Source organism: Acipenser ruthenus, chromosome 21 (assembly GCF_902713425.1).
Source record: "Acipenser ruthenus chromosome 21, fAciRut3.2 maternal haplotype, whole genome shotgun sequence".
NCBI classification, from domain to species: Eukaryota; Metazoa; Chordata; class Actinopteri; order Acipenseriformes; family Acipenseridae; genus Acipenser; species Acipenser ruthenus.
In genome coordinates, this window is record NC_081209.1 from 23,389,779 (window position 1) to 23,533,957 (window position 144,179).

The window sequence follows — 144,179 nt, forward strand, 5'->3', positions numbered from 1 at the left end:
GGAACAGCAGTAAAATTGAAAGGTTTATTGAACATCCTTAACAAAACACATCTCGCTTGGGTTGAAAGGGGAGTTTCCTGCAACACGATTCTCAAATGAATAATTTTGAAAAATGTGAGTTCATATAAATGGTTCATGAATTGGGCCTTTGAGCCTCAAGAAAAATACATTATGATATTTTATTTATTACAGGATCTAGGTCAAAGGAGAACAGTCTCTGTAGCAATTAGAGTGTTCATTCTTACTTATCTGAAGCAGCAGAGAGGAGCAGCAACTGGCTGTGGTTGAGACGGAAAGATTCTGGCTGGGGACAGGTAAGTAAGCTGGGCTGAGTTGAGTGGGGGACGGAGGGGGGTGATGCTGGGACGCCAGAATCACCGTCGAGCCCTCTTGAGGTGTCGTGGGCTAGTCGACGAAACACTGAGGATGGAAGGTGCCCACTTGAAAACCCCAGAGATGTACCCTACTTAGCTCAATCCAGACGGTTGTCATGCTGATGCGCTGGGGAGGCCGCACTTTGGTTGATCCCCGGAGCCAGCATCGCAGCCGTTGTGTGTGCTGATGCGCCAGGGAGGCAAAATAAGCTGATCCCTGGAGCCAGCATTACACTTCAGCCATTAACACCAGACAGAAGGATATCTACATCATCATATGGAAGGAAACGTAAATGGATGGAGACACACATGGATCACATTAGTTTACTGTAAAGCTACGTCTTAGTTGGTGCTTATCGTGGCGAGAGCCGAGTTCAAATCAGCATGAAGTTTTAACATCTACTCTCGTGTAATGGAAATCTTAATGCCAACAAATATAGCGTAGATCACAAAGCACTTGCTCTGTGCTGTAATATTTAGGGAAATATAGGAGCTGAAGTTCTTTGTCTGCATATGCATGTTAAATCAGGCATGAAGCAAGACACCAGGCTCTGCATTGTCCCAATGTTAAGGATCTATTTACCCTAACAGAAAGAAACAATGGATTAATTGGCACATGGCTCTACAAACCAGTAGTGCAAATTACCTCTACAGGCCAAGGTTACAAATAATGCTCTGGTGCAATTGATTGTTAGAATCTGTGAACAGGGCATTTTTTCCAACAAAAGTTTTGATTAGGCTGTAGGGTCTAACACAGCTGTCTGGGTTGTTTCTTAAGGACACCGTTGAAGTATGAGTTCAGAGAAACCCAGCATTGGTGTCAAGGATAAACCGAGCGTGAAAATCAACAGCTTTATCCAGTGATGGTGACAGGACATTGCTTTGATGCACTATTTCACTGGTACACTTCTTCATTTTCATTGCTATCCTTAAAAACAGGGGTCTGCTTGTGCAGTCTAGGAAGATGACACTACTCAACACAGCAGACCCAACTGTCTTTGGTATGCAGCTAAAATAATTTTACTTATTTAAGGTACTTGGTGCTGAAAGAGGTAATTGTGGCTGAAGGTATTGCATAATGGGCCGGTTCGATTCACTTTTAGGAGAAGGAAAAAACATTTTTGGAATTTTTTTTTTCAGACAATAAAAAGGGTAAAAAGGGTAAATATGGAGGTTTGAATTTGTTTTTATTTAATTAAGGCAGTGGTTCTTCACCTTTGGTTTAAGGATATCTTTTTTTTTTGTTTTGATTTGCCCCTCATTTATTCTATACAATAAAAATTGACTTTAAAAGCTGCTGCCTTGGATGTCTTATTATTTTTATGAAATTGGAAGAAAAATAATACAAAAATAAGCTTAAAAAAAACCACACTCTACAATTACCAATATTTCTTATAAGGGTAGTACGCTGGCATAAACCAAAGTTTAAAAAAAATGTTAAGTTATGAAAATAGCAACTACCCACCCTTCTGGAACTAATATTTGCTCTGTAAAATATCAGTTAGGCCACCATCTGAAATGCTGGTATGAACATGCAGAAGCATTTATTGGCAAACCACTGACAACCTATTGAAGTGTCCTGAAGGTAACTCAATTTATTTTTTAAAACTTGATTTATAGTCTAACAACATGCTCATATTTTCATGCTTTGGGGCAAATTGCAGCTTATAAGGCTCCCAGCATGTGAAAGTAATGACATCTTGTCATGATACTGTACACTGCATGTTGGATAAAAGCTTTTTGCTCCCTGGTCCAATGACCAGATCTTATCAAGATCTGGCTGTGTATTATAGAAGTGCTTTGCAATTTCAGTCCCATAATGACTTTGCCAGATGTTCTATGTTCTGACTACGTGTTACAAACAGCTTTAGGAACTTTACCACATCTGAAGTGTGTGTTGTTTTCCTCTGGATTGCAGTTTTGAAATGATTCTAACGTTCCGAGCTTAATGTACTAAACCGCATGGAGGAAACAGAACTTGGCAACTGAAAAGTAGTAAACATCATATGGTCTATTTTTAATCATCTAAACAGCAAAATATATTCTAACTGCTTGCATTTTCCCCCCGGGGTGATTTTTGATCCGTAATTGGTCTGCAGGTTTAAAAGGACAGGGAGTATTTAAATTCACTGTTTAAAAATAAATAAATGGCAATAACCCCCAATATAATATAGTTCAGCTTTATGCTTTTCTCAACAGAATTGTATAGTTTAAGATGACTGCTGTGCTGGCACTGATGAGGATTCTGTTCTGCTTAAGTGGTTGTAAACAGCCATGTTTATTAGCAGACAAACCAGGAAAAAAATGTTGATGCGAAAAGAAAGCCTTTCTATTATATTACTTTGGTAAATGCAGAACTGTCCTTCAATGCTTATTTTCAAGCTGCTAGTTCATACCCCCTGGGAGCAGTTTTAAGAAGAATATAATTGCACTAGATATCTCCAGGGTGATAATCACTTAATTGGCACACTGTCAACAGTAGATTCTAATCATAGTATCTTAGATGATATGCTTTTGTTCTTGACCCCCAAACTCCCTCCCCCTGCTGCCTTAAAACCTTTCAGCATTATACAGTAGTTTTTAAATATGCATCTATTCAAACAATTAAATGTTATGTTCTGCACTGTAATATTTTATTTTTTACTTTACATGCTGTGTTAAAAAAAAAAAAAAAAAAAGTAATTATTTACACATTCACAGTACAAGTTTACAAGATCTCTACACATGTTAAAGTACTCCACAGGACATATACAAACAACTGAATGTCAGCTCTGAATTTGCGCTGTATTAAAAACAAAAGTTGACAGCTTGGGTTTATTCTTCGCACACAAAGCATCTTAATGAATAGGCTTGAATAGTCAAATTGCAACATAAAGACTGTTTGAATTCACATTGCAATATACAAGGCAGTTCAACATTACAAACCTTTCAACAGAGTACACAAGTACAGTGCAGCTTTCACTTTGTACGTAACTTAGTACTCAAGGAAGTACAGTACTAACAACTGCGACTTGATGAAAGTTTTTTTTTGTTCAATAAATAACAGAAAATGTCTTGTAAACACAGTTGAACTTTGGGCACATACAGGCAAACGTATTTGCAATCTTAGAACCCTTAAGGTTAAATTAGATAATTATTTTTTTTTTTTTTACCACTTGGAAACACTGAATAAGCCCTCCGTGCATGTGCGTCCAATCATATTCTATTTAACTGAATGTTTTCAATGTACTTTTCCAGCCTTGTTAATCCATGTATTAAAACACATGCGTTCTGTAATTGGGTGACCAAGAGGCCCCGTTGACAAAATCTAATTAGATGGTTGTATTTAGTTTTACAGAAACCTATAAAACAAAGAAGGTAACATCTTAGTTTCATGTAGTTTGTCTCCGTCTTAAGCACCCAGTTTAACATACTACTCCCTGTAATTAGTGTTTTACATTCACTGAATTATACTTCCAACTGTGCAAGATAGCATCTTTCAATAACAGCTGAAAGCAAAAAGGTGATCTTTTTTTAAAATTATTATTTTGGAATAACAAGTGTCTTCATTCTGTAAAAAGGAAATGTAATTAATCTTCTGATAGCTACGATAGATTGATCCGTTAACATTGTAAAATGGAATTTTCTATCTAACGTTGCTTTATTTGTGGATATACCTTTTTTGTGTAGTGATTTATTATTATTTTTTTATTAGAAAAATGTATAACTGGCACACAAATATGAATGCTCAAGAACACTTGACGAATGTTCAGCAGTTATGATAGTGATTTTCGAATAAGGCACACAATGCACAGATTCAGGTAAACTCACAAAAATATATTTACAGAACATGGTCATTACCTGCATGACTTTGGGACACCTTGTTGTTCGTTTTTGTGTGTTTTTTTTTTTTGTTTTTTTTTTTAAACGATTGCACTACTCTAATACCTAATGGGTAGCTACTAGACTTGAAATTCACTGATTGTTTTGAGGGCAAAGAAAAGAAGCACTTACATTTTCAACATATATATGATTTTAGTACAAAGGCAGTGGGCTATTTCTTTCTAGCTAGTAAAATGTGAGGGACAATGGCACTAGCTGAAGAGGCTGTCACTTGACAAATGATGTGGTGGTTTTGTAATGTCCATTGAGGCTAACCCAGGCCTCAAATGGTGAAAGGCTTGTGCATTTACACACGGCGCTGCCTTGCCCTCACAAAGGCAGTGCCTAATTCTATACTAAAAGCCCTTGGCCATTAAGACTAGGAACTCTGCTTCACAGTGTCTTCTTGACAGTCTTGGAGTAGTAAAATGTTTGTACAATGGAGAACCACAGCTAGGTACTAAGTGCACACACACATTATATATATATATATATATATATATATATATATATATATATATATAAACAATAGCAGCAAAACAAATGTACTTTAGAAATGTCCAGGGAGATAAAACACAAGTCCTAGTAAGTTCTCCCTGAATGGTAATGAGACATAGATTGGCCCAAGTTGTTATCCATATAAAATGTGGTACTAATGGAGTGATTTAGGATCAGTGTGCACCTTCTGAATATTCTCACTGCACAAATGTTGTAAGTGCATCATATTGCGTACATTTATAAACTGTACACAGGGTTAGCATTAGGTTTGCGACAGACTTTTTGCCACAAATGAAACTTCTTTGCTACAAGTCGTCCATAAATGCATTTCAGTGTCAAAGCACATTTGCTTGTAATTCAAAATATCATGGAAATATTATAGTTTCTGATATTTTGGCCAAGCGGTCTGACAAATGCATACTCCCCCCCCCCCCCCCCCCAAAACAAAGTTCACATTTAAATGGGAAGACAGTAAGACAATGCTCAGTGGCAGTGAATAATGGAACCCATTCAAGTATTCTCGCATGGTAATTTAGAATGCCAAAATTGGCATAAAACGAATAATTAAGTCCCTCCATGCACTTTGTTTTTCCTCGGCTCCAGACTTGCGTGCAACACAAGTCACGACCACCTCTTGTCCTCGTACTGAAACAGAAAACTTGCTGTCCTCCTGGCATAGTTTGCAAAAAAAAAAAAAGAGAGGATGCTGTTGGAAGTAGCTTCTTTGGCCACTTGCTCCATAAAGTCTTACCTTCCTACAACATCAGTAACACCTCTCGGTAGGATGCAACCACACCTGGGTCTTTTGCAATGTGAATAGAAACTTTAGTAGCTGTATTTGTTTACTGGTCTCATTGGAGTAGTCTGAGGAACAAACCCATTGGGTTTTGGAGGAACATCTGGTTTTATGGAGGGTGTCCTCTTGATTCCAGTACGTGGAAGTGAGCCATGCCCTGTGTAGCTGCTCTGTCTGGATAAGGAGGGTTGAGAATGAACACCAATTGGTGTTGCATGCGAGTCCAATCTAGATGGGGGGTTGGGAGTAATATATCCCCCTCTGTTCACACTAGGTTGTCTTGACAATACCACACCGTTTGGCGAGTTAATGTTTTTAGGCAGGCCAGACATTGAGTGCCTTTGTGAAGAATTTCTGTGATAGCCCCTCTGTCTTTCTAATGTGTTCATTGGTATTGTTGGTGTTGTTGGAGTACTGGGCACATCAACCCGTTTAGTCGGGCTGTTCCTTGGAAGAGTGGAAGAGGGAGAATAAAGAGAAGCCTCTCTACTGGGAATTTTAGGTGGCATCTCTGTCATCGGGTCCAGTGGCAGGCTTTGGTGGGGCATGGGGACTTCTCCAAGTATAGCTTTTGGATTGCTGTTTGTTTCATTTAAATGTTTCAGAAGGTCATTCAGGGTATTCCTTGCATCCACAGATCGTCTGTGGTCTTTTTTGCTTGATTTTCCACATGCAGGCTGATCAATATTCTGCATTTTCCTTTCCGATCTGTGGAAATCTGGATTTGAGAAGGAAGCACGGTAGTCATGGGTAGCATTCGGAAGAACAACAGCACTTGGAATATGTCCATGTCCAATAGGGGAGTGAGGCGGAGGACTAGATGGAAAATACTGAGGGCTTTTGAGAGGAGATTCCTTTCTCGAAACCTTTACATTATGAGCTTTCTCCCACTGGTTCTTAATAGGCTGCATGCTTTTCTGCTGAAGAACTGGGGTAGACTCGGGAGTTGGAAGAGCAGCTAGTTCTGGAGGTTGAGTATGGCTGCTCAATATCATCGTCTTTGTGTCTCCATTTGTCGGCATATCTTTCCCATTACTCAATAAGCTTGTGTACAGCTTAGGCGAATCAATATTTTGCTGGTATTCCTTAACTGGGCTATCAAACAATCCATTTAGTTTTGTAAAGCTTCCACTTGAGTCTGTGCAAGACTGAGCTGATTCAGCATCTTTATGAATTTTCCTGGGTTTTCGTAAGAAAGCATCTCTGTAACAGTAAACTGCCACACCAGCTATGAAAGCACCCAGGAGGAAAGCAGCAAAAACACAGGTGATCAGGACATTCATGTGTACCATCTGATTGGAGTCTCCTGACTGAACCTCCCACACACCTGAAACAGATACATCCAATTTAACGTCAAGAACTTAATGTGCAACGATAACTTCCAGATTTTGCTATTCCAGCACTGTTAACTATTGTACAATACAGGGAATCATTTCTGAGCCCCATATGATAATATACCAATATGTCGGGACCCTATTTTTTATCTTGTAGGTTATAATGATATGATTTGAAAGGAGGACACGCCAGAGCTACATAAATCTGATAGCATGTATCACGTCTGCTGTCAAGAATCATTTGAAGAACCAAGGGAAATATGAAAATCACTGGCGAGACATATTTATAGAACCTAAACATTTTAGCCCACAGTTTAATTATAGATTGTTTATCATGCATTTCTTTTTTACTACAAGCAGATGAGAACATAACAAACAATGTCAAACACAAAATATACTCTTAGCATCCAATCTAAACCTTTGTGAAGAGAACAGATCACATTTAATATAAACCCTTGCTGATTAGAACACAGTTTATTAATAGAAAAGGTTGATTAGTCTCACTGTTAGTATGGCAAATGCTTTAGACATGTTTGACACTATTAGGAATATCTAACAGATGTTTATTTTGTTAAAAGCAGTTACTATTTAGAGTATCGGCATAACAGATTTTAAAACCATTTAGAGGAGTTAGAAAACTGTTTAGTGCAAAAGTTGTTTTTAAAAGTATATATTAGTTTCCTACTAATTTGTTAGTAACCACAGACATGTTTTTTTGAAATCACTGCATGCAATTTTGCAGTTGGTCCACATTTTAAAGTAGTAAAGGGATTTAAAATAAGACTTGTGTTAGTGGCAAGGCCTTTTGAACATTTTATTGGTTAAAATGTTCAGGGTTAGAGATTAATGGCAGTGAGAAGAAAAGATTTCAAAGAAAGAAAACAAAAACATTTTGAGAAAGAAACATTTCACTTGAAGTAAAAAAATAAATAAAACAAAAATAAACAATGAAGATTACATAACATGGAAATAAAACATTCAAATTAAATGTAAATCAACTTAAATGAATCACTGCCATGTCAGCTGGTGGAAACCTTTGTATAGTTGCTGCTTTTTAAAAAAAAAAGAGACCAGGTAACTGGACTATTTTACTTAAGGTGTTTCCTCATACAAAAACACACTTTACAGCAAGATTCTAGTAAATGTTGCATAACTGCCATAGTAGTTCATGCTCAGTAGTAATTTGAAGACAGCTTGCTGTCCTCACTGGATTTTGGCTGACCTTCAAAGATCTGCTAATAGCAGCTATTATTCAGGTTTCCATTCAGCAGTAAAGCACTCCCTCTTAAGGCCTTACCCTTTGGGACCCCTGATAATGGATCATAAAAATCAGAAGTGTCAGGATCATCTTGGAGCACAAATTTCCGTGAACCAATCAGTTCAGGTAACAGAGGGCCAATGGCTTTTGGTGAAACTATAGGGCCAGATGCCATTGTGGTGACAGGGGGTGATGACAACGCCATGTCTGTGGTGACAAACAGATTTCATTAGGATTTGGTAAACAGTGTGGATAAAAACTACCACAACAAAAAGGGCCCGGAGACGGGGTTTCGTACGTGTCATTATCAGCGATGTTTTAGCTTAATGTGCTCTGTACTTTGGTAATCAAAGGATATCACAGTACTGGACACACAACATATTAATTGTATGTTATCTACCCAATATTTTGGCAAATGCATTAATTTAAATTAGTAGCCTTTTAAGGAATGTTACACTATCTATGCATAGAGAATTTTACTCTGTTTATAACTTCTGACATTTAAAATGTACTGTTCTTACTTTACACAGAAGCATAATGTGTGCACCAAAAGTGGAAAAATACATTATTTATGGTTAAAGAAAAGTTGAGCATAAAGTAAAAAGACTGAAAAGAAATACACTTCCTGCTGTGTCTCCCAGAGGATACCTGTGTAAATTCCCAAGGTGTGGTAAGGAGAGAGTTAAGCCTGATGGGTACTCATGCAGCTGAGATGTATGTTAATGGAGCCTTAAAGAGCAAATGTGGTCGGTCAGCAATGAGCGGTTAATATGCAATGGCTTGCTGTGCAAAAACAGCCTGTCTATGTCTATTGTTAGAATGGCAAGAAGATGAAGAAAAGGTTGCAAAATGATGGATTGCCAGCTGCAGGAGGAGCAGAGGAGGCTTTAATATGCTGAACTTAAGAGAAAAAAAGAAAAGTAATAATTTAAAGTAAAAAAACTAACCAGATGTTGGATCGCCAAATGTTTTGTAATCTGGCGTAGCTGTAGTAGCCACAAATTCTAAAAGAATTAAAAAGGAACAAGTCATCAATGACCAAAAATAAAACAAACAAAAAAGGACTGTAAATAACTATTAAGATTTATCAAAAATAAAAATCATAAAAATAAATTCAATGGTTGTATTTTACTGCTAAAAACCCCATTACAAACACTGGATGAATGAGATAGATATATATATTTTTTAATTTGGTAACTGATCCTTGCTCTGATCAGACAGCTCAGCTTTGTGAATCTCTTGTGGAAGCACTGCATGGTATGTATGTCTGCCATGAGTGCAATTAGTAGAATGTGACCATAAATATGTGTGTCAGAATTGCACACAAGAATGTAGTGAAAGGTTACTAGTGTGATATTCCAAGGTAGTCGTGTCATTCAACATGACAGGCTGTGAATGTCTCACCGTGACAACTGCCAAGTCGCATGGTGTTGCCATGTTCCACATCTTGTTCATAACCAGAGCTGTAAATATGGAGACACAAGAGGAAGACAGAGATTGTTGAAAAACATTTACACAGAAACTCCATGAAATGAGATCTGCTTTTAAACACAGCTGGCTAAAAATAATGTTTAAAATCCTTCAGTAGCAGGTGAAGCGATAACCCTGAAGTTGGGTTTTTATTGCTGAATGTATCCCTTTCATGCTTTTGAGGCAAACCCCTCACTGTAGACTGCTGAAGGGAAACAAAAACTCCCTTACATCACAAAGGACAGTTTCCTTAGCAAGCATGAAACACCCCATTGAGCCTGTAATGGGTTAAACAGAACATTTAAAAGAAACTACTTAAAAATACTTACATCATACCCGGTTGGACCCTTTCACATGATCCGTCGGCCATCCAGCCACAATATGGATCCCGTGATGCGATACAAGACCTGAATTGGGTAACACGATAAAATGGTAAATACAAAATCCTGAGTATCTGTTTTATAGACTCTGTTGACAGTAGTGTCAGATATTTTCTAGTTCTGTCTTCCTGTTAAATCATAGCATCTAGACTTACTTTTGACAGGAGCCGTGACGTTCACAGCGACTGAGTGGAATCTTGATCACACAGCTTGAAAGGGCCACAAACAAGGCATGATTATCTGTGTCCAACTGAAGTGACATGATCTTTCGGTCTTCCTCGCTGTTGGATAGACACCTAGTGCAAGAAAAAGAGTCAAATCAGTTTAGAATTTAATTGCAGTAAAAATGCAAATCTACTTTTTTTTCTTCCTATGGAGATTATTAAAAACTAAAATAAAAATGTATCATTAATTGTGTGGATGAACATTTTTATAAAAGATCACTACGTACTTTCCATGGTTAAAGACATCAATCTCTTCCAGTAAAACGCTGTTATTCAGAGAAAGGGGAGTCTTCGCCAAGACTTTGAGGACCACGCCTGCTTCGGAGCCAATAAAAAGTATTGTGTAGTTTTGATAAGGACCTGCCGAATTGTCCACTGCAATTGCAGTGAGCCTGTACCTACAACAACAGAAAAGCACATTGTTAAATGTCCCTGTTGATCGAGATGATATTTGTAAGTCTAGAGAGATCCCTTTAATTCTGCAGTAAGCCATACTTGATGCGAGTCTTTGTGAACCAGGGCTCCTCAGTGACGGATGGGACGGCAGAATCCATCAAAGGATGGGATTTGATGAAGGATAGGGTTTCGTCTGGGAAATCAATGGAGGTTTTGTAAGACTCTGCCAGACCATGTCCTGCACAGCAGCCAGGCCTGAAAGGAACACAACAGCATTTTATTACATGAAAGGGTACGCGATCAGAGGACAACAGGTCAGTTACTTATTAAACATGATCATGGAGATAGTAAAAATGTGGCCCAAACTTGTAACAAATACCAGCTTGCATATGGTGCGCATAGTGCATATTAAATATGCAACATGTCCAATTATTGCTAATAAATTATTTAAAACTGCAGCATTGATATTGTGTCACAGCTTAATAATATCTACCTCGGTTTAGGTAATCTATCTTCAGGAAAAGCTGTCCAAACAGAGTCTGGAGTTTTTTGTTCTTTAAATCTGCCACTGAACACGGCTTCAATATCGTCCATGCCGAAAGCACACACAGCAGATCCTGGAATGCTACAAAACACAGATGCGGAAAAAAATAAACGAATTAGGATACAAACTGCATAAAAGTCAATTGAGGAGTAACTGCACTGCTGCAGTCATATTAATCACTCACCTATTAAGCTGTGTGGTAAATACGCCAACAACAGTGGGGATGCCATTGATTTCTATTATGTCTGTGATGGATTGCAGAACATCAAAATAGAAAAATGAATCCCCAGGAACAGAGCAGTTGAGGCGAGCCTTAACAAATGAGGTCCAGTGTTTTTCCAGTACTCTTTGGGAGCCACCTATGTCATTTTTACATATGCGTGCCACTCTGGAATACACAGCCTAGGGGGAAAAAAAAAGTGTCTTATTAAAAAACACTTCCACAGTTTAAATAGTACATCAAAAACCCGGGCCAAGGCATTGTGATGTCGTCTTATCCAAAATCTGCATGCAAGTGCAGCGTATACTGTTGACTTGAAAGGGATGGACGTTTTTAAAGCCAGATTTGAGGAAACACAACACTCCCAACTGGAAAACCCACCTTCTTTTTGGGGGGGGGGGGGGGGGGAAGGTAACAGATTCAAAGACTTTAATTAACCATGAGTAATAGGCTTAATAATTTACAACTGTAAATCTACATCGCAGTACAGGTATCAAGGACTGCATCAGTGTGACTGAAATATTTATTACCTTGCGGCTTTAGGGAGAGTGCTTAAAACCTGTCTGGAAAAACTGGGCTCAGTTTATTGGTAAATCTTAAGAGTTAAAGGAACCAGAGTGCTAAATGAATTCCTTTAGGAAACTATCCATCAACAAAACAGAAGAACTCCTTAAAAGCTTGGAGATGTGTGATCACAAACACTTAGTCTTTCTTTAAAATATTTACTGTTGTACTGCAAAACAAAAACTATTTGTATCTTGAGTATATTTGACTTTTTGAAGGTTCATTTAAATCAAGTAGAATGCAACTTACCTTCCCCAGATTATTGTGTTCCACTGCTATTTCTCTAAAGAAGAAGTACACGTAATTCCCATACTCTAAGGCATGTAGAAAGTGGGGCTCTGTAACAATGGGGACAGAGTAAGTTGGTTATGCAAGTCTTAAACTCTTTGGTCTCCTTCATTACCAACATGAAGGGTGACTTCTATTGGGTCAGTAAGCAGACAGTATAAGTTACATATCAACTAAGGCGATTTTTCAATATCCTGGAGGTTTAAAAAAGTCTAAATGAGAGTGCAGTGAAGCACAAGGCTAATCAAAGACCTTACAGATGGATGATGATCACAGAACAATACAAACAGGTGCTGCCAGCTAGGGTTACTTCTAAAAATGTATTTTATTATTATTATTATTATTATTATTATTATTATTATTATTATTTTACTGCAGTTGAAGTAAATAACATACAATAATAAACTACATTTGACTTTGTTGCAAATAAAAGTACAATTCCATGTTTTTAAATGGTAATTGTCCCTTACCTTTTAACCACTTGGAATCGTATTTTATTGTTCTCAAGGCTGATCCATCTCCCATGCTGCGATATATGACTGCATCACTTGCCAGGAAATCTGCGACCGTTGCAGAGTAGAGTTTGCTGTCTGGATTAACAAACACAGAACAGGTCCTAAATTGTTTTTAGATATTGTGGTATTTACTTCGGACAATTGCCTACGATGCAGGTGCTAACTAGGCAAGATTTAAAAATGCATTCTTTTTTTTTTTTGGCATTCGTGTAGCCCGGTTGCTATGGACACTATTGTGCAGCTTAATTTTAATAATACATTATGATTAATCATATTTCTGATCAGGCTTGGCACTCGCTGAGCATTCATATTTCATTATCAAACCCCGCCAACCTCTGCATGAGCCATTAATCATTTTGACTTATTATTTTAAAGCCTTTTCTTACCAGCAAAGATGGCAACATTGGTCTGTTTGGCATCAAATGGGCATCTTGCCAAACCACTAATTTCTTCACCGTCAAATTCCAGGTTGTCCAACTAAACAAAAAGAAGAAAAAAACATGACTTTAAATAGATATAATTGTTTTAGACTCCTGTCTGGAGTGACAGGTTGAAGATAGTCACCAAAGAATACTATTGACCAATTTACAATATATAGCCTTTACTTACTCTGTAGTATCTGCACATGGGGTTAAAAGCGTTTGTGCCACAGACTAAAACCAGATCATCATTTCTTGGAACGAAAACCTTTATGAAATTATGGCATTCATCCTTTAAAAAAAAAAAAAAAAAGAAGAGAGAGAGAGAACGGTAAGAGATACAAGATTGTGTTGGATGAATTGTAGGAGGCACTTATTTTTTCAACTCAATGAGGAGAACCATGCTTACTCTGTGCTTTCCCTTCATGGCACAGTTTTCCCTGTCTTGTTGCCTGGATCTCCATGTTAATTTCTGTAAACAAAAAAAAAAAGTCAAAGCATTAGTCTTTGTTATACATACTGATTTCACACCCTGGTTTATCATTAATCTTGGACTAGCTAATGTGGAAGTCCACAGTGCTAACCAGGATCAGTGAACCCATCCATGAAAGATATAAACCTGCTCTTATCTACAGGTAAATGGTGTCTTGCTAATTTTTATAACAGCGATACAATTAGAGGCAAACATTGGAATGTTAGGAGAGTGAGCATGATTTAACAATCAATTTATTACCTGAATTTTTCAAATTAAACCCCCCCTCTCAAAAGAAAAAGATTCATTATTATTAAATGGAAGCTTAACTTACCCTGTAAGGGATGATTTCATTCCTGTATGATTCTTTTAGGCTTACAGTGTAGACCTGATCCCTGTTCAATGACAAGAAAACAAGGTTAAAAATGTGCCCTACATGACAACGGATTAGCATACTTAAGGTAACCAGAAAAAAAACAAAACATGACTTTGCAATCTGCTGTATGATTTAAATCTGCATCCAAATCAATACTTGTTTGTATAAATTACTGGACAGTTGTCTTCCAATCCCAATATAATTAGGAGTCTCTTGAAGATTCACCTGCCAGCTATGAAAAGTGTGTCTTGAATTTTCACCATCAGCTGAAAGTCCAGCCTGTGCTGAGACTCGTTTCCTGAAGGACGTCCTCTGAATACAGGATATTGCCTTGAATCTGCAAGCAGAAATGAGTTACAGCCTTATTTAGGATTACGGAGCTCAGGATTCGATACATGATATTGATTAACTGTATATATGCCATGTAGAATGGCTTAAACTAAATCCTTCTGTAATGTAATGAATGTTACACTGGCACATTACCAATGTGTTCATTCAAACTGCATCAGCAGATTTTGTACTTTTTTTCCCTCCCACAGAAACCAACTTGCTAGCTTTTAAGTCCATCTGATTTCCAAAGTGACAAGAGTTGAACAATTTTTTATTCATGCACACGATTCTGCTTAATCCATCAAAAGAAAAAAGAAAAAAAAAAACAGCAATACACAAGCAATAACCCAACTTAAAACACATTGCTGTTGGCTATTGAATTTCACCCCGTGTATCTTGTTGGATGATCATTTCGGGTGACATAACGCTTATAAAAATAGTCCCTCCAGCTACCCATACAAGAATAGAATCCAAGAGGGGTGTTGTTACTGAGTCAGTTAAGGGGGAAAACGCCCAGCTCAGAAAACAGCCAGTTTCCATCCCTACAAATAGATCATACTTACAGTGGTAGTCTACAGTGTCAATGGGTTCATCATCTTCAGGAAAGCTGACTGCCAGTATCTGTGAAGTCGTAAGCATCACCAAACTGAGAAAAAGCTGTATTCCCAGCCCCATGGTTGACACAGAAAGTAAAAGCTTCCTGCTTCAGAAAAGTGTAGACGTTACCTGGAAAACAGAAATATTGGATACGTTGACTTCCACGTCTACGATTTTTCTTTTCTATTTTCATAATATAGACTACACGAAGGTATACATTGTTACTTACACTGTCCTTTTTTTGAACAGTGTAGGGGCTTGCTATTTGACAAGCCTGATCAGCATTTTTGCTGGCTGTGTTGACACATGCTAATTTTTAGCTGAGATTTCAGACATCTGTGTCAGTTATTGGTAACTGTCTATTGCCACATCTATAGCACTGTAAAGGTTAATAAAAATGGGTAGAACAGAATACGCTGCTCAATGAACCAACCAACAAAACAAATGAGGTTCACAAGCTTTCTGCTCTAACAAGCCAAAAGCCCCTGTATCATTTGTTTACACTGGTTTGGAACTACATAAAGTAGCATATTATTTGTCATTCCCATCCATTTTCCAAGGACCAGTGCAGCTGCAAGAATCTTCTAGTCACTATAAATGGAAGCACTTGCACCATAGTTTCATATAACATTCATTATTCTTGTGCATCAGAAGATATGACAAGTACCATTTGTACAGTAGATGGATTTTGCCCCAAAGTAATTGTAAAGCTTGTATAAAAAACTTACTCTTTACAGACATTTGAGCATTTTAGACTGAAAAATGTATGACAAACAAATTACTGATGCCTGAAGTGCCTAAATGGATATAAACAGTTTATTCAGAGACAAAGAACAGCTAACAATTAACAAGCAGTATGCCAAACACCAAAAATAAAGAACAATAATGATCCTTGTGTCATTTATCGATACTGAAACCCTTCCAATTTGTTCCGACTCTGACGTGCTGTAAGCTTTTAAATATCCACTCCCTTCATCGGCTAGAACATGGTCGGTTTAGAAAAGAACAAATAGAATGCAGTTCACCTTTTAAACCCGTCAAGCGGACATTTAAAATTAGCATTAATAGTTCTTGATCAGTGCTGAGGCACCATTTGTTTAATATGAAGCTACTGGAAAAGGCTGTGCTGCATCCAGCTTTGATCTAACGGTCTAGTTTGTATTTTTTTTAACTACATTAGTATTGCCATCAGGTCTGTAATTACAGTGCTCATCTTCACACTGGACATGGTTAATTAAGTCCTTTTGAAAACAAGCTATTGTAAGCTGTGATGAAGCAAACTCAGCAATGGATTGGTATTTCTTCTTCATTCAGTGCAATTTGAAGAAATCCCGGTTTTAGCATTTATAACATGTGGTCTTGGAATGAATGTCAATGGATTAGTTTTAAATTGGCATGCAAAAATCATCATCAGTCTGTTGCACTATTCTGTTTCACAGCTGAATTCATATAAAAGAATGGTATTATGCAACAAAGGTCAAAAGTATAAAATGTCTAGCCAACCTGAAGGAAACTATGTTTTTTTTTATTCTATTACAATCTAAGGTTTCTTGTTATTGCCCACAAGTGTGTAGTTCAGAGTAGGTTTGACTGCCTTAGAGATACAGGCTGTGTTCTAGTCACACAACTGCTTAACCTACAACATTCTTAACAGCCCATCTGTACAGGCTTGAATAGAAATCAACTTTGTTTGCAAGTTGCATCAAACTGCAATTTGAAAAAACATGTCGACTGAAATAATAACGTTTCTTTATTCTAATTCTGTTGAAAATAAATATAAAATTTACTCTTGCCGGAACTTTTACAAACATGAAATGGACAGCCATTTAAAAAAAAAAAAAAAAAAAAAAAAACTCTTCCAATTTGATGACTCTACAACCAATGTAAATTTTATTTAGCACTCTACTAATTTACCAGTACCAATCTTACATTACTGATGCAATACAATTGACTAGGTGGCATTTTGAAAAGAAGGGAAATAATAAAAAAAAAAATGATTAAGAAAAATAAAAGAATAAAGCTGGAATTCATTCTTGGGGTTCTGTGAAGACATTGATAAACTACCTGCGCTTTGCTCTATAGATCATCATGTCACAAGACCCCCTTGTTGGAAATACAGCTGCCTTATGTACATATTACAATATTTGTCACTTTTCATATAGACTTAGGTCTGGATACAGTGTAATAAACTTGGCTAACGAAGTAAAGGGTTCTCGGAAATTAAGTTAATGTTTAATTATACAGCTCCGCCAACGCAGAGTCTACACACGGCTGCCCAGCAGTTGTGATTTCCGGGGTCACTTTTGTTCACATAATGTAGCATGCTGAGCAATAAAAACACAGAACAAAAAATCAGGGAACTGGTCAATTGGGATTCAGACCTTTTGGTTTCTACACTATTGAAGGTCGAATGAGTGTCCTGTTTAAAGCATAAGAAAGGGTCGACAAGCTGCCAAAGAGGATATACACACGATCAATACATCAGGTTTTAAAAAACAACTTTGCCAATGACCCTGTACTTCAAGACTTGTATACTGGCGTCCTACAGTACATCTGGTTATTTGTCTTAGAAGTAAATACCTGCATGCAATTTTTTTTTAGCCTTTTTGACGTAGCAATTTATTAAACTGTTTAGATTGAACGAAACTGTTACTGAAGCTGTGTTTACGTCATCCTTCATGTGAACTATGAAATAGAAGAAAGTCTTACAACCCCTGAAACTCTACTGCAGGTGTGTATGGGATCGGAGGGAGGCGAGGAAAGCCAGACAAAAGAAACCATGTTCTGGATGTTAACTTTAGTTACTACAGCCTGACAATGTCGCCAGTGGTGTGGAAGAAAAACAAATAGCTGTAGCCAGCTGTGCTGTTAACAGTCGGATGATCTGTGCTTCAAATGATTACAGAGCCAGTAGCCTGTTGTGGTCAGACAGGGTGATGGATGGCACTTGCACAGTGTTCAGCCAGTAAGAATAGCAGAAGTTCACTTTGGGGTTGTTAAAATGCTAATCTTGGTTCGTTAACAATAGGTGCAGCAGAGAAAGAGTTGGCGAATAAACACACCTAATATGTTATATATGGGCAGTGCACATTTAATCTCTGGGGTTATTTCAACATTTACTTTGAAAAGCAAGCACTGGGCTCACAATAGCCAAGTTGTCAAATGAATGACACTGAAGCAAATTAACAGAAATAAAACTGCTATTTCAAGTACTGGCCAGTTCAATCTGGAAATAACACAAAATAAAAATCACACAAAGTACACAGATCTTGTAAAATAAAGACATGCTTTGGAAGGTAACAGCATTGGTTCATTTGGCATTTTGTTAGTTTCGGGCTCAATGATTGAGTTGTTTAACAAGTGCAAACACGTGTTTAAAAACTTTCCTAAAGGTTTTGCTACATGTTAACTTTCCTTGGCAGAAATAACTGCAGTCTTTATAAACAGAAGTTTTTAGCACTGAAAAAAAAAAACTTAAATATTTATGTTTATATCTGGATATATGAAACCACCATGGTGCAAACTAGTATATCTGTGTTAATATAACTAATCTCTATTCAAACACCACATTATTTTTGTTTACTAGCTTTGATGCTTTGTTTTTTATACACGACAAAGCATAAGTTTCCAAACTAGAATTGGGTGACATTCAAATTGTGTATTTTGCAGACAGATTTTTTTAAAAACAGATTTCATTTCTTTTTTCTGAAGCCAGAACAAATGTTATTGACTAAAACACAGCACAATATGGCTGTCAGTCAATCAGCAAACCCAATTACACGCCGCTTCATTTTCTGAATTAGACAAATCGCATACAGGAAGTAGCCACTTTCAACACTGAAATACCATACAAGCTTATTAAAATTATAACTGCAACTTGTATTAGAAGGTGATGTTACAGAGGTAGCTAACGGTAACGTGTCAAGGAGTAAAAGATTCAGCATTGAATTGCAGATGGATTTCTTCAGTCTGTTTTGGAAAAGCAAACAAGAACAACGATTTGGGAGCAGCCAAAGTGACAAAAGGTAATGGGCAGCCACCAAATGGATTGATTCTGTTCTTGTTGTATAATGTTGTGGGGATGATCACAGCTTTGAATAAGAGTGAGATTCGCTACATTGGTGTTAGCAGTGGGATGCAGGTACCCCAGCACACACTCATCGGATTGTAGCCTGGTGAGCAAGTCTGGGGCAGACTTGAGGCTGGCAGGGGAGTGTGTAGCGTGCACGGGGGAAGGCAGCAGCAGGGCTGGTAGGTGACGTAATCACACACAGACACAAGCCCGATATACGCTCCTTGCAAGAGAGGTCCCGGGTTCCCGCTCGCCCTCCGCCTGTGTGTGTGGATTGCCTGGCCCTGTGTGATGCGCCTGCCTGCGTTAACCGAGATCGCTACGATATATTTAACACCATATCAGAATTAAACTCCAGCGTTATATGCCATCGTTTTCAGGCATTTCGGATCAATTTTACATTTGGTAAGAGATTATTCCATGCAGTATAAAACTTTCTGGCACAGCACGCAAGGGTCAAAATCAAATTACTGGGTGGATTTGATCCAGGAGAAAACTCCAGAGCCTGCGGATTAGTAATCTTTCAGCACACACGAATATCCTACAGAGCCCTGCATAACCCCACAGGAAATAGTGCCCTTGTGTTGTGAAACAGTAGGTGTGTGCAGTTCTCCGAAGAGATGACAGTATTTGTACAGCACACAGGTGTAGTTGTTAGGATAATTTCGCCCTGGCAAGCACCTTCTTTTTTTCTAGATTTTAATAAGTTAAACTGCTTCATGTGACGCCTTCTGTGAAGAATCAAAATGAAAAACAATCCCAAGCTCTACTGTAAAGCAACTCATTTTTCAGTTGTACCGCACACTGATCAAACTACACAACGTAACCAGTTCACAAGATACAACCCCGGTATTGCAATGTGCTCACAAAAAGGACCAGAGGATTAAGAGATTCAAGCACTGGACTTTACTACAGTATTTAGATATTATTATTTGTTTATTTAGCAGACGCCTTTATCCAAGTCGACTTACAGAGACTAGTAAGTAAATACGGTGCTGCTAAATGGACATGTTTCTAAGTAGTGTTGTGTCGCTGTAGTGTGGAAATATAAATGGCACAGAACAGAACGCACGGTAGAACAGTTTTTTTTTAAATGGAAATACATAAACAATCGTATGCAATTTTATACGTCATTATAAACAATCTACCATTCAACAAAGGCGCACTCTGGTGTAGGCTATTTGTGTGTCTCTCGGCCCCACCCGATAAAAATAAGATTATTTTGGTGAATTTAAAAACAAAACATTAAATGTACACAGAAATAAGGACATGTTGGTCGGTTATCCTTAAAACCTAGTGAATTAAATTGCCACAAAACACAATTTCTTTCATGTTTTAAGGCAAATGATGTGATCGATTTGCTGTAGTCATTAACATGCAATTTCTAAAAGACTTGTTACAAAAAAAGGCATCTTAAACACAGTGGAGTTAAATTCTACTCGTAACAGTGTAACTCGAGTATCCAAGCCCGTCAACACAGAGCTTACCGATGCCCCTGGCATGATACACATAACGCGTATCAGTCCAGTACAGTACTGCATTTTAAAATTCATCACATTTACTAAGATTTAATTTACCATTGAATACATTATCAATCCATTCTCATACAAATTTTGAAAATATTTTGCATAATAATACTAGTAACAAAATTGATTTAACAGATACCCTAATTCCTGTACTCCGCCCCCCCCCCCCCAAAAAGAAAAATAAATAAATAAATTAAATACTATATATGTTAAAAATCCGTAGATTCCCTAAATCCACCTACCTGAACGTTTTGGATAACATTCACAAAAACGATTGTCAAATCCACTTGTCGAATTTGATCCAGAAGTATAAGTCCAGTATAGACTTATTGTATATCCAGTTGAGACACGGGAAAACTTCTGAGACTCGCTGATTACCGGTTAGCATGCATCCTCTGCGATGTCAGTATGTCCGACCAATATTGTGTTTTTATTCAGTTGTACGCGCGCTCCCTACAATTCCCTTTAATTCCGCTGCCAAGAAACAAGCCCTTTTGCCGCTGACTCGCAAACCTCTGTGTTCTCCGTAGGCCCAGCTGTGTAAGCTTTTTGATCTTCAAAGCCCATGGCCGATCAAATGACACCAAGGCAGCCCTCCCCTTTTACCTTACTGACACCCCCCCCAAATTTAACTTTGCAAAACCTCAAAAAAACAATCAAGTTGGTAAAGAGCTCAGTAGCGCAAAGGGTTTGTCATTTTATATGCAAAAAAAGAATAAGAAAACCAAACTTCTGTGCAAGAAAAAGAGCACCTGCATAAACACAGCCCGGGAGTAAAAATAGCACTTCGGGGTACTATTTTTGTACTTCACATACAAGCCAGACTGGGTGGTTGTATTGAAAAGCATTCTACTCTACACTGACGCAGCAACACGGCTCTAATGTGCTCCCCTCGGGTACCGCAGCATTATCAATTAGTTTTCATTGCAAAGTACCGTTCCAAAGACACGACTTACCTCATCTGAATTTTTTCGTTTTCTTTAAAAAAAATTAAAAAAAAATCCGTTTGTTTAGTTCCAAAACGAAACTTCGTTATTCTCAACTTCTTGCAGTGCAACAAGCCAGGAGAAAAACAAACTGATGCACGGCAAATGGTGTAATTCGATCCATTTCGAGTCGATCCATCAAGAGGGCAGCCGGCTGCCTACCAATAAGCCAGGCTTTGCCTCGAGTCCCTCCCCCAATACTTTCTCCTCCTGCTTTCTCCAAGATGTAGATGTTGGCTTCTTTCCCTGCTTGACTGCGAGAGAGAGGCCCCCAGTTCACTGTGACCCAGTGGTGCGCCCCCCCCCCTTCTGTTTCCCATCCCCCAGCTCAAATAAGCATGCTGTAAAATCTTTAACAGATTTGTTTTCAGTGGGGATGATGTGGAGCGGTCACTGAGGAGACACTTTTTTTTTTTTTTTTTTCAATTGTTCAGACTCCAGCTTGCTTTACACATTCAGCTCCTGCCAAAGAATATAAATCCTGTGCGATCTCCTGGCAAGGCTCTTTTTCACTGCTAGATACTGTGCAGCATCAGTGCAAAACACTTTGTGCTCTTCTCTATCTAGTGTCCCTCATACTTTTAAATAAAGTTGCTTTGGGGTAATATTTAAAATGAACACAAAAGGAACGGTTTTTTATGCTGTTCATAAAGCATTAGTGTGTGGCAGTAGTGCGCAGTGGGTGTAAGCATTTTAGCTAGGTCCATTACCTGTTTCCTGTTTTCAAGGTGAGTTTTCTGATTTGCAGAAGACAAGATCCAACATGATTTTCTTTGCATAAGGTTATAAGGTTGACGGATTCTTACAGTTCAGTCACACATAAATGCAGTTTTATAAAGAACTCAAATGCTATGTGATTAGAGGTAAAAAAAAACACGTTGGAGGTGAGTGAGAGTGTGCGTGTGAAGAGAATAGGGTGTGTCATAGCAACAGAAAATACATTAATCTAGTGCCAGGAAGGGTTGTTTGCTTATGATTACACATACACATACACAGAACCTGTAATCGCATGTATCCTCCTTGACTAGAAAATACAGACACCACCAGCATACATTATGTTTAAGGAATTTATTACCTTAAAAAAAAATGCAATTTTTAGTGCTGTCTTAACACATAATAAATATGAAGTCTGAAAAAAAAAAATCTTGTAAAATGATTATTTATTTTCTGGCTTTTTGGTTTCCTTTTGGCTGTTTTAAGATAATTTGGAAACAGCATTGGCTGTCATAAGGAGCTCCCAGTTAGGTCTTATTTCCTAGTGTTCTGTTTGCAGTGTGAGTTTCTAGCTGCTGATGGTATTCATATTTTTAGTAACATAGGGTTTAACATATCTCTGTATTCCCTAAATGATACCTTGAATACATGTGAACATTCCCTAAAGGTAATCTAGTTTTTGTTTTGTGTTCATTATTCCTTAGGGCAATACTTTTTGTTTAAAAAATTTTGGTTGCTTTTTTCTCTCCAAAAGCCCCTGACATTACATTGCATAGCATAATAATTTTCAATCAGTATTAGCATGTCAATTTGTTATCCCCAATGTAATGCAGCTGACAGGAGAACGTTAAAGGACTATACTGAGTAGATATTTGTTGCTATACAAAAGTATAATCACAGGTTTTTATATATAATGTGACAGGAAAAAACAATCAGGTTTCTGTGCTACGTTCAGGAATCAGAAACTATGAAATATTAACCCTCATATCTATTGAATTGAAATGGCGACTCTAAAAAACACCCTTTAGTATGTTTTAATGATATATGCATGATTGTCAAGGGATTTGAATAGGATTACATCCTTTTGGGGTTAGAGATAATGGTAGAATGTATTTAAATCCATAGTTATTATCACTGTTTGAACAAGAAGAAGAATACAGTAGAATTTTACTTGGTGTAATGCATTAAATGAAGTGACATGTGCACATGGCTCCACAAGAGACAACCCTATTACAACTCAGTGTTTAGTTCCCTCTAGTTCAGTTTGTTATGCTTACAAGACAGCCCACAGCTTCAGGAGCTTGCTGTCAGCATATTTCTTAGGCTTTCTTGTCAACATCTTCAGTTCATGTAATTGCAGATCAGGGCAATTTTAATGATGTGATATCCTGTTATGTTTTAAATTAACCATCCTGATTTGTATTCGGAAACTTTTACAACAAACACTATGTTGCTAATTTAACTGCAGTACATTAAAGCAAGTTTTGTTTTTTATCTTCGTGAAATGTAAATACTAATTATTTGATGGACTGCTATTACATTTTGTGCTCTAGATTCTGGTAACATATACATACATACAGTATGGATGTGGCTTTGCTTATAAGCCTAATGTACTACTGGACTACACAGAGTGAACATCTGTAGTGCATTATGATAAGCAGAGGTGGTGGCCCTGGATTTTACCTCCCCCGGTAGACCAACGGAAACCCCTGTCCTACAGTTAACTGTGGGAGGGGGTCCAGACTCTGGCCTGATTTATAAGGGTGGAGTGTCCATGCAGATGGCCTGGGCACACTTTAGCACACTCATGTGATGGATGAGCACCATTCACTTAAGTGTTAAAAAAAAAAAAAAAGGTTCTTAATGAATTTGCAGATTGTCAACAGTCATGCCGCAGAGCATATGTAACACAGGAATACAGAGTTCTTTTAAACGTACTGCAATACAACATTATTTGACTCAGTAATCACTAAATGTGAAAAGTAAAAGAAAAACAGTGTCTAAATCATGTAAATGCATGCATACAATGAAATGAGGTTTATAGTGTATTAGAATGGTTAGTGTAGACATAATGCTGTAAGTTTTTATATATATATATATATATATATATATATATATATATATATATATATATATATATCAATTACGAGTACAAAATAAAATTAGAAAAACAGACTTGTTACATTCGTACCATCTCTGGCCCATTTTTTCCATGAAATGCACAGTTTTGGTTTGAAGGTAGTTGTTAATATGCAGTGTGTTCCAGCACTTCCTCTATCTTATTTGGTCTGCTTTTGTTTTGATCTCTTGAAAATAAGGTTTTTGGGAATGAGGGGAGCCCCAGTGACCTATCTTCCATTATGTGTGTACCAAAAAAAGTGCCATTTTCTTTGCTGTTGTCTCTTCTTCCTGTTCGTCTGTCACACTTGGCTTTAATATTCCTGTACAGATTCCTTACTGTCCTGGTCCGTGTGTAACTCACATTACAGTTATATACTGCGTGTTGGAGTGAGCAATGTGCCTGTGAGCAGATCGTTCTGTAGAGTATTTTAATATACAATAATATATTTTTTGGGTCATCTTCACTTAAGGCTCAATTTCTTCCAATCCATAGCCATATGTTTGTTGTCTAGCATTATAACGGCAAGCCAGTTATAATCAATGTAACTGTATGTGTAATGCAAAATATTAGTTAGGCATGCATTAAAGTGCTCTGTGTGTCTGAACCTGTTTCAGTTCATTTTAATGTAATTTAATTCAGTATTGCAAATATAATCCATCCAATCCTATGCACATTCCCCAAAACTGAAGCAAAAACAAGGTACTTCCCAGAGACTAGTACATTGGGTGGCCATCTAGGATTATAACAGTATTACAATAATGCCTAAGTGTAGCAAGAAAACTGAATACTTTTAAGAACAAGATTTTCTCTGTTGTTTATTCTGCATTGTGTATCCCCCCCATATCAGATTAAAGTTCCATTATCGTATTATAAAATCCATACATCAAAGAAATCTGGCTTTCAGGTATTTTCTTGTCTGTTCAAAACAGTTTAATTTCAGAAGATTAATTCTAGTCCATAGAGCTATACAGTATTGCAAACACAAACCAGTAAAATCAGCACTACAGCCAGTTGTTATTGTACTCCTATTGTGCTGTCCTAATAAGAAAAGACTTTTTTGTGGGATACCCTGGAATACTACTCTATACATTTGCTGTTGTTAACATACATTTTACATTCTTTTGTATTGAACTGTTGGTTTCTTTCTAAATTGAAGAGGCGTGTTAAATGTTACTTAACTAGAGAAAGTAAGTGCATAGTGGCCTATGGTTCTTCTGATACAGGTTGAGATATGTTTGGTTTTGAAGAATTATCCCCTATTATACAGTATGCTGTTAGTGGTTTTTAGTATTGGCAGTATAAATCTTATTTTGCATTCAGCTATTATTACTGAGCTTACAAAATAGCAGCGGCATGGATGGGATGTGTACAGTGGATTGGATGTGTGCAGTGGATTGGATGTGTGCAGTGGATTGGATGTGTGCAGTGGATTGGATCTGCATTGCAAATGAGTGTGTATTTATACCTGCACATGAACAGATTATAACCATGTTTTAGTGTTTCATTTCAATTGTTTTGCCACATAAACACAAGTGTTCTCCAAAACAATATTTACAATTTACAGCATGTACCTACTAGAATTGTTTGCTTAAGATTCATGACCTAATTCTAAAACAATGGATTTTATAGTCTAAAGTATGACTTGTAACATTATAACCCATTTTTGATAATAATAAACACAACAGGTTTCATCAGGACATTGTTGTTGGCTTAATCAAGCTACTGTACCTTTCATGTCTGGGGCACAATTAACAAGTAGTGTTAGGAAATGTTTATCCAATATGAATAGGACAACTATCAACTATCCTATTCCAAGTGCTGTACAGATGGGCAGCTGTCCTTTGGTTTTCAAATATCGATTTAAAAAAAAAAAGAAAAGAAAAAAGATCAGCTGGGGACTTGAATCCAGCCTCAACAGGTTATGCTATTAGACAAGCTGGAACCTGTTTTTTATTATCATTATTATGAGTTGTTTAATTAACAAAAGCCAGCGGGGAAATCTAGCAGACTGCAGTTTTTGTTGTCTGTCATACTGCACTTCCTATTTTTAATTTTGTTTTATTTCGTGTATCCAAGTATGATTTTTCCTGATTTTTCTCCCGATTTTTCTCCCAATTTGGAATGCCCAATCGCTTTCCCCCTCACCGCAGCAATTCCCCACATGGCTCAGGAGACCCGAAGGTTCAGCGGGCGTCCTCCGATCCCACGACCAAGCCAGCTTGCTTTTTCACCCAGGAACTCTAGGGCAGATGTCAGCCAACTACCGACCTCTGGAGAACAAAGGCCAGCCCGGTAGGTGTCCGCCTTTTGAGCTCACTGTGCGCCAGGCCACCAGGGTTTGCCGGTTTTGCCTCCCTAACACACGGGAGCTCCAGAGCCAATGCTATGCTGCCTTCAGTGTCCCCAGCAAAGACCAGCCTACTTCGCACAGCCAGGATGCGAACCTGTGCTGTATGACTCATCTTTGCCATTACACGGCTCTGCTTCTACCAGGTGAGTCACTCGGGGACCCCCCCCCCCCCCCCTCCTAGTTTTTTAACCAGTCACAAAATGTTGAAAATATTTTTAAGTAACCAGTGTGCTGTCTGAATATCAGTGAACCAACTGTGTTTGGAGTAAAAAAAGAAAAAATGAATTGCTTGGGGTCAGAATTGATTGACTTTTATCTCACAGGGATAGCATTTCCCTACAATTGATCAAGGGTTTATAGCTAGAGGAAATTTTCACCTTATTGATCAAACTGTTATCAATGTTTAAGACAGGCTTTTCAAGATTTAGCCCAATTCCCTTGACAATTTTATCCCTATATAGAATCTCTACTGCATCAATTAGTCCCAGGTGGTTTTTCATCTTCGCTAGAAAAAAAAAAGACAAAACAAGTAATAAATAAATAAATAATTTTTTAAAAAAAGTACATTGCTGTCTTAGTAGTAAAGATAATGAACCTGTTGAAAAATCCAAACAAATTCTGGGCTGAAGAAAAGTTTAGCTACAAAAAAAAAATAAACATAACATTGACTGCTTGCAGTGCCCACTTCCCCCAGCCTTCTTGGATCATTTCACTAACTTATCTATGGGATAAACGCCAGGGAGAGTGTTCCATGAATAAAGAAAATGTATAAATAGGTTGTACTGGCCAAGAGAAAACTGTGATAAATTCCCCCTTTGGCCTGACACCTTTCTGTGCATGAAAACAAATCAATTTATCACAGTTTATCAAGACGGCTACAAGAGGCAACTGTCTGTGTTTTTTTTTCCACCAAGTACCTCGTTTCTCCATAATATGTGCATGCTGCAGAAATAAGTTGTACATCTGCACAATATTACATTGATTGAAAGTGAACTGTTGTAGCAGCAGGATGTTCTTCTATGGAGGAATATGTTTCACAAAACTATTAATGATGTACATAGATGTAATTGGCCTTGTAGTGTTCACTGTTTATTACATTCACACATGAAGGCAGGCCTACTGACAGGAGTGGGTAGGAATAGGAAGCAGCATACGGTTGGATAATTAACCTGGGGGTTGCCTGCGTGAAGGTATGCTAAATCCCATTAAAACTGGAGTCGTTAATTCTAATTGAATATGCGATTTTATTTTGCTTGGCTCTTGTACTGCATTGACTAGCAATTAGGGAAACTGAAATTAATTACCGTAGTTATTAGAAAAAGTAATTTTATTGATGAGTAGATACAATATAAAAGTGTATTCTTTGACAAAATGTAATATGGAAAAGTACAAAGAAACCCCCCTTATGTTATTATTTATTACATTAATATAAAGTACCTTCATCAAATGCCCTACCACCACTAGGAGAATCATTGACTGGAAGTTCTGCCCTACCTCATTACTGTTCAATTTCAGTTTTGTGTTTTTTTAACGATAGTAAATAAAATCCATTTCTGTCACAGATTTAAAAATCTGCGCCTGCAACTCCAAGAAATGGCCCTGAAAAAAATTGTGCAATGTGAATACCACTTCAAATGAAAGTGTTTTTAATGAGGGGAAACCAGCTAACGTGAGTCAAGGTTTTTATGTTATACCAAAAACAATAGAGACTGACCCCTGCTATTATTTGTGTAGTTCTCAAAATAACTGCAGATGTGGTATAAATTAGAGGGTCTCATAGTTTTGCCCAATTGATATGCTAAGTAGTACCATATTGCATTGATAAACGGGTAACAAGTATAATGTGCAATCTCTCAACCTGTTTCCCTTCCCTCCCTTCCTTGTTTGTTTTCAACCATAAGTAGGCAATAGCTTTTGAAATGCAGGTAAGAATAGTAAGACTTTAGCATGTCTATTTGCAGACGCTTTTTGTCATTGTCTTGCAAATTATACTTTCACAGAAGAAGCGTAAAACTCCACAGGCTACATTCCTGTACTAAATAAATGTGTTACTTTTATCAACCTATTAATGGCAAGCTAATGACTGTATATTTCAGTTTGGGGTTGGTAAGATCACCAAGACATTGGATCAAATTAATTAAAATCCATTATAGTTAATATAAACAGCAGATTTAGAGTTTAATTTCTAAGATAGGCTGCTGAAGTCATTAACTGCCCTAGTTTATGTCTTAGCTTGGGGCATGAGGAAGCTACATCTTGAATTCTAACTAATTCTTTGTGCTTTGATATTTTGTTCTTTATTTGTCTTAGATAATTTATACTACATATAACTCATGCATTGTATTGACAAATGTTATATTCTGTTTTGGTGTTTTGTTTTAACGCTATAGGCATTGTAAAATGGAGCTGCTTGTCTATATCAAGGATTAGGGTTTGGACTTCAGCTCCCAATATTCCTCATGTGTCTCCACCCAGATTTAAAGGAGTTATTTACTACAGGTTGCAACAGGATTAAGGTCTTATCATATGTGTTGCTATGATAATAAACCAACAGGTATTTAAACATGTAGTAATCTTAATCTTAGTTTGACCTTTGAATGCAATAGTGTTTTATTGATTATCAAATTAAAGGTTAAGGTTAACATATTTTTAGATGCAGATTGTATTTTCCTGCTGTAACATCATTTTTTATTTAACCACCAAAATTGTATTTATAACAAACATAATTCCACTTTATATCATTTAATATTATATATAATGGTTACAAATGCTTAGCAAAATCACTGCTACTTACTAGTTTCACTTGCTACAGGACCCAATAGTTTTTTCTTCTGTATATGCAACCATTGTCCTATTTTATTTATTTATTTATTTTAAATGGGCTCTGAACTTATTGGAGCTTTCTTGACAGATTAGTCGACACAGCCTTCTGACCACTCAAATCTGTCTTAAACTTAATCCATTATTTGTCCTGTAGAATTCTGGTTTAGTTCCTGTCTGTATACAGACTTGTTCCTTTTATAAAGGAACAAAGGGTATTTCATGTCTCTTTGCCTTTTTGGGTTAAGAAATACAGGATATATATATATATATATGTATATATATATATATATTTTTTTTTTTTTTTTTTTACAGGAGTAAATTAGGTTTTAGTATTTGATGCATATATTGTAGTTCAAGTTACATTTTTTGACATGTTGAGCCATGTTTAGCAGTAATTTATTCCATGTTGTGTGTGTGTTTTTTTTTTAAGCAAACTCATTTTATTCTTAACACCCTTCCCAGCCGTTTCCATTATTTAAGCCTGAATAAAGTGTCTGAAAACATTTTGTTTTTCTCTTGCTAACCTTTGAAACCCAGTTGTCCTGCTTACAAGCCTCCACCTCCGCCCTTTTCAATGTGCCATTATCATGGCATTTATATAATGTGCTTGGATTGCGTGCACTGCGTTTTGTGACAAATCACAATGCAGGCCGCCCAAAGTATGGCTTTTTATATACACAATGTTTTTTTGTGTTTTTGTGAAGCTTAATTTAGAAACCAATTCAGAACAGTGTTTGTTTTGGAGGAACAATGAAGCTGTCTCTCAGAGTTGATGGAAACATTTTCACATACGTTACTTAATCAAAATAATTATTTATGCTGTTGAGAGCACAGTTATTATTGATCCTGAAACATTTAAATGCATTCATATCTCATGCTGACAGTTTGTTTTTTATGCTTTGGTTCTGCAGGGAAACATTTATATAAAAAGGGTGAGTGCTCCTTCTTTTACTTCATGGCAACACTTTATTCCTAGGTAAAATTGTTTTAACATGGTGTAATTTTAAGGATTGGTTTCGTGACATTTACGGAAACTGTTTTGGAAAACGGAGCCTGGGGGAAAAAAAAGTTTGCTTGCAAATTCATAGACTATATGTTGTACTTATTTATCTGAAAGCATGCAATGACACATACATAACCACTGCCAGACTATAAAGGATACTCCTGATGTAGACTGAGCTTAGTAATGAGTGCTTGAGACTCAACCTAGACATCTATGTGCTTGTGGCTGTATCTGGAGGAGTGGCTCAACGAACTAGCAGCCTTTGAGTCAGGGAGGAATTTGACGTGGTATCCAGTTACCATCCAATTAAGGAGTGTTCAGCCTGATTGTTTGCGACTGCAGCTGCAAGATCTTGATGAGGGCTTCATTAAAACAAAAAAGCTCTTTTTAAGTTACTTTAAATGCCTGATCATAAAGGGGGAGTTGGGTTAGCGTTCAGACACTGCCTGCAGTGATTCGTAAGAGAGACGTGTGTGTGTGTGTGTGTGTGTGTGTGTGTGTGTGTGTCACTTATGACCTGGAGCAAACGGTATGGATCCGAATGCTACACTCCTATCAGCTCACGTCTGACTTGGGCTGTAATAAAACAAAAACAATTACTATTAATTATGTATTACAGTTAATTATGTGTTTGGTACATGCATAGGATATGATGCCCTTTTAAATGGGTACTGAAATTGTTTAAAAAAAACAAAAACATATCATATCATGTATGCATATTTTATCTCTTGTGTTTTGTGAGATCAGACTAAAGGAAATATTAGACCTATGTGGCATGAAAACTGCCCCCATTTCATGCATGTTAGAGAGAATCGAAGGATACTTCGTAGATGGCTGGATGCTATTTACTTTCTGATTCTTTTAAACGTGACATGTTATTATGGAATGTCTAGCTAATTTACTCAGAACTAGTGTACAGTATGATTGCGTATGTCTTTGATTGCTGCCTCTAGGTCACTTGAAAAATATATATTATTTTTCTGAAGGGTCTACCCTGGTGAGTAGAGTTTATAAACGGGAGGCAGATTTTCAGCTTCTTAACCGCAAACTTGATTTGTGAATAAATTGCAAAAAAATATATATATATATATATATATATATAATATTGTAATGGTTTGTTCCATATAAGCCATTGTAAAGTGCACAGTTCCCACAGGAAGATGGGTTTGGTAAGTGTAGACTCTGGTCCTGATGGCTTGCGCTGCTCTAGTAACAGCGTTTCCTCATTTAATATGAGCCAACATGCTGACATTCTCTAGTGAGCTCTTGTTTTGGGGCTAGTTGTATTCACAGAATGGTATTATTGTGTACTTTAGCAGCTTTCAGATGGTCAGTGCAAGCCTCCCCTCCTGAGAGTTTGTAAAACGCCAACAAAATGACTTTCATTTATATGTAAAAAAAGAGCGTCCGCCTTGTTTTATGTGCTATCTTGTATAGAGGCCACCCCCAGATGCTCTGGAATATACGCTACAGATGGTGTGTTAACTGTGCATGGGAATCTACCCTTCACTGCAAACAGCACAATTTGTTTGGTACACCGCAAATTATATATTTTAAGGAAGGGGCGGGGTCATTTTAAAAATGTCCTTTCTAAATGGTCAAGCAGAAATACAAAGAGACTTGCGCTGGCGATGCCATCTGGTTGCTAACCATGCGTTGTGCAGAGGCAAGTTCAGAACTGTGGTTTTGTGCCCCTGTAATGACTCGGCGTAATTGGGCTTCAGATTTAAACGCATATGTAGGAAGGAGTCGTGGAAAATGAATCCTTCTCATGCAAACAAGTTTCTTTGCAGCTGTGAACTTTAAGTGCCCTGATGTGATTTTACAGCACTCGCACGAAATATCATTAATAGTCAGAGTGTTGCATATAAGGGCTCTCAAGGGGAGGGAGCATGTGAAAAAATGGTCAGTCCTAGTTGATATGCAGAACTTGCTAAGCCACATGGGATCAATCATTCACCACCCAAACTGTGCCAGAAGATATTCTCATTTCATTCACAGCATGCTCATGTTTATCAATATCTTTAAAACAGCCAGTAAAACTGTGGTCAGTTTGGGAGTTGGCAAATGGAACAAAATAAGAATTTTGTGCTATAAATGGCTTGTTCAGCACAAGAAAATCTAAACTATTTAAACTTATGTGAACAGGAAGTTTTATATAATGAAGCATTTTACAATTTCCCAAATTTTAGTCTAGGTCAAAAAAAAACCACGGTCCACTGCTTTCAAATTGGGGTTTTTTGAAAATGATTAGTATTTTTCTTAAGAACAAGTTCTCTTTAGAAATGTACTATTTAACCTTAATCAGAATTTAGCTTCTCACGCTAATGAAGGCATCACAACAATTTGTATATGCTTTCGCTGTTTCTGTGCTGTATGACCTACCACTAATGTAAACTGCCTTTTGATATTTCCTTTCCCCAGGTACAATAAATTACACTTTGTAAGGTTTAAAAAACAGATGTTGCTCTACAAGAAACCCAGAAAAGGGAAGAATAACCTATTGAAATACAAGCCTTTTCCACCTTCCTAAAAAGATTGATCTTGGCACTTAATTCTAGTAGTACAGTATGCGATTACTACTAACTGGAAAAGGCTGACATCAGTGTGGGTGTCAGACTTTAACCCTGCCCTTGCATACAAAAAGCAATATTAATGACCTGCTTTCACTCGCAATCAGTCATCAGAGACATGGGGGTGTAGGGCAGGCCTAAACCTGCATTCATAACATATCTTGGGAGCTTTTAGAATGGTCAACAACAGATCAAGCTTCCAAACAGACTGCCCCACCTATGAGCCTCTGCTTTGACCCACAGAGGCCTGTGTAGATCTGTTCATTCTCTGCACCAACAGAGAACCCCTTTAACACCAGCCCCCAGAAGCCATCACCAGATCAGAATCTCTTTCACTTTCTACTGACCTTAGCTGGACTGGATATGGTGACCCAAATGTGAAAGAGTATATCTACTGTACCACTTACAATTCACTGTGCCACCCAGCCCCCTTTTAAACTGTTCTATTGTATTTACCTACTTACTGGTTTCACAGCTGGCACGCATCTAGATGACTGCTTGTAAAAGGTCTTATTCCAGAACTGGTATGCTGCCACACCATCTGTGGGCATCTGAGTCCATTACATGTACCATATATGTACCAAACAGTGGGTGACTTTAGTTTTGTTATTATTATCTATTGAAGATATAATAAAATGTCTTCTGGTTTTATATTTTTTAATTTCAGTTCAGTATAGAAATAATCTTTCTTTTTTAATATTTCTCTGTCTCACAATTGTATTGTTTTTTTAATGCAGATTTCTGCATCGTTTACATCTAGGGCTAGACATCACACCCTAAACGCAGTGTTCATTATAGAGTTCAGATTTATTTATATGTTTTAAACCATTTTTGGTCCGTATTCTACACATTGTTGGAGTTTAATAGTTCCAGTCTACCTTCCCCGTTTTTACTACTATTGACAGAAAGTGGTTAAGATTATTTGTAGATTTGTTGTATGTCTTCATGAAGTAGTATAGTAAATAAAATAGATTTTGCATTTGAGTTGGCAACCATAATAGCTGCCATGTCTGTTATAAGTTCAATATGTATTGTATATGTCATGATAATTAAGACGGCTCATCTGAATAATTTTCAACATGCAGTAAATATTTAATAAATAATGTATATATTTGGGAAAATGAAGGGCACTTTAGACTGAAGTACCCTAATACCCTAAAAAAAAAAAAAAAAAAAAATATATATATATATATATATATATATATATATATATATATATATATATTCTTTTAAAAATATTTACTACATGTTAAATTATTCAGCTGGCACAAACCTTTTGTCATTAGCTTGATGTAATTAATTATGTTATGCAGTCTTTATACAACCTGTAAGTGTAATCATTTTATCTTGTTGTGTGTGGATTTATCTTTGTCTTTCTCTGTCCTTACTGATCTACAGACATGTAAACCACAGGCATTTCACCTAGTCGAACCCCTGAGCTATTTATATACATCCATTCACTCAAAAAGAAACAGAATGTTGAATTTTTGCTCAATTGGAAGAAAAGCTCTGATACAAAGACTCTGATACAAAGACCATGCCATGCCACTCAAATATAGTGGAAAACAATGTGCTTTAGAAAGAATCAGGCCAGCACGTTACCATTATATCCAGGGTATGTTACAAAAAAAAAAAAAAATTTTAATGAATCTCTATATCTGAAGTTTCTTAAGTAATTTAAGACAGGTGTGTAGTTTGAAAAATAAGTTCACAACAAAATAAATAGCAATACATATTTATAAGTTACTGCTCAGCAATTTGATTATATCAACTATATATAATTGCAAATTGAGCTGAACTTATCGTCATCTTCTATACAAACATACAGAATAGCTAAATAAAACTTAAATAAAACGTTGACTTCCCTGGTTTTTATCTTTATTTGAAATCCCCAGATTCCACTGCAAAGTGATCCTTTGTTTATGTTCTATTTCCTGATCTTCTACTTTTAGATTAATAATTGTACTAAACACATGCATCTTACATTTCTTTGTCTGCAGTGGGAAGTAAACAGCAATAAGAAGAGCTAATGCAAACTGAGAACGACAGCCTGGATTAAGCATGGATAGTCAGCCTTGTCTTGGTGCAGTTAGTTATACAGGCTAATGGGATCGATGGTGACAACTGTAATTACCAGAGATGAGGTCGCCTGTACTGTAATTACCGTGCAATCGTCAAAGCAATCCAGGCTGTAAAATACGCACCGTAGATCCTTCCGATATTGAAAATGATACAAGAAGCTCGCTATTTCAACACTAATAATGTGTATTATTTATCACAACACAAAGGTTCAGTAGATGTGAAGAGTATTCAGGTTGAAAGCATCTTTGCTTATTCAACACAATTGACCCTGTTAAGATGATTTTGCTACATGGCTTACAATGCTTACAGGTGTTTCAGTGTTAACGACATAATACTTGCAACACTGGTTCACCTTAAGTACCACTGTGCCCTTGAACTGGTAACGTTGTACATACTTTGCAACAACCTGGTTTTGTTTGCTGTCCTTCATGTTACTATCTGATTCAGTCAGCTAGTGCAGTACATTACTGAATATAAGGGCAAGACTTCAAAGTACCCTCATGTAGCAACTGCAGATATTGAAATTGAACAAAACTCTATTTGGATCTTTGCACATGTCTTAGTAATTAAGAATTACTGTGTGCTGTTGTAGTACTTAACCCTCCTTTTATGTTTCAGGTCTGTTTGACTCAACAGAGGTTCCACTGTAAATACTGAAACAAAATGTTATTGGTTCAAAATAATGGATGCATACACATTCTTAACACAATAGGGTTGGTTAAATTGCTAACTGTACACTGCACGCCTTACTGGATAAACTTTCTCAAACGCCATACAGAGCTGCCACATTTTTAAAGGTGTGAGAAGGAGTGTCCTTATTGGGCAGGGGCAGTCCTGGGAACATTTTGACGTTAGACCACATATTATGAAATATTGTGTATTTTTAAGTTCAATTAAAAGCATGTTCCATTTAATAACATTACATTTATATTGAATCTACATGTCGAAAAATGTGGATAATTTGAATGCATCTGTAATCATGTATTTGTTCTAAAGTAAATAATTGTTAGTAAAAATGTTATTTAAAAAAAAAAAAGTGTGTCTGTCAGATTCATATTCAACAATAACTTTAAGAACACAAAATAAAATAAAAAGGTAAAGCTAGTCAAGTAGAAAAACACACAGTTTCTTATAAGATTTATCATGGAACGAAAGAAAGCTTAATTAGTTACAGGGAGTGCTTTTAGAAGTGCACCAAAAAACAGTCAATTTGCAACACTAAAATAATTTCTAAAGTATTTATTTTTTATTTTAGATTTTTTTTAAACTACATTTCAAATGCTAAAATGTTGTTACCTCGGTATTAAATGTAATTTGAGTTTATGCAGTATGGAAGGTGTAAAGCTGATCTGTGAGGGGGGGCACAAAGGAAAAGGGTCATGTGATCCTCCTTCACAGGCAAAAGGCTTTCAGTGTAATAAAGGGATATAATCCCACTTTAAAACCAAAGACAAAAACACGGATTTCTGCTGCTAAAGATCTGAGTAGCAAACTAGTTTGGAAGGTCTGAATGAAAAGTTCTTGGCTTACAAAACAGGGGGGGGGATAAAAAGTGCTTGTTGTGTGGTCTGCGATCAATTGCACGAAAGCAATTACATTCAGCTACAAATGTTTGCAAAAGAACCAAAATCAACCAAGTTTAGCTAATCATAATATTACACATTAGAGAAAAGAAAGGTCTCACCTCTTCTGGAAAAGGAGCACGCAAAGGACCTGCAATAAAACAATAAGCACAATCAGTTACACAGCATCGGCTGGATTTGTAGATTTAGTTGCGCTGCACTAAACAGTGCCATTGCTACTGCAGCTCCAACTGAATATGCAGTGTTAAGCATGCTTATTGTCCGGTGTTTTATTGTCTGTTCCAAGCACACACAGACACAACAGTAGCCTGTTACCTGTAACCAGCTTAGCTTGCTGAGCGCATTCTGTTTTCATCTCGATAAGCAAGCCGACCGTGCAGCTTGTAGATGGACGTGCTATTTTAAGCAATCGATTGCTTTCATGCTCTCCTTTATTACAGTTTTCAGCTCGCCATATGAACAGTTTGTTTTAACCAACATGATGTGACCATGACTACTTATTCATTGATTTTTTTTTCCCCAAAAATATTTGTCTGTTCCAAATGTTGCTGCCTTTTTCATTATGAAGACCCTAACCTGAGCAATCTTTTTTATAAGGAAATTGCTTGGTGTTATCATATCTTCTAACAGTTTGAAATAAGCACTAGGTGTTCATTATTTTCACTGGGTAACAGATATAAATGCATGCGAAGGAACCAAAGCCAGCAAGCATAGGTGGGCCGAACGGCCTTGTTCTTGAAATTCTTATGTATAGAAAATCTAGTAATAGTAATCTTCATTTTATTATTATTATTATTTTATTATTATTATTATTATTATTATTATTATTATTATTATTTATTTCTTAGCAGACGCCCTTATCCAGGGCGACTTACAGTCGTAAACAAAAATGCATTAAAAAAATCGCAGTAGATATGTGATTTGTCTTTAAATCACATAATTTGAAATAGTACAGACATAAACAAACATTTGTTGTAAAGCAATATGATTCAAAAAAGATATAAGGTTTGTATTATGAACCGTATGAAATCAAGATTTGCATGCGTAAAGGCCTCTATACACCAGACGCGATGCGACAAACGAATGTGTCTTACGACACACCGCACCATGACATTATAACATTTATTTTTGATACAAGCCCCTCACACTGCCTGCAATGAGACGGGCGACACTGAAACGATCCTGAAGTAGGATTGGTGTCTATTTTTTCGATTTTGTTGCATGACAGCTAGGGAACTGACCAATGCGGAGCAACTTCCATTCCGTGCCTTCAGTAAACAATGGAGGAAAAAATCATTCTTGCAGTATCAAAATACCCAGAGCTGTACAATAAAGGACACAAAATTATAAAGACAAGGCAATGAAGGAAAACTTCTGGCAGTCTCCAGGGAACTGGATGTAACTGGTGTGTATGATTTGTTTACCTTTTCTAAAATAAGTGTTCTGAAAAGCTATTATGTATTCTACATTTTTATTAGCTGTATAACAGGACTATCATACATGTGATTTTTTTTTTTTTCCAGCTGATGATACAATCGGAGGGGAGTCGCCTTTAACATCGTGTGCCTAAGGTAGCACCGCAGGTAAGTCTGAAGTGCTTTTTTATGTTCAGTGACAGTTCAGATTTCCCCCTCCCCCCCCTATTTTTAAATGATAATTTACCAATAAAGTACAAGTCTGACACCTTACATGATACTCTGAATAAATTTCTGTGCACACAGCATACTTGACATTTCTTAACACTGAAAAATATACCTTTCATCTTTCTTTCTGGGCTCCCTGTACTAAACACAGAAATCTGAGCTGATGAGGCCCCTCATGTAATTGTATTCTGTGAGTTTTTGAAAGGTACTGCAGGACAATAAAAAAAATCATAGCTCCGTTCTGGTGGCATTCGCCTTGACGTGAGGCTTCCCATGTGAACTCTTTCACTGGAACTATTGAGGTAGAGCCCCCCCCCCCACCCCCAATGCACAAATGGAGAGATGGATTAATTCTACATTCAGTTTCTGTTGTTAAGGTGTTTTTCTAGTTAAAGCAAACTGCTTGGGGAGAGGTAAACTAGACATCTCAGTTGGCTGCTGCCTGCTCATAGCAGAGGTTTACCATGGCTCCAGATCTATAAATTCTCTCCCTGGTGCTTGGCCTCCTGCCTGTGGCTCTAAGAACAGTGTATCTTGCTTGTCGCTGCATAAAAAACAATTTGGCAGAATGCCTTAAATATCCATTGTTGGAAGCTCTACATGATCTCATCTTATATACAAGGAAGTATATCAAGGAAGCTATGCAAGCATTTTGGATTATAAAATACTTCTGGCAGAGCTCAGTGTTTTGTATTGGAAACACATTCTCTTTCTAACCTATTCCAAAATATGAAACATAGATTTTACAGCTCCTTTTTTTAATTTGTTTTTGTTTTGCTATCTTAATACATCTTTACCTTTTTGAGATACAGATGCTATTGTAATGTTAATGTATGGGGATTTACACACGAACTCCTTGAATCAGAATTACTGTGTGCCAGTACCTCATATTTTTAAAAATGGCAAAGTTACCGGCTGAAGTGTTTTAATTTGTGAGGCATATCCTTCAAGAATGTTTTTTATCATGTTCCAATCTGCCCTGGGTGACAAGCCCTAACTCATTTAAGGCACATAATTCTGTTCTTTATTCTTCCATTTGAATAAAGGAGAGATTGCCTGCATAATGTGACTGATGTCCTTTGAGCATGGTCTGCTTAAAGAACAAGGGCATGTACTCGGTTACAAACCTCAAAACGTTTGCAGGTAATCGAAAGGACGCATCAACCTTTGTGTGGTCTGCAAGGTGCTGAATTCTTCCTTTTAATTATTCATTACACAGACCTGTCCAGAGTGGATACTAACATAACAAGCTCTGGTCACGTAGTTGTCTAGACACAATGTATTATAATAGCAACGCTTTATCAGGAAATACAGAGTGACATGGCATCTGCTTGCAGTCAAAGTTTAATGCCGCCAAACCTTGATCAGATTATGTCTGTTTTAATAACATATGAAAGAATAATATTCATAATATGGCAGTAGAATGCTTAAGTACCATTACTGACCTTACTAGGACAATTTCCACGTTCATCATTGGCTGAGATTACACAGTGATCAGCATTCTATTTCGTTTTTAGGTCTCAACAGCATGCTCTTATCAGGGTCTGATTGTTCTGTTACTCAGTTCATCTTTGAAACAGGTCTAGTAGGAACTATCTGTTCCATGTGGAGTTTTCTTCTCTTTTGCATTGATTTATTTGACAGCATTCTCAACAGAGCCTATTCAGTTTCTTTAATAATGGACAGTAAGACGACACAAAGTCAACTGTCTGTTTCAAAACAATTACCAATTACCATCTGAGAACGGTAGTCAGTATGTCTTTTTTTTTTTTTTTTAATCAAATTTTGTGAACCAGTTGTAATCACATTACAAAACAATTCATCTGTTCACAGATGCTTATTGTCTGAGAATATACATGGAAAATAAATACATAAAGAAAACCCTTTTTTTTACATAACAAATTTGTCTTTGTAACTGATCTCGGAGTATTTATTAGAGTGCTTAGTTTAGGCTTTATCAGCGTTATTGAGTGTGTTTCTAATATTGTATACTTGTTTTGGCTGTGTAAATGAATTATGCAAGGTCACTTTCTTTATCTTGGAAGAGGTTAGGATATAAAGTATTATTTTTGTGTCTCCAACAGCATTAGGTTCAGACACAGAAAACTGTTTGAAAAACTGCCTTGTGTTCTCTAAGCTTTATGGGGAAAAAAATCATAGTCCTTGTTCCAATTTGTCTTCTCAGTAAAACCAAAAAGAATAAGGGGCATCTCCTGAAATCTGTGGCTGCAAGTAAGGTTTTTGTTTCCTTCTGTTTTCTAGTTGAATTTTTGCCTGGCTGTAAGCCACGCTGTAATCACTGTGTTCCTTTTGACGAGCATGTGATTTAAATCTCCCCAGGTCATGATATTAATTCATTTACCTGTATGCTGGATCCTATTCTGTTCTGCTGTTATTATTAGGGCAGCAGTGTGGAGTAGTGGTTAGGGCTCTGGACTCTTGACCGGAGGGTTGTGGGTTCAATCCCCAGTGGGGGACACTGCTGTTGTACCCTTGAGCAAGGTACTTTACCTAGATTGCTCCTGTAAAAACCCAACTGTATAAATGGGTAATTGTATGTAAAAATAATGTGATATCTGTATAATGTGAAATAATGTATAATGTGATATGTTGTAACAATTGTAAGTCGCCCTGGATAAGGGCGTCTGTTAAGAAATAAATAATAATAATAATAATAATATTATTTTGTCCTGATGTGCTGAGTGACAGCTGCTTTTTGTTCTTTGTAATATTTTACCCGAATATTATACCAGTTTTCTGAAAGATAAAAGATTGATAAAGTGGAAGTCTTTTGGCTTAGGTTATTACTTTTTTTTGTGATTGGGTTTCAGTTTCTTAGGTGCATGCCATCTTTTGGCGAACGATTGCAGTTTTAAGCAGTTTTAGTATTGTTATGTTCTGTATGTGCGTGCTTGTTTTCTGCTGTCTGCATCTGTTTGTCTTGCCTGAGATCCCCCTTATGAGTCCCTGGTCTCAATGGATACTCCCCTGTTCTACTACAAAAATATATCTTAAACTGATTCTGTCCCATACAGCAAGCTGTATATCCCCTGATGATAAGAATATATGTAATCCATTATCACACATACTACCGAACCTGACTGATTTGGATATTTAACATTCTCAAAACTGATGGTTCATACTTTTGATTTAGGATTTTACTACATGCAGAATCTTAACTCAGACTAGCTGATAACCTCATGTGGGTATGCAAACAGACATTATTTTGTTATTCGACTGTCAATAACACCATTAATCCGTCACCATTTAGATTAAACAAACTAGTAGAAAACAGCATCCTGTTTTCAAGTAAATAAACAAAGACAAGAATGTATCAGTTTGATGCCTTTGTGACAGCTGTGTGAAGAAGTAGTGTCATTTGAACTCGGTGTTTTTATAGGGTGGCTGATAAGGTAAACTCTATTGTTTACAAAGCATGAGTTAGGATTACCATGACGATATACACAAGCTTTGTGACGTAATTAAGACAGTTCCTTGCTGATCAAGCTAGAACAACACAAAACTGTTTGTGTTATCATACTAAAGTCAGCAATTCTGGGGTTAAAAAAATGAAGTGTCTTCTGTCTGATATGTATTCCAGCACCACAAGTTGATATGGTTTGTTTTGTATTATTATTATTATTGATTGCTGAGTGACTGGGCTGGACAGCAATGACACATTGAATCACAGACCGCTCCTGTCCATGAGAAATCTTGCGTGTCTGACCTCATCCACAACACGCACATATCCATGAAACAGAAGTAACGAAAGGGACACAAAGGGACATATTTATAAAGCATTTCCTCCTTTAACTCCACATCAATGTTACCAAATGGAAAACAAACAATCTGAGCGTGCTTACCCTTGAATTAGATTACTTAGTAGTTTGGTTCAAGTATAGTCTCTTATTTTTTTCCCTGCCACAAAATAGGAGCTAATTGAAGACTAGAGTTTCCGCTTCAAAAAGCTGTCCCAATGTTATTCTTTTCAATCACTGAAAAGGTTTAAACAATCACACTTTTGAAATTATAGACTGTAATAGTCAGCAATGTAGAGATATCTTAATCAAGGTCTGCAGATTTCTCTTCGAAGGGCATTTTCATTGAGTTGGTTCATGTCAATTTAAATGGCAAGACAACTACAGATTAGAGATTAATACAGACGTGCTCAAATTTGTTGGTACCCCTCCACAAAAAACGAAGAATGCACAATTTTCTCTGAAATAACTTGAAACTGACAAAAGTAATTGGCATCCGCCATTGTTTATTCCATATTTAATAGAAATCAGACTTTGCTTTTGATTTTTTATTCAACATAATATTGTAAATAAGAAAACAAATGAAAATGGCATGGACAAAAATGATGGGACCGCTAACCTAATATTTTGTTGCACAACCTTTGGAGGCAATCACTGCAATCAAACGTTTTCTGTAGCTCTCAATGAGACTTCTGCACCTGTTAACAGGTAGTTTGGCTCACTCTTCCTGAGCAAACTGCTCCAGCTGTCTCAGGTTTGATGGGTGCCTTCTCCAGACTGCAAGTTTCAGCTCTTTCCATAGATGTTCGATAGGATTCAGATCAGGACTCATAGAAGGCCACTTCAGAATAGTCCAATGTTTTGTTCTTATCCATTCTTGGGTGCTTTTAGCTGTGTGTTTTGGGTCATTATCCTGTTGGAGGACCCATGACCTGCGACTGAGAAAGAGCTTTCTGACACTGGGCCGTACGTTTCGCTCCAGAATGCCTTGATAGTCTTGAGATTTCATTGTGCCCTGCACAGATTCAAGGCACCCTGTGCCAGGCGCAGCAAAGCAGCCCCAAAACATAACCGAGCCTCCTCCATGTTTCACTGTAGGTATGGTGTTTTTTTTTCTTTGAAAGCTTCATTTTTTCGTCCGTGAACATAGAGCTGATGTGACTTGCCAAAAAGCTCCAGTTTTGACTCATCTGTCCAAAGGACATTCTCCCAGAAGGATTGTGGCTTGTCAATATGCATTGTAGCAAATTCCAGTCTGGCTTTTTTATGTTTTTCTTTCAAAAGTGGAGTCCTCCTGGGTCTTCTTCCATGGAGCCCACTTTCGCTCAAAAAGCGACGGATGGTGCGATCAGAAACTGACGTACCTTCACCTTGGAGTTCAGCTTGTATCTCTTTGGCAGTTATCCTTGGTTCTTTTTCTACCATTCGCACTATCCTTCTGTTCACTCTGGGGTCGATTTTCCTCTTGCGGCCGCGCCCAGGGAGGTTGGCTACAGTTCCATGGACCTTAAACTTCTTAATAATATTTGCAATTGTTGTCACAGGAACATCAAGCTGCTTGGAGATTTACCTTTACCATGCTCGTCTATTATTTTCTTTCTGATCTCCTCAGACAACTCTCTCCTTTGCTTTCTCTGGTCCATGTTCAGTGTGGTGCACACAATGGTACCAAACAGCACAGTGACTACTTTTCTCCATTTAAATAGGCTGAATGACTGATTACAAGATTGGAGACATGTGTGATACCAATTAAAGAAACTAATTAGTTTGAAATATCTCTAGAATCCAATTATTTATTATCTTTTCTAAGGGGTACCAACAAATGTGTCCAGGCCATTTTAGAATGTCTTTGTAGAATAAGCAATAATTCATCTCTTTTCACAGCTTCTTTGCTTTATTCTATGACATACCAAAGGCATGCAAGTATACATGATAAAATAGCTTTTAATTTATCACTTTTCAGGAGGAATGAAGCATTATTTCAATGAGCTGTAAGGGTACCAACAAATTTGAGCACGTCTGTACATAAATATAGACGCACAGGAATTATCTTTTGACAATGTTGTATTTGGTGAGAGTTGAATGGCTTATGATTTTCTGAGTCATTGTGTAATTAGTGTGACTGAGCTGTTTAAGGAATCTCAGCTTTGACATTTCTCTGCTATCTCACTTGGGCTCCAGTGTTCTATAAAGTGTTACACACTGCCATATCTATCTAATGCCAAATGACAGCAGAGAAAGAAGAAAGTAAAACAGGGATATAAATATAAACCCAGTGGCACAGACTATTTGAACTTGTTCCCAGCAAAAATTGAATAGACTTGTGCTGATTTATTTATTTATTTATTTATTTATTTATTTATTTATTTTTACGACCTCCTTGTTTAAATTCGTTTCCTCACAGAGTCTAGAAATTTCCAGAAAGGCATGAGTGGTATAAAGTAATAGAAATATCTTTAGCATGGAAGTAAAAAAAAAAGCCCATTATGGTAAGCAATAATATTATTTTCTTGTAGATATCATTTCTCTAAGAGCTACAGCCAGGAGTTAATTTTATGAGGTATGCAGTCACTATGCTCTAATGATAATATCAGCATTACTTGATGAGGGCAGCGTCGAGTCACTAGTTCATCTATTGTATAAATTGGAATCCAGTCTGATTTACCCACGGTTGGCACAGTGCTTTGCATTAGTACGCTGTGGCTCCACTGTACTTAATGAAAGCTGTACACGTGCCTTGGTTTTTAAGCAAGGTCTTATTCATATGTGTGCATTTGATCCATGAGTTATGTGACCGTCCTAAATCCTTGTCCTCTGTTTTTCTTTGTGATTGTGAAAATATATTACTGCAGTTTCCAACTTGCAGGAAGGTATTTGATGCCTGGTGCACTTAGCTTTGTAGTTAGAATCTTGGAATGAGAAGTTAGTACCAGTAGGTAAATTGAGAAATATTATCTGGACACAGCAGATGCTATGTTTCAACAAGTCAATGTTGTAACGACTTGCCACTCTTCCAACAGTTTTTGTTTGAAAGTAATTAGTTACAGCATGTATTTGTTATTCCAGATGTAATTGTTCTGCTTTTAGTATACGGTAGCTCTACTGCAGGGGTGTGCAGCATACGGAAATGGACAGCAAAACTTATATAAAAATGTGTTTAGACCAATGGCAGATGTTTTTACACAACTTCATAGATTTGTCCCTGCTCATTTCCAAATCCCAAATCCTGCACACCGCCAATGTACTACAGTACGGACAATATGAATTGGTGTTTATAATGTAATAATTGCACATTTTAGTTATGTATTCTAGGACTTCATCCAAGTTGAATCCCAGTGGAACGGGATTCAGTGTGATGACACTTTCAGCTGCAGGCGATGAAGCATGGAGACGTTTAGTTTGGGCACAGCTGTGGGAGTCTAATGCAGGGGTGAATATTATAACACGTGTGACAAGTTGATTTTGCATGTGGGTCTACCCAATTAGTTACAATTGGGTTCCTGACATTAATGTAAATATGCACTAAATACTGTACAATAGTGCCCACTCTAATTACTCGTATGCACATTTCCTCTGTTGAAACAGCTGGGTGTAAAGGCCATCTGTATATTAACCACATTAAAACTGTGCTTGAAGGGGCTGTCGTAGGTTTGACTGTAAAGCTGTGCTGCAAACTCCAATCTAAATATCACTGTTTTACAGCATCATCTGGTGATAGAACTCTTGTGCTGGTACCCTTGCATTAAAAAAATACCCTCTAGTTTATAATGTATACTAATTAGCATGCAAAGTTTGTTAATTAAAGGTAGACATTCCAGAGGGGTAAGCTGGTTTGTGGGTTGGGGAAAGGAGGGATTTCTTATCATTTAAATAAAGCTTTGTCTGAAATTTCTTTCCCATCCCTCATTAGTAGAGAAACATCTTCTGGTGTCTGGTTATGAAATACACCCCAGTCGCATCCCTGGTGTGAATGGTTTTCTGCAACAGAGTGTTACAAAAGCACATTTACATAACGCCAGTCTAATATAGGTATGCGCTCTTCAGAAACTTCTGCCACTGTAAATGCTGCTATTTAGGCTCAAATTAATATTCTAGAAATATTTTAACAATAGCTCAAATAACCACAAGTTAACTGATTTTTTTTTTGGATTTGATTTTGTATTTATTAAATAATTTAAATTTAAATTGAGTAAATAACTAATGATATTTAAACATCAAAATAATTAATAGAATTGCACATGTTTACTACTATCATATTTTCTAACACTTTTCCTAAATAATTAAGACTTAAAGGTCAGACAGAAAAAATCCTTTGGGCATGAATGCTTATATCGGTTATTCCCAAAAACCTTTAGTATATTCCCTATATTACAAATCAGTTTTCGTCATTTACCTGTTGATTTTAACGTGATAACCTGATGAATGAGAACAATGACCTGTTACATTAAATATTATATTATACTATACATCTATTCTCCCTAATTCTCTATTTCTGGTCAATTAAATCCATGAAGATCAACCATCGCCATCAACTTGGTTTCCAGTTATAACATATAATAATTTCATGTTTGCAGTGGTAATACTAATTTTAACAGCAATTTAATCTCAACTCCCCCAGAATATACTTGCTTCCAATCCTGATTAACATTTTTACAGCTCCTTTGAGTGCTACACCTCTTCTCTTTGGCAAAGAAATAGATACAATATTCAGAAATAAAATTACATTTTAAGGGGGTGTTTATTTTATAAGCTTTCAATTTCTAGTCTTCAGGGTCGATTTTAATGATCTAAACAGTGGCACATCTAAATAGAGCTGCTCTTTATCTCTTTATTAACCCAGCAAGATTTTTTCCCCCCACAGGGGTGACTAATAGACCTTATTAAAATTACTACATGGGGGGGGGGGTTAAAAAGGTTAAAAAGAATTTAAGTTAATAAAAGAACCACAACTTTTTAGATCATAAAACCCTTTTGTGTGTTTTTTTTTTAAATATATATTTCTTTCATGTAATTGCAAACATATTCTCTAAATGTATGTGCCTTTTATTGCACCTGAAGTTTCATCTATTTCAAATTAGCTGTGAAACCCAAAGAGCTGCCGACCTTCACCTTCCTGCAGGCCCATGCAAATGGATAGCTATACTTTTGGTGGCAGCACAATATATAGTGGGATTAGGATTTTGACAGCTGGTATTCCTCTACCACTGGAAATAAGTTTTATTCACAGTAATTCAGCTTTGGTGTACCAGGTTTGAGTTTGTGTTATCTTGTTATCATATATCATATCTCTGAATCAGTCATCTGTGTCACTTCTCAGCTTTCAACTACCTTATTATCTTTAGTTTAAATACAGTTCTCCCTCATTATAATGCAACCCTTTACAGAACCCATTATAAGAAGTCATGGCAGTGTCTCCAATTCACCCTATTATGGAATTTAACTGGCACATGCATTTGCATTTGACAGAACACATTGTGCAGGCTTCCGGCCGGACTACATAATGTGGTGTAGTTACAATGCAGTGTGAAAAAAACAAAAAAGTTTTAGAAATGACCATTTGGTTACTTGATCCTAAAAGGTTTTCTGATTCAAAACGTACATTTTATAAATGTAATATCAGACCAGTGGCTTTGTACTGCAATCCCACATGCTTTTCATTGACCACCCTCTTCTGTTGTGAGTTTTGGTGGTCTTGTTTTATGTAGCATTGGACTGTGGGTATTATTACTGATCAGCTGCTGTGTAAGGTCTAGTTTTCCTTGTTGTTGGATTTTTTTTTTTTCACGTTTACAAACTGTGGTCCAAAGACACCTGGACATAGCTGTGCTTGTTTTGCCTCCTATATTGGTGTAGCCAGCTATCCAAAATGGCTTAACTGACTAAAATCCTTTAATTCTGATTATAGCAGTCTGCTATTAGCTTTAGAGGCTAATACTGAACTGATTTCTGGCTGACGTCCGTTTTACCATCTGTCTGAGCCCTTCCATTAGGATAATTGTTTGGATGAAAGTAACACCTTCCTTGTACTTTATTTAAATGTGAGACACATGATGCTAAATAAGAGCTGTAATGTTCCACGGACATTATAACCTTGTTAATTAAACCTTACCTACTAACTTACTTCAATAAAGCCATCTGTGCATTTCTGGGCCTGTGTGGTTTTCTATGGGAAATCATGTGCTGTATCTAAAATCTCCAAAGTGACCCCTAGCAGAAGAGGTCAAGCTGGTTTCCTTGGGTTTCCCTTTATAACTGCCTACTATGGATCAACAGTGTCTCACGTAATTTAGTAGATGAGACTAGGGATCTTTTACAATAAGGACGAGGATGTGTACCCTTTTAAATGTGTAATAAAGCAAGTTAGTTTGGCTAGGGCCATGTGTTTGTGGTCCACGTTTATAGTAGGATAAAATGGTAGGGCAGTAGGTTTATGTGATCAGTATTAGATGTGACCAGGTTAGCTTTCCTCCAGTTTGTACCAGGTACCTCTTGGTCATCCGAGGGCTGGTTCTTCACTAGGCTTAGTTCATATCTCAGAACGATAGTCAAAGCATTTATTTGAAAACTGGGCTGATTCAAAGGTTAAGCCCACTAAGAACACAGCTATTGCAATATACTACACTGACACTGCTTCCCCTTGGTTATAATGCAGGCTTCATATCAGGTATCTAAAGAAAGATAAAAAATAAGCAGAAGTTTATTTGGTTGGCTCCTTTCATTTTTTTTTTTTTCAAGGCCATGATTCTTTTCTGCATAATAAGAAGACTTTTCTTATTTTCATGCAACAAGATTAATTAGAAAATCAGCAAAGAAAAGATTAGGGTGACACTGTATAGAACTGGATGGTATCACACCGGCATAGACATTGCAAATGAACTGATAAATACAGTGGTGTGAGCTAATGGAAAGTGACTCCCAGGCAATGTCCTGGGCTTATCCTCTGCTCAGGGTTTCATTCTCTCCTGCGAGTAACAATAACCGCATTTAAAGAGAAGTCACTAAACCAAAAAAACAACACAAATAAAATAAAAGAAATAGATTGAGTAGTATTGGCAGGTGGTAACAATTCCCCATTGCCCTTACTGAAATGATACGGTTCAACTATAGAAACGCTGGACTCCTATAGTAACCCCCCCCAACAAAGTCACAGCACAATGTGCATTTTGACAGATCCATTGTTTATAGTGGGCATTCAGTCCACCAGGGTCACAAGGCCAGTGTATTACCCAGCTTGCCTCAAACAAGGTCCCCAGTGTTCTGACCAGCAGAATGAGCAACATCAGTCAGTCTCCTTAATAACCACTGGTCTGTCATATGATATCATAAACGGATTAAAAGACCTGGATATTTTAAACCAGGCACTGAAATACAATATAAAGAACATTTAAAAGTAATTTCAAATAAAAAATAATAATAGAAAAAAGCTGAGAGAGGGCCTTTTTCTGGTTATTTCATTTATTTATTCTTGTTTTTTTCTTTTTTTTCCCATTTTATAAAATGCTGCAGTGCATTCATCATTATCAAACATGCTTCTATCCCATTATAATACACATTTTATGTTCAAGTATATGATTCATAATGTACCAGATTTCCGAGACACATGCTTTTATTCTAATGCTGCTTGTAAATCACCTTTCTTAGTTACTGTTTTCTTTTATATAAAAATAATGGTTGTCTTTGCTCCTTACGCTCTGAAGAATCCAGTTTGCTTAGTTCACCTGCAAACTTGTCACTTCTGAAATCAGAAGTAAGACCGGAAGACAAAAAAAAAAAAAAAGTTTTGAAATTCAATTTATTTCTGCTAATGACTGGAACACATTTCTGCTGACAAATACAAAAAAAAAAAGAAAAAAGTTTTAATGCTTGGAATATTATATTTGATGCCAGAGTCTTTGCACTTTGTTTTGAGTAGTGCAAGCCTTCTGATAATAGTGTTTCTGGGCTAGTTATGGCATGCTATTGCTTTTAGTCATCCTTGGCAAATACATCAAGTAAAAGAACGTTTGAGAGTGATAGTTTTTAAAATTTAGCTTCTATTTCAAATAAAACACACATTAGCTTTCCAAAATATAAATTAGCTTTCCAAAAACAGTGAGTGATTATGTGTTCAAAGGCCATTGCTTGGTACTTTGTAGGTGCACAATGCTTTTTGTGATGACAGGTAATTATCAAAAAGATAAATAATACATATATTAATGTATCATATCAAATGCAACTGATACAAGAATACAAAATAATTGTAGTTTTTGAAAAGTGTTTTCCAAAGGCAGAACAGCACAATGAAGCATATAGAAGTTGTGTGTAATTATTTTCTTAGTTCTGGTCATAAATACAAATACAAATACACCTCTCACCATTTTCTTTCTTCACAGTACAATTTGTAGGCAGAAAGCTGGCACTGAACTGACTTTCCCTGGCAGATTAAAAGCCGATTAGAAACTTCCAGCCAGCCCTGCTGGTTCTTGTAAATTGTGTTAACTGATTGCATACACCTGAGTACACAATGTTAAGCCTGCCCCTGCCACCCTAATACAAGTCTATACAAACCACTTTCAAAAGGTTGGTGTGGGCCTTTTAAGTGAACTTCTCTTTTAAATCGTGTACAAAAAGAAAATATGCTAACCATATTTTCTTAGTGCTTTCAAAAAGACCTTTGAAGCCCACTTGTGTACAGTTGTTCAAGAAATAAACCCAAATGTTTTACCAAGGGCTGTGAATCATAAAACCATTTACTTCTAGGGAGCGGTATGAAGCAATGAATAGATATTAGTCGTGAGGCAGATTAATTGTAGTTTTTTTGTTTGTTTACTATGTTTACACACAGAACCCCAATTTTATTTTATCTTAATGCTTTTAATGAGTTTTTAATCTATTACAGGTCTCTGAGTAGGTACCAGTATGGTGTTTGGTGCAAACAAAGCTGTGGCTCATTAAAATGTGATTGGCCGGCTGCCGGAAATCTATTTTACATCAAGAACAGATTAGTGTTTACGTGCGCAAGTATGCATTTTATCTGGCAAATTATATCCGCTTAGTTGTTGGGTTTAAATCAAATTTTAATCCTATAGACCTGTATTTTAACACTGGATTACAAAGTTCTGCTAAATTCAGTTTATCGTTAATGATAACAGTCCAATTTAAATATTTTGTTTATTCTTTACTGCAACTGATTTATAGCCTAATAAAGAACCTGGATTTCAAGTCCTGAAGCTTTAAGCTTCCTAAACCCTTGCTTTCTAATATACGTATACCTAGTAAACCTAATGCTCATTATTTGCCCAAGTTTAGTCAATGATAAGAAAGTAACTTTTTCCGAGAGGTAGTGATTTTCCAACGATTTCTATACCATTACCTATAACCAAGCAGTTCAGGTCTATCCAATATCTCCTTCAAATGACATCTACAATTGCTTAATGTGAAATTGACCAATATATGAATATGGCAAACCTCTAAAGCTTGCTTGATATAAAAAAAAAAAATGATGATGATGATAAATTGTGTATAGCTACAGTATAATGCTCCAAATCTCAATAAAGTCTGGTTCTGAAGTTGGATTTTCGCACAGAAAGAATGTGTTCATTCTATTAGAAGTAACAAGTATGAAGAATGCCTGTTATTTGTTGTGGTCTGTTTGTTCCTAAACTTAATTGCTTTATTCTTCTTGTCTCCTTTTAGTAACAAGGATGCAATTCAAGCTTATTTCTGCAAGACACCTTTCTGAGGCTCTGCAGGTACTAGTTGTCTCTGTTTCATTTAAGGTAACCGAAATGACAACTGCAGCTTATACTTTTAATAGTGCTATTCGTGCAAAAGAATACCAGGGCACGGTACTTAACAATTACAAATGATCTCATGGCTAGATAAAAACATGTTTATAGTGGTAATACTTGAAGTTTTTTTACCCCAGGGTTTATGCTGGTTTGTGTAATACTACATGCATCATCATAAAAGGCCAAGCCTTTCACAAACTAAGTTAAGGTATAGTATATCTTTCCATCAGACAGTAGAACTTTAATTGACTGTAAATTGTTATTGTCTTATCATGTTTTTAGTCAAGCAGTAAGATGAAACACAGATGGAATAATTTGGGAATAAGGACCAGTTTGGTAAGGAACAGACCTGCCCTTAATCACTAGTACTGTCTGAGGAAGAGAGTATTATATGCCAATGAAAACATGTTTTTTTTATTGAGACAATGATATTTCATAATCACATTTTATAATCTTTAAGATATAAAACACTTGCTGAGGCACCCCTGAGCACTTTGCAAAATGATCAGATATCTACCTACCACAGTGGATTGTTTACAAAGACGTCCTTACAAGTGACATATTAAATAGTTATTCTGTTCACTACAAAATATAGATTGGGATGCTAACCTGTGACATATTTGCTGCAATAAATTTGAGTGATTATGAATATTTCTGCAAAAAGGATTGATTGCTGCAAAAAGGATGAATGCATTCCATATGGGTTGATATTTATTCCTGCACAACATCTTTTGCTTCTTGTGACCTCAAAGGCTAGTGTGATAGTGGTGTGAAGGTGCTGTTGTATTGCTAAGAATGGTAGTTTGTACAGATCTCTTTTGATTATTTATTTTTTAGGCTTAATAATGTAGTCAGATTTTAAATAATAACAAGGCCTCACTATCATTCCCCCCCCAAATCTCTTGAATTTAATAGAATAACTGTATCATTGAAGCTGTGTTTTGCTGTCATATTTGATGCCTTTCTGTGCTTAAAGACCTCAATGGTTAATTTTATTGTTCAGTAATGAGAACCAGAGGATTCGTTAAGGCTGTTCCCAGATGAGATACCTGATATGTTTTGACTAAGGGAAGCCAGTAATAAAAGCCTGAATGACTGTATAGTGCCAGGCAACCCTGGTGATAAATGAAATAATTATTTTCCCCAACGTGCAATCAATAAGAAAAAGGGTTAACCTGTTAGGAAAAATTCAAATGCAGTCTTATGGGGCAACTTGGTATAGGTATACAATATCAAAGTCATTTGTTCTATGTGGTATCTTACACTTAGAGCAAATGTAGTGCTGTATGTGTTACATCCACTAGGGGCAGAGCAAAACATACATTTTTTAAAACGAAATCTCAGAAACTATAATAACAATTTCTGAGGTCTTCACAGCTTTTCACACTGAAACAGTGTTCTTATACTTTTGATGATCATTCTCAAAAGACAGCACAGAGTTGGCACAATAGAGTTTTGTTACTTTTAAAGGTGCCCTTACTGTATCAGTTTTTAAAGCTTACTAATATTACACATACAGTTGGACAGATATGATTTCCTTATGTTGTGATAGGTCTATTATATTTTGTCAGGGTATGCATTCCTTGAACAACTATGGCGTGCTATATAGCACAGTATTACTAGAGCAGAAAGGGTTCTGTATCATGCTTTTGTCACAGTGCCAGCTGTTATCTTCCTTGCAGGGTGGTTGACAAATCATCTTTTCAGCACCAAATGTTTAAAATGATTTATAGATAATAAAATACAATATAATATTATGAAATAGAAGCGAGAGTGACTTCTGGAAGTAGCTAGATAAAAATAATCCACATTCAGTGCATTGTTTATCATAACTGTTTGGTCTGAAGAACTGTCTCTTGCCTCCCGTTTTCTCTCTCGTTACCTAGTCACAGTTGTATAGGTGTGTACATTCCTCTCTGCCCACTTCCCATTTAAAATGTAAGTGAAAAAATACCAAGCCCTGAATTATTATTCATATTACGTGCATATAGTTGTTTTTGATTTTTTATTGTCTCAATGTGTGTGTGTGTGTGTATGTATATATGTATATATGTATATATGTATATATGTATATATGTATATATATATCCCTCTAATCGAGAACCATTTTATTGCCATTGTAGGTTCATGGACCACCTGACTAGCAGGTGATATGGTCTGACGAATCCAGTGTCCTCATTTCCCATCACATTATTACCAATGTGTTTGTCGCTGATAAAGCTCCAGTACGGTTTATTAGATTAAGTGAGTGATGTCAAATGTTCAGGCAACCAATGGCTCGGTAATGGTTTTGAAGCATTCACAGATTTAACTGTACTGCTGCACGTTATCTGGAGATTGCTGTTGTTCTCCTTATGTTGATGCAGTTTATCCTCAAGATGACCATGTCTTTCAAGGTGATCATACTGTTATACAGAGGGTTAAACGTGTTCTACCATCAAGACAGCTAGCCTAGTCTCCTGACCTGAGCATCATTGAGGCTGTATGTGACCATATACAGGAAGAGCTTCACTGTTTTGCATTTTGTTCAAGCACTGTCAATGTAAGAATGCAAGAATCACATGATCCTAAGGTTTGACCCTTTCCTGTTTTACCATGCTGTTTAAAAAGGAAAAAGACTATCCGCTTTGTGGCATACTGTACCATGTTGTCTTTTAAAATTATTATCCTTACTTCAGGATTCTCTCTTACTCGAATAATTTATCAAAAGAAGCATTTTGCAGGGCTTTATAATGGTTATGAAGTAGAACCGTGTTTTGTCTTTTTATAGTGAGAGTGCAGTGTTCTAAATCCATTGATACAAACTGTATCACAATCCTGGTCATCATGCTAATGCATGCTTAGATGTTAATATTCATAAGCAATGTTGAAGGCATTAAATGTAATAAAAAAATATATATTTGATATCTCTTCCTTTGTAAATAAAATTAGAGAGCGGAACAAATATTATATTACAAGTGTTTCTCTAAATGCAAGCTGTAGCATAAAATAAGTTTAAATGCAATAGTGAATTGAACTGAAATTCCTGTGACAATAACACTCAAGCAGCCTCTTCATGGTCAAACCTTTGTTGTATTCTACTGCCGAATGATTTTTACATTAAGTCGCTTCTAACTGTGTTTTCTGATATGCCCCCTGATCCAGTAACCTTACCTTAATGTAAGGCCATTACAGGGCTTAATGATGCTATCATTGCACAGATTCTGGTAGAATCTGAAATTTGAGGAAGTGATCTGCGTAAACAGATTGGGGGGAAAAAACACTCGGATATTGCAACACTGGATATTGAAAGTACCAGAAATTGGATTTGACAACTAGAAAAGTGAGTTAAGATACATTGATTCCTGGAACTCGGTTTGACAGTCCAGTAAAATACGTGTTTTGGGAAACACTCCATCAATAGTTTTAGGAGATTAATAAGCACAGATCACATTCACATGATTGTAGTGCTGGGTATAAAAGAGCTGAGACTGGTTTACAGTCAAATGACAAATCAGTACAAAAATTATACACCCAAATTAAATGATTCAATATTGACATTTCAAATGTGATTGATCCAATGTGGCATGTTATTTTAGTACCTGCCTCAGCTTGACACTTCTCAGTAAAGCAAGCCAGTCTGATTTTATTATACCTCGCAATAGAAAGGTTTTGCAGGACCTTATTAGATGTGCATGTTAATGTACACATTATGATTGGACCCGACATCTACACTATAAGGTTATTCTAGCGTATTGAGAATAAGACAAAAATAGAAATTACATTTGACATGCTACAAACGTTCCTTGAGTTTATTCAAAAAAAGCATTTTACAATATATACCAGCTGGTTGTTATGTCAGCTCAAATTTGGCAATATCCAATTTCTAAAATTGACTACAAATTTAAAACTGACCCAACACAATTTGAATGCTTTTGAAACCTGAAAGTTATCTGTCTGAATTGTTCTATTAATAGCATGAGTTCCATTAATCTCCCTTTTTTTTAATCCACAATATTGCCTTACTAACTCAGACATCTAGTGCAGGATCAGCAAATATATATTTTATTATAATGACTAAAACTTAAACCAGCATTATTTGTTAGCCTACTCATAAAGTTATTTGACACACACTGCTGGTCATCCAAGAAGGTTTTAGACAAAAGCAGAGAAAAAAACTAGTGAAAGCCTTTTAAGAATCATAAATCTTTTATGAGTGCCTTTATTTGAGAACAGTGAGAGAAAATGTGCACCTACCATCTGGAGGGTGATGGTTTATCGAAGCAAAATTGCGAAATTAAATTTAGATGAACGTTATTAGGAAATCAAGATCTAATTTATGTGGCCATTCATCAAGTTTTTATTCATGGCTACACTGGCCTCGAGAAAGCTTAATACGCTGTGAATGCATTGTCTCTTCCATTTTAATAGAACAGGACTACTTCATTATTGTTGGTCAGGCTACATTGAAGGAACTGGTGTGACAAAATTATATTTTAAGATGCACCAAAAGTTTATTATCGCAGATTACTAAAAGTGATCACTTTAGGACATATACTGTAAACATGGTTTCTTAACCTCAGACCTGGTTTTTAAATGTGATTTAATGTATACTGGTTAATTATTTTGGATATTTGTGTGGCAAATGTGTGATCAAGAAATATGCAAATTTACCAGTATTGGTTGCAACAACAGATACAATTAATGAAATTGCTATAAAGTTAAAATCTCTGGAGTAAAGCAGACCCCTTCAGTCCTGTGTAACAGATGGAGATGGAGGGCCAAAACCAGTGACCACACTGTCCCCATGTTTGCATGGTCAGTTATAGGATTTTAACCTTCAGCTTTAAACTGTTTGAATCAAATGATGGCACTCGCACAACACTGCCTGTCACACATGGCTGTCCTGTTTGTGCATTTTTACACAAATAATATATAAGAATTAAAAAAAGAAAAAAACATTATTCTGAGTGTTTTGGAATGTATTAACATCCATTACTGCTTGGCTGCTGTTTAGTAAGAACTTGTAAGCAGTTAGGAACCCTCACTGGCATTAGAAGCTTCCATTTAAATTGTCTTCATTGATTTGGTTGAGTGCGTCACGATGAGCAAAGATTTTAAGTTCACAGTTTATGCAAATGCACTTTGGATTTTTCTATTTAACCTTGTCTTTTAACTCAATGTAATCATCACACTGCTGATTTGTTCTTTTACTTTTTCACCTTCTGGAATCCACCATATGCCTCAACAGAATAGTTCTTGTCATAGAATATAAAAGCAGTTTTCTGTAAAGGCCAAGCATGACTATAGGCTCGATTCTTAAATGAAAAAAAAAAACATGACTGCACCACTTTATGACCTGTGTTATTTCCCTGTTCTGTTTCCCATTTTCCATAGCCATGGTGTATACAGGGCCACTTTATCATGAGGCATTGGTTTGCCAATAGATGCATTGCAATCGTAAGCTTTAAACAATGCTCCAATGCTTTTTGACCACGGTCCTGGGAGTCATAAATCAGCTCTCAATAACCTTCCTGCAGAGAGCACTATCCTCTGTACAGTAGAATAATACATTACAACTCCATTGTTCTGGTTTAACAGTCCCCTGATTAACCCATATCATAGACTACCTTACTTAAGGTAACATTAGGTAGCCAGGATTAGTTAGTGAAATTGTTCATGTGAGTTAATTGGGATACAAGATGCAATCCTCACTTGAGAGGGAGAATCTGGGAGTGGACTGAGCCAGATACAAGAGAGGAATGTGAGCTGGACAAATTGATCTGCCAACACCTTTTTCACCCGCTCATAATCAAAAGGCATTTTTAAATGTTAATTTTCAAATCTAGTTTTGCTTTCCAAATAAATTGTTTTTGCATTTGCAAAATTCAGTGCCAGGCTACTGAACTGTGATCCCGTGTGCAGCCAAACCAACATATGTTCCTGGTAAATCAGTACTGTCTGGGCTAAATTAGAAATTAGGTCACACTACTGAAAGTCTAATTTTGAATGTATGCCAAAAAAGTTCCTACTTCATATTTTCTGGAATGCTATTTACACTATGGATGACATCCATGTACTATTTACTTAGGTAATATTGTTTCTTACCACTATAAACAATAAACAACTTGCGATAATCTCTGAACGTTGCAGCCGTAAGTGGTTTGTGTGACACCTGTACCAAGAGTCCTACAAAATAAAGAAACATCAGACTATTGTGACCCCCCCCCCCCCCCCCCCCCCAAAAAAAAAATATATATACAGTGTGTATGTATATACAGTGCCTTGCGAAAGTATTCGGCCCCCTTGAACTTTGCGACCTTTTGCCACATTTCAGGCTTCAAACATAAAGATATGAAACTGTAATTTTTTGTGAAGAATCAACAACAAGTGGGACACAATCATGAAGTGGAACGAAATTTATTGGATATTTCAAACTTTTTTAACAAATAAAAAACTGAAAAATTGGGCGTGCAAAATTATTCAGCCCCCTTAAGTTAATACTTTGTAGCGCCACCTTTTGCTGCGATTACAGCTGTAAGTCGCTTGGGGTATGTCTCTATCAGTTTTGCACATCGAGAGACTGAAATTTTTGCCCATTCCTCCTTGCAAAACAGCTCGAGCTCAGTGAGGTTGGATGGAGAGCATTTGTGAGCAGCAGTTTTCAGTTCTTTCCACAGATTCTCGATTGGATTCAGGTCTGGACTTTGACTTGGCCATTCTAACACCTGGTTATGTTTATTTGTGAACCATTCCATTGTAGATTTTGCTTTATGTTTTGGATCATTGTCTTGTTGGAAGAGAAATCTCCGTCCCAGTCTCAGGTCTTTTGCAGACTCCATCAGGTTTTCTTCCAGAATGGTCCTGTATTTGGCTCCATCCATCTTCCCATCAATTTTAACCAACTGCTGAAGAAAAGCAGGCCCAAACCATGATGCTGCCACCACCATGTTTGACAGTGGGGATGGTGTGTTCAGGGTGATGAGCTGTGTTGCTTTTACGCCAAACATAACGTTTTGCATTGTTGCCAAAAAGTTCGATTTTGGTTTCATCTGACCAGAGCACCTTCTTCCACATGTTTGGTGTGTCTCCCAGGTGGCTTGTGGCAAACTGTAAACGACACTTTTTATGGATATCTTTAAGAAATGGCTTTCTTCTTGCCACTCTTCCATAAAGGCCAGATTTGTGCAGTATATGACTGATTGTTGTCCTATGGACAGAGTCTCCCACCTCAGCTGTAGATCTCTGCAGTTCATCCAGAGTGATCATGGGCCTCTTGGCTGCATCTCTGATCAGTCTTCTCCTTGTATGAGCTGAAAGTTTAGAGGGACGGCCAGGTCTTGGTAGATTTGCAGTGGTCTGATACTCCTTCCATTTCAATATTATCGCTTGCACAGTGCTCCTTGGGATGTTTAAAGCTTGGGAAATCTTTTTGTATCCAAATCCGGCTTTAAACTTCTCCACAACAGTATCTCGGACCTGCCTGGTGTGTTCCTTGTTCTTCATGATGCTCTCTGCGCTTTAAACGGACCTCTGAGACTATCACAGTGCAGGTGCATTTATACGGAGACTTGATTACACACAGGTGGATTCTATTTATCATCATTAGTCATTTAGGTCAACATTGGATCATTCAGAGATCCTCACTGAACTTCTGGAGAGAGTTTGCTGCACTGAAAGTAAAGGGGCTGAATAATTTTGCACGCCCAATTTTTCAGTTTTTTATTTGTTAAAGTTTGAAATATCTAATAAATTTCGTTCCACTTCATGATTGTGTCCCACTTGTTGTTGATTCTTCACAAAAAATTACAGTTTCATATCTTTATGTTTGAAGCCTGAAATGTGGCAAAAGGTCGCAAAGTTCAAGGGGGCCGAATACTTTTGCAAGGCACTGTATATATATATATATATATATATATATATATATATATATATATATATATATATATATTTATATATATATATTATGTTAGTACTAGTTGTTATGTTAGTACTTTTTTTTTTTTTTTTTTTTTTTTGCATCTGCCATCTGTGGTGGTAATACTTTTTAAAGACTCCATTTCATACTATTCATATCAGATTATGAATTTAACCCCAAATCTTTAACCACATGCCAATCTAGTTTATAAAATATGTCTCCGCTAAGAAGAACTTAAAACTACTTAAAGAATATTGAACCCAATTTGCAGATAGTGACCTTTTTACTGTCAAACTATAAAGGCTTTTTAAGCCTCTTAATGCATCCATATTTTAATGGTTCATATAGAGCAGTCCTTTTAGATAACCTTATTTGTAATAAAATTGAATGCAAATTGTATTACTTGTATTGTAACAATTGAAATGTATTTGCTTACGATTGTAAGTCGCCCTGGATAAGGGCGTCTGCTAAGAAATAAATAAATAAATAATAATAATAATAATAAAACACGTAAAAGTGACATACATTTCTGATCAAATTCAACTTCAATATTGAACTTTGTTGGCTCTAGACACAAACATGTCTACTCTTGGATTCTGTGGAATAAGATCTTTAATTCATTTACCAAAATGCCTTGACCAAATATACCCAGAACCCATACTAGCGTCTTAGTCTTGCTTGTCACAGATGTCATTGTTTTTCCAAATATCTGTAGATATTGTACCCAGGACAACTTGCATATTTAAAAACAGGATGCTGTGTGTATAGAAAAGATATACCACTTAGGTTACAACATGCTGATTTGTATAGTTTCATGTGCCACATTAATCCCAATAAGATGAATAGGATCTCTTTAAAGGCAAAAATAGAGCAATACAGCACATGCTGTGAGCAGAATAACTAGAAAGTCTAAGGGGTAATTTACGATTCCTACTGATGTTAAGTTGCAGAAAAAAATAAAAAAAATTCTAGCAATATTAGTTGTCATTGGGTTTTGATTATGTAGCCAGAATTACAATGTAAAGTCTCAGTCAAAATTCAGATCTGAATTGAGATCTTTCCAGTAGGCAGTGATCAGAGGGGTACTCCCAAATAACAAGCCACATTAAACGGTGTCTCACTAGAGCTGTTACTGTAGCTGAGGCATGCAGCCTTCCCAAACTGTCACAAACTAGAAAGATAAAGCTTTGCAAGGATAGCAGCCGAATCTCTCTTGGCTGCGTAATCAAGGATAGCTGTGTCCATTACAGTGTCACTTCAGCTGGTTTGCTAATGTGATCTCTTTTCAAACATTGCAGTTGGGCTCTATCGCGGTCTGATTCCAGAGCACAGTATAGGGAAAAGGTGATGGGGAAAAAAAAACACTGCTTTAGGATGGCTTTATGTTGTATTAATGTATGTCTTTTGTTAATAGTTGTGAACATTAAAAGAGTACTGGTAAACCTACGGGGGTTAGGAGTATATCGTCAGTGGGCAGCATGATTGCATTTTGTCTTGTGTTAGAGGAAACTATAGCTAAACTGTTCTTAATAAAAATACACACAAATGCCTGTTTTTTTTTTAACTGTTTTTTATTGAGATACTCATTTAACATGTTGGCTTTTAGCATTTATTCATTTTTTTCTTTGTATAAACCGTGTTTCTTGTAAAAAATTTCTGTGTATCTGAAACACCAGTAATATGAAGGAAAATACAGAAATCCTGCACCCGAATGTCTATCTCAGGATTAAGGTTTGTGTCCATGTTTATTGGAATTGTCAGTTATTTTAAAGGTAAAAATTATGTTTTACTTGCATTTCCTTTCTGCAGTATTTGAATAGTAAATGGTTAAAATATGTTTTCATACATAACATCACATTAGATTAAACTCAAACGCATATTTATAGTTACTTCAAAGGGTAACAAAAATAAAGAGCGCTCGAAAGCCTGTGTTTTAGTGTATTATATTCTTACTACAATGTATTCTGTCTGCTTTGTGTAATGTTAATGAATCTTGTTGCCTTGCTGTTGTTGGGATGCATCATGTGGTTAGCAATGTGAAATTTTAACTGAGTGCCCTGTTTGCACAAATCCCTTTGAGAATTACATCATCTAAATCAGCCTTAGCTACAAACAGCTTTTCAATGGAACAGGCTCAATTAAAAAGGTGACCCACATCTGACCCCTTGAGCATAAGTTAGTGCTGGAATCACTGCAGTGCAGATGCTACCTGTTTTTTGTAATGTTATTATATTCATATTTTAACAGTAGTTCCTATTTTTAAAACAAGGTTTGTTTGTTGTAGCAGTGGTAAATAAAACAAATATTATAATATTGCACCAATAATTGCATAACATTACATTTAAGGGATTTGTTGGACCCTACTGTAAATTTGATCTTAAGTATTATATATTGGTGCAAAATAAGAGAGTCGAATGTGGATGTGGAACTGTGGGACCAAAGTCCACCCAAAAGATTTATAAAAAGTGTATTGCAGTATCCCAAGGTATAAGCATGACAAGTAGAGTGACCAGATTCCAAAGCTCAGAGCCTGAACACATAGTTTAAAAATTATATAATGTTTTAATTATTATTATAGAATGCTTCTTATTTGAACATAGTGTTTTTTTCACTTTTACTAAATTTAACATTAAACTAAACAACAACCTCTGACTGCTGCACAGCCACTGCACCTTCCCTTTCCAATTCGTGGCCTCGTTTAACTACGTTTTGACCGTAGGTATTGCTATTTTTACCTTTCATTTCTGTCATTTTGCATACTTTTAATTTAGTATCGTTACCTATATTATATTTATTGAAAATAGCTCACTATAGTACTGTTGATGTGAGGAACGGGTATTTTACCTTTAACTCCTTGTAGTTATTCCAATAACTAAGGCTTAATTAGAGACTTGAAAATGACTTTTGATCAAGCCTGTATTGTATATATTTGGTTTGACTGGTTAAAGTCTATTTGTCTCTGGCACATAATATTGAACAATAGCTATAATCAAATCAAAATGAATAGGGTCACATTTTAAAAAGAAAGCGTTGGTTTACAAGAGTAGTTATTTGTAGGAGTCATCAGCTTTTGGCTGGGACACAACTTTTAAGCAATAAAAGTTCACTCACAGCAATCAGTGGGTGAACACCAAGCCAGAGCCAGCTTTGTGTTCAGTTTGCTGACTTAAGCATATTATCAGTTATGTTGCTGTAATAGCTGTTATGCAGAGAATTCTAAAACCATCTTGAATGCTTTTTAAAATTATTGTGTCAGTTATTGAATCTAGTGTGCTATCAGTAAAATGTAAAAATATGTATCTATTTCTCTTGATTTCACAACTACCACCCCATAATGACTGTTGAAAATCTTAATGTACAGTTTCTGACTCGCAAAGATGTCTTATAGTAGTGCACTCTTGTCTTTTTTAAATCAAGGACATTTTTGAACAGTCAGTATGTTAATGGCTGTTTTAAATGGGATCCTTTCTGTACATATTACAAAACAATACTACTCGACCAGATAACGACAAAGCGAAACATTCTACTTTATTAAAGAGTAAGTAGTGGGGTTCTGAACAATATAGTGTCATAGGTCCCCACATGTTGCTACAACTGTTTAAATAATGCACCAGTAATTTTTTATATTTTCATTATTAACACCCTAACAATGTTTTACACTTATAACTTTAAACTCTGTTTCAAAGCACTTTTCAAAATGGAAACTCTACTGCACTGTGACTGCGGTGCGAGATCTGTCCTCTAAGTCAATGTGGGAAGATTGATTTGAAAAAAAAATTTAAATGTAACAAGTGCTCTGGCTTTTCTGTTCTATACCACATCATGGATCGTTATTGCTGATGTTATCTGTTTGACAATGACTATCACCAGTAGACTACAGCGGCCATTTTGAAAAGAGCTTTGAATTATAAGAGTAAAAAGTGGTCAGGGTGTTAACAATGAAAAGAGAAATTACAGGTATGTTATTGTTAACGATTGTAGCCACACGAGGGGATGTATAATGCTATATTTTGCAGAACACTGCTTACTTACTCTTTAAGTCTATTCAGATACTATGTTAGTATTGCACTTGCATACAGTAAAACTCTTTCACAACCATACCTATGTTGAAAGGCTATTGCACCTTGGCTCTCAACTGCAGTATGTTCTGTTGCAATAACCTTCAATATTCTTTATTATTTCAGCAAAAGGGTTGGCTGCCCAGTAACATGTTGCAATGAAATAGGAGCGACTTCCAGGTCATCAGACAACTGTCATATGATCAGTATCAATGTAAATACGATTTAAAAAGAATCTAATAAACCTGTATAAATATGCAATATTAAATTACTGAATATTACATAGTGGAAACTGATTCATAGGGTCCATAGGATTTATGGCCATGTCAAGGCAGTTTTAGCTCACTGCCATGTTGCATTTTTCAGTATAAAGAAATTTGGACTAACATACTGAAGTTAAATAAACAAACATTTTAACCAAACTATATATATAGACCTTCCATAGGTATTAAAGAAATATTAAACTATGCCAATTTACAGATAGTAGGTGTTTTTTTTTTTTTTTTAAAAGCTTTGTTTATTTTAATTTGCAATAGAAATCTTTGCAGCACTACCTTTTGTTTTGAGTTTTCGAAACACACATTATCTCGCCACCCTTCTGTTATCAACTGTTACATTTCATTGACAATTTCACAGCTCCCTTTTCAGCGGCTATTGAAAAGAAGCAGATTCCTTCCTGGTTACTACACACACAGAAGGCGGACTATCATGGGAAAATCCAAACATTTGGCACCTTTTAATTAGATATTCAAACTGTACCTCTCTACACCAAGTTTAAGATCTTTGCAAATACAGGCTTAAGTAATTTGTGTGAAATCTGCTGATGAAGTTTGTGGATCATCTTGGACAGAAAAAAAAGAGTCCTTATTCATTCCTATTGAGGAAGACTGGCACATACCATTTTAAATGTTTGCTTACTCCATATAATGTATACGTGCATTGTTCTCCTTGTGCACGCTGACCTTGCCAGATGCAATGTGTACAAAACCCCCTTTTCCTTAATCACAAAAGTGTCTTCATAAGCCAGCATGGCAACCAGCCATCTCTGGCCAACCAATGCTACAAGGCAGAGTCAAGCCAAGATACCAACTCACTGTGCCAAACAAAGTAACGCCAATAATTACTAACAAAATGCAAAACGCAAAAAAAAACTTTACAAAAAAGACAATGCAAGCATTCTTTTTGTATTTTTTTTTAATACTCCTGAATGATTTATTATGCTGATTTGGCCCACGTGATCCGCGCACTGGTATCAGTGTCCTTATAAAGTTTAGTCCAGATGTTAAATGGTTAAATGGAGACATTAGGCTGACACATCTACATTGAAAGCTGAGATATATCAAGTTTTCTGAAAAAGGGATTCTTTGTATTATGCTTAAGCATTACTGCTGTTTGTAAAATAGGGTATTTCATTTATTGAAAATAATAAATAGTTAAATTAAAAAGTACACCCATTTAACAAAAGACTGTTCTGTGACAGGCAAATTGTTGGTTATAATAACTACCTTGTGTTGTGAATACTGTCAAAGTTTATTATTATTTCCATAGAGCCAAACACATCAAATTCTTTTTTGTTCTGACACTTATGACTTCACTGCATATATAAATCAGCGGTGCAGTTTGATGTCTTTGTTTCCTCAATTAGTCTTCTGCAATTATTGAATGCATTGATTGTGTTTCATTTTCTTTAAAAGGATTTTTTAAAATTATTTTTTGAGATCGCGTGACTCTTTTTATGTAACTCTGAATAAAAGATTCTGGCACAATACAGCATTTCTTTGTAGATTTTTCTTCATCTTCCTGAAAAGCTACCCTACTATTACATCAAAAAGTAAAAAAAAACAGCTGGGCTGGTGGGGGAGTGTTTGGAACAGAAACGATTGGCCTTTGTGTTTCATTGCATTTTGGCTTTGCTTCACCTCTGGTATCTGTTTTGAATCCAGTTTGGATTTGAGTCACCAGGCTATTTCTAACTCCAAAGTGATTAGAGTCCAGTTTCAACAGCCCTGGTGGTCTCAGCATACAGTAGTTGTTAGTGGAAGAGTCATTTTTGCCAAACAACCCACCCAGTGGGAACTAATTGGTATCTAATTTGGCATCTAGTGCAGTTCTGGGGGACTAACTAGGTGAAAATGTGAAAAAGCTGAAGAGGCAGAGTCCTTTGGCCTGCGTGTACTTGTAATAAATCTGATTGGGAGAGAAGGCTGTTCTTGTCTTGATCATGCAGATCTGTACTGTATTCAGACAACAGTGTCGGATTTACTTAGCTTTTTCTGCATGGAAAAGTTTGTACCATCTTAAAGGTACAAACTTTAAATAAAATAAAAAGGAAAATAAAAAATGCTAATGATACAAACCCAATTAGGAACTACTTTCTATATTGGTTGTTTGTTGGTTTCAAGAAACAGTGACAGTGTATATTTACCTTTGAACATGGCTCAAACTATTTATTAGCTAGTTAGAAACAGTGAAAGTGAAATTGTTTTAATATTTGGTTCAACAATGTATCACCATCTCAGTACGTCACAGAATCACACCAGTTACATATTTGCTTGCTCTGTTGGTACAAGGTCAGGTTTTTTTTAGTTGGGGACGATCTGTTAATCTGTGCTGGTATTTTTATGACAGGTTGATTTGCATTCCTACCAGCTTGTCAATGTAGATCAGAGGTGCTCCTGCCAAGGCAACAGCAGAGATTGGGCAGACAGATTACTTGTGTCTCCATGTTTCAAGGGATCTGATTTTTAACAGTCTTCAACCTGTCATTATGCTGAGTAACGACTGTCTTACTAACCCTAATCTACCTGGGCTGATTGGGACTCTATTGCACTATATAAAAGATGCATTTATAGACCTACCATGAAGGCGAAATGGGGTGCAAAACAGCCAGAAATGTCTTCCATTATTTTTTTAAAAATGTAACCATTTAAACACATGCAACATGACCCCAGCATGGGTAGAAACACACACTAGTCCATCAACCAGTTCTGGATTTCAGAACTACCCTCAATTAAGTATATTATTTAAAGGATCCACTTCTAGGCGTCTGAGCAATCAGCCCCTTAGTAAATTAATTGTTCCTTCCTTGTATCTGCATGTAGTAATAGTAAACCTACGGACTTGTGAGGTGAGATTTATTCATGCTGTTATGACTTTGATCAGTTCAGAACAAATTTAGCTGTGCATGACTGCTAAATGTCCTGTCTGATCTCAAGTAATATACTGTACCTAAACCAGGGAAGTTTTAAAACCCAGGATTGGATGCAGGACGAGTGTTTATAAGCCTTCCCCTAGCAGATATTTTAATGGGGTCTTGCCACCCTTCCTGCTAACAAAGGGTAATCGCTGTCTATTTCCATTATCAGTAGTTACACTTGGTGTACAAGAAAATATAATAAAAGCCTGACAAATCTTGGAGAACACGGGTACACTAATCATCTCCCAGAGAAAAACATCCTGATTTAAACCCTTAAATATTGTATTTGGCAAAAACAAGCAATTGAATCGCAGCTCACACCCCCACATACACGTCTGCCTTTTTTGAGATTGCTGCAAATTATCTTCCTGAGAATGGCTTTAAGTTGTTCAATCTAAGTAGGCTAATTGCTGATTTATAAGTACCAGAAAGTCATGCTCCGTACTTGCCCATTAGCTGAATCAGTGCTCATATTATGCTAATCATTTACTGTACATGTCATTGCCCATTAGAGTGGAGAGATCAACTAACATTTACAATTGGAAGCAATTTGTTAAATAAGAAGCCATTGAAAAATGTGACCAAGGGCCTTAAGTACTGCCCTATATTTTTCAGAAATTGAATAGCTGGTGTGCTTTAAAATGCATGGCTAATGGACTGGGTAAGTAGTAAACTGTAACAGGCAAATCCTTTAAATATGTTGTAACTACAGGATTTGTAGTTTTAAAGCACTGGGATGTTTGAATACGCATGTGGAGTGTATGGCATACAAAAACTAAAATCAACTCTTGTAGTTCCTCATTGATTCTCATGTTTCTTTATAGGTGTCCATTTGTACTTTGGAACTAGTAATAACCACTCACTCAATCCTGGCACGGCTTTTAAGAGTAATTCAGCCATTGGATTGGATTGTGCTGGAAGCTTTGGGAGCAATAACAGCTCAATGTTTTTAAATGTCATTCAGTAACTAGAAACTCAGCAGAAACCAGTCGTAATTTAAGAAACTTTGTACCCGAACCATAATGCCATAGCTGTTTTTAAATATCATTATATTGCTAGGTTGACTTTTTTTTGTCTTAAGACCTTATGAATAAATGACACTAGTAGATGTTGCAACAATTTCCATGAAATACATTTAACCAAAAACTGTCTCTGAAAGCTGTGGCATGTGAGAAGCTTCAGAAGTTTATCTGTCAAACATCCAGCGCTATATAAATAATGAACAGCATCAGCCTTCGTTAAATTCAATTTCTTCAATTTTTGAGTTTGTGGGAAAGTGAAATGTACAGCCTTTTGCTTTCACAGATTTCACAATACATATTGTTCCAGTTGTAGTTAAACTGCTTACTTTTCAAATTAGTATCTTTAACACCCGCAGACAGCAAACAGACTGTATGCTGAACTGAAATGAATGCAACTATTTTTTGTCTTTAAACATTTCAGTCTCAATTGTACGGCCTTGATAAACAACATGTGCCAAAGAGGCTTATTCCAGAGGACATTGATGGAGACTTCATGTTGAAACTTTTGTAATTTGTAATTGTTTCATTCTAAATGCTCCTGATTATCCTGTTTTCAGAAGGTTATACATTACTTATTAAAGCTCAGTTTTAAGTTTAGGAAGAAAAACTGAAATGAAAATTGTACAGTATTTCTGAACAGCTGATGTCTTCAACATGGCAACTACTCCTAGATTGACTATGAATACAAATATATATGTTTCAAAACATCCCTTTACATGCTTTGTTATTCATTTATTGATCAAGCTGAATGGTTCAGTTTTCAGATAAGCTGGACTGCTGTCACACATACCACACCTGACTGCATGGTTTCTTGTTACAAAACAATACAATTGGGCGTGGTACTGTTTACATTATTACATCACAGTGCTTGTAAATGATTTTTCATAGGCAGACAAATGGACTTTAGAATTCTTTTTTTCTGTTATTGGAGTTGATGTTTGTATAAATCTATAAGCCAGACTGCTCTTTTAATAACAAAAACACATTTTCAATACACTTTAATAAGATGCATGGTACGTCACGTACTGTAACCATACTGCTGTTTATGAGGCTAACAGCCTGAAACCATTTACACTGCTGCATTCAAAGCAAGCAGCGCAACAGCGATGGCTACAACAGCAACTAAAACGGTTCCCCAAACAGGAGAGACTGAGACTGAGCTACGCCCTAGCTTTTGAATAAAAGCTAGTGGTTTCAAGTCTACTGTAGCTTCTCGGTCTGTGCCCTCATAATAGTTATATGATGCTGTGGGTTTGCACAATGCTCAGTCTTTCATTCTCTTAACTTTGATAAGCTGTATAGCCAGCAGCTTGAAAACAAGTCCTAGACAATATGGTTTTCTGTGTCTACCCCATGTCCTTGCCAGATTAAGCTTAATAAGTCTTTGTTTTACTAAAACATTAAAAGACTGACTAACAGCATTGTTTGAAGACCAGCTCAGTAAGAGTTTGTCGTCTCTTCAATTCTGGGTTATATGTTTTAAGCCCTAGCTAAACTTTTAGATTGAAGAAAAGTTTTAACAATAACAAGTTGAAATTAATGTCTGAAGAGTGGACTGAAGAATGCATTTTCTGGGGGTATTACAGATGTTGGAGTGTTAAACAATCCTCTAACCCTCTTGCCAGCACTTCTCCTTTCTGATATGCAGACACAGTTGCAACATGCTTGTCCTCACTGTTTGTAATGGCAGCTGCTTGCATTAAGGCATCCTACAGTTTGTACCCGTATTACCAAATTGTGTGATTGTTTTTTTTTTTTCTTCAAGACCCAAACCCAATGGGCCCAATTTACTAATATTTTGCTGAGAGAAAACTCAGTTGCACGAAGGGCCCTTATGTTAACATTCTCAGATGGGCCCAATTTACTAATATTTTGCTGAGAGAAAACTCAGTTGCACGAAGGGCCCTTATGTTAACATTCTCAGATGTGTGTGTATTTTTCTTCTTTCTGCTATATACAGATTTTTTTTTTACACTTTTCAGAAAGGAAGTAATGCCAGCTTTGTCCTGAAGCAACTGCTTTATAAACCAGACCCAACATGTTTTGTTTTTTTTTATAAGCAAGTCACTGTTTTGTTAACAAGGCACAGATTTAATGTGTTACCTAGTGACGACTTTAAGTACTTTTAAACAGTCTGAAGCATTAAAGTAGCTTATCGACTAAGCAGAAAGAAAGAAGATGTAATCCATTAGTTCATTCCATACTGTGTTGTATGAATCACCCATCCTGTCAGACGTGGACCCATTTCTCTTCAGTGGAGAAAGAGAATGATTCTCGGTACTCCAGTGCTGGATAGCACAATCCACCCAAACACATTTCACTTCTGGTTCAGTTCCTCATAAGGAGTACATTGTGAAACCAAAATGTGATTCACTGGAGCCATTTAAACTTGGATTCAAAGAACAAGTGTTCACCTGGCATTCATCCTTTGTGCCAAGTGCTTGTCCTTCATCCCCCCCCCCCCCCCCCCTCATAGCCAGCCATTAGAGAAGAGAAGGTCTCAAACATAGTGCTGTGGGTGCAGGGCATTAAGATCAAATTGAGGGACTGCTTTCCAGAAGCACAGACTGCCTTGTGAATTCCATTAAAAGTTAATGAAACTGTTTGCAAGGCTCAGCAGCATTTAATCTTCAGCTCCTCCTTTGCAGCTGATTTATTCCTGTACTATTTAGCTGTTTATAAAGAGCAATTACAGGCTGTTTTTCTAAATGCAAAATGTGATTTACTGTCGAGGCAGGGAAATGAGATGAACAGAGAAAAAAAAAAAAAAAAAAAAAATTGTAATAATTTCTCAAAGTTGAAGGCAGCCAAGAGGATAGCCGTAGATTAAATTCTGATACTGCAAGGAAATTAAACAAAAAACAAACAAACAAAAAAACACTTTATCATACGTGTAATTCAAATATAGTTTGTTTTTTTTTCTTTCACTGTGCTGGAATGCTTTTGGGCAATCCAAACAGAAAGATTTTACCCTGGTAGCAAAAGGGTGTTAATTATTTACAGATATATTAACCTCAATATTTCCTCGAAGGAACTGTTTGGAGTAAAAATGGATATAGCAACCAGTCTCTAGAATGAAAAATAGTGTTTATCATTTATTTACTACACACTGCCATAGCCTCAGGAAGTGAAGTTTAAGAGCTATGTCAACAGACAAAGGATCATACTCTCAGCCATCTGCCTAGCCTTGTGTTTCTCCCCAAGGCAGTGGACCACCTGAATTAATTCAGTGCCAGTATATATTTTAGAAAAGCCAAGAATGAAAACAATAAGATCCAGGGAGGAAAATACCCTTCTCACCAGCACTTTAAAGATGACCTCGTCTTACTTATTTCATTCCACAACCCGTTTCCTTTCAGCCTGAGATGAGCAGTGCCTTTGTTGAAATGCAGTCAGTACTTCACACGACTACAGCAGAAGTAATACTTTTGAGAATACTTTATTTGTTTAATAAAAAAGAATATATATATTCATGCTTTTTAACATTCTTGCAATCATTCTCAGTAGTTTGTATTGCAAATGCAATTACTACGGGCAGCAGTGTGGAGTAGTGGTTAGGGCTCTGGACTCTTGACCGGAGGGTTGTGGGTTCAATCCCCAGTGGGGGACACTGCTGTTGTACCCTTGAGCAAGGTACTTTACCTAGATTGCTCCAGTAAAAACCCAACTGTATAAATGGGTAATTGTATGTAAAATAATGTGATATCTGTATAATGTGAAATAATGTGATATCTTGTAACAATTGTAAGTCGCCCTGGATAAGGGCGTCTGCTAAGAAATAAATAATAATAATAATAATAATACAGTATTTGTATTTAACGTGGAGTAGTTGTTAGGGCTCTGGACTTTTAGCCGAGGGTCCTGGGATCAATACCAGGACACTGCTGCTGTACAATCCAACTGTATAAATGGGTAACAGAATTTGTATATACAGTGCCTTGCGAAAGTATTCGGCCCCCTTGAACTTTGCGACCTTTTGCCACATTTCAGGCTTCAAACATAAAGATATGAAACTGTAATTTTTTGTGAAGAATCAACAACAAGTGGGACACAATCATGAAGTGGAACGAAATTTATTGGATATTTCAAACTTTTTTAACAAATAAAAAACTGAAAAATTGGGCGTGCAAAATTATTCAGCCCCTTTACTTTCAGTGCAGCAAACTCTCTCCAGAAGTTCAGTGAGGATCTCTGAATGATCCAATGTTGACCTAAATGACTAATGATGATAAATAGAATCCACCTGTGTGTAATCAAGTCTCTGTATAAATGCACCTGCACTGTGATAGTCTCAGAGGTCCGTTTAAAGCGCAGAGAGCATCATGAAGAACAAGGAACACACCAGGCAGGTCCGAGATACTGTTGTGGAGAAGTTTAAAGCTGGATTTGGATACAAAAAGATTTCCCAAGCTTTAAACATCCCAAGGAGCACTGTGCAAGCGATAATATTGAAATGGAAGGAGTATCAGACCACTGCAAATCTACCAAGACCTGGCCGTCCCTCTAAACTTTCAGCTCATACAAGGAGAAGACTGATCAGAGATGCAGCCAAGAGGCCCATGATCACTCTGGATGAACTGCAGAGACCTACAGCTGAGGTGGGAGACTCTGTCCATAGGACAACAATCAGTCGTATACTGCACAAATCTGGCCTTTATGGAAGAGTGGCAAGAAGAAAGCCATTTCTTAAAGATATCCATAAAAAGTGTCATTTACAGTTTGCCACAAGCCACCTGGGAGACACACCAAACATGTGGAAGAAGGTGCTCTGGTCAGATGAAACCAAAATCGAACTTTTTGGCAACAATGCAAAACGTTATGTTTGGCGTAAAAGCAACACAGCTCATCACCCTGAACACACCATCCCCACTGTCAAACATGGTGGTGGCAGCATCATGGTTTGGGCCTGCTTTTCTTCAGCAGGGACAGGGAAGATGGTTAAAATTGATGGGAAGATGGATGGAGCCAAATACAGGACCATTCTGGAAGAAAACCTGATGGAGTCTGCAAAAGACCTGAGACTGGGACGGAGATTTGTCTTCCAACAAGACAATGATCCAAAACATAAAGCAAAATCTACAATGGAATGGTTCACAAATAAACATATCCAGGTGTTAGAATGGCCAAGTCAAAGTCCAGACCTGAATCCAATCGAGAATCTGTGGAAAGAACTGAAAACTGCTGTTCACAAATGCTCTCCATCCAACCTCACTGAGCTCGAGCTGTTTTGCAAGGAGGAATGGGCAAAAATTTCAGTCTCTCAATGTGCAAAACTGATAGAGACATACCCCAAGCGACTTACAGCTGTAATCGCAGCAAAAGGTGGCGCTACAAAGTATTAACTTAAGGGGGCTGAATAATTTTGCATGCCCAATTTTTCAGTTTTTTATTTGTTAAAAAAGTTTGAAATATCCAATAAATTTCGTTCCACTTCATGATTGTGTCCCACTTGTTGTTGATTCTTCACAAAAAATTACAGTTTCATATCTTTATGTTTGAAGCCTGAAATGTGGCAAAAGGTCGCAAAGTTCAAGGGGGCCGAATACTTTCGCAAGGCACTGTAAATAAATTAATGTGGACTAACTAACTTGCTTTGGGGAAAAAAGCGTCAGCCAAATAAATACATATTTTATTTGATTTATCAGAGTGGCATATCGTGAAAAAGTATAATGCGCTTTTTTAACACACTTTATGTAATTGTTTATCTCTATGTTTATAGCTATTGATTGGTCTTTATGCATGCTTTTTTCTTGATCTCATTTAATCGACTCAATTACTACACAGTGACAATTTAATCAATTAGAATGGGAGCCCCTTTCCTTCGAGGGAGTGATGAATGTGTTTACCATTAATGTTCCCATCACTCTCTAGGAGAAGGTAAAATGTCACAGTATCAGATGTCAGAAATGTAATTATTTTTAACGGATCCTTGTTTTAAAGTAACACTGACTACATTGCTTGGTGATTTCTATGTAATATGTATATACTATAGTATGGTTCTCATTACAGATTTATGTCCTCTCCCTTCACTGTGCAGTCATTATATGTAAGGCTTTAAGGTTCTTTTCTGAAGCAATACATTTAGTTGTCCCGAATTCCAGTGATCAGAATGACAACCCCTCCCCCATTTTGTAATATACGTTGACCCCTGGCCTCTTTTCTGAGGGTCTGTGCCTTTGTGTGTCACATTACTGTTCAAATTCAATTGAAGGAATGCAGAGATGATGGACATAAAAACAACAAGGGGGTGTAGGAGGTGACAGGGTGGCATAGTATCACATACAAGCATGTGGTGTTTTTTGTATTGCTGCAAAATTGTTCTCCATTAATTTTTCTTTTCAATTTCATTACATGACAATGTGCACATTGCTGTAGTAATATTTATGCACTGTGCATTTGACATTTCCTAAGAGATGCAAAACTGATTGCAGAGTTACAATATTTGGCCTCCGGCTACAGTATGTGCCACGCCTGGGGTGTGTAGAAGTGACACTCGCCCACAAGATGAGAGATTTTTCATTTTTACCAGAATTTGTAATATTGCCTACCACATGGTACCATACGTCAACACTTTATGATGTTAAATGTGTAATTTTAATTTTTTTAGTTGGACAACCCACTCAGCATTTTTAGTTAATTTGAGGTCTGTGTTATCCTGTTTCGTGAAATCATAGTTTGGCAGATAATTTAAATCCATCAGTTCAATGACAGTAGTGGTTACGGCTTTGGGCTCTTGACTGGAGGGTCGTGGGTTCAATCCCAGGTGGGGGACACTGCTGCTGTACCCTTGAGCAAGGTACTTTACCTAGATTGCTCCAGTAAAAACCCAGCTGTATAAATGGGTAATTGTATGTAAAAAATAATGTGTAAAAAATAATGTAATTGTATGTAAAAATAATGTGATATCTTGTAACAATTGTAAGTCGCCCTGGATAAGGGTGTCTAGTAAGAAATAAATAAATAAATAATAATCTCAAGGCAGACACACACACAAAATACTTAATCTGTTAACGCGACCAGGAAGGCCTAGAAAAAAGAAAGTCCTTTTTCTTAAAACAAATTGCATTAGAAATCACCCTGCTTCACAGAGCACAAAGTCAAGATTAGCAGAGTACATAGGATTGATTGGCAACGATTGTGGCAGTGCATCTTTCTACACAGCGGAATGGGTTATCCTTGTGAGATGGGTTCTGAAAAATTGAATGAAAAAGAAAAAACACGACTGGGATTAAAGTATACAATATACAATGCAAAATAGTGCATTTAAATATACAGGCTCTGTGAGGCTCAATCAGTCCAGTAAGTGGTTTAATTTACTTGGTGAACAAATATTAACTTGGTTACTGTAATTATAACACACTCAGTCAATGTATGTTAAGACATCAATGATGCACGTTTCTCAGCATATTGAGATGGGAACAGTTTTGCAAAGATATTCCATTTGTGGTATTAATAGACTTTCAAGCCAGACACTTTGATCGTGCCTCCTAGACCAGTTATTATTATTATTATTATTATTATTATTATTATTATTATTATTATTATTATTATTATTATTATTATTATTTATTTCTTAGCAGACGCCCTTATCCAGGGCGACTTACAATCGTAAGCAAATACAGTTATCAGTTTATTGTTTCTCAGTCTGAATACTATAAGATTACCTCTGTTAAGACTGTAAATTAGATCAACTTGCAACATTTAGAACCTCCTGTTTAATGGAATGAAATGTAATTATCATGCTAGATAACAGCCTATTGTAAAGGATACATTTTCATCTAATCTGAGATTGTCTGCATGTTAAATGCTTTAAAACTGTACTTAAAGATGCTGGATAGTGCTGTCTAACTGTCTAAATCTGTATATATTTTTCTTTTATCTACCAGTTTTCTGGAGGGAAATGAAACATTCACACCACAATGACCCCTAGTGGAAGTGACAGAGCTGGCAGCAGTTTCACTTGCTGCCAATGCTTACCCCACCAACACATTCTGAGGCCAATTGCATTATTTTCCCTATTGTTCAATAAGCCAGTCTCCAAGGGAGGTAAACCAATTTTGCACAGGGTGGATATGTGGAAACGTCTTATGTGTGTTTAGAGAGAGTTTGGATTCCAGCCTGAAAAACTGAGCTGGCTTTCAAATTCGTGGCCTTCTGATACTGCAAGGGTCTGCATACTAAGTGTGCCAAGCTGTTGGGTCGCAGTCTGAGCAGAACACTGAGGAGCTCCACTGGTGAATACTTACTAATTAAAATCCTAACACACTGCAATTGTACATAGTTAAGGTTAATTGTGTTGGAGATACAGAGCTCCACTGTGTCAGTGGCTTACTGACTATGAGCTGATGCTTGTGAAGGACAGGAATCGGACTGCGTTAGGATGCTGCAATATCTCTTTTGTAATGGAAAGTTAAAGAGCTAGGTATTAGTTTTTTTTTTTTTGTATTTCCCAATTATTTTACCCGTTTTTGTCCCCAATGTGGAATGTCCAATTCTCTTCCTTCACTGCAGCAACCGCCCACAATAGCTCCAGAGAACTGAAGGTCAAATGGACATCCTCCAATGCAATCCCATCACCACACCCCTCAATCCACATATTTAAAGATTAAATATACTAGAATGTATTTTAACATAGAGCAGACTTAGCAAAATAGGTCAACCAGTTTCTTGTAAAAAATGCATGTTATCTGGTTTGGTTGAACTGTTTGCATTTTTAAAATGTCATTTCCAACATCATAGAGCTCTTTTTAAGGAAGCCGAGAGTCGTAAAAAAGCTTTCTACAGCGTGACATCTTGAAAACGACGGGTGCTTTGTTAGATGTGTGCCACTACATTTATTCTGCGGTTTAGAAAAAAAAAAATGTCTCCGTGTTGATGCTCTTAGTGAAATTTCACTCCGTGTAGCTCGATTTCTTGTTTGGGTGAAATAAATAACATTCTGTGAAGACTGTATGGGGTATGAGGATATTTGAAGGCTGGGTTCCACAGTTGTCTGGTGCCTAATTTATTCATTTGTAGAAAGGTTTGAATTCGGCACAGACACAAGTAAAATCAATTTGGTACTATACACTCATCCCCACAGCACTGTGGTCTACATCACAAACCACTGCAAAATCCAGCAGCAAATTATGCACAGTTGGCAGGTTTTGCTCAAAAGAGCCTGGACTGATTGAACATGGTTATTGAAACACTACAGTTGAGGGCGGTTCTTTTAGCTTAGTTTTACATCTAACCAAGCTTGTAACTTGTAAAAAAATAATTGGTTTTTAGACTAGTCTCCAGTGCTGTAAAACAAATACCGCTTCCAAGCAATAAATTCCTGTCCAGAATATATAAATCATATTGTTAGTGATGTATTCCTTTTATAAGACATTTCAATGAAAAGCTTTTTATTTGTATCACGGTTAGATATGTCACAGCGTTACAAAACAAGTTTAATTTTAACTGCAGTTGTTTTTTTTATTTATTTATTTTAATTGTATTGAATTCATTTGTTACAGAATTGCAGTAAGTGATGTTGCTGCTTCACAAGTTTTCATGCTAAAATGTTACATGTGATGTAAGGAAACAAATCAAGGCACCGGCTTGGTAGATCCGACTGAGTGAGATCAAGAAAACTGACAAACAAGCTTTAATGAGATTCAAGGGTAGTTTTAGGGCATCTTAAAATTTGCTTTGGTTAACTCGGTTTACAAACTTTCTACTCTTTTAACCTTACTGTATTACACAAGAGTCTGCCAGTATATAGGAACTTGAAAGGCACTCTGTGTCCTGATTCTTTGATTTTAAAAAAACAAACTTTTCACCCTTTCTTTCCCTCAACAAGAAGTTTCATCATTTTTTTTTTATTTTTTTTTTAGTTTTAGACATACTTGGATGGAAGATTTGAGCACATTTATTCTGAAACTGACACAAACTCTACAGCAGCCTTTCACTTAGATTGCAGCAATCATTTAATATTATTTGGTTGCAAATACTTAAAGAAACATTTTAACCCTTAAAGGGATTGTTGCTAACAAAATTATTTTACAGATCATTAAAACATCACATAATTATTTAGCAAGAGTTTAGTTTTCAAAGCAGGATTTGCAGATTATGTAAATATGTATATAAAGTTCAAATAATCCCAAAAGCCTAATCACCCTGGCTGAATTTCAGGGAATCATTTCTTTCACAGGATTCCCAGTACAGTATATTAGGAGTCTAATGCATTTTTTGGTCCAAACAGGACTGTTGAGACAATAAGCAGCAGCACAGCAGGAAGTATCACAACCAATAAACGAGCGTACCACACTGAAGCTGCTGTGACTAATGCTGAGTCTAGGTTCCAATCTGCTTTGTTTACAGACTCGGATTACATTTTATCAAGACAGCATGGAGAAAATTGCATCCACCCTATCTAAGAACATCAGTATTGACCTTATTGTTTGCTGCAAGAGTGTGTTTCAGAAAGCAAACATCTTTTTCTTCGTTACCATGAAAAGTTATATATTGCCTCCATTAAGTTTAAATTTGGACTAATCTGTGGCGTGGTTTATAATGTTTCCACTAAGCTACATAGTTCATATATGTTGACTTATGAAGGGAGAAACAAATACTTCACGTATGTCTGCAAAGCTAAACACTTTTCAGGGCTTTTTTAAAGAGCTTTGGGAGGCTTCCAGTCAAATTAGTTTAAAAAAATATTTTACAAGACAGCTGGAGACAAATGTGTTGTGATGTTCTCTTACTGCTGCTAATTCAGCAATAAAAATGTGTATGTACAGTTATGAATGCATTGGATTGTGGTTAGTAGCTAATATATACAAAACCCCAAACCAGGCTGCAAACATATGGAGCTTATGAGTAGCAAACGTTCATTTGATTACATTAACTGTGGTATATATAAACAGTTAATGATTTTATGTGTATATATATATAAATCAAATTATTAAAAAAATAAATAAACTTCTCCATTATTTAAATTACAATAGAATGAACAAGATCACTAAACATTTTTTTTTTTCCAGCACTATAACTAGATTTTATGTTCCCTCTACTTCCGAGGGTGATTATTTTTTTTTTTCCTCAGAAATTTAGGTTTTAACCTTGGAGATTAAGAGCAAGGTGCCTTGTCCCTTTTGGATCTTATCATTTAAGAAAATGTGTTGTTTGCCTTAATCGCACATTATCGAAAGATCACACACTGGAGCTTTTTAATTTTTAAAGTCTAACTCCTAATGTGCTAATTACATTTCTGTTTGACATAGCAATATGTCCGCTTAATAAAGGGATGGGAACTTACCAGCAGGAATTATCTACTAGAGATGCAAATCACATAAGCTCTGCACCACAACAGATGGGCAAATGTGGCAAGGGAGTATTTCTCCTAACATGACATGGGTGGTGACCACCTTGCATACAAAGTATTTATCAGCACACGTTTACTCACAAGCTGGACAGACATTCAGATGACATCCGAGGAAAAAAACAACCTAGCAGTTTTAATTCATCACTCCCTGAGCCCCCCCCCCCGAAACACACTGCATGTACCATTCTGCAATTGATTCAATAGGCTTTTTGTGATTTGCTATTGCATTTCAAAACGTTTGTTGTTGGATTCATGGGGAGAAACAAGCATACCAATTGCCCTCTCTACCCCAGGTCTGAACTGACAAATGCTTGAACTCTCTGTTTGGGATTAGTCGGTGGTTGACCTGTTTTATTTGTTTTTTTCAATCCATTATGCTGTTTTTTTTCCCGCATCCAATATGTTCCCCCTAATCGTAAGCTGCTTTCTAACATGCAGAAAGCTCAGCCTAGATTGATGCTAGCCAGTCATGCAGTTCAATATAACCCTGATGATGTGATCACTCTCTAATGAAGCAGCTGGATAGATTGCTTTCTCATAGGGCTTGGCAGGAGGCTCTAAACAGTGCCACTATCAGCTAGCAGCCCGCATAGATATGACATTGGCAAGTATGGCATGTATGCGGATGATAAGGTATTGGTGAAACTCGGTATTTCTGAAAAGAAAACACAAACGTCATATGATCTTCTGTAAACCTTTTAGGCTACAAACTAGGGTGTTTTCAATCTCCAACTTTGAATCCTTGTCAGTTGTGATTTGATGTTAGTTGTACTAAAGCTATAAATGTAATCAGGGACACAATATTATCAGTGTATTGTGTTGTGTAAATGACCAGGCAGGTGTAGAGATGTAATCAAGTAAAAAATCCAAATGTTGTGATATAATCAGAAATACATAGCTTGTGTAGTTGCTGTATGAGTTACTGCAGCAGTTTATGTTCATATATATATATATATATAAATGCAAGATATGTTTTATTTGTGTTAGCGTTTGAAAACCAACAGTGGAGGTATTTCTAGGTTTCCAGTAGCTTGGTAACTATTTTTTTTTTTTTAATTGGAATGCTTGTTTATACCAACATGATCTTCCGATCCTGTTCTATCACATGGCTCCAGGTATGGCTCCCTGAATATGAAAAGAACAGCACTGTTTATGATTAGGTCACCCTGCCACTTGAGCACTCTAACTGAGGATGCACTTTTAAATCAAAACTTAAAAAGGGAGCAGAAGATGGATTTTTCCTATTCTGTGCAACTTTCTCAATAAAATATGACAGTTCCTTGCAAACGTATTTAGTACACATTTTAAGCTTCAACTGCTCGATTTTTGTTACCCTCTCCCTGAACTGTACCACTCAGCAAAAGAAAAAAAAATCACAAACCTAACTTTGCATTTTTTACATTTCCCATGGTGAGCAATACTAAGGCATCTTTGTTCTTTTTCTTTTCTTTTTGATTTCAGCGAGGCAATTATGACATTTTTAACCTCTCTCTAGGTGCAGCTAAGCAATGAGACAAATTCTTCTGACATTGGGCAAACTCATACAGTATATTCACTGCCAGACATAGGCATTTGTTACTAGCAACCTCTTGTGAATAAACATCTTGGGAGTGCATAAAGACATGGGACTAGTGTGACTGAAACCTATAACAAAAGTATTCATTTAACGAGTCACCATTGTAGAGCAAACCTTTTCGTTTTGTATGTTATTAAACAGATATCTATTTCCCAGTGTCCCTCCTTGAAAAGCCAGTAGCTGTGTTTGTAAAAGGTGGCCTTGCCAATACAGACCTTGTATTAAATTCAAGGGCTTATCCCTTTAGAGATGGAATGAGCTGGTTACAGTGATTGTGCTGAACTTGGCCTTAAGGTACTAGGACATGACCTTCCTGTGTTTGCTTCCCCCTCAGTGCCTTAGTCATTTTATTGCCATGAAATTGAATTCCTCACTAAAATGGAACAATCGTTTTAAACTTCCACCGTATTGAAACAACTGTACAGCTACTGCTAAGTAGGTTCAAACACATGTAAAAATTCTTAGGAATAACCACATTTGTGGCTGAATGTTTCCACTACTGTGGTTCAAACCTTTTTTTTTTTTTCTAAATCTGGATTCCCTATTGGTAAAGTACGTTCTATCCAGGATAGCACTCCCTTCACAACGTCTTTTGATTAAAGTGAAACAACCGTAAAGTGGAATGAATCACACTAACAAAAAATGAGGTTAGGACTGTGATTCTGTTTGCTTGTAATCTATTTTAACAAACATAATATTTCATTGATATTTATAGAACGTAAAAACTCACCACTGACCCCAGAGGTTTTGTTCAGCGAGTGAAAAAAAAAAAAAAGACAATGTAAAAATATTTAATTGTCAGAGTAAGGTGTCTGACATTCTAGTTTACTGGTTTTGATAAAAAAGTATCCATATAATGAATAGCGCTAATGATTTGGCTTTTAAAAGATGTTTATAACAGGCCAGTCTATTTGGAGCTTCTTCGCTCCTTTTGTATAGAGATAGACATAAACGGTAAACCACGGACGGACAGCAGACCTTTTGATGAATAATGAGATGCTGCAGTAGGTTGAGAGTGAGGTATAAATGACTGGGACAAGGAACACTGCTAAGCAGTCACAGGGAGTAACAGTTGGGGGAAGACAGACTAATATGCAGTTAGATCATATCTACAGGTAGATCAATGGCTAGCTGTTTTAAGAACAGCCTCGGTAATGTAAGTATTGGAAACTGCCAGCCCAAAGAGAAGAGAGAGAGGAAGAGGTGGATGAATAAGTAGACAGTTCAGAGCAATAAAGATTAGCAGATGGATACTGTTACTTTTAAAACACATGACTCATTCCTACGTAAACAGATCAGTTTGCAAAAGATGTATGCAAATGTGCAACATTTACTTAAAATGTATTTTTTTCCCCAAAGCCCCTACTGTCTTATTTTTTTTTATCCTCAAATATTTAAGTTATTCCTCCTTTTTTCTTACAGAATTTAATTATCTTTCAATTCACTTTTCTGATAATGCTATCAGCTGTATTTGTAACCTCAAAACAAACCACAATCATGGTAAGAGCTTCCCTTTGACACAGAATCCTCCTGTTATCTTGTAATCTCACCATTTTATAATTTTCTTGTGGAGTATATAATTTCAAATGTAATTGAATGTGCTTCCCTTTCAGTGAACTTTCAGAGCTCTGTTACTCAGGATGTGAATTTTTTTTTCTTTTTTTTTTTTTTTTTCTTCTGGTGGTTCAATTGGCTTTGGTTTGCTTGGGCCATCTATCTATACTGCTGGGTCCCAGATAAATCTGTAGCGCCGTGACCTTCAAATCCTCTAATCTCTTTACTATACCATAGAGTAAGTGCATTGCAAAGCTGAAAAGGTCAAACGTCACATGATTTACCTGGATTTAGGAAGTGCATGTTCTTTTCCAAGCAATTTTCAAGTCAGTTTCAGAACGTTATTTATATGTTGATCATTATCTAAATGTTTAATTAACATAACTCAGAAATGCTATGGATGATTAGAAAGGGCGAGCAATCAAGCATTGTAGCCTTTAAAGGGTAGTTTCATGGTAAGCAGAGGATGTGGGCCTTGTTGAGGTTTTGCACTATTAAGAAGAGGTAGTAGTGGCCTTGGGAATTGTTTAATAAATTGAGGACAATGAACCCTGTTTTTGTGTGATAACACAGCTTGTATAAACAGTAAAGCCCATTTGCAATCAGGTAAACCAAGCAGCCATCTTATTAGAGTGTTTTTGTTTCATTCAAACGATGTAAACAGACATATTTGCAATGCGTTTGGGGACCTCTTCATTCATACATATTGTATACAGTATGTATATTCTGTTTATCTGCAAATACTTCATACGGAATTAAAATGTATATTAAAAATAAAGGTATTGGAAGATATTTACAGCTGGGGCTACAGTTCTATAGGGAATTATACATTCCCACAGGCCCTCGGAAACTCAGCAGCGTGAAACTGCTTCTATTTTAAGGAAAGGCTTTCCAAAGCTGGAAAAGTGTGATCCCCAATCATTTCTTTCAAAAAGTGTTAAGTCATCTTGTCAAGGGTGGTCATAACAGGACTGCCCAAAATGATTTCTATGGGCTGGGAAAATGAGCCAAGAATGTTGTCACTAAATGTTGGGTTGGGTATATACAGTAGAATACAATATGCAAAAAACACTCTAACATATATAATTCATTAAACAGATGAGGTGGGTGGGGCTGTCTCCCAGCAGGCTATCAAGAGTCCTTGATTCAACCCAGTTGTGCAAAAGAACAAAGAAAATACAATTATTCTGGTTTGATAGCTGTAAAGATCACAGGTACACAGGTTATAATTGACTTGCCCTCGTATTTCTGGGATCAAAACTGAGTACTATATAATTTAAATAATTAAATAATAATAATAATTGAAAAAAAAAAAGGTAAAATGTCAATGTGTTTAGTATGGGGGTGAAAAAGCAGACACTTGCATACAACTCAATAAGGACATGCTTCCTATATCCAAAGAAGCAACAGAGATTTCATAAAATGGTGTGGAACGGTATTGTTTTGCTGGTAATTTAAGTACCAGTGGTTTGATTGTCAGGATATAAATAAAGTCCTGGTTGCTCGAGAAATATGTGAGTCTTAACTTTAGGAGTGAAATTGTTTGCCAAGATACATCTTTATTATCCAGCTAAACATTGACGTTTTGTCAGACTGCTGTTCCATTCCTCTTGATAAACTACTGAGTGTGCTTTCAGCAGATAGCCATTTTCCAACATACATCAGCTTTAAGGGAACTATAAATTATTCAGGCAGCCTATGGTCATTGTAATTAGACTATTGATAGACTGCCAGCGTTCCTGCCCACAAGTCAATAGGATTGGAAACCAGATACAAATATAGCTACACTGAATCAGAACTTAATAACTTTCTGAACTGTGCAAGCACATATGAACAAAGCCTGGATACTAAAATACCATACAGTGCATGCTTTTAGGGTTTTAATAGAATGCACCTGAGATTTGCAGTACTATGTGAAAGATGATTTCATTTTTGCACATGAATTATTTATTCATTTGAAACCAGATAAAAATCACAACACAAAAGGATTATACATTTTTTTTGGCTGAAGAAATTTGCTGTTAAAACGTGTAAATCTAACTACTATGCACAAGCCTGCTTCCCCTTGATGCTAATTAAAAATGGAAAACAGTGCTCTTAACTGTGAAACACTTCCTTATTACAAAAAAAATAAAAATCAATTAACAGACTGCATCAGTGATACAGTACATATAATACGACACGGATTTCAGCAACTTGCAGGAAAGTAATGTGCTGCAGCAATTCAGAAGTGATTACAGCCAAGCCTGTCGTCTTTCAAACAAATAAGCAGAATATAATAAACTACTTACTTTAAAATGATCATCAGCAGGGAACAGGAGGAATTGGATCTCTGATTCTCTGCTAGTTGGTTGAGCTGTTTAGATCTCAGGCTGTTCAAACACACAATGCAGAAAGCATGATCTGTGCCGGATTTGCTGTAGTTTCCTATGGGCTGTGAGGATTTGTGATAGTATTTTCCAATGGGCTGCTTGTTTGGTGTTTTGGAGGCGCTGCTCAGCAATGAGCACATTGATTCAGACTCTGCCCATTTCCTAAACTCTAGGGAGTTGAATACATTTCCTACCATCGAACAATCTAGATACTAGTTACAAATCTGAAGCCTGATTTACTTAAATGATACAAGAAAAAAAAAAAAAGTGTTTGAAGCTAGCCACTCCTGAGTTGTTTCTGAACAATGAACCATTTCAGCCATATAATGCTGCGCTAGTATGGATCTAGATCAAAGTTTATTCTCTTTTTTACCATAATTGTTTTCTTTATTTTTAAACGATCACATATATAAAAGGCAAATCCAAAAGGTGTATACAGTAGGAGACTAGGAGGCAAAAATAAAATTTTAATTAATAAAAGATGTTCGGCTTGTAACAAGACAGACAGAATGAATGAATGCTTTGCATGGCACCTTACTGGGATCTCCAAATTACAAAACAAACAAGAGGAGTAGTATTACAGGTTCAATCAACCACCTGTTATTAAAAAATAATGCATCCTACTACCTGTGCAGAGGGTTACATTTCAGATAGACCATTTGAGTGAGTTTGAACAAGAGCATGGAAAGTGATTAGAAACCAGGAAACAGCAGCAACAACTTGAATATCTGTATATGTCAAATTACAGTAGAAAAAGGGGATTGCTATTGGGGTTATAACATTAAAAATAATGGTTGAAGGTGTTAAACACTAGATTAATATAGATAGAAACATAAATAAATGTAGATAGACATACAGTTTTTATAATAATAATAATAATAATAATAATAATAATAAATTATTATTATTAGCTTAAGTTATATTTCCTGTTACAGTAAGCTTGTGGATTCTGGTTGAATTAAGGTTTCTATGCAACAGGATTATTATTTGAATTTAAAAGCAGTATTGCTGTTCATTTTAAACATCCGCACAACCAAGTACTCTAGAGATGTATGCTACTAGTCTTGAATGTGATGTACTACTGAACGGCAGTATGCAATGGAAATCTAATTCTATTAAAACACTATGATATTGTCTGAAACAGAAATAAATCAACTTTTTGTTTTTTGTTAACGAATTGAAAAAAAAAATACATGAAAGTCATTGGGTATCCTCGATTAATCTGACCATTACTTCAAGACCATCTTTGTTTGACGTCTTAGTTTAGGAACATTCCTCATCTGAATCATAGCAAATACAAAATAAATAAATAATAAAATCAATGTTTGTCTCAATGCATAGCTGCTCGGTGTGCTCACAGTACTCTGCTGGCAAAATATTAAATTTGACTTAGTTTGTAAAACGTTTTTTAAATGCTGACGTGTGTTACAGAAAGATTGCAGCAGTAAATGATGCCTACACCGATGATGAATAATATATTAATATATAATACTCAAAGTCGGATTCAGGAAAATCTATTTTTATAGTATTTGATTTACTTCTATATTTCTTCTAAATATTAAATCCATTGCGTCACCCAATTGCCTGTGATCCCCATCCCCCAGCAATTAACTGTAACAGAAAAGACCTAAAAGCATTTCCTGGGGTCTGTCCCTTGATGCATCTGTCTGTGTCTAGTGTTACCTCCATTATTATGCATTTGTGTCTGTGTTATAAATGGCACTGCCTGACAGACATTCATTATATCTGATAGTTTTCAAATGATGTGAGTTCTTATAACCTGCTGTTCTTTAATGCAGACAATTTTATGTAAAGCACCTAACTTGACTATAATGGAGCTGGTGGCATTTTCAAGTCTTTCTGAAATTATCAGCTGATGAACCACATTTATTTATTGTCTCATATATACTGAGGAAAATGTGACACTATTATGTTTATGCCCCAGGCACAATGGGAGGTGGCACTAGCATTTCCACAATTCTACAATTCTCTGATGTTGACACCATTTGTAGCTTCTGCTTCCATTTAGCAACTTATCACAAAGGAAAGGAAAGTGAGAACTGTATCAACAATTATGTATATTTTAATTCCAAAGCTAGTGCACAGCAAATCCTGCCGTCCGTATGTCAACAAGCCAAAGGGCACCAGAGAATTGACGGCACAACCTAGAAAGTAGTATTGGTTTGCATGACTTTTATTAACTCACAATTAATTCAAAGCAGAACTGCGTGTTTGAAACATATACAAGAATCGATTTTTGTAGAACTACTATACCAAGCTTCTTTCCCTAGTAATAACTTAGAGTTTTGGTTTAAATGCAAGTGTCCTTTGGTATCGACGTAACTCAAGTAATATGGTACTATAACTGAAACTTAGATGATATTATCCATCCATGTACAGTGCTTGTTGCTAGGCTGGATCTCCGTGGCATAAGATATCGGGGACATAACCCTAGGTATCTTGTAACACTCAATATTCACATGGTGCAATTTACTCTTGAGATGATTTTATGTTCTAGATATCATGTGATGAGTAAAATGAAATCTTATTTTTAAATATAAAAACATAGTTTAGAAGAAGAAGGTAGCCTTTAGAAGAAGGTTTGTCAATATTAAAGCAAACACATGCCTAATGGGATCAGCTAGACTTCAATTTAAAGTGTCACTACTGCTTTAAACTCTTAAACCTTCAGAAGTTAGGAATTTTTGATGCAAGATGCCGTTATTATCACAGATTCATTTAAATGGATGAAACTGTAACTCGGACATAGATGATATGAAGATATATGCAAATGTATTACGTTAGTGTCAGTTTTATGCTGTGTTTTTATAACTGGCCTGCAACGTACTGTATAAGATTTATTGGCAGAACACTTGTTTTAAAAGTATGTGTTGCAGTTCTATGATGCTGGAATCCCAACCTTACCAAACCTGTGGATTTGTGAATTCTGAATGATTTGACCTAATGCAATGTACTGTCACTAATACCACTGAAACAAGGAGCCACAGCTAGTACAATACACAGTAGAGCACAGTGTTAGCACAATACAGACCTAACACTATATGTATACAGTACAACCTTTTATATTTAATTAATATAATGTGTAGTTAACTATACTTTTAATAATGAACACTGTTGTGATCAATGCAATTCCAGTACCAAATATTTTCAAGTTACTCAGCAAAACAGGCTTATTTGTATCAATACTTCTTTCTGCTGTGTTGTTATGCCTATTTTGCCTAGTTATTGGTGAATTCCTGATCAAGTCAAACCCATTTTTGCTCAGTGCCTTTGACGTGATATTGAAAGTGTTTGACTGTATTGCTTTCTTACAGCAAAGTCAAATATGCAAATTCTGCTCTATAAGATTGCTGCTTTGTGGTTCAGGATTCTAAAGCAAATCATGCTATTATGCCTCTGCAGTAAGAATATAAATCCCAGTGATATTTTGTTATGCATATGAAACTGACATTTTGTGAGAACAGAGTGTTCTTAATCTTAATTTCCCTGCAGTAGATTATAGCTGTGGTAGATGCCTCATTATACTAAAGAAATGGTCAATTAGAATTCTGAGCAGCACCCAAGATTTTAAGACATGCAATATCGCTCATTTTTATGATTTCTCTGTCAGTGTGTTCTGCAGTTTAAGTGTGTTTCTGGTACTTAATGGAAAGCTGCACGCATTCCTTATTAGAATGTGTACTTTGTTGCTAAATTAACAAAACCAAATCATATTCACTTTAAATATGAAAGAAGTACGGCAGCACGCTAAAAACATCAAAAACACACAAAAAAATAAGATTTGTTATCTCGTGATCATGAGAATTTAAAAAAGGATCTCGGGAAAACGGGAGTCATTACTTCCATTTTCCTCAGGATTTGGACAGTCTAAGTCGTTTTGTTGAGATCATGAGATACGTGTAATTCTCTCAGGAAAAAGGAAGTAATGAGTTCCATTTTGTTTAGATTCTGGGATAAATTATCTTTTGATCACAAGATATCGGAATGGTAATATCGAGATCCTGAGATATAATTATCTTGTGATCTCGACATAACGAAAGAAAAAAAAAAAGTCCCGATGGCCTCTGCGAGCTGTCGTAAAGTGAAGCAGCTATGGTAGGGCAATTTGTTTTCTCAGATAAAAACAATCTGCAAGATAATGATAGGATTAGCTTTGGAGATCTGTAGGCTTGATGAGTATGAAAGATATATGGAAGCAGGTCTGATTACATTTCAGGGTGTTCTATTACATTACAGGTTAGAGATCATGATGTACTTTTTGAAGATTGATGTTTGCGCTTGTATATTACTATGCATTTGTCTTCAAATGAATACAGCAAGATGATGATGGTAATTGTATAAGGAATAGTGTACACCCAGGCATAATAAGGCTACAATTCTATTGAGAGTTTCTGGTGACATATAAACCACGAGGGCACTAGCTGGAGTTACAGCATTATATGTACAAGTTTGGTGTATATACAATTGAAGAAGTGTTTACAATAACATCATTTAAAAAATTGTAAAACAAGTTCATTTTTAACAATTAATTTTAAATTTCAGTGTTATTTGTATAAAATACGTTTGTACAGGGAGAAACTAAATGTATTATTATTAAGACTTGGAGTAGGAAATTCACTTGGCTTTTTGGAGAGTGGAGCTGCAAGACCTCCTCATCACTCAAGAGCCTTTGCTTTCTGAGGGACATCAATCTAAACTGCCTAACATCTCACGGAGGGCATGTGGCTGAGGTAATTTCTTACTAAATGTGTGTCGCTTATTGCTTTTCTAAGAGTACTTGTGTTATTCTGCTCTTGCACAAATGTCTCTGTGTCTTCTGAGGATAACACTTTAAATCTGCAGGCTGTTGTTGTTTTGTTTTGGTATTGACAATGATTTGTTCTGTGCATATCCTAGTGGTAGAGTGTGTTTTTATAAATCGAAGTTAACATTTTTATCATCAATCTTATTATACAATGCGGGCAATGTTGTTATACATGGGTCTTGTGCCACCACCTAATCTAATTATACATGGGTCTCGTGCCACCACTGTGTATAATAAGTATGTAAAATGCAGTGTATAGGAAAATTATCGTTCACCATGTAATTTAATAAGAATAAGAATATTTACTTGCAGATGAATCTTAATCCCAGAAGTATGCATATTATTCCATGTGCATGTCAAACTTTAGGGTTTGTGTATCCTTTATTGTGATGAAACTTGACTGACTGGCTTATCCAGTTACGATAAAAATAATATTAGAACAAAAGTTATTGTATTTCTTGCTCTTATTGTATTACTTGTATTGTAACACTTGAAATGTATTTGCTTACGATTGTAAGTCGCCCTGGATAAGGGCGTCTGCTAAGAAATAAATAATAATAATAATAATAATAATAATAATAATAATAATAATAATAATAATAATATTACCAGTATTTAGCACAAAATAGTAAGAGTATCAGAAACAAAGTATATGAAGACCTCAGTCAGTCTGTCTGTAGTGAAATGTATTTTTCATGCTACTGATTGTGAATTTAAGGCTGTTCTGGGAGATGAATGTCACTGACATGCTTGTTATCGCACGTTTTTCAGGAACCTAGAACGGATTTATCTAAAAGTTAGAACAATAGTGAAAAAAATAGGTCCTATCAAATGGAAAGGTTGATTCACATCTATGTGACTGATTGTCAAGAATATTGAATTCATAATTATCAAAACGAACTGCTGTTCTCTCATTATTATTTTTTTTTGCCGCGCTCCTAATGGAGTTTTCTGGCAAGACTTTTGAAATAGCCGAGTCCATCCTGTACTGTGATAAAAGCGCAGGTTACAATGAGGGCATCTTTCATTGCTTTCATCACTGTCTCTGACATATACTGTCGGTACTCCTTAAGGCAAGGAAAATTGAACTTATATTGCTTTTTTTTAAGGAAAAGTGCTATACACTTTTCACTTCACACTGTTGCGTAAAGAGTAATGAATATATCTCGCTTCTTGAAAAATAACCACCTTTCAGCCACAAAAAAGAGACAAGGAATGATTTGAAAATCTCTTTGCTTGGTTGCTAGCTGATGGAGTATGTGTGCATGAAAAACATCCGTATTTTTAAGTTTCAGAAAACATGTTAAATACAATATTTTTATAAAAAATTAACAAGGGGTAAAAACACGAGAGATTAAGCTGTTAGAAAAACATCGCAAATCAATAAATCTGCATCACATTCTGTCATCAAATCCATGTTATGTTTGGTCCAAGCAAGAGAGTTTGAAGCAGAAACTGATATCTTTGTGTTGATTTGTGTAATATTAATTTTCTGTTGAAAGATTAACTGTCTACCCATGATTCATAACCAGCATGATTTTCATCAGCAAATGGAGATGAGGACAGTCATCCCTCAATATTTCACAAGCGATTTATTTCCTGCTACATTATTTTTTTTTTTTTGTATACAGTATTTGTTTTAGCAGGGATATAGAGAGGATACTTTTTTGGGGCCTATGCTACATTATAACCCGTTTTGTCATAGTACAATACCTCTATGTAACATGTAAAGATCCTGTAAGGTTGTACTTTGTTTCAGTAAATCCACAAGCTTCCCACACTGCATTTATTCATACCTTTACTGGAACATGTATTAATGGGAAAACATTACTGTTTCCCTCAATGGATTTCTTTTTGTCTGTATCCTTCCATAGTAAGACTCTATGACTTAGCCATTTTTTATGTCAGAAAGAATGCAGTCATTCTTTGCCAGCCGTGCACAATTTAGATGAGAGCAGGATTCCAATCTGGGACCTATGTGCACAATAAATAACCCTTCGGCCTGTACCACTATACTGTTTACATAAAAAAAATTAAAAAACAACCTGCTTTTACATTAGCTATCTGGATATTATGTGTTAGGTTGATTTCTTAAGCTCAGTATGTCAGCTATCTCACCGCCATATCCATTATCCTTGACAAAATACAGGCTGACCAGGGTCACCATCAGGGTCACCTGACCTGTACCCGTATACTCCCTTTTGATAACAATAATAATAAAAACATGTTTATTACATTTAAAAAAAAAATTAAAAAAAAAACATCCTGGAGGATCTAGATAAAAAAAAAAAACACACAGCTCCTTCTTAGATTTTGGCTACTTCTATCTTCAAAATACGTTTTAAACAGTCACAATGATATGCTCAAGGGTAATGTGCAGACTGTGTTAGTGCTATAAGGAATCAGGGCATTGGTATAATGTATAACACTGTTTTAAAGAGAGGTATTGATGTGCATGAATCTCAGGCTGTGCCTGAAAGGTATCCTTTCCTGTCCTCAGTTTTTCAAAATGGTCTCTTGCTGTCTCTCTTGTCTGAGATTCTGATAGTTGTAAAACTAAATGTTTGATAGAATTCTAATAACTAATGGCAAATGAAGGACAAAAACAGGCTATATGGTAATAGTAACTGCTAAAACTACTACTACTACTACTACTACTACTACTACTACTAATAATAATAATAATAATAATAATAATAATACATTCGTAATTAAGAGAGATAATACCTGCCTGCTGACAAACACCGTTTGAGTTGGAATCATTTTCAATTATTTTATATAACCTGTGTCATAAGCAAGTTAATCTTTACATTAACATACAAAACATGGCAGTAAGCAATTATTTAGACTGGGATGGGAGCCATAACCCTCAACGGAATTGCACAGAATCTGTTGAATTAATCTTTCAAGATTCATTTGGTTTTGTAAACAGCTCTGTTGTTTCTGTTTCCCATTGCCAGGGCTGTCTCTTCCTGCTGCTAGTCTTAGTCATTAGCTTTTATAATTCCAGGCAGATTGATCTGGCTATTGGTTGAACTCTTCCTGTTATATTTATGATGTCGTGTTTCTGCCTGACAGTCATCGGAGGTGTGTAAATCTTATGCCCCCCCCCCCCCCCCCCCCCCCCGGTCTGGTCTCAAAAGAGTTGAATTCATGGAAGACACTGTAGAGGCAAGAGTGAAAGGTGAAAGATGTGTCGACCAGATCTCTGCTTCTTCAGTTTATTACGAGCTTGACTGGCATTACTCTGCATTAAAGTTGTTTGGTAAATACAGTACCAGGCAGATGTGAACACAGTTGACTCCTCCAGACGATAACATTACGATGTGAATTTTATTATTGCTACCGTTACATGCAATTTAAATAATTAGCACAAAATTGTATAAATGAGTGTCTGACTAATAAACTATGAGTCAAAAATATATTGCAGTAATCATTCAGTACCATCAGTACCATGCTTTCTTTAATTAAGGGCTTGCCACAGTGTAGCCATCTAACAGTGTTATAATTAGAAAGCAATCAACCACAGTGGTTGCCTAGATGCTGCAGAGGAGGATATTAAGCAGGTCCCTTTCCACAATTTCTAAATTAAATTGTATTCTGCGTTTTTGATGAATAAGTAGCGGGGTTCTGAAAAATATAGTGTTACACGTCCTCATGTGTTGCTATATCTGTTTACATTACATAACATACCTGTCGTTTTTCTTTTCACCTGTTAACATCCTGACAACTTTTTACACTTATAACTTGTTTCAAAGCTCTTGTACTGATAGCGTAAGGATTATTGCCCACATTGTCAAACAGGTTCGGAACAGAAAAGCCAGAGCACTTGTTATGTTTTTTTTTTTTTCTAAAATAGCTCTTCCTGCAGTGATTTAGAGGACAGATCTCAAACCCCAGCGCACAAGAGCGGCCATTTTGAAAAGAGGATTGAAACAGATTTTAAAGTTATAAGTGTAAAAAGTTGTTGGGATGTTAATGAAAAGAAAAATTACAAGATTAAAGCTAATCTTGAATTTATCTGGTGTAGAATAAAATAAAACTGATTGTTTTAAAATAAATCATATTTTGTCAAAATCATGATTTGACAGTACTGGACCTTGATGATTGATCTATATGGTATTAAAATGCTGTATGGTTTGCCCCAAGCACAATCTCTAATTTATAAGTTATAAGGTACTAAAGTATACTACTGTTTAATGGCCTTAATCTTTTGTACCATACTGGATTAATTAAAATGTGGTAAAATTGCAAATATAATTTTCACACAATCTGGAAACATTGCAATATTCCAAGTTGCAATTTGGTGTACCTAAAAGCATAGACAAATTCATGATCTTGGGACAAAAAAGTGAAATCTGTGCGATAAACCCAGAGATGTGAGAGAATAATGGTCATGTTGACAACAGGGGTTGCTATTGTATCAACACAAACTATTATCATCTCTAGAAGATTTTGACAGCTTTAAATTCCCCATACCAAATTCAACGAAACACCAAGGTGAAACTGTTACACAAAGTAGTAATTTGGGGACTGTCTATATGCCTGTGTTATGGAGTGTTAGAGACTGGATGATTGGTCTATTCTTTATCACCGAATCCCATTGCTTTGGTGCCTTCACCTGCTTACATGGCAGGTGATCCTAAACTCATGGAATGTAATTGATCCCTCAGTGTATAGGCCAAAAACTGAACTTCTGCAGTCTTTTTAGAAGGGGTAAGCAGAATGGAAATTGTAATGGGAAAAAGTGGAGTTTCAGGAGGCACAGCCACACAAGGATGCATTGTATTTTTTTGAATTGCTCCAATATCTTGGTCTTATTTGACATTTTTATTACTATTAAATGTTGGTGTTGCAGACGCCCCATTTTGCTTACAGTAGCTCTTAAGCCCAAAGTCAGTATTCATTTAGTTCACAGGGAATAGTTTTGAATTTCTGTAATCCTAACAGTTTATTGATCTGCATTATGGAAACAACTTGTAGATTTCAAGGCTTGCTTAAACAGTGGGTGTACAATATGTCACTGTGTTTTTAACCAAACAGTACTGTATATTACAAAATAATGAAAACTGGATTATAAAGCAGCAAGTGGAAAACCTTTGGGACTTGCATAAAGGGCACAAAGAAATTGAACCACTGCTCTCCAGCAACAAGAGAGCGAATTCAGAACAAACAAGTCTGAAGTTGCACAGAGGCTCATATCTATAAAACATAATGTGTAAATATAACCCACTATTACTAGATAGCAATTGGATGTGCTTGTTCAGGACATTTGCTCTTTTTAGCAAAAAGGACAGCTCTTCGTATAACTAATGTCTTCATAAAACATTAAAACATGCCCCATGAAATTTCTACAACAGAGCGACTATCTGGTAAAGACAGATGCAGCAACTATAGAAATGTCTAAGTTTCTATTTAGCAGTTGGCTTCATATGGTGTTTCATTTAATATTCAGGACATGATTGTATTTAAATGAAGAATTGCCCTTTCGGTTATGAAGTGACGCACACCTGTTTGCAATATTAAAATCCTCAGAATCCTCAGGATATGTATTTAGTCATGGATATATGATTTATGAGTAACCTCTCACTACTGCTAATTTGTATTTAAAGGAAGGATTAGGCAACATTGCTAATGTAATGCATTTAAGTGTAGAAATATATCAGTGAAAGAAGGTACACCAATTCCTTTATATTCCTAATGCAACTTGAAGTTTTTAATAATGATGATTATATTTGCGCAGCAGCAACAGGGATGATCAGTTTCTGTGTCGGTTTGTATTTGCAACAGCAATATCCTGTAGGCCAAAATAGTTTTACAAGAACATGTGTTTCATTTAAGTTTTCTTCCTAGGTTTGGCTTAATCATCACCTTCTTTTTAAAACATACGTGTGTTGTAGTCCCACACTCTTCTTTATTCACACAGTGTAGAGATCCCACCAGTGGTTTATCCTTCACTGGGGATACATATCCCCAGGTATAGAGGCACATGTTCAAGTACTGATCCTCCAGTTCATTCACATTCATTCTTGAAAGTATCAAAAACTATCAGCTATGCTAATGAAGGCTTTACTGTATATTGAGAACTGCCTGAATTTGATCAGACTTAGTGATTGAACATTCTGTCATTTTTATAGTGTGTTATTTATATCTTTCCCCGAGGGGGTATGTATGTTACTTCCATATATTGTTTGGTTTTCTGAAGCTGTCTCAGGAACAAGTAAGGCAGGTGGTTTCCTATTTCAAAGCACAGATTGTCTGGTGTATGAGAATTTGTTTTCATCGAGCTGTATTTGAGTTGTCTTTCGGTATCTTCTGTTTCTGTCCACAGCTGATGAAATGCAGCATGTGATTGGGAGGGGAGGGGAGGGGGGGGGAGTATATTTTTGTCTCCAGAGTCTATAATCCTGTTGTAAAAGTGCTGCTGCCCACACTGTGTGACCGAAGAAGATACACTAACTATTCGTCTTGTGATAAGTAGCTTTAGTTTACTCCACGGAACCCTTACTGACATTCAGAATTGTAATGCTCCTCAGTCCTCTGATTTGATGCCTATCATGTGTGTGTGTATCCACTACAAGGAGCTCCCAAGTGCATATGATGGAAAACAACCATCACGTTTTCCCACCTACAGCCAATCATATTGGTGGTTATTTTGTTATAAACAAAAACAAAGCAACCGTCGAGGCGTAATTTAAGGGGGATAGCAACTCTGATGGAATAGTTTGTAACCATGAAGTAAAACGTATGAAGGGTACATCTCAGATAGTTTAAAAGAGGTGCTGTCGGATTGTTAATAACATATAAGCTCTTCTAGCAGTTTTAAAATTGCCACTAAACTTAGATAAAAAGGCTTTTGCTTCCTAATACACATTGCATGTCATATGTTGTAGTATATGCATATGGATGATCCTAGTCTGAAATCAAATTGATTACTGCCTTGCTCTACAAACTAAACCACTCCAAAATGCTTGCCAGGAGAGTCCTCAACACCCATTGCATAAGTGCAATTCACAGCTGGAAAAAGTAGTGATATTACATTTGAATGTTGAATCACAACTCAATAAAGGTACTTGGCTTTTAGACTGAATTTAAACATATTTTTTAAATGTCTCTCACAGTCACTTCATATACGGTAAACGGGAAGGTTGGGTCTTTAGGGTCTTGATAAATATAGGATACTCAGTGAACATTCAAGGAGCAATGTGGTTAGTCTGCACATTAGGATGGGTGATTAACCAATGGGCCCCTGTAGGGGGTGACTGGGTTGTTTATAACCATCCTCATGACTGAACTAACACATCACTCCAAGTAGTTTCACGTGTTCTGTTTATATAACAAGTACTGTACAAAGAAAGTATTTTGAACCTTAATTAAACTGCTGATTTCTGGGAACTTTTCTTTTATTCAATCTTGTCATCTTAGCAATGCAGTCTAATTTGTAACAGCGTGATTCTCTCAGTCACTTTTTCGTTAGATTTGCATGAATGCAAGATCAATTCCAAAATGAGATCCAGAAAAAAAAAAGTATTCACGCGGTAACGTTGAATACAAATTACTCAACGGTAGATTTCAACTATTGCACTATTTCCTCAAGAGGCAACCCAGTTCAAATGAGTGCCTCTTAGATTCTCATACTACAGACTTGTACAGGACAGATTGCAACTACATCTTACTAAACACATCTGATAACACAGACATGGGGAGATTGTTGTAAACAGACTGTACTGCATAACCAGTGTCTCACAAAAACAAGAACATGATTCTGGAACACTGCAACTTGTTTTTTTTTATGGTAGTTTTTTAATCAAATGAACAGTCATCTACAGGCACACTTTAGACAGGCTCAAACTGAACACAAATTATACCCATTTATGAGACAGAGTACAGAGAGTTTATACCTCAAATGTTGCTGTTTGTCTGAAAAGTCTTTGGTGACATAATGCCTCGTTTTCACTGTGGCACATAGGGATCAGCTGTCAACAGCTAGCCGCTGAAATCAAAAGAGCACTTCAGTGCTTTTTTCTAAACCTGGCCAACTTTGGAAATTCTTGCCTTGCATCAAAGGTTACTGGGGGATTGTGGGATCATATTGTGTTTTGTTTTAAACAAACCGGCAGTAACAAATACATGTAACGACAGGCTCCTTACAAGTAAAAAGGAATCTAGCTAAGAAGGAGAGCACAGCCAAACAAACAGACAAGGTGTTGTTGTGTTTATCGTGAATAAAAAAAGTAACGCAGGATGAACACTGTTCAGGTTAAGAAAGCTCTCTGCTTTTGGTGAATATAATAAAGCTTAAAGAAAAACAGTAAAGAAAATGACATACGCATGCTTTACCTATATGAAAGAAAATCGCTGATAGCGATTTCCCTGTCAGTATCTTCTCTACAAACATCTCCTGACACTGTGATGACGCACTTCCTTTGTAGCCAGTTTGGCTACACTGAGTGTAAGATACAAAGCCTGAGCAGATAGCAGTGCTCAGGCGCTCGGGCGAGCCGTGGAAACACCTTGTTTTGTTGCTGTGGGTAGCTGTAACCAAAAGCGCCTAAAATGTGTAAAAAAAAAAGTTATGTCTGTACAGTAAATGTTACGGTACATTGTTAAGGACCTTGCGACAACTAGCTGAACATACTGGGACTGTTAATCAAAAATCAGAATCCTTAAAATAACATTCTGATTTGCTGGTAGCTAGTCTTGTAACATTTTATCTCCTTTCCCAAAAATGGTACAGATTGCGCTTGTGTGGTGTATAGCTTTGATAAATCAAGCCGATTGTTTCCTACAGTGTTACAACATTTCCATGGTTAGCCTATGCTTCCTAGTATTATAGTCACTCTGAATGCTTGAGGTTTAAGTCTGATTTATGGGTATAACTATAACCACAACGCAGCTTACATGAAGTGTTTTGGATGACTTACTACAGTTTGCAGTACTGTGTACAGCAGCATGCTGCTTCTTTTCACAGTGGCTGACTGCAATCATAAGGTTAATCCCCTATATAATTGCAGGTATTTCTTCCTTCTTTTTTTCCGTCCAGACTTGTTTCCATCTTCTTTTTATCATAATCCCACGCACACACTCTTTGCACGAGAGGTTTAGTTCTTTGAATTGCATCCCGTGCTAAGGCAGTCTCCAGTGATATTGTGTACTTCATTTCTAGTTTACCCCACTTATGATTATCCCTCACCATTTCTTTTGCCAAGAGTTGTTTTGAAAAATAATATATTGTGGCAGAGCAGGGCTCTGCCCTTAGAAATACTGGCAGGGAAGGAGTTAAATTCTCCTCCCTGCCCAGATTGATTGCTTCAGGTGGGAGCAATCAAGTAATTAATTATTCAATTAAGGACTGAGCCACCTGGCATAAAAGGAGGCTTCAGCCTCCCATTAGGAGAGAGAGTTCTGGAAGGAGAAGAAGAGTGTTTTTGTTTGTGCTGTGTTTTATTAGTTATTGAATCCAGTGAAGGCAACGCCCCGTCTGGAAGCCTTAATTTGTAAGTTTTGTTTTGTGTCTATTTTGTGTTTTGAAACCTTTTTGTTTGGCCCTTGTGCCTGTTTATTTTGTATTTTTGTTTATTAAAAAACTTTATTTTTGAACTTTATACTGTCTCTGAGTCTCAACCTCAGTCATTCCTGTCACATTTGGTGCTCAGAAGTGGGATAACGCCACCTGGAGGCTCAGGGCAGTATTTATTTATTTTTTGTGTTTTTTTTAATTTTGAGGAGGTTTTTTTCTGGAAAAAAGAATTGGGAAGAAGAGCAGACAGCGGCAAAGGCAGGAGATGCAACAGCCGAAGAAATGAAAGCTGCTGCAACAATAGCCACCACTGGAGGACCCGGCCAGCCTCTTCCCCTGGTGTTCCTGGTGCGGGAAGGTGGACCACCGCTGGAGGTCCTGCCCAGAAGTGCCACCGGCAGACTGGTGTGGCCGTTGTGAGGAGGACGGCCACAACTGGGCAGGATGCCCCTACAATCAGGCCCAGGAAGAGGTGCAGTTTTCACCCTGGGCATCGGGGGCCACCCCCCTACCTCCAGTGCCACCACCTTCACCACCATCCCAGGAAATATGGGACTGGTTGATGCACCCTGAGTCGGACCTCTTCCATGACCTCCCCATAGTTATCAACACGCTGTGGCGTCGAGATGGGGGGAGGTGGGAAAAGTGGGAGGAACAGCATCACCCGGTGTCCTTCGCAGAGCTTGCCCTCATGGTCGTTAACTACCTGGCGGTAGATATGAGAGAGGCCCCAGTCATTCAAACAAAGAAGGTGGAGCCGCCGTCCCCGAGAGCCAGAAGGGGAGGAGCCGCCGTCCCGAGAGCCAGAAGGGGAGGAGCCGCCGTCCCGAGAGCCAGAGAGGGGGAGCCGCTGCCGTCGCCCCGAGAGGGAGAAGCCCGAACGTCCACAGCCCGAGAGGGAGGAGCCCGAACGTCCACAGCCCCAGAGGGAGGAACCCGAACGTCCACAGCCCGTGGGGGAGGAGCCCGAGCGGGAGGAGTTGGTGCATCCACGGCCCGAGCGGGAGGAGTTGGTGCGTCCACGGCCTGAGAAGGGGAAGCCCACAGGCCCAGGGCTGAAGGGACCCGCAGGGGAAGAATACAGGCTGTAGAGGGGGAACAGCCGGAGCTGTCTCTCCCTCCACAGCCAGCAGAGGGGGAACAGCCGGAGCTGTCTCTCCCTCCATCGCCTGGGGTTGCCTGCCTGCCCGCATCGCCTGGGGTTGCCTGCCTGCCCGCCCACATTGCCTGGGGTTGCCTGCCAGCCGGCATCGCCTGGGGTTGCCTGCCTGCCCGCCCACATTGCCTGGGGTTGCCTGCCCGCCGGCATCGCCTGGGGTTGCCTGCCAGCCCGCCGGCATCGCCTGGGGTTGCCTGCCAGCCCGCCGGCATCGCCTGGGGTTGCCTGCCAGCCCGCCGGCATCGCCTGGGGTTGCCTGCCAGCCCGCCGGCATCGCCTGGGGTTGCCTGCCAGCCCGCCGGCATCGCCTGGGGTTGCCTGCCAGCCCGCCCGCATCGCCTGGGGTTGCCTGCCAGCCCGCCCGCATCGCCTGGGGTTGCCTGCCAGCCCGCCGGCATCGCCTGGGGTTGCCTGCCTGCCAGCCCGCCGGCATCGCCTGGGGTTGCCTGCCTGCCAGCCCGCCGGCATCGCCTGGGGTTGCCTGCCAGCCCGCCGGCATCGCCTGGGGTTGCCTGCCAGCCCGCCGGCATCGCCTGGGGTTGCCTGCCAGCCCGCCGGCATCGCCTGGGGTTGCCTGCCAGCCCGCCGGCATCGCCTGGGGTTGCCTGCCAGCCCGCCGGCATCGCCTGGGGTTGCCTGCCTGCCCGCATCGTCTAGAGAAACTCTGTGTGCTTTCTCCTAGGGATGCGGGTCCACCGTCGCCTGGGGTTGCTGCTGGTCCGCCGTCGCCTGGGGTGGAGCTACCGTCCCGAGCGCCAGAGGGTCCAGCGCCGCCAGGGGGTCCCGCGTCGACAGGGGGTCCAGAGGGTCCAGCGCCGCCGGAAGGACCAGCGTCGCCGTTCCCGCCTCCGCCACTAGAGGTGCCACCAGTGCTGCTCCTGCTGGAGGGTCCAGGCTCCCTGCCAGTGTTCATGGTCTTGGAAGGTCCGGGGCCCCCGCTGTTGAAGAAAGCTTGGGGGAGCCGACATCAACCCCGCCCACCACTGCCCGTTGAAATAGCCCACACAAGGGACATAAGGGGACTCTTGGGGGGAGGACTTGGGTTTAAAGGGGGGGGAGTTTGGCCGATGCGGCCTCCATACTTTGTACGTGTAGAAATACTTTGCAGTGACATTACCTCACATAATGTTTTTAGTCATTTATTTTAAGGTTAGGTGACTATATTTATATCTTACCCAAAGATTTTTGCATGTTTATCCAAACAGAATCATCAATTTCTTTTTACATTTTGTACTCACTTACTGGTACTTTATTTTGTACATTATTCAATTTGACTAAGGTCTTTTTGGTTGGTCATACTAAGGATATACTTTTCAAGCTGTTAGAAGAATACAGCTGACTAAAGTAAGCAATCCTGTGGAGGTTTATGGCTTCTGTGATTGTATATATTATATCCATTGCCCAATGAACAGGCAGTGGGGGGTGTCACTTTTATATTTATAGAATTTGGAATGCTTGACAGTTTGGAACTCGCCATTTCCATTCACCATACTGTATATTTATCTTGTTGCATGATAGACAATACTCTGCCACAAAGCACACCACAAACTACATGCTATAAACATGCGCCTTGAAGCTAAGTAATATTCATATGCTGTTAGAAAAAGTAAAATGAAAAACACATCTCCTCTTTTAGTAACCATTTCAATGATTCTTTTGAGTAGCAGTAAGACACTTCTTTAAATACAATATTTCCTATTTTGTTGCCCACGATTTCCATGTCCTAAATTAAAGCAGCATACACATTAATGTTATTTCGATGATTAACTCACTGCGTGTTTTATTGTCTGCAGTTCTCTGGCAGGAATCAATGTTATTGGCAGATAGCAGGGCTGTTCTCTTGATAAATCAAATTGCTGGCCGAGACATGAAGTTGGTGAGACGTTGTGATTCATGGATAGTATATTGCAGCAGAAAAAGTGGGATTTATACTTCACATCCGCTCTGAATTCCTTGTAGAGATAACTAGATCGTTCTCACCTCTGGAGCGCATACACAGAATCCAGGGACAGATCAATAACAAATACTATACAAGAGCATTTTTTAGATGACCAAAGAACCTTTTACGAAAAGCATTTCTTAAATAAGTCATTTTCCTAGCTTTGAAGAAATTCCCCAAAAGGTTTTTCAGTGGAATGGGCTCATCTCAGAATGTGCCAAAAGTTAAGGCCAGAATATGGCTAGACAGGATTAATTACAGAACATTATAAGAGTCATTTAACTCGTTTCTAGTGCTTTTGGACATTCCCAATAAAATGTCGGCCTAATTCACAAAGCTTTACGTTGTTTTAAAAATGAAATACATGTTGGTGTTAATTGAACTATCCTAGGCTGTTATTAAAGAAGCCAGCTTCAACAAGAGCACACTCTAGTGTAAAATGCATGGATGACAGCATTAACTGCCCTACTTGAAAAAAAAAGCTCATGCAGCCTGCTGCTCTCTTCATCCTTGATTAGTGTCAGATGTGTATGATTTACATTGAAATGAGAGACCAATTAAATACTGAATGCATTTGTGTTAACAGCTCTGAAACTTACTGTTTTAGATGTATTGCGTTCTCAAGAAACAATGTATCATGAACCAGGAGAAATAAGATGATATGCACACATTCAAATCAATGACAGTTGTGATGCAAGGTTTCCATAGATATATCAGCCATAACTGTTAAACACTCAATAGTGCTGAATAAAGAAATACTAAAAGAAACACAAATTCAACGACAAACGTTTCGACTCGAGGGTTTCTCTACACAGAGGCAGTGGTAGCACCAGCCTAATTGCAATTGTATGAGCCTATGTGGAAAGGTACAGTAGTAACATTTTGTTCCATTGTGACATGCTGTATAATGGTATTTATCAAAATACAACATGCTGTTGTTTGAAATACACCACTGTGTTTCCATTGCTGGTAATGCTGTGGTTTGGTTTTCTAATGGTTTTGCTTCAGGTTTGAAACTTTTCTGTAATGGAAGCAGAAGCATATTTTTTTAAATGCGTTTTTAATTTATTGTTGAAGGTATTTTAAATAATATCAAGTAAGCACACAGTCATATTTAATCTTGTGAAACAGGTTTATTTAAAAGGGATTAAGATAATGATAATATTTGTGGCATTTCAATTAGTAAAAAAAACAAAATAGGTTGGAGAATGTGCTAAGGGATTGGTCAATATCAAACTATAATTAGACTTTAGCTGCTGTTGTAAATTACTTTGTGAAATAAGGTTTCTTCAAATTAATTGTTAATAGAGTTCAGGCTTTTAGGTCTACTGTGTAGCAGGTACAATTTTCAGAAAAAAAGGCATATTTGGATTCACAAGCAAAGTCTTATATTATAGCTCGTTCTGTTATTAGTAGTTTTCACGACAGCTAGTCTCTATGGGCCCTTAGAGGCAAAGGCACATAGAAGCAAAGGCACATTTTCAATCAGCAGGAATAACAAAAAAATTATGATGGTAATGTATAATACTTAAAACTCAAACTCTTCCTTCATGCACCTAAGCCGATTCCAAGCATTATTATATAACAACTGCATTCCTCTCCTTTACACTAGCGTCTAGACTCCACTCGTGCTGGATATGATAACCTAGTATTTCCTCAGTCTTTACTATATAGACTTTACTATATTTCAGCTGTTGCAGGGAGGTGCAGACAGGAGTAGGCTGTCCAGGGTCTGCTATTAGCTGCTACTGGTGAAGAGCAACATGATATAATAGCTGATGTGACACGATTGTGCTTCTGGAAAGGGAGGCACCTCCCTGAACAGTGCTGACATCTGGAACACATCCATAGCTGTGGTTTGGATCATAGTCTGATTGGCAATGTGGGGATTGAAATGAATTAACAATGATGTCAAGGGTCAAAACATTAACAAGCAGCCTTTACCATTACAATATTGGTTGTGCTCTATTTATTGTGATGGTTCATTTGAAATTAAAAGCCAACACTTCATTTTAACAGTATTTTGTTTTTTAATCCACACAGCATGTTGCACTAACCTTTTTTTATCCAGCAAATGGTTTTATAATTTATAACAACAAACAACTAACAATCTATTTACAATACAATCTTAATAATAAAAAACCTGTATATGCATGATACAGAATGCAAACAAAGAGACTCAAAGTAAAGCTAAACATAACATACATTAGATTGTGTTACATTCTGTAGGTTTGTCAGAGGAATGCATTGATCTTCGCCATGGTCGATCAAGAATAATCTCTGAAGTAGTGTAATACAGATAAAACCGATGGGGGATCGAGCAAACCTGGGGGACTAAATCGTCTTTTTTTTTGCTTTAGTAATGCCAGCTAGAAGTATTCTCCGAGCAGAGATTAAGAACTATAGCAGTGAGTCATCAACACATAATAGAAAATGGGAGGGAGATGCAGGCACTGCCACCCCAAGCAGAACAGAATTTGCCACTTTCCATTCCCATGTAAATTGTAGCTTTGTTTACCAAGACCAAGCTACAATGAAGGAGATTCACCCAGCTTTTCAATTAAATTACCTGAATTAATTATTTTTAGAATTAATCATTTGGTTGCACTGAATATTCCATACTCTGACAATATGTTATGCTATTTTATGTGAAAAGCAACTTGCTACTTGCAAAATGCTTCCAAATTATTATTTTTTCCCTTAGAAATTAATAGATATTGTAGAGATTCTACAGTAAAAAAATGGGCATGTTAATTTCATTTAATAGTGCAGGTATTGGCGGCCGCCGCTGTACGCACTGTGCGTACCATTGGTTTGCAAAATTTCGGCTTCATAAGTGTGGACTTGCATATCTCCTGCAATCAGTTAAAATGAAACAGACATTTTAAGTTTATAGGATTGTACTGTTTATTTACTGGTAGTAATGAGCAAACGAAAGCAGATAAGTTTTGCTGAAGCCTTGAAAAATAGCAAAAATCTTTCTTCTGATGACCCAGATGTCAGAGGGAAAAAAAAAAAATCAGTAAAAGCATCGAACTGTCTGTTTCTGGAGTTTTTAGCTCCAAGAATAGAGTTTTTAGCTCCGAAAATAGGTTGGCGGCATTGAATGTTAGCACTGCATTATCTAAATTCTGCTGCTCTTCCAGGACTGAGCACAGTAAGTGCACATTTATACAAGAGTCATTTGTATTTGAATTGTATTCTTCTTCTTCTTCTTCTTCTTCTTCTTCTTCTTCTTCTTCTTCTTCTTCTTCTTCTTCTTCTTCTTCTTCTTCTTCTTCTTCTTCTTCTTCTTCTTCTTCTTCTTCTTCTTCTTCTTCTTCTTCTTCTTCTTCTTCTTCTTCTTCTTCTTCTTCTTCTTCTTCTTCTTCTTCTTCTTCTTCTTCTTCTTCTTCTTCTTCTTCTTCTTCTTCTTCTTCTTCTTCTTCTTCTTCTTCTAACTGCCTGTTTTGTCACAACATGTAAGATTAAAATAAAAGTTTGTTTATATGCCATGCTTAGGGGGTGAGTAGTGATTACATTAGTTGTAGTGATTATGAGCGTAACAGATTTGTGAGCTAGTTTTTTCCCTAGTTTAAGTCTGTATTTCAAATAGGTTTATTTGTACCTTTTGTTTTTGTGGACTATTTGGCTGTTTATTCATTTTTTAGAAATGTGACAGTGTAGGTGCTGTGAAACTCAGGAAAGAACAAAAATGAAGGACTCTGATAGTCTGAAACAGCATTTTGATGTAGAGTGTTTATCGGCATGAGATGGGATGTCGGTGTGATTCAGTTTTGCGTACCACGTTTTCTGGGGGCACTCCTGAGTACAGGTATAACGTTAGTTACGAATCCAGCACAATAAACAGACTTTGATCAGTCTCAGCTGCTTGAACAATTTTATAAAGTGCATGGCTTTCACACCAATAGAGGGCACTCTGTTGGGTTACCGTTTGAGGCTCACCTGTCTTGAGAGAAGATGCATGTCATGTTGCACCTGAGATCTCGGCCCTTTTTTAATTGGGCTGTTGTCAACAGACGTGCAACCATTTGTTGTCAATCACAGGTTTATTTGTCATTGCTCATTATTGTTTTTTATTTTTTTTTTGTATTATTTGTTACAGTCCTTTAATAAACTACAAGCAAAGTCAATCTATAGGGCACCTTTAACTACGGGAGATTGTAGTTTTAAGTATTATCCAGATGTTTTATTAGCACAGTGTTTTCAGAACATGCAGGTCGTAATGTCTTCCTCCACATCCCCATACTAAAAAAATATATATTTTAAATATATTTTTGTAACCATATTATTCATATAAAACTCAGTCTTTGAGAATGATAAAATATATGGAAAAATATATGTATTATGTATGTAACGTTATATAAAATATATTTAACATATTACAAAATTGGCCCCGGAAAATATATTTACAATGTATTTGCTTAAACATATTTTAAGTATATTTAAAATATAATTTCAGGTAACAATATATCAATTATATTGTCCATGTATTTTTTAGAAATGTATTATTCAATATATTTACTAAACATGTATTATAGAATGTATTCACAATATATTACAGCAGTGTGGAGTAGTGGTTAGGGCTCTGGACTCTTGACCGGGGGGTCGTGGGTTCAATCCCAGATGGGGGACACTGCTGCTGTACCCTTGAGCAAGGTACTTTACCTAGATTGCTCCAGAAAAAAAAAAACTGTATAAATGGGTAATTGTATGTAAAATTAATGTGTAAAAAATAATGTGATATCTTGTAACAATTGTAAGTCGCCCTGGATAAGGGCGTCTGCTAAGAAATAAATAATAATAATAATAATATTACATAATGTAAAGTTCCTGGACACACACCATATTTTGCATGTGTTCCACCAAACAGATATGAAGCAAATAAATAAGAAAGGAATGGAATTCCGCAATTTCACTTAAAAATAACTACTATCTTTAAACATAACGGAATATCAACATTTTGTAAAAATTCAGTGTATATAAAACACTCAAGTACAAAAATGAAAAGCTTTCAACATATGCTAAAAGGCTGTTTGCATTACAACAGGTGTTTGGGCTGCTTCTCTGTAGACCTGCTAACATTGTTCTTCTGAAACTATGAGACGTTACAAAAAACTGCTGCTTCCAATTAAAAATGCATTAATAGCTATGGAATTGTTGGGACAGGACGTAGAGAGAGGACAGGGCAGCAGGAGTAACAGTGTTATCATGGGACAGCCAGGTTTCAGTGAGAGCAAGGAAATCGAGCGAGAGGTGGGAGGCAAAGGCAGATATGAAATCAGCTTTGTTAGCAGAAGAGTGACAGTTTCAGAGTGCACCAGAGAGTGTGCGGGAGGAGGGGAGAGGCAGAGAAATGAGGTTAGAGGGGTTGGAGGAGCAGCAGCGGAGGGAGGGCAGAGAACGAGGACGGGAGGACAGAACAGGGATGTGAGAGACAGTCATAGCAGGAAAAGCAAGACAAAAGGCACAGTAGGAGCAGTAGGGTGGAGGGTACAGACCTGACTAGTAGATAGCTTCTTCTAGAGCCCCGTTAGGTTTGGATCTAGTCGAACAGCGTCTCAGCGCAGGCCTCCCCTTGCTGGACTCCCACAGCTAGACTCACGGCTGTTTTGTTGAGGCTCTTCGGTTTGCTGGCGCTTCTTGCTGTCTTGCTTCAGACGCTGGTTACCTGTAGACTCCCACAGCTAGACTCCCGGCTCTTTTGTTGAGGCTCTTCGGTTTGCTGGCGCTTCTTGCTGGCGCCGAAATAAGCTGCTTGATTAAATGTTACATCTATCTTGCTACAGACGCTGGTTACCTGTAGACTCCCACAGCTAGACTCCCGGCTCTTTTGTTGAGGCTCTTCGGTTTGCTGGCGCTTCTTGCTGGCGCCGAAATAAGCTGCTTGATTAAATGTTACATCTATCTTGCTACAGACGCTGGTTACCTGTAGACTCCCACAGCTAGACTCCCGGCTCTTTTGTTGAGGCTCTTCGGTTTGCTGGGGCTTCTTGCTGGCGCCGAAATAAGCTGCTTGATTAAATGTTACACCTATCTTGCTTCAGACGCTGGTTACCTGTAGACTCCCACAGCTAGACTCCCGGCTCTTTTGTTGAGGCTCTTCGGTTTGCTGGCGCTTCTTGCTGGCGCCGAAATAAGCTATCTTGCTTCAGACGCTGGTTACCTGTAGACTCCCACAGCTAGACTCCCGGCTCTTTTGTTGAGGCTCTTCGGTTTGCTGGCGCTTCTTGCTGGCACCGAAATAAGCTGCTTGATTAAATGTTACACCTGTAGACTCCCACAGCTAGACTCCCGGCTCTTTTGTTGAGGCTCTTCGGTTTGCTGGCGCTTCTTGCTGGCGCCGAAATAAGCTATCTTGCTTCAGACGCTGGTTACCTGTAGACTCCCACAGCTAGACTCCCGGCTCTTTTGTTGAGGCTCTTCGGTTTGCTGGCGCTTCTTGCTGGCACCGAAATAAGCTGCTTGATTAAATGTTACACCTGTAGACTCCCACAGCTAGACTCCCGGCTCTTTTGTTGAGGCTCTTCGGTTTGCTGGCGCCGAAATAAGCTGCTTGATTAAATGTTACACCTGCTTGGCAAAAGAACCAACTAAACTGTGTGGAAACCAATCAAATAGCAAAATCAACTGCTAATCAATTTAGCCACTCACCTGGTACTACTCACACACTAACTCAGCCAATTCAAACACCACCTTACAATGTCACCAAATGTAGTTAGTTAAAATTACTTGAAGCAGGAACTTATCTATCTGCCTCTGTCCCTGGTTACCTGTAGACTGAGAATATATATTTATTTACAACATATTTTACAATGTATTTTGAATAGAATTTAGAAAAAATGTATAAATGTGAATATGTTGATTTACAAAATACATTTATAGTATATTATAAATATATTTAATCAACATGTCATGTTTAAGAAAATATATTATAAATACATTTCAGGTTTAAAAATATATAATTCCATATATTAAAAATATATTTATTTTCCATATGGGTCTCTAGGCTCTGCACACTTGAGTGGTTTATTGACGTAGTCTGGCTGTGTACCAACCAGTCATGTGGGTTTTGTTTGACTTTAATATTTCATAAAACCATTTAATGTAAGAGGTAACCTCTATTTTGATCAAACATGACAAGATAGGAAATAAACAGCAGGAAGAAGTCATAATCAGACAAACACACTGTATCTGGGGAAATTAACCATTGATGTATCCTCTTGACATTGCTGTCCCTCTGCCAAATCCTTCCTGACAGGTAACATCCTGTATTGCTGCTGTTTTGACCCAGCAGTATATCAAATACAGTACACATGTTAATTTATTTTGCGCATATGTTTTAACTAATTTATTAGCAGTTATATATATTTTTTTATTATTACATTTTAAACTTTTATTTTTTAATGAAATGCCATTAAAAAAGTAAATAACGTTGTAAGGATACACACTGTTTATTCTAAATATAAATCTGTTTGTTCTGTTCCAGATGACCAGACCTTGGGCTCATCACATGACATCAGCTGAGATCAGATCCTTGTTGATCTGTAGAGACCGTCTTATGCTACAGGGACAGAGGAAACCACTGGTAAACAACGCCTTGTTATTGTGTCCCCCTGTTGAGTTTGTAAACACTAACAGAGGATTTATCTGGAGAGAAAGATGGCTTTTTGAACTGCAAGCTAATACAAAAAAAAATACAACAGTGTCTTCAATTTAAGACAGGCATTCCCAATTTGAACTGTAAAATACATTGTTGAGTTTAGAATGATTCATTAGATTTGCATAGTACATAGTAAAACACTGAGCACCTGCACTAAAAAGTGAACACCATTGCAACGTACATTACACCCTCCTTGTTTTATACCAGTATTGTAACTTCAGCATTTAACTTTGTAACAGTAACACCATTTTTGTCAAATGTTTCATCCAAAGCTTAAATTGTTGTGGTAAACCGTGCCATAAATGATATAATGATTACAGACATAAAGAGTCTAAGACATAAAAAAAATGAATTGAAGCTCACATTTATCCTTTTTGCATTTTCAATGTTATATACATGTGTTTTTACATGTGTATATTTTACAGTGCAGCTCCTTAGCATTCCATCACGTCTCTGTCATTATAAATCATATGGTAGTATAATATGGTATAATGCTTTTTGTTTACAGATTTTCAATGATTTAACACTGAATAGTGAAAACTATAATTATCACTTATTTAAGGTTTGACGTTGAGAATATAAAACAACAAAGGGCTGAAAACACCTTAGTTCACTTATGAATAACAATATGCCATTAAGCAAAAACCTCTGTTGATTTGTGAACATATATAGATTACATTTTTTTATGTGAAAACTAACTTCACAGTGTGAGTTGTGGGTTGATCATGTTTGTTTTTTTGAAAGCAGAGTAAATGTAAAAGGACATATTTTAAACATTCTGCTCCAGTCCTCCCTTTACCTTATGTTGCCATTTATTTTAATTGTGGTCATATTTCCAAATATGAAATCCTGCCTGTTTCATGGAAACATTATGATAATTTATTATTAAAATGCAGATTATTCACTTTGAAATATAAATGGCCCGGTATATTCCGCAGAGATTTGACGTATATTGATTGTTCTAATGTTTTCTGAAGACAACGATCAATGTTTGTCTCTGTCACTGGAGGCAAGGGGGCTGCTTTTTAGTCATATATTCTTCAGAAATTTATTAGCTATATTTTGGCAGAGGAATTCAAGGGCAAACATTTTTGTGGACTTTTTAAATCCAGCTGCAAGTATGAACAGAGTTAGCAATGTCCGATACCTTTCATGAACTTAACAATTGGAAGCCAGTATAGCCATTGGTATACTGTACCTGGAGCACATACAAATAGAGCATTCCAGCAGCTCACTGTGCAGGCCTCCCTAATAGTCTTTTGAAGCATCTTTTAAATTTTTGATGAATCTGTAATAGCTTTTCCGGAATATATTGTCAAATCAGTATCTGAAACTGCAGTGGCTACGGTGTTCTCGAGCTCGCATTTTTATTATAACCACCAAGATTAAATTGCTTCTACCGGTGAAAAAGAAAAATGAGGGAATGTTTGGAACATAAATTGAAAAGTTCATCCTGACTAGTGCTTTTTTATTATTTTTTTTGCAACAAAAGAAGCTAATAAAAAAGCACCTGTGGTTTGAGCTGTGAGATCGACCACCTTTTTTCCCTTACCAACTTTACCCCCTGCTGGCTATTTGGAAATAGTAGCCCAGGGCATAATATCTTCAATAGGCAAAGTGGAGAAAGCCTGACATTCCAAACATGCTGAATTTAGAATACATTATTGTGCATTCTGTGTGGGGTCAATAAGGTTTGTTAAACATCATTGTTTATATTAGTTTATCAATTATAGGGGCCCTTATTAAGTAACATTTGAGTGCTATAGGATTTTGGCAGAACCGTGTGTTTTTGTTTTCATATCAGTTGTCATAAACTGGCTATTTTATTCTAGTCAGAAGTCTTGTGTTACAGCCACAAGCCTGAAGGCTATCTGGCAGAGTGTAATATTTCTGCCTTCCACCCCGATAATACTGCATGTCAAATAAAAATAACACACCCTTAAAATAATTTTTGTGTTTTTGCTTCCAAAAGTAATAATAGTGAAGGTTCAAATTTTGCCAAGGAATCCATGCTTTTTTCAATATGGTTGAATATCAAGAAATACATTTAATTAAGTAATGAAGTTTGACAGTTTTATCACAAGATGAATTATGTGTATATTAAGCTAAAATCCCAAGGCTGACTAATGCGTGGTTATTAGTTTTGTCACCCAGTCCTGGGAAGGGAGGAGTCTTAAGCTTTAAATATTCGATCCCTGTTGTAAGGTGAATTACAGTAGCGTCTGAAGTCTTACATGTACTGATTGTGAGAGCTATAATATAAGTGTTATGGTTGAAGGGTGAAAAGAAGTATGTATGGATGTGGGGGGTGGGGGCTGAAACATAACCTATATAGGAAAAAATAATTTAAAAAAAAATGCCAGCAAAATATAATATATCTTTGTTATTAGATCTACCTTATTGAACATTTGTCAGAGATTCAGGACAGCAAATGTTGGAATCTGCTGTCTTTGCTGTGACACCCTATGGTATTTATCCTCATTTCTATATATGTCAGATTCAAGGCAGTCCCCCTGAAACTGTCCATGGAAAGTCCATGATTAATAATTAAGCATCAATATCCACGGGGGACGTATATGAAAACAGAGTGTTCTGTTTGACCACCTGACACCAAGAACCCCCTACCAGTTAGAATCAGTGGGAGTCCAATGCCTTACCCAGTCTGTCCACGACACACATCTGTTGAGTAAAAACCAGGCCCAGCACCTCATAACTGAAATAACCTCTAGCACCTTGGTAGCAGCGCCCCACTCCCCCCTCCCCTCCATTAAACCCACTCTGTCGCTCACTTTCATTCTCTCAAGTAACAAAAATTAATGAGCACATTGTTTTTCTCCCTTTCAAGATCTGCCTCCCATGGCAGCAAATTAATCCCAATTAAGAACAATATTTAGACTCTATAAATGACGCTTTTGATTTACCTTGTTTCCATGGTACAGGCTGCAAATGTTAATGATCGAGTTTGCTGGGAATTTACACTCCTGTCTGTTTTTCATTTGCTGATCGTTGTGGCTCGTCAGGACTTGGCTGCCTCTGCTAATGAACTGGTGGCCTCAGAGGAGTAATGGTGTACTCTATTTTAATGCCCTCTCTAAAAATACTATTTTTCTTGATAGAAATATTCCTGCCAGCCAAGAAAGATAATAATTTCAACTGAAGTTTGTTTAATGACAAATGAAAGCTGGTAAATGAAGCTTTCTATAGAAGGGAAGGCAGGGCTGACAGAATGCTTTGCTTGTCTTTTTTCGCTTGTCAGCATATATTGATGTAAGAATGCTTCATACTTTACAACATATGTGCATTATTAAGTTAAAGATACAAAAAGCAGAACAACACAATTTAATGACTGTGTAGGGAAATAAATGAAAAAAATAGATTTCAGAATAAATGTTAAATTCCTTTAGGTAAGATCAATAGTGAATAATTTAACAGTGATCAGCTACAAGGAAGTAACTTTAAGTAACATTGAAAGCCTTTTGGACTAGATTCTCAAAGCTACTTACTCTAAAACATCATTAGCACATTTATTATTATTATTTGTTTATTTAGCAGACACCTTTATCCAAGGCGACTTACAAAGACTAGGGTGTGTGAACTATGCATCAACTGCAGCATCACTTACAATTACGTCTCACCCGAAAGACGGAGCAGAAGGAGGTTAAGTGACTTGCTCAGGGTCACACAATGAGTCAGTGGCTGAGGTGGGATTTGAACCAGGGACCTCCTAGTTACTTGTTTCTGAATGGGGGAAAAAAAACACCCATTAAACATCTAAAACAGATAAGAAACAACTTAATACTTAATTAGAAGTCTTAATTGTTTATTTCTGGGTTGGTACCATTTATTGTGTGCATTTCTTCTTTCTGAGAAAATGTGCTAATGATGATTTAGCCCTTAATCATTTATTGTTCACAAATGCATAGGAAATGTAACGATTGGTTTTTCTAAGGTTTTTCTTAGATAATAACCAATGGCACTACCCTTGGTATCTCACATAAGATTTCTAGTCTTATTTCAAACAAATTCTTTCTTTACACTTAGAAGGGAGTAAAAAAACAAATAAATAAAGAATAAAAGGGTGCCTTTCTGTCTTTATTGTCAGTTTTCTTTTGATCTCTGAACTCTATTCTATCTGTGTGATACCAATTCAACTATATTGAGGATTTAATGGTGTAGCACTCTTCCAGTATGCATTGGTTACACCACTCCCTTTTCCCAGCGGAGGTACTTCGAATATTGTTGCTCATACATCAGTGCTTCCATCTGCTGGCTCCTGTGAAGTGGCTTTTTGTAATTTAAAAAAAAACCTTTGGCGTTCATTTCTTTCCCCTACTTCATATTTTTAAATTCTTTCTGACCGACATATATAGTTTAAATCAAATAAAACGACATGGTTATGTTAAATAGTGTTCTGTTATTCATATATTTATACTAAAAAATGTTTTGTAAAAGATTTGTAAAACTGCCCCTTTTATATGCGGGACTTTAATGCATGGTTTGTTCGTTCATGTGGAACTACAATTATTGCACTTTATGCACAATCCACAAGATCTCTCAATGTCTTTTAATAATACAAAAGGACATATACAACAGTTATAACATTATATTGAATACTGTTTTAAGGAACCACACTATTCATTTTATATTTATATATTTATTATATTTGAATGTGTTAATATTCCCCAAATAGTGACTGAGCTCAATTTTTATTATCGCTCAAATCACAATTGTACCCCAAGCCTTTAATTGAATCCTAACCTTAAAGTCACTAGCAGATTGTACAAAAGTGAGTTGATTTCAGTATTATTCTTTATGCAAAAATGCTTTTCGAAGTGTAGATGCTCCTTAAGCATTTAGTTCTGGAGAAATTGTGAAAGTGAGTATTTGTGTGGGTTGCAAAGTACCCTCCTGCAGTATTCGGCCATTCTAAATTCACTACTAGTACAGTTTTTCATCATGCTTTTCAGTTTAATGAAATATATATGACTGCCAGCACAGGTCATCCCGTGTCCCCAGTGAAAACAAAGTTCCTGGGTACACTCAGCAATTTCAATAACTAGTCAGTATCATCTAGAGAGTTTACAGAGACCAAGGGTGCAAGGGTCATTGCATGCTTTGGAAACTTTGATTTTCAGAAGCAATTTTCAAGAGAACAACCACATCACTTTTTGAAATGAATTTAAAAAAAGGGTGTCTCGTCAGTCCTTGTTGCTTTTCTGTTATAGTTACATTTTCACCCCAAGTGTTGTGTCAGCAAAGTGTTGCAATTACATCTGTATCTTGACATCTTGCATCTTTTCCTTTTCTATCTGTCAGATTGTCTCAATCAATTCTATTTGCAACTTTCGAAAACAGTGCTGATGCTATTGAATGATAGCCACCTGCACGCTCCTGTTGAGTAAGATGAATCCTGTACATTGTTATGCATTCAGAAGGTGAAAGAAACTTGACAGCCAGTTATTCAGCTTACGATGGAGCTTAATTAGTGCAGATACTGAGCAATCAGCTCCTTTCTTTAAAAGTACAACCGAAAATAAGTGGTTACAGTTCTATATTCTAAGACACATAGTTGTTTATTGCAGTTGTCTACATACAGGACAGGTAAATGTAACCCAATCACATTGTAGCAAAATAAGACAATTGCTTTGAAAAATTGAAGAGTTAGGATCTATTATCGTCTGATTTATTCCATGCACAGAGACATAATACATGGGTCTCAGTTCACATCAGGCTAACACTTAATATAAAATTTACAAAAAGAAGTGCTTGCTACTGCATATTTTGTCACCCAAGAGTACAATCAGCATTTATTAGTCTCTTTGTCATTTGTAGACGGGTCAAAAGTTGGTTACTAAATAGTGCAATGAAACATCGAGTCCATATTTCTTGCCGGTCACTAAGAAAGATTTCTTTGTCCAACGATTCTCATACATGGAAGTAGAATGGGTGATTTGTCATCACACACAGCTTTCGGGCAGTCATGTCATTCTGGTATAACTGTCTCCAGTACTCATTTCGTGTGACAAAGACCAAATTTAGAAAATATAGCTTGCAGCCGTACATTGCTCGTGCATAACAAACTTGCTTCAGACCACAGAAAGTTCTGCCAGTGGTTTCATCTTGTCATGTCTGGTATTTATTTGTAGCATCCTATGTTCTTGCTCACCAAACAAACCATTGTTGTGCACTCCCTATTTCATGGAAAACCAAAGCATGTTCTTTGTCATTGCCTCCCCCTTGCCTTGGACAGTCTGTGTTGCTCAAGAGCTGCTATAAACTTCAGCTACTTGAAAAGCAAATACCTATTCATTATTGAAATACTGTATTCTGAAGACATTTTCATTTCCATAATTATTTTGACTATAAATCAAACACTTTTACACATTTTTTTGAGCGTGTTTGCATGTTATGTTATATACAGTTTGGATATCTGTTGTATTTGCACATTTATAGTAATTAATGTTATTACATTTTTCTCAACTGTTCATAAAGTGGGTTTAGAGCTTATTCTTATACATAAAGACATATTTTTAATAAAGTGTGATTAATCATGAATTACAAATTCTTCTATTTATACCTTCTGTGCTGTGGCATGGGTTGTCTTCCCTTTGTTGCCTTTGAAAGGATGTAACATGTCCCCTGTAATTAAATGTATGTGTCTTTCTAACCATGCAACCCTTCTGGGTTCACCAGGGAAAACACTGGGGTATATTATCAGTCTGCTGCATGCATACTTGGTATAATTTCAGCATGCTAAACAGCAGGAACCCAGCTTTTCCTCAATCTGTAAAAAGGGAAACACTGCCCTTGGTGAAAAAGTCAAATCCTCTTAATGTTGGATGAATTGTATACCATTCCCACAGCACTCGCTCAAACCCAAAGCAAATCCTAAGATTCAGCTTCTGTACCAGACACTTGATGTTTCTTGGACATAAATGGGATTTCACAGTCAGATGTTGCAGCAATATATATATTGCAGCAATATATATATTGTCATGAGCTGTCACAATGGATAACAGAAAGGGTGTTGTCTTTCTCATTTCATGTTTAAATGTTTGTGAAAAAAATGTTCTTGCCAATAGCAATACATTCAGAGATATGTAGCAGTCTACCCCATGGATTTGAACAGAGATTGTAGAAATCGAACTTTATCAGTGACGGGGAAGTGAAAGGATGGAAGGTTCATTTCTGCTTCTACACCATTACTCTGTAGGGTTTCGGTGGATGGTATTGAAACAATACTGTGTATGTGAGCAGCGAATGCAGTAGCTATTAAAGTTATTCATTTGTTTTAAAGAAAAGGTTTTCTAGCACCTGGTGGCAGGGAGGGGGGGTTAAATTCCTCCCTTTAAAAACATGTGGGAATGTGGCTGCAGCCATGAATTGAATAAATTCACAGGTGTATAAAAAGGGTGATCACAGGTGTTAGTGTAGAATTGTGATGGTGATGGTGAAGGAGCGGTGGACTATGTTTGTTTGTTTTGTTGTTTTTTAGTGTTGTTTTTGTAGAATAAATGCGTGTGACTGTGTAAACTGTAGCATTCTGGTCTCCGAGTCTCCTTGCCAACGTGACCCGGTCACACACCTGTTTAGATCTGATGTGCAGAATAAAAATGGTACTATTAAGACAGTACATTTAATTATGTACCAAAATTCAATATAATACAATATGATGTTTGTATGTACATATTGTAGTACATATAGCACACAAAATCCTATGTTTAAACATCTGCAATAATACCCCCAACATTGATTCCTTTTTGGATTTCCACTGGCTGAAAGGGCACTTTTGGATTGATTGACAAACAGGTTTCACCTTTCCTGTGAGATTATATCACATCTGGTGATGTCACTGTACACAATGTGCCTAGGATTAGTTTAAATCCTACAAGAAATAACTGGTTTCCATGGTGTAGCCTAACCCTAATCATTTGAAGGGTAACATTTTGTTGCCATGTTGGGTACCATTACAATCACTTGGTATTAATACAAGATTGGTTAAATAAAGATAAAACTAGTGCACACACATAATCTCATAAATGTGTAAAAAATCAACAGTTGATCAGAGTATACCAATCCAAAAGGCCTATAGAACTACAGGAGAGGTAAAGCCTGGAAAAGGTGAAAATACCAGGCATTTATCGTGTCCACCATGTAGAGTGTGACAGGTGGACACAATTGGTGCATTATGGCTCTCCATTTTGAATGTGAACATACTCTAATAGCAGAGACTGTAGAGTAAAAAGTAATTTTTTTGGAGCAGGGGCTTGTTAACAATCTTGATTTTTTATTTTTTTTTTTACCTGGTTTGGTAAGTTTATTGAGTGAGTTGCCTTTCTTAAAAAATCATGTTACTGACATTTTGAAGCTGCAGCCTAAAGTTTTTATTTTATTTTTCAATAATGTATTGGTTCAGTAATGCGATTCTATGAATTATGCATTTTTTCTATATACCATTGGCAGTTGTATTAATGCAGAAGAAGTTAAAGAGCATCCAAATTGATTACCAGTTGACATCCCTAAACAAATGGCCATTTGTCTTGTTATTTAGTAAAATATCAGTCTTTTTGTGTACACCAGAGTCGCTACAGGCACCGAGTGACTGAAGACAGCCGGTGAACCACCCATACGGACATAACGACACATTCTATGGTAGTCTATTGCTGAAACTCAGTCTCTGTTTGGAGGTTCATAATGTCTTCCTTTGTCAGAAAGGAAAAGGATTGCAGTCACTGACACGCTTTCTAAACTGGGGAACGGTTTTGGCAGATGCCTGATTGCAGATGCACAACCTATGAGATCCTATCTCAGCCCCTAACCATATTCCTTGGGCTAATTAACCTGTGGAGGTCTCCCAACAGAGTCGTAAACATGGAACCAGCAAAGAAAACCAGTCCCATTGTACATTAAACTCCACAGAGAGTAGCAGACAGTGAAACAGTGACTCTCCTCATTCTTTTGAATCTCTTCCAGCATTGTTTGAAACCTAGCCAGCACAGCCATATAAATCACACTGCTGTGACGCTCCAGAACCTGGTTTCACATCATTGCAGGTGTGTTGGCAGACTATCTGCTATAGTAGACCACAGAGACCAAGCAACATCTTGGCTGAAGCATGGAATTGCCAATCAAATCTTTAAACAAATAATAAAGAAGAAAATAACAGTGAGAGGCTTTTAACACGTTTTGACTTTCTTTCTGCAACCGGGAAATAGTATGAAATCAGCTAGATTGGAGTAAAAGTCAAGTTAACATTGCTAAATGTTTTAATTTAGGAAATAAAATGTGTATCCGAAGGGTTTCCGTTGCTACTCTGTTTACAGTAATGTCACAGCTAATCGGAAACATGAACTGAACATGGTGTCAGAAGAGTGTTCATTGTACTAGTCCAGAGCATTGGGCCTCATTTGCGCAATAAATCTAAATTTACTGCCCCATTTATTAACAGAGAACGCATTAATTTACGTGCACAGTACTTCGCTAATTTACATACCATACCGTGCATGCTACATGTATTGTGAGCGATAATTTAAATGTGCACGATGTCAGAGACTTACCTTGGTCACCGTGATATCAAAAGCCCCAACAGTCCTGGCGTATCTTTTGGTCAGTAGCTTATTGTGAAGGTGGAGGTGGCTTACATTGACTGAAAATGAGCGATCAACAGACACAGCACTCAGCAGGGGTCAGGCAGAGGCAACGTAAAGTGAAACTGCACTGCTTACCATTTAATTTTAACATGTATTTCTTGTCTGATGGAAAAAAAGCTTTTTTTCCTTTCTCCTTTAATGCATAAGGCCCGCCCATTAGTTTCTAAAATTGCATTGTACTGTATCGCTTTGGAATTCTTCTTTAAAACAACCTGCCTCTTAATATAACACGCGTATTCAACATGTGCAGGCTGCATTTTATGAGTAACATTCCCATTAAGTCAATCACACCTCACAGAGGTAGTAAAATAGCCAATCAAATTATATGTATATATAATTCCAGTAATATGTATATATATATTATTCATGAATAACATTTAGATTCACTGGCAAGCATGTCATTTCTGAGTGTACTGTACAGTAACACAACAGGTGAGGTGACAATATCGGCTTCTTGCCCAAAAGCACAAGAGTGGTCACTTTCTTGGCTTTGTCTATGGCAGACTGTTGTTTCTGATTTCACTTGAAAAGTAGCTTGAAAATGTAAGAACTATAGACCAAAAAAGCAAATAGCAGATGGCTGTCGTAAGTAAAATAAATCAGTAGGAACATCAGAGTGGGTCCCAGCTTATGGAGAAGGGGCTGGTCTATGGCCGAATGTTGCTCAGCTGTCTGGTGGGAATGAGCCAAGGAAACATTCCCTCCATCGTGGGGCGGTTTGTAGGAGATAAAGTTAGGTCTGGAAGCTGAACACTGCAGAAGAATCTTTTAGGAGGTTTCCTCATCACTGCCACACCACAGCTGTCTTGATGAGAAGCCATCAACCTTTAAAAACCGCTCCAGAAAAATAAACCCATGTTGCCAAGCCTGTTGGGCAAAGAGGAAATGTTTTAGTGTGACAAAGCCATTGCCTTGATATAGTACTTCAAACTCACTGCAGCTTACATTTGTGTGTTTGTTACTTCTCAAAGGCCTGTTTTCATAATTCTCTTAGTTTAGCTTTCTTTTAATCTTGCTGTTTCCATAACCCTGTTGTTGTCATACCACTCATTTGTACTTTAATTTTATTTTGCTCTGTAGTTAGGTGCACGACATTATAAGCTTGCAAGAAAGCGGGAGTACCCAATAAAAAACAGCCCCTACCTGCTGTTTTTTTATACTAGTTTTGCAACATCAACCTTTTTATTCATTACTCCAGTTACCAGTTAAAAAGCTTCTGACCCCCAGAGTTGACCTTGAGGAGGCCAATCTGGATACATTTGGGAAAGTGGAATGATAGCTGTTTTTAACTGATTTCTTGACTGCTGTTGTGTAAAATGCCTTATAAAGACAGAGTAGATGCTTTTTATTGTCAGAATACTGTAGATTCTAATCATTTCTAATTAGTTTAGAGTAATATATTGTAGTGAATGTGCCTGCATGTAACAAAGCCTCGATAATACATATGATTATAACAATAAAGCGATGTGCTGTTACACAGTGATCATTACATTTTAGTAAAGGAGCGTTTAGCCTACAGTTCTGTATACAGTATGTTTTACAGTCTCCCATCTATGAAACAAGAGAATACTGGCTTCTATTCCAAAAGCTTTAACTCAGAGTTATTTGAATGCTTGTTAAAAATCTGTTTAATAATAAAGTACAGTTTGGTATTCATAAAAATATTCTAGACTATAATAGAAATGTCATTCTTTTTTAATCTCCTCTGGCTAAATATCATGGAAACATTGACCTCTGACAAACTGTGTCATCCATAATATTTGCGGTCCTTTGAAATATTGGTTTCTTAGTAATAAAAATCAAACTATTTGCCTGAATTTGATTAAACTTTGCAAGCACATTTATGTTGTTGGCATTTACAGAACCTGAACTCTGAGATGGCTGAGGGATATACACAAAAACAACAGCAAGCGATTGAAAAGTCCTGGTGACACAGCATGCCAGTGAGACTGGACAACCTTTATGACATCAAGTTTGAATGGAAATGTACTGTATGCATATCACGGTTGTATACACTACTGTGGACTTACTATAGTTTACCGTGACTTTTACCATGTTTTAACATACATGTTTTACTACACTTTGTTATCCTGTTACTATGGTAAACACGTATAAAAGGACTTTAACAGGATTCTAAAGTTTGCTAGAGAAACCAAATGTGTTATGAGCTTTGCATTAATTCACTGTGAAAAAGCTAAACCTTTTTATTAGCAATTTGGGCAAGGTGGAAGCAGAATGATAAAATAACATTATCTATGCACTTTGAAATATTGAGCCCAATGGCTTTTTTGTTCCATTCAGGCACCAGTGGCTGCCATCCAGCATTGTCACACCTGCCTTCACATATGTGGCTTAGCTTTCATCCACCAACTACAGACAAACATGGTAGGCAGCTTGCTGGGAATGCAGGGACTTTCTCTTCTCTTTCTCTTCTCAAGCTTTTTTGGCTGCATATTATCTGCTGTATAAGGGCTCAGGGCTCTATGGTCATGATCCAATATGCAGTGGCTGATTTTGCAGGAAGTCTTGTATCATTTTACAGTGTAGGAAATCCTTATCCTGGTACCAGATTAAACATGTGTCACTGATAGACTGCTGTACATAATCGGGTGCTCTGTACAGTTGTACTGCAATATTGTAATGTATTTAGCCATACCTACCAGGTACTTTAAAAAGTTGAAACCCTTGAATAATGTGAACAGGTTGTTTCACTTAATATGCATGACTTGAAATACACCCATCACAGGTAAAACTTAAAAGAAGCTCAGTCAAGCAGGCACATTTATATTATGAAATATTGAAAATGGTGAATTTCAGTATACAGTTAAGTATAGAATTGTGATTTATAGAATTGTGAAAGAACAAAGAGCACTCCATATTGCATTAATCCTGGACATTAGTGCTATCCCTGCCTGAGTAATCAAATGACCTTCTATTGTTATTAACACCATTACAACCAGTTATGATAAACTAGTGTTATAATTTAAAAAAAAAAAAAAGTCCCTTAGCTATGTAGATTGGTATTTGCAATTTATTTATTTTAACCTGTACTTAGTATTTTGTAGGTACATTATGCTTTTCACAGCTTAATTCCTGGATATTTTAAATAATAAAGTGGCCCTTTTATTTATTTATCAGCACTGCTGGTACTCTGAAACAACAAAATGATTCAATTACAGTCACATCCACACATTAAACCAGGCATCGATTTAACTGCAGGGTGGTAGCTGTGTTGCTGTCATTTAATATAATGTTATGTAAATGAAAACCCTAACGAGCAGTGTTTATGTAACGTGTATCATTTTTTCAAAAGCCTTCCCCACTTTGATGTCTCATATTGCTCTTGGAAACCTATTATTGAATTGTTGGCCTGTTACAATAGAAAATTCCAGAGCAGTATGCCTGCTGTGTTTTAGTTTACTATCACTTTCATGCATCTATTTGCCACACAATAAAACTCAATGCCCTAGAGTATCAGGCATTGTTTTTTCCATATTCCAATATAAAGTTTAGATTACAAAATCATCTGCCAACTGTTGCTTTTGATTCAAACTTAAAACAATACAACTAAAATAAGCAATGAGATGCCAGCTTTATCATGTTTCTTGTGAAAGAAAATACAAGGAACCAGTGTTATTCTCATACATGAACATTATACACAGTATAATATGTGTAAATAATGAGCCCACTCTGCCTGCCTGTTTGTTCATAAGAACATCTGAAATAATATACACTAGCTTCTGATTTCTATCAGCGCAGATTCCCCTGTGGAATTTTCCACTAATCCTAATTTTAACTTTATCTTGGAATTGCACAACATTTCTAGATGTTTTGATATAGTTTCTAACATAGATATTGCCTTTCTGTCTGGTAAAGTAATGTATCTGCTTTTTGGATGTGTTCGTTTGTCCATGATGGATTCAATAGGACCCCACCAAGCACTTTTATGGTCTTAATTTTTACTTTACTTACTCATGTCAAGTCTGTGTTAAACCACTTGGGTTGTAAGCACCACCTGTCTTCAATGATGGATCACAGAATATAGTACTTTTCTATATGAAGACAGCAATTTGATGGAAGAATGGTTCCAAAAAATAACAAGCACATTCAAGAACTAATGCAATTTTCCAATCATTCATACAAGGCCTATTTTTCAAAGCAAATGAGCTCTCACGTGGCTGGAGAAGAGGGCAAAGCTCTCAAAATGTCTAATTAGAGCCCAAGCATTTGTTAGGAGTGAAGGAGGTAATTGTGCGTTGATTGTTGTGCTCCTGAAAAAGGTCAGATGAAACGCATTATGGATTAAAAATGACACAGCCAATGCCAAGCTAATGTGATGCACCCTTGCGTGTCTGTGCCCTGAAGAGACTTTAGTTCAAACACTTGTCCTACAAAGGAACTTAGGGGGCAAAGCCTGCCTATTACTTTATTGTTTTAATCATGACTTTTGATGGTTTCTCGGATGAGCTGATCATCAACTAAAGGCAAGGCAGGATGCATTTATTTCAATCAATAAGAATTCTATGAATTGCTCTGAGCAGTAAGTCTGTGTATTGGCTAATTAGATTTTCATTAACACATACGTAATCTGGTATTGATAAGCTATTTTGGTGCTATAAATAATGCACACTACAATATGTTTCCCTTGTGATTGTATTCAGTTTAAAGATGCTTAATAGATTGTTTAAAATGCATCAATAAGGCAATTATATGTTATGCACTGCAGAAACAGTATGTGCTGATGCTTTATAAATATTATTTAAAAGATCATTCTTGTATGGATGATGTTCACTGATCGCCTGACTCACCCCACACTCCACACAGTAAAGCCTTTACTAGGTGAGCCTCTGGGGCCCCATTCTGCCCCCCGCTCCCCCCCCCCCATGACCAAATTTACTGTGGAGTTAAACATTTTATTGGAAAGTCTTTGGAACTCACAACCCCACATTAAAATGCCCCTGTGCTAAACAACTGGTGTGTGCCAGCTCTAGTGAGTTCTCCTTACAGCATCACTTTATTGCCTGAGGCAAAAACATCTGAGAAGTCTGCTTGAGTGCTGTTTTAAAAAGGGAAATTGCAAGAGGACACTTACAACAGATGGTTTCTTTTTACATTTACAAAACTCCATCCTTATAAAATATACAGCCATGTGTGGTAGCCTTTAAACTATTACCTCAGAAATAGATATGTTTGGTCCTGAGAATAAATGAAGGCATGACCATAGAAAATAAACAAAGAAACAGATGTCTGTAAAATGTACTGTATAGTGTAGTTTAAGATTCTTCTGGAAAAAATAGGAAAATGTTGTCCCATCCATGTCCGATATTCTTACATGCACAATCTTGGTAAACCTTGTGAAAACATAGGTACAACTGGAGATCTAACTGGAGAGAAAAGGGCCACTGAATAATGTCTGTTCCTGTGTGTGTGCTTGTTTTAAGACAAGGGAGGAAAGGTCTCAGTTAGGATACAATGGTTTAGGTTTTAGGTGACGTTGTCGATTCATAATAAACAGAGTGTTTATTGGTCCACCACTTTGAGTATGCTTTATAAGAACTGGCCATACACTGCGTTGCTTTGTATTGCTCATATATGTATTTGGTCTGAACTCCAAAACACTTTGTAATGCTGCTAATTGTACTGATGACGATACAGCTGTTCTGTTTTTTCTTTTCTTTTTTAATCTTATGGATACTTTATTACAACAAAATGTTTAACTAAGCATCTAACTGGAAAATGTGCCTGAAGTATTAGCACAAGATCCAACTTGTCCTGTCAAGACGAGCTTGAAAACCGTTGGAAATCCTTTAGAATCTGTTGCATGCGGGTGAATGAAGTCATGGTAACCATTTAGTTTAAGAAATGATTGCCTAAAACGCAGGAATTGTAGTGATAGATCAGTTGTGACCAGGTATTGCGGTCAATCTAAAAACATATCAGTGTTGTTGTAAATGCCACATTGCAGTTATTTAATCTTTGGGCTTGTGCTGTGGAGTAATTTTGCAGGCAGTAATATTCCTGTGACAACCTTTGCTTGATTTTACTCTGAGAAGCAGTAAAATACAACAACCTGTAGCACATTCATTATTGTAACTGCGGTACAGTAATTACAAAAATGACAGTTTCCCTTCCATGGGGGATGGGGTTGTTATAATGATGTCTTGGTATATATTTCTACGCATAGGGTACTAGTCATTATAGTGTGGGGTATGGCAGGCAAAACACACTAGTCTAGACAACACATAATCAGGCTGAATAAAGCATCACGTAAAGAAAAAGAAAGCAAAACCAATTTAAAAGTGTTAATGATTAATAGCAAAACTCCAGTTTCTGCCAGCAATAGTATTTAATGTATTCAATTCAAGACGATAGGAGTAATAGGAGTTTATTCCAAGGCCAACAGCCTTATATTATCTGTCAAAGCACAGCCGTTACATCCATGATACGCCATTTAAGTTTCAGCTATGGCAAGTGGTAAAATACCAAGAGTAAACAAAAAACAACAACAAAAAATAGGTCACTGCAAATCCCTTATGCAGTGAAATCAGGTTTTACCTACGGTGTATGTATGTGGCTGAAATTATTCGTGATTGAAGGTTGGTGTTTGGTTTGGCACATCATGAACACAGTAGAACAGGAACTCTGAGCAGCTAGAATTCAGTGTTTATCCCTTGGCATCGAGGAGCTCAACAGTATTAACAGTTCCTACACACTTGTCCTATTGAGAAAAATAGGACTGTGGGTCCAATCTGTGCCAAATTATCCATGAAAGAATCATTGATCTAAAATGCAAAAAACAACCTAGCAACCACCAAGAGAAAGTAAAACAGCCAGTTCTTTTCATTCTTTTTATATTAAGCTGGTATTACAAAGAACACTGATTAGCATCTAATAACTGCTTTAAGGAAAAGGAATCATTTAAGGAGACTTTAGCAAATGCACTTTTAAATGACTTGCACTTAATGATTTAGAGAGTTCTGAACTATGGGTTTGCAAAGAAGCTGGGGTTGTTCATCACAACACTGCATGTATTGCATTAGAACTAAATGCAGAAACTTGTATTCAAGAAGCCTTTAATGTGTAGCTGTTTGCCAGTTAACATGATCATCACATGACCAGTGGTTTCATACAGATTAACATTTTAACAACTACCTCAGAAGCCCCCCACCCAAATGAGTCCTTGGGTTCATCTTCAAGGTGTCAGTCGGCAGTATAAGAAGGGTTTATACCATGGGTAAGCTGTTGCCATGGACACCCAGCAGGGTAAACATTACAACATTCCCAATAGTCTGTGACACGGCATACAAACTTCTACTTGCATTTGTGGTTTCTTACATTGTACCATATGATTGGAACCTTTCAGAATTTTAATCATTATAGAAAGAAAACTGAAAAAAACCAGACAAACAATGTTCTCTGTCACTATCGTTGACTGAGAGTTTTTTTTGTTTTTAGCATTTCAGTAAAGGTACATACTACACAAACATCTGTAGAAAACTAACATTGTTAAAATGGTCAGTGTGTAATAACAATTTGATGCAATTAACACAAATAAGGCATGCAGGTACAGGGTAGTAGATTACACTAAACAGTTTATACCACCCTCAAACACAAATCATATTATACTTTGTGAATTGGAAGAACATAAAAAGTAGAGCAAAATATTAAATTAACTGCATGAACATTGTTAATGAACGTTGCTCATCTAGTCGCTAAAGGTATATTAATGATTTATAATTTTTTTTACATTTGAACACTATGCCACGTAAAGCTGCATTATTTATATTATTTACTATATATGTGTGGCAGGATGACAGAGGTTTGAGGCTCAGAGACAGTGGAAGGGGCAAAATAATGATCTTTATTCAACAAAAAATAATCAAATAAACAGGCACAAGGGCCAACAAAAAGGTTCAAACAAAATACAGAAATGTAGGCTGGGCATTAGCCTTCACTACAGTTTCTTTCTCCAAAACAGCACAGCACAGCACAGCACAGCACAGCACAGCACAGCACAGCACAGCACAGCACAGCAACAAACAACCTCACCCAAAAACTCCTCTCCCTAACAAAGGGTTTCAGCTGTCTTTTATAGTCTGTGGCTGGAGCCCAATTAACTAATAATTAACACTTAAGGCTCCAGCCACATTCTCACATGCATTTTTACAGGGAGGAATTTAACCCCCTCCCTGCCAATCCAAAACAAAACAAGAATCACAAAAACATAATGAAAACAGTAAAAATAACAACAATAACAAAACACAAATTTATAGGGGCGAGCTAGCACCCCATCACAATATGCATCACTGTTTTTCTTGTACAGTGTATCTGGTGGCAAAGTCCCTACAACCGGGTTATTATTTCCTGTTCCCAGGAGGGGACTTTTATTTAAGTATGAATGTGGAAATGTTATTCTTAAGTGGCCATTGGTGGTCATAGGAATGTGTTCAGGAGAAATTTAAGTCCCCAGTTGATAAATAACCCAGGGCATGTAATAAAAAAAGGTTCTTAAACTTTTATTTAACAATAAAAATACTAACATACAGTGACACCATATTGAGAACTGAGAAGTTTAACCAACCAGCACTTTTACGGTGCAGTATTGCCTGTAGCCATATGTGCTACACTAAAATCAACATAGTGCCATAACATAATGCATGCACACCCAAGGAACAGTCTGAAGAAAGGTTCAATACCATGGATCACTCTTCTCAGTAGTACCAAAAGGATCAACAAATAGTTTATGTTTTTGCATTTAGTTTTTTAGATGGATTTGGATGAAGAACAGTACTTCGGTGTGTAGAGGGAAATATATTTGGTGTTGGTTTTATTCTGGAGTTTCTTCGTAAAGTCACAAAACCAACAGTTCTTTAACTACAAGTATTAAATACCTTTTCTACCAAGGTCTGCACACACCCAGCCTCCATATGTCAACCCACACACCCCATATATATGTGTTTTTGTATTTTTAACTTCTCAATAAAATCAAAGCAATCATGGACACTAATGCCACATGTAAACCTTGATCTCATGCCACACTCATCTTATCTGTGTTGTAAAGAATCTTCCTGGTAAATCATTTTGACCTTAAGATGCTCTGAGTCAATGAATGCTGTTTCCCCCACAATAAGGGGGGTGGAGGGATTATCTTGCATAGTGACCTTAAGATCTTTACTTTTAAGATCTTAAGGTCACTATGTAAGAATTGTTCAATATGCCGGGAACTGGGCCATTTAAGCATTTCTGTGTCTGTGTCAATAACAAATAAAATGCATTTTTCTATTTGGCACACAGAGACAGTGCAGATCAATATACTGTACATATTATTAAGTCTAAAAATCTGATACCGTGCAACATAAAACAGTGTATTACAACGAGGAAAATTAAAGACAGCATGAACATTTGTATTGTGTGACTAAAGAATATATAAACAATATATTGTGTCCCTTTTATAAACAGGAATAGTGAGAAGCTTTACAGCATGAACCTTCAAACAATGATTGTGCATTAATGTACAACACAGTGATCATTACATGCTGGATCATTGATCTATAGTGTGTCACTGTACGAAAAACACCCCGATGGAATGTCTAGCTTTAAAAAAATCGAATGGAAAAAAGCATTGAAAAAGGTAAATACATGTGGATCAAAGGCTTAGAATAGAAAGAAAGGCCTTGTGTACTGGTCTCTAATTGCAATAAAATGGGCATTACCTTGGTAGTTGACCATGCCTTCTATATATAAGGATTTAGGTTGGTATGGCTACAGGTCATATACAGCTATGGTAAAATGTTTTGCATTACCTAGAATTTTAGGATTGAGACATTTTTTTTTTCTTAACTATATGAATATAATTTAGATGTTAAATTTAACATCATGTAATCAAAGAAACTACACAATGATATTGAAAAAGTCTACCGGAATCTATAATAGTCAATGACAATGCAAAGGCTATATACTCAGGGTATGTGGCAATGGTAATGCAAGGACAGATACAACCACACTGGTGATTCCATTGATATGTAACATTTTGAGATATCAATGGTACCACAGTGGTAAGAAGCAAAACACACTGTTTGTCAAACTTAGTACTATCAATACCAGTTTGCTACTATATCAGAACCCATGTGCAATATTCCTTCTCAATCTATTGTTTTAAATTTACTGGCAATTTTGTTGATGACTGGTTTCTTCAGTGCAAAAAAATGTATTTTATCTACTGTGTTATTACAGTACTTTTAAAACTCTTCCGTTAAGGAGACTTTGATCTACAGGTACTAGTGATATTGGCCATAGCTGTACAGCAGGCAGTCATCTATCTGAGTACTAACCACAATCATTCATCCTGCTAGCTTCAAAGAGTATGCATTTCTGAGACAAATGATTTACCCAAAACGTAATTGTACAGTTAGAAAGACATAGCAGCCTTCCTTCAGAAAATATTAATAAACAGTAAGAAACTTATGAGTGGTGGAAATTGCATCAGAAAACTGTTGGCTATTATGTATAAAAACTCAACAAAGCTTTTTTCCAACAAAACTACTATGATCTGACAGGCTCTGGTAATCAAATGCCCCAAGGGTTAAAGACCTAACTGTTCTTAGTTTTGAAATCAGATACTTCTGCAAGGAACAGGATGCCTGTCTGATATTGAGAGTGGCCTGAGTGTGTGGGTTGGAAGAATTTTTTTTTGTTTTATGTCAAAGGCAAAACTCAGTTATGATATTTAGCCAGGTGATAATATGCAGATGAAATAACACATCAGGTCTGATGATTGATTCAATGTGAAGATTAAAAAAAAAACATTATCATTTCTGTTGCATTGCCATGAAGGAAATTGTCCTGCTTGTCAAGCAAGGATTTTTACAGTTCAAGGGGGAAGAAGAATAAAATGTATATAAAATGTATCTAATAATAACAAATAGCTAGTTTAGTGAGTTCAATAGCTTAACAGTATGTCTGTACAAAGTTTCCATTGTTTTGAGAATCGATTAGAGCTATTGCAGGGTAAAAACAAAATGTAAAAAGTAATTGAAAAAGCAGATGGCACTGTTGGAATAAAACGTTTTCTTGACAGGATCTTTAATCAAAACCAAGTCACTGCAGAACAATAACATTTGGGGAAGATTGCTTCAAAAATGAGGTCTCAGCCTGAGTCATTTCAAAGTACAGTAATCCATCGTGTCTCTGACTGCGATGGTACCAGAGTAAGGACAGATATGTAAAAAGGTATATTCACACAATTACTGTTTTGAGATTCAGCTTTTATTGGGGAGCTCCCCTAAATCCCTTTTTTAGAAAGATACAGGGTATTAATGCTTGTGACAGGGTAGCCGTCTGCTGCGTGGGTGTGTGAATTCGCTGCTGAGTGACAAGCAGGAGATCGAGACGGAAGTTGAAGTTGATACGCCCAACAGGCAACAGGATTTATTTACATGTCAACATACTGAACAGCTCACGTGACACTACCATAATAAACTAATGTTGCTGAAGAGATTGATCATGGCGGATAAACGGTTAGGGCGGAAATGTGACCGACGGGTACGCAACGGATTACTGTGGTTCAATGCAAATTGGAAACATAAAATGGATTCATGTTTTCAGACTGTATTTCGTAATTAAGGCACAGCCTCCTGTCATTACTTGGATCAACATTACAATTAATGACAGAGACAAAAAAAGGAGCAGAATATGATGAATCATAAAGTATTTACAGCTCAGCAGATGCACTGTTTTAATGTTGCTGCTGGATCACTCCAGATATGGAAGCAGATCTGTAACATTTTCATTACGTGCAGAGAATATATTAATTACAGAATTATGGATATATCTACAGTGCTTCAGTAGTTATCCTGTATTGCATCTCAAGTTTAGCAATTGGATGTCTTACTAATCATTCACAAGACTGCTTGCAGGATGGGGGCACCTTATTTCCTCCTGCAGTAAAGGCACACAGGGAAGATAGAGATTGCATTCAGAGCAGTAAACATCCCCCCTTAAACCAGATTTTCTCCTTATTTGACCTTTTTTCAAACTGTGGCATCTTGGCTCTTGCAATCTGCACCTGGAATTGCAGGCTGCTGCCTTTATCATGGAGCTAGGATGGCACTGAGCTTAATGAAGTATTCCAGGAGAATCTGCGGTCAAATGAGTCTTGTTCAATGTTTAACTTTACTCTTGAGGAAAATGAAAAGAAACACGGTGTAGAGTAGCTTGAGGGAGAAATCACGGGTGTACACCCTGGTGCCATAAGTTATCTTTATTAATACTGGCAGAGCTAAGTGTACTAGCGGCTCGACAGAGGTCATGCCATGGTTCATTATATGAGCACCAGAAACTAGATACAGATTTAAGATACAGATTTATTTAAGCGTATTACTACCACAGCCAAGTGTTTTACAGTCTATTATAAACAATGCACAACTCTACATTGGATTACATGTCTGTTTAATGTTATCCAACATCTTTTCTGCTTTCAGTTGTAAAACTATGTGATGCATTCTAAAGTAGAGGCATATGATTTGAATTTATCCAAGGTCTAAAAAAACCTTGACTGTTTGCCAGTTTTGGTTTATTAGCTGGGGTACAATGGGGGGATATATTCACTCTCTAGTTTTATAAATGATTGTACAGAAGAAAAATATATATATATATATAATATAATGTACAACATGTGCCACATGCAGGACTGTGTTTACTACTGCAGGAGCGTGTTGTGCTTTCTACTGCGTTCAAGTAAGGGACCCATCTTGTCTCCATCTGCTCCAGACAACACTGGTGCAGTGCCAAGACTAACTGTCAGACGTCCCACACTTCACCACCATACTGACCCACACCTGCCTGTCACTTCTATTGAGAAATCCTTTGGTTCTCTAGATGCTGTGAATAGAATCTTGTCACGAGCCGTCTTGATCTGCACAGCATTGGGAGCAAAGAGCATGTCAGTAAAGAAATAAGCAAGGTCTGTTTTGGCATAACATTTTAGAAAGTGTGCACATACAGAAAACTTTGGAGAAAAAAAGAAAGAAACTGTAATAAAATAAGATTGATGAAAGAAAAAACTAAAAATATTACTGGAAACAAGTTTGTATTTAAATTAAATGCTACAATGCTCCTCTACATACAGTATGTAAATGAAAACAATCGTAGAAAATTAGAAATCAGAATCCAACATATTCATTGAAATAAGGCTGTTTACATTTATATTTATAATCCTGGATTTGTACTGTATGGGCAAAAGTAACTTGCTGGAAGTCCTAACAGAGTTTGCTTTAATATTAATGTCACCAAAATGCTTATAGGTTGCGTCAATGTTTTTCAGCTGTTTAGCCAGACATAGTAGGTGTATCAAAACAAAGGAAATGTATTGCTGGCAAAAGAAAATGTAGCCTGTGGGTTAAATACTTACCAGTCTGTGTACCATCTGAGCTACTTCCTTTAATCAGAAATGCACATGGCTTTTGTATTCTCAGGAGACACAATCACCATGACAATTTTATCATACTAAATAGTACAACGCTGCAAGAGAGAAAAACAAAATTCAGGAACCAATCTCTTTTTTTTTCTCCACCCTCATTTGAAATCAGCATCATTGCTCTGGATGCAAGATATACATATCAACAAGGCTGTTAGAAAACAATACAAATGTAAAATCTTTACAAAAGGGAACGAGATGGAGCCATTAGCTTGAAAAATGGGCAATCAAAGAAGCTATTCTGCGAGGCAGATGGAAAAGCAGCAGGTGCCATGGTGTGATGGGACCTCGCTTCCCATCATGCACGCTCTGAAATTATGCAGACTGACAGGGAAGGGAATTAATGTGTCAGAGCAGGTACTTTCTATCCATTAGCCAATTCTCAATGTCCACATACACTGCTGCTTCAAGCTACTCTGCAAAATGACTAACTGGCTGTTTGAACACAACTTGTCTGAAAAAAAGGATGGGTTTGTTTGACCTGGCTGTCACTATCCCAGTTTTATGGCATCTAAGTGACCAGGTATGGACTCCACTGTCTCACGCTGGGATTCAAGATTTCAGCCCATGAATAAGTTATCTTAATGCAGATGTTTAGAATGCATTAAGGTAAGTACACTGCCTGGAGCCCACTGGGGGAATTAACACTGATGAATAGAATTTTAAAAATCAAATTAGCACAGGCAAACAAATGTGAGCAGTGTGCAATGACTGATAGCACACCTACCTCGCAATTTCCCTTTCAAAAAAGCTCAGAAGAGCGCAGAGGGTCCCTGCAGCAGATATCTCCCTTGCATTAGCGCTCATGAAATATGTCCTAGTGATACTACTATTAAAGTGTTGGTGTGTCAAAGGAAAGGCTTCATTTGGAAAATTAAAATGCATGCTTTACTGGGTTTAGCTGTTTAATGCCACCGCAGCGGAAATAACTGTGTGTGTTCATTTGTGCAGTTAAAATCCAGCACCGAAAAGCCAACACCCCAATGATTTGGTCTGTTATTTGAAATCAGTGTTTCTTTTGGTTAAACATGTTATCTGTGACTATTGCGTACCAAGGAGTCAGCTGAGTACATTTCTTTGAAAACATATTTTTAAAGAGTAAACAGCGGAGTTCCGAAAAATATAGTGTTATACATCCCCACGTCTTGTTACAACTGTTTAAAAAACGTACCTGTAATTTTTCTTTTCATTAACATCCTGACAACTTTAAACCCTGTTTCAAAGCTCTTTTCAAAATGGCTGCTCTAGTGCACTGATAGTGTAAGGATTATTGTCCACATGGTCAAAAAGGCAACACAGCAATAACGATCCATGATGTGGTACGGAACAGAAAAGCCAGAGCACTTGTTTTAGGGTTTTTTTTTTCTCTCTCTTCCTGTAGTGATTTGGAGGGCTGATATCAACCTCCACTGCACTAGAGTGGCCATTTTGAAAAGAGCTTTGTAACTGAGTTTTTAGTTATAAGTGTAAAAAGTTGTCAGAATGTTATGCTATGGTAGCAAACTGGTATTGTTTCATGGTACTAAGTTTGACAACCAGTGTGTTTTGCTTCTTACCACTGTGGTACCATTGATATCTCAAAATGTTACATATCAATGGAATCACCAGTGTGGTTGTATCTGTCCTTGCATTACCATTGCCACATACCCTGAGTATATAGCCTTTGCATTGTCATTGAAAATAATTTGATAAGGGTTATTTAGTTATAACGAAATGCCTTCCTCTCTGGCTACCAACAAAACAAATTCTGCAGTTCCCATGGGTTTCCAGTCATATGATTACAATCTATTTTTATTCTCAGTAATTGCCTGCATCGATATTTGATTTGCAATATACAGCCAAAAGTTATGCACCACCCTACAGAATAAACTAATTTTGCTTCATAAAGTCGAATGAAACCTGCTGAATAACGTTAACGAAAAACCGACAAAAAGACTTTTGAGATACCATTTTGTAGTTTATTTGATTGCATGATGTTAAATAAAAGATTAAAATTATGTTCATATAGTTTTTTTTTTTTTTTCTCAATCCTAAAATTCTAGGTGATGCAAACCTCTGGTTGACTGTTGCTGTTCATGACACTTTTAATGCAAATTTTTTTCATATGTGAAGTATACATAATGTAACCTGTGAGTCAAAATGTTAATACTAGAAATGATGAGAAAAATCCAATACAATGTGTTGTTTTAAATTCTAAGCATGTCTTTTTTTTTTAAACCCTAGGCAGTAGACTCACTGAGGTACAACATTTCAATTATTTTAAGGCTTTCTTATCAGTAACTGCAGCAAATGTATAGATACATATCAAATCATGCTAAACTAATTTATTTTTGTATTTCTTAAAATGTCTACCCACCAGGGTTAGCCACCAAAACCATTTGCATTGCCATACGCGTGTGAGTAATAGATGGCTGCTCAGGCTACATTTTCTTTTTTATGCATACATCGGAAGCAACGTTAAAAATCTCATGAGATCTGAATAGCATTATACCCTTTTTAAAGGTATTTGTGAAAGAAACTGCAGTAGCAAAAACTGTGTCAAAACAACATTACATGAACATGGAACATAATCTGACACAACTAGAACAAGACATAAGTAATAAATGAGAATCCGTATCTTCAGCTTAAAGAATGCTCAAGTACACCATTGACATAACTAGCTGAAACCATTATACATTTCCACTTCACAAATATTGTCCAACTGCATCTGTATATAGTATGTGGCTCTAATTCTTTTTATATTTGGGATAAACAATTGCAACTATATTGTACTGTAGACCTACCTATAGTACAACTTTGTAACTCAATGCATGGATTAGTTTGTTCACTTTGACATGTGGGTATCGAATTAATTTGACATTTTGGACACATACAAATTCAACATTTATCAATTACTTTTGGGGCTTTAATAATTGTTTGTTTGTTTGTGTGGTGTTATTGATTATTAGGGATTTTAAGTGAGGATAGTACAATATTTTATACTATCAAAAAATAAACTGTTGGTGTTTCTTTCTTTCTTTATGTTCTGGTCTTTCTAAAAAGTACTCTTGTGAAGTTTTAAGGAGTCAAGGCATTTGTTAGCTAAAACTAGGTAATTAAAGTAAAGCATGCTCTTTTAATCCAACAAAGTCATTTCAGATACTGTTAAGCATTTATCATTAAGATAATAACCTTAAATGCTAATTAGTCTGTTTCACAGATTGCTGAACAAAGGAATTAGAAGTTGACCCTTAGGCCCCATATAATTTTAGAATTTTTTTTTTCCTGAAACAGCTAGACATAACATTTTAATAGCATCAAATTTCCAACCATACTCAAATAATACATTCTGTAGAATAAAAACAAATTAAAAAATGTGCCCTTTAATAGTTATTGGTTTAAAATAAACAGTTTTGTTCTAATATGTGCCCCTTGTCAAATTAAATAAAGGATGTCACTTTCTGGAGATATCCCATCATAAAATACATCAAATGAACGGTGCACTGATATCCATTTACAAATACTAACCTGGGTCTCTGTGACAGGGTACTCCTCGCCCCTGTGCATATTACCATTTGTATTTTGTTCTGTATTTTGCCATTATTTGTTATTGTTTAATTGTTTCAAATTCCGCGTGAGAATGCGTGACTGTCAACGACTGACTGTTTAACTGGCTGACAGTCAGGCAGATTAGTAAACTCGTGCAGACTGTGGCCAAGGGGTAATAATACATTATAGCTTGTTAACCCCTCAGTCATAATATAAAAGACCTGCAGTTTGGCTGCACAGGGTGGAGTGTTCGTAAGTGGAGAACGATAGTGAGACAGGGGGGGGTAAAAGATAATTCAATAGAAAGACCACGTGCTACTCGTGCTAGAAGCACCAGCACGATACTTGACGTATTTGTTTGTTTGTTTGGCCAACGCGCCTTTTGTTTGTAAAAGTGTTTCATTTTGTTTAAACCTTTTGTTTATTAATAAACGCACCTCAGCACAGTTGTACTCCAGTCTGTCTCATGCGTGTGAGTTGCTTCTTCCTGGTCTGACGTCACCATACACGACATCCTTGTCGCAGTCCCATACGAAGACAACAGTGTTGCTTAGGGTTCCCACCTCTCACGTACAAAAAAACGGGACACCAGAGTCATTTCATACAAAAATAAATAAATAAATAAATAAATAAATCAATCAATCATATACTTTGACATTTAATGTTCCAGTTAGTCTTACAGATTTCCCAGGACAGCTTCCTCAAAAAGAGAACATTCCAGGCAAAACCAGAACCGATGGCAACCCTGCTGTTGCTACTTGGTTGAAAATAATCATATTATTTTATTGAGGGGTATAGCATGGGAAACATTACTTTAAGTTTTGATTGCAGTTTTAAAGCAATTTTTTTTTAAGTGGAAGCTGTTGGCTGTGGAAACATAAGACTGACACAGTTATTTCTGGATGTTTAAGACCCAGTCATAAGCATAGTGCATTCATTGGCATAATGATGCATTAGAATGTTCCAGTGGTACATGTTCATTTGTAATCTAATCACATATCCACTTTCAAAAGGCAACTATCCCTGTGAAATGGATAAAATACAATTACTAAATGAAGTGTATAATCATTCAGTGGTGTTATTGGTGAAAAATGATATTGGAATGACATTGAAAATTAAATAAGCTAGCTCTCACTCTAAAGTCATTGTAATTGTGAAGGAGCACTGGAATGTGATACCAGGTGCATTTTAAAATGTAATTGTGGTTCAGTTACTCATACTTAAAATAGTTTCTAGGAAGCATGTCTGCCAAGAGTTATAATGCTTTGGAAATATAATGCTTTTGAATTTTTCTGGTGTAGCAGCCTCAAACTAATTTACAACGTAATCTCACTTGTATCGAATCAATCAACATTAATATTCAATGAGTAATGGGAATAAAGTATAAAGCACATATATATTTTTCTTAAGCCTTTAGTATCCAAAAGCCATTCAAAAAGCAATGAGTAAAAGTTTAATGTAGTATGACAGCACAAAACTAGATCATGTTGGCACTTTCAACTAAATTGAACTTTTTCAGGTCAGGGCACTTGGCAAAATGCTAACTGAGAAAACAGAGGACTTTGTTTGAACCCTGTGAATGTTGTACAACACACAGAGAAGATATACACCTGCAGCAAATACTCAAGGCTGTCTAAATATGTAGGGGATTAAATCATAAGATGAGGCTTTATTGGACAATTTGAGTGTGCTAAATGGCTGTTAAAAATACACTTTCCACTACTTTATTTCTGCCATCTGTTTCAATTTACTGGAGTCAACTCTCACACTCAGTGGTGCGCATTGATTAATCGAGCATGTCCTACGTATTTATGGATAGTTTTAAATTGTTTTATTGTCTTCCCTGTTAAAGGACACCCAAACACTCTGCTTAGCCGCTAAATGTGGTGTGGGAGCTGAGAATAAAAAAGCATGTGAATTTCTGCACAGCTGTAGTCCTGTCAATACTTGCTTCTTCTCATCCAGGAGGTCATCACCCTTGCTTCTGCAGAAGGAAACTTTGAGTGAAATGCAGCAAACACAGAAATGGCACTGGTGACTAGAGCACAAAGATGGACACACTGGGTAAGGTGCATCTCTGCATAAGCCACATGCATCATTATCAGCAGTGTGGAGTAGTGGTTAGGGCTCTGGATTCCTGACCGGAGGGTCATGGGTTCAATCCCAGGTCGGGGACACTGCTGCTGTACCCTTGAACAAGGTACTTTACCTAGATTGCTCCATTAAAAACCCAACTGTATAAATGGGTAATTGTATGTAAAAATAATGTGATATCTTGTAACAATTATAAGTCACCCTGGATAAAACTGTCTGCTAAGAAAAAAATAATAATAATATCATTACAAGAAAATATGGAAGGTCAGCCAGGGAATAATATAACATCAACAACCATGCAACTAAAGGTCACTGGTGTCATCCTAAATCGGAAGGGAGCGGAACGCCACAAAAATATTGTTTTTCTTAAACAAGAACTTTTATACGAATTCACATTTTATTTGTGTACTGAACTTCTAGTAACACATGTAATAGGTAATGCATTTATCTAATTTTTACAAGGATTTCCACAAAGTGTTTTCTCCATCTTGTCAATGTGCTTTACTGTGCGTGTCTCAGTATCAGTGGCAGAACGATGTCTGAGCCCAGTTTTGGCGTAGCTGAGAGGATTCCACATGGAAGAGCTTTGTTTGTGTTGGTGTCCACAGTCGTAGTCGCTGCACTGCTGCTGTCGTCTTCGTCAGCATTGTTAGCCTTCTTAAAGAGGTAGTTCGTAATAGAAAAGTTCCTAATTCTCTTTTCATTGCATCAGAGGAATCACAGTTGTGCAGGAGATGTGAGTCATGTGACTTAGCTTGCCAGCTCGACTACACTACTGATAAATAATAGTACTGGAAACGGCGTTCCGGCTTGACTACACCACTGATACAGGTAATGATCTTAGAAATGTGTGGTACATTCATGTGTACATTATCACAAACAATATAATATATATGTTTTTAAGTTATTCTTCTTCCTCTGAAGCACCAAAATACTGTGCGTTTTTTTGTTTCAAATTGTAAAACACTTTGGAGACTTTAATATAAGCCCGGTGATGTAGATGCTTAAATAATTTGATTTTTCTTCCAAGAAAATGACTTGTGCAAGCATAATGAAACTACTGGCAAGTGTAATTGACAGAGATGTAATACTGGTATAAACATGGGGTCTGTTCATCAATACAGATCTCAATACTGATTATATTTAAATAATTAAGAGGGCCCTCACTTGTACTCTGGTAGCGATGTCAGTTTTCATAACCTTGGTACACAAACCGTCTTGTGTAATGTTTCTAAGTAGAAGTGATATTTAGATCAGCCATTGTTTAGATGAATCAAATATACATGAAAACCAAAGCTTAAAATCAGGTTGGTGCCTTGGTGTATTTTGTTCACTTTGCTTTAGTATGTCCACTGATGAATTATAATGCATTTGATATTTGCAGTTTACTCAGTTCACGTTTTAATACCACTGAAGTGAACATTGTTTGCCAGTATATAAGTAAACTTCTAGGATGAGACGTGTCTGAAATTAGAAAATGATGTCCGCTGAGTCCACTGCACAGCTTCAGTTTTATAGTTATTGCTAGTGCTGTCCTAGTCTCAGCCAGCCAGTGATATCAGAAACTCCATTAAAAAATGCAATTACACTACAGGTAGACCTGGTGATTTTTTTTTGTCTTTCATATAACATTGGACCCTTCTTTACTCAAGTAGAATGTTGTTGTTTTTTTTTTCCCCCACACCATTTGACGTAAATTCCCTAATACTTTAATCAGTATTGAAATTTCAATACAGCATCCAAAGAGCATTTATTTATTATTTGTTTATTTAGCAGACGCCTTTATCCAAAGGCGACTTACAGAGACTAGGGGGTGTAAACTATGCATTAGCTGCAGAGTCACTTACAACTACGTCTCACCCGAAAGACGGAGCACAAGGAGGTTAAGTGACTTGCTCAGGGTGACACAATGAGTCAGTGGCTGAGGTGGGATTTGAACCGGGGACCTCCTGGTTACAAGCCCGTGTCTTTGCCCACTGGACCACACAGCCTCCTTTAGCTTTAATAACCTCCCTGCTATATTTATCTAACTACTTTAATGAATGTATGGCTGAGTGTTTAATGAAAGAAAGGTGGCGAATACAGCACTAGAGTCTCGGACATTGATCTCCCTGGCTACTAATACAGCATGTGATGTTAGTAGGAAGGGAACGTGAGAGAATTTTAGGTAGGAAGTAGAGAAAAATGTGATAAGCTGCTTCAACAATATAGTATATTAGTCACCTTCACCATCCATACTGCATTGGACGTGGTTTGATCCCCATCTCACCACAGAGACAAAATGGCATTCCATGTCTGCTTGTTATAAGCTTGTTATTCACTTGTAGATGCATGTCCTGTTTTTTATTTTCAGTTTTGTCTCGAGGCAGATCATTTTAAATGTTTATTCATTTACCCTTTAACTTAAATGGTTTACAAAAATATATCCAGATATTCTGGTTGCTGTCTACAAAATGTATTTGGATGCTTCCTTGCCGTGCATTGGCTAAAGATATTCTTCTGGTGTCTTTCAATAAACTTCAAACTATTTAATGGTGTCACCTTGTATCGGTTCCTCTGAGCATGAGCCGTAGTGAGGGAATTTGGGCAATAATAAACACACGGTGGTGTAAACTATGGAAGCGAAGGTACTTCAGGTAATGTGCCCCAGTGAATCAAAGAAATGAAACATTGGATTATACAAGACATGAAAAATATAAAATGTTAATAAACATCTGCTCTGATTCTCATTTGCTCAGCAACATCAAACCACTTAGAACTCTCTCTTGTAATTAGAAATCATGTCATAATTTACCTCAGATGGGGAAATAAATAGAATAGATGAATCATAAGCAGAAATACATTGATTGTACACTGGGGGGCGGAGGGGGTTGGGTTCACAAAAAACACCTTTTCAGGGTTGCAATAAAGCACTCGGCAGTCTTAATAATGCATGGTTGTTTTATCAGCAGTCTGACAAACCGTGAAGCTGTAAAATTTACTATAATAAAAAAGCAAAATATAGATTGATATGGTATAAAGAAATTACAAGTCATTTATAATGGTAAATGACCGTGACATTTTGAAATCTACTGCACACATTTGTCGTCTTATTTTTTGCTGAAGTCCTTTCACTGCTCTGTAATTTCTAAATACAAACTGAGTCAATTTAATGTAAATTTGTCTGCTTGTCCAGGATGACCCATTAGGATGCATGCAGCCAATAATGTTTTAAAGCACTTCCTGAGGCAGATGACTCACAGGGTGTTTGATAATCAATTCTCATCGTTTCAGCTGCATAAGCTGTTTTTTGGACCTGCTATTTCTCAGAGCTGGGATTCAACACTAAAGCAGTAGCAGATGGAAAAGCTAGTTTGGATTTATTGTTGCAGTCCAGACTTATTGGTTTCCAAAATTGCTCTACAGGACAGAATTCGAGACGACTGTTTCATAAAAAATACCATTTCAGGTGATTTAAAAACGAATACAGCTGCAGGGGTTGAACAGAAAACTAAAACTGAAACACAACAGCACACACCAAATGGGCTGTGCATCAGATGACAGCTGTAATTTGTTACTGAATGGCATGCCTAACATGTATTCTAAAAAGAGTATGTAGAGGCTGCATATCCCTGTTGCAAGCCAATTTCATTCACCACAGTGTTTCCATGTGTAATACTGCAAACATTGCTGATGTTTCACAAGAAACATGCTTGACAGTTATTGCAGATTTCTGAAGGAATTAGACTCTGTAACCATGAGAAACAGTCACATGTCCCTCCAGAACAATGTAAACACCTTTCCCCAGGTGACTGTATGTTTCATTGACGGTGTTATGGCAGGTGTTTATAGTGTGCTGTTCAACCCCTATGTTTCCCCACTGTTGGTAGGTATACAAAGTATAAGATTAACTTTAGTATAATATTGTCAAATACATTACCCTAAAATGTATTCAGAACTAAACAATTTTCCTTGCACTTACAATATTGGGTATTAATATATTTGTAGTCTTTTTTTCTAATGATGATTTATTGATAAGCCTTTAGACATCTCAGTTGAATGATGTGGAAAAAGAAAGAAAAACAGACATTTATCTGTATACAATATTGATTGGTGTTAAGATGGTTTGCTACAGAACTAACAAACACAATATACATGCCTGTAAAACCTTTTCTTTTTAGATTAGGTGTCTAGTTTTGACGTCTGCTCATTATTATCATTATTTATTTCTTAGCAGACGCCCTTATCCAGGGCGACTTACAATCGTAAGCAAAAACATTTCAAGCGTTACAATACAAGTAATACAATAAGAGCAAGAAATACAATAACTTTTGTTCAAGTAAAGTACAAGTTTGACAAACCACAATTCAATAATACAGCAGGTAATAGTGATAGTTACATCAGGATATGATTAAATAGTGATAGTTACATCAGGATGTGATTAAATACAAAGTACTACAGGTTAAAAACTTGGCAGATTACAGTATTCTGAAGTACAGGATTAAATGCAGTAAAATAGGGGCTGATAAGAGCAAAATAAAGCACATTTACATGAAGGGTGATAGTGTCCCAGGATACAAACAGAGGAGTTCTACAGGTGCTGTTTGAAGAGGTGAGTCTTAAGGAGGCGCCGGAATGTGGCCAGGGACTGGGCAGTCCTGACCACCATGAGTCAATAACGAATTTAGTAAAGAATACAATAAAAACCATGAAATGTTATATTGGTTTATATTTTGGTATATGCATATGGGACATCCTAGATGGGGATTACATGTGCCTGTTGGCAAAGATTGTGCTATCACACTTTTGGGAAGATCATAGCAGTGTGGAGTAGTGGTTAGGGCTCTGGACTCTTAACCGGAGGGTCGTGGGTTCAATTCCGGGTGGGGACACTGCTGCTGTACCCTTGAGCAAGGTACTTCACCTGCTCCAGTAAAAAAAAAAAAAACAACAACTGTATAAATGGGTAATTTTATGTAAAAAATAATGCGATGCCTTGTAACAAGTAATAAATAATAATAATAATAATAATAATAATTTACTACTGTACTGATGTTTGTGACATCCAAATCTTGTGTGATCTGTTCACAAAAAACAAAACAACATGAATTTCCGAGACCGGAAGATGATTTTGACTTCCACAAAGTTTGCAATTCAGGTTCCCAAAAACAAAACAAACCTGCAGATCCCGAACTCCCCACATTGCCAGCACAAGTGCATTGGCGTTTACTCCCCCTCCTGTCTATAGAGTAAACCTGGCCCCACACGAAAACCATCTGCAGTCAATCTCAAGAAGAACCTTTGAGGCACAAATACAGAAGGCAAAATGTCATGGGCAGTGCTGTCCATCAGGGGTTCCCAAGACGCCTGCCAGACTTGTGAGCTTAGAGCGTCAAGAAGAT

At 36.9% G+C, this 144,179-nt stretch overlaps 1 protein-coding gene across 7 annotated transcripts; it reads right to left on the reverse strand.

Moving 5' to 3' along the window:
* Positions 1-5,158: 5,158 nt before the first annotated feature.
* Positions 5,159-85,066, reverse strand: LOC117428170 (semaphorin-6D-like). 7 transcript variants are annotated; one of them, XM_034046907.3, is made up of 20 exons: positions 84,866-85,065; positions 36,852-36,880; positions 14,883-15,045; positions 14,215-14,326; positions 13,948-14,008; positions 13,551-13,613; positions 13,332-13,433; positions 13,109-13,199; positions 12,678-12,797; positions 12,169-12,257; positions 11,320-11,537; positions 11,085-11,216; positions 10,691-10,846; positions 10,423-10,593; positions 10,127-10,267; positions 9,921-9,998; positions 9,526-9,584; positions 9,069-9,125; positions 8,161-8,328; positions 5,159-6,856 (listed from the first exon to the last, which is right to left on the reverse strand). In XM_034046907.3, exons 3-20 carry the CDS (start codon positions 14,992-14,994, stop codon positions 5,559-5,561), a joined length of 3,228 nt encoding a protein of 1,075 aa, XP_033902798.1. In that variant the 5' UTR covers positions 14,995-15,045; positions 36,852-36,880; positions 84,866-85,065; the 3' UTR covers positions 5,159-5,558. The 7 variants fall into 7 exon arrangements, with proteins under 7 accessions (XP_033902798.1, XP_033902801.1, XP_033902799.1 ...); XM_034046910.3 differs by lacking the exon at positions 36,852-36,880 and having other exon boundaries at positions 84,866-85,066; XM_034046908.3 differs by lacking the exons at positions 36,852-36,880; positions 84,866-85,065 and adding an exon at positions 21,471-21,769.
* Positions 85,067-144,179: the final 59,113 nt, after the last annotated feature.

Bases quoted from the DNA above. Each gene is read 5' to 3' on its own strand.
- LOC117428170 (XM_034046910.3), bottom strand. From the start codon at position 14,994: ATGGGGCTGGGAATACAGCTTTTTCTCAGTTTGGTGATGCTTACGACT. The intron at 11,538-12,168 runs GTAAGTTGCATT...TTTTCCCCCTAG, and splicing joins AACACAATAATCTGGGGAAG to GCTGTGTATTCCAGAGTGGC. The intron at 10,268-10,422 runs GTACGTAGTGAT...TTCTTGCACTAG, and splicing joins GATGTCTTTAACCATGGAAA to GTGTCTATCCAACAGCGAGG.